The sequence below is a fragment of the Simochromis diagramma genome, unplaced genomic scaffold (assembly GCF_900408965.1).
Source record: "Simochromis diagramma unplaced genomic scaffold, fSimDia1.1 OVJJ01000705.1, whole genome shotgun sequence".
In the NCBI taxonomy this organism is placed as follows: domain Eukaryota; kingdom Metazoa; phylum Chordata; class Actinopteri; order Cichliformes; family Cichlidae; genus Simochromis; species Simochromis diagramma.
In genome coordinates this window covers 4,726,908-4,849,822 of record NW_024387448.1, presented here as the reverse complement: position 1 = coordinate 4,849,822, position 122,915 = coordinate 4,726,908, and the positions used below count along the sequence as shown (strand labels likewise).

At 40.2% G+C, this 122,915-nt stretch overlaps 1 protein-coding gene and 1 long non-coding RNA gene across 2 annotated transcripts; one reads left to right on the top strand and one right to left on the bottom strand.

The window, feature by feature from the left end:
• Positions 1-1,316: 1,316 nt before the first annotated feature.
• LOC120722797 lies at positions 1,317-19,003 on the bottom strand. The gene is made up of 3 exons (XR_005693599.1): positions 18,993-19,003; positions 16,445-16,448; positions 1,317-1,589 (listed from the first exon to the last, which is right to left on the bottom strand). It is a non-coding gene; the product is annotated as an uncharacterized LOC120722797 (long non-coding RNA).
• Positions 19,004-29,455: 10,452 nt separating this feature from the next.
• ntsr1 (neurotensin receptor 1 (high affinity)) lies at positions 29,456-115,740 on the top strand. The gene is made up of 4 exons (XM_040013870.1): positions 29,456-30,405; positions 81,563-81,764; positions 94,661-94,745; positions 112,839-115,740. Exons 1-4 carry the CDS (start codon positions 29,722-29,724, stop codon positions 113,092-113,094), a joined length of 1,227 nt encoding a protein of 408 aa, XP_039869804.1. The 5' UTR covers positions 29,456-29,721; the 3' UTR covers positions 113,095-115,740.
• The last annotated feature ends 7,175 nt before the right edge of the window (positions 115,741-122,915 follow it).

The window sequence follows — 122,915 nt, the reverse complement described above, 5'->3', positions numbered from 1 at the left end:
TGCCAAGGCTGTGAGTCTTTGCTTGGCAGTTTCCAAGGCTCGGGGTTGGACAGCTTGCTGTATTTCTTATGCACCTTCTTTGCTGCACCTTTCTGCAACTCCGTTAGTTGGCTACCTCCCTCCGTGCTACTTTGATCTTGCCCTCTGCCTCCTTCTCCATGGAGGGTACTGCCCCTTGTGGGTTCAACTTGTAGCCAAGCATCTCACTGATCACTGCTGCCGTATTGTGATCCGCTTGTTAGTGTCGGTAATTTGGTTGTAGGTATTGTCCGTAGTGCTGCATTAACATCATCTAGCAGACCTTCTGAGGGTACTTCATGTAATCTTTGGTAACCGGCTGCGGGGGTCCAGGTTTCAGCTTTCGAGCCATGCATCCTATTTTTCCAGGTCCTTCCTCTCGCACTCAACGATCCTTCTATCGCACTTGGGGCTATGTACCCAATCTCAGGTGGGGGTGATGATATCTCCCCCCTGACCTGGCGTCCTGACTCCTCCTTGCCGTAGCATTTGTGTTGTACCTCGTTATCTCTAGCTGTGAGGCAGTCCCTTCTTCACATGTTGGAACACTCATATATTCTATCTATCTATCACATCTACATACTCATATCCATATATCTATATCTATATATATATATTATAGATATGATATAGATAGATATAGATATCTTAGATATCTGAAACCAGCCCAAACCAGGATCTTTTTTCCCCCACAAAAGTTAAACTGTTGTCCTGCAACCTAGAGAGTCAATTTTTTGCATTGGATAAATTCAGCATTTGATAACAAGTGTCTGCTAACTTGACACTATTTTAACACTGATGAAAGATAACTGTGCTATGAGTTCCACTGGTCTTTGCATCACACGAGGTGACTTGGACAAGATGATAAACAGACTCACGCTTAAAATGTCTAATCTTCATGAGTTATTTTGTGTTTGGAGTGTTAGTATGGTTAATGCATGTTCTTCTTGTGTGTGTGATTTTGTATATGATGTATATGTTTTTTATATTTGCATATATCCAGACTCCTCAATTTTCCAACTTAAGCAGTCAGTTTTCTTTTCCCCAGGTTTGCTAACCCAAATTTTGATTTCCCACATTAAATAACAGCATTCCTCTGTGTTCTCACCACTCCTCTCTGTCGTCTGTTGTCCTCTCACTCTTTCGTCCTCTCCCACTTCAACAGTCCCGGCAGTTCTCCTTCAGCTTTGTCCTGTGTCCCACTGTCCCTTCTTGCCATTTTACTCCACAGGTGGCAAATGTCAAACTCCAACTGTTCAGTTCTCCTCAAACGTTTTCTTCACATGCACAGTGAAGTTTCAGCTTGTTGTAGACACAGTGCCATTCATCCGATCAGTCAGGATGATGGGTTTGCTCTTCTTCTCTGATGCTGTTTGTCCACATTGCTGCTGCTTTGCTGGGACTCTTTGCTCAGGACTTGCTGCTGTCTCTTTATCATGTTATTGCTTTGGAGCTGCATTCCTTGTCTTCAGGGAGGGGTGAGAGCTTACTTGCTTGTGAGGTTGAGAGACACATGGCGCTGTAAATAAGTCAGCCAGAAACTTGGCCTGCATGTGTCCAATGATGTTAAACTATAACTTTCTTCCGACTGCTGCATGTGGAAAATTGATTCAGGTCTGCTTTTCACCTGAAAGTGACAAACTAAGACATGTTCATTATTATCATCACTGCTTAATCAACACACATCTCTCTCTCTCTCTGTGTTTTTGTGAACAGTCTTTTCTTAAAAGCAGAAAATGAAATTGTAGTTGTTTTTTGGCTGATCAACACAAAACCTTTTTCCTATGATTTTTCTTTTTCACTCTTTTTTTTTTCTTTTTTTTCGTTACCATAGCTGGTGACCTGCAGAATCACCGCTCTCACTCACAATCAAAGGCAATTACTTTTACACAGCGCACAAAAACACTGTGACGTCAGACACATTCACACTCACTTTGTCATCTGCAAAAATAAATCACATGGCTGATGATATGTGCCATGGTGATCCGTAAATATGATCACCAGTTTATTTAACTATTTTTCAACCCAACAAACAAATAAACAAAAACATGATGCTGATGTTATGAACACTCTACACACAAGTCAAGATGCAGGAAAACTGCTCATGGAAACGCTGCACACTCTCTGTTTCCCCCTCTTTGAGTAGTTCCCAGACAGCTCTTGATCTGATAATGTGTAGCTTGCTCATCAGCTCAGAAAAAAACTGCAACGCAACATCACACAGTAGTTGCATGCTCTGCCCACAGCGGCAAAGTCTTACACTTTCATATTCAACACAGCTCCTCCATCATGTACTTTTAGATGTTTCATACAGGGTTCAGCATATTAGTTGTTTTCACAGGTGTGCTCCATATCTCAACAATGGCTCATAACAAGACGACAGTCTTTCACACAGGTCAAGTGCCTCTATGCACTTCACTAGTTTAAATATTTATCTATATCACTTCACCTCATATGTCATTGTACTGAATTTAAGCAACCACAAGCTTAATGTAGATTACTTTTAACAACTATCCACCTCAAATCTATGGTCTGGCACACAGGCTGTTGTCGATCAGGGCAAGCTAAAGAGTTAACATTTTGTGTCAGCTGCCAGGAGCAAAGTCCAGCACAAACGTCTGTCTCCCTCCAACTCACTCTTGGTTGCTTAGAAATCCATGATAACAACAACAGTCGGTGTCACAGACCACATGTTCTGCTCCGCACACACTCACACACAACGACGACGACGACAATGACAACAACACAAAATAGGCCTACTGTCCAGCACAATCTGGACCCCGCGGAACCTCTCAACGCCTCACAAAGTGGCGGAGAACTCACCTCTCGCTGCACAAAGTAGCGAGGAACCTCTTACCCCACAAAGCGGTAAGGAACCTCTTACCCCACAAAGCGGTAAGGAACCTCTTGCTGCACACAGTAGCAAGGAACCCGGGTTTCGCTCCACAAAGCAGCGAACTTCTCAACGCCTCACAAAATGGCGGAGACTGCACAACGACACGGTTATAGAGTCGGCCTCTGTAAACTTACTTGGCGTTGCTTAGCGTGTAATATCACCCTTGAATCCCGCCGATCGACATTCATCGAGGAGAAAGATAGACCGCGAATCCACAGGAACTTCCTGGCTGACGTCAGTCTTTCGGCGTGTCCCTCCTCTCCTCGGTGAATGCGATTCCAGGGCTCCGGCTCTCGAAGGACCAATTAATGATAGGTTTGTAGCTTGAACCCATCCGCTGGAACGTTGAAGACAATATAGTTACACTGCAAAGCAAGACACAAGTAGGCAAGCTTCATGTTACTCGTGCACGGGAGAGAACCGGACAGGCACCGTTCCTTCGCTTGACCCCAGTTGCTCTCGTCCGTTCTCCCGTACCACTGCCCTTTTATTGAGGTTACATGAATATGCATAAGTTCATTAACATATGACGTCTACATACACACAAAGAGTACCTTGCCTGTGTGTGTGTGTGTGTGTGTGTGTGTGTGTGTGTGTGTGTGTGTGTGTGTGTGTGTGTGTGTGTGTGGACTGCTGATCAAAGGGTCAAACATCCTTGGTCAGGAAGAGGGTAGCCTCCCCCTCACCCTAGATGGTTCATCCTAGATAACACGGTGAGGAAGTCCTGCAGTTCATCTAAACAAAAGGCTCTTATACTTAAACAGATATACGTGTGTTTACTATACCATAAATCAGCAAAGGAAGATACGATCTCTCCTCTGTAGGGGAGTGAACTCACCCCCTCTTCATGCCACACAGAGTTGTTACAGACCTCTTAGGATGAGACATTCTTTCAATCTACAAATGATTATATACTTCTAAGCATCTATGGTTAAATATTTCTAAGCATAAATGACAATCAACAATACAAACTCTAACACTTACCTTGGTGTGGTTTGCAAAGTGCTTCAGAAAGATGAGGAAATCTGTTTCTTGCACCCATCCTGATTTATTTCCACTACCAGTACTTCCTACTGGTCCATCTCTGACACAGAGGTCTGCATAATGTATGTGTGGGAACACAAACAGTGGAGGAATTGTGTTGCCAATGGCATTACCGCATATACAAATGCGACCAGTGAACCTCTCTCTGCTGATGTCGTTGCCCCAACTTGTTTAATATAAGTTAAAGTAAAAGTGTGGTAAGTTGTAACATCTGCATTATTGTTACAACTAACCCAGACTGTTGCTGTTACAACTGACCCAGACTCCTATAGCCATGAACTAGCTAACATTACAGCCAACGGCTAAAACATTAGCACTAAAGACCTACACAGAATATATCCCCATAGACATACAAATAACATAATTTAAGTTTGATGAGTTTAACTGCAAAGCAGATAATGCTATTACAAATTGAAATAAAGTAGAAAAACGTACTTTTTGGCATACAAATTACTTTTTTTCATGTTAAATTGTCTGTGTTTGACAAAATGTGCTGATTTTTCACATGTGATAGCAGAACTGAATTGGGCATGCACAGGATGAGTCACATCATTTGAAACTTAGCCCTGATTGGAGAAATTGGAAGTGTTACAACTGACCCACGTTACAACTATCCCCGGTCTCCCCTACATTCCATGGTCCCTAATCGCTGTGAATGATTAAGCTAGGCAGATAATATGTATTTACAAGTAAATGTGCTAATTATATCTGTTTAAATTCTTTCCAGTGATTATTTTCATGTGGGCTTGAAATAAAATATCTCCCTCTGCTGTTACTGCAGCTTCCTGCAACTTCTGCATGTGTGTACATTTCACATTTTGGATAGGTAAAGCATGAAATGGACACACCTGCATGTCTTTTACACGTTTTGCTTATAGATCTTCAGTACAGTGGGCAGCAATACTTGCTTCTCTAAGATCCTTCTTCACAGTGTATAGATGTTACAGTAACTGGAGGGACTCAAACGCAGGACTCCTTTGCTCAAAGGAAGAACAGAGGGTTTATTCACAAACACCAGGTGAAATGTGTGACAGTGTCAAAATGCTAAATACAAGGGTGCGGGGATCAGGGCTCCAGGGAATCCACAGGGAAAAGCAGGGGGACACTCTCACTCCTCTTCAGTCTCTCTTGGTATCTCACCAGTCTCTCCCTCCTCTCTCGCACCAGGATCTCTGTAGGGAACAAGGGCAGGTCCAGGGTGTCTGTATACAGGGAAACAATGTGTTAACGCAAGAAGCAAAACCACGGGAACTAGACTGCAATGTCCTAGCCAGGATTTCACTGACACAGGTCAAGCAAAGATTCAGCGAAGAGCAGTCTCACTTCTTCCCTTTAGTAGAGGCCAGTGAATGAGACGCAGGTGTTGATCATCTCCCAGGTATGTAGGCCAAAGGTGGGAGCCCACAATGAACTCTGCCCAGGCGACAGAGGGAGAGAGGGAGAGAGAGGAAGAGAGGAAAAAGAGAAAACAAAGCCGAATTTCTCAGGCAGATCTGCTGGACCGTGACAATAGATAGATATAGATAGATATACATATATAGCTTATGTCTTAATGTGCACTTTTTTAAAGGGACTTTTTTCACATTTTCACATCAGTCCCTAAGGCTCTCAGTATTCAGCTTATGCCTTTTAACATCCTCAACCACGAGCAATCAACTTTCTAGTGGTTGAAGTAATTTTACCTTTTAGAGCTGGATATTCTGCCCACACTAGCAGCTAAAAGTGGCAGAAAAGTAAAAGACCTTGCTGATGACTTGTCCAAAAATGGAATTGGGAAAGGGGAAACGACAAAGGACTGATGAAAATAGATGGGCTAATGCAGGTAGGAATGTAAATGACATAACATAGGCAGAGTTTAAAGAAAAAGAACACAATGTCAAGTTGTATTTTTGTTCAGTTTTTTCTTCGTTGTTGTTTTCTTTTAGGGGTGTACGGTAGAGGGTAGCTTAGCTCCTGAGTGGTTTCCTAGAAAAGCCATGCATATAAGCTTTGACAATGTAGGAGTTTATGGTTTATCAAGGCTTTTGAAGAGTGTCCTTTTAATTCTGAACCATTAATGGAAAATGGTAATTTGTTAAAAAGAATAAATGCACCACAGCATGTGTGAGACCTTGGGAAAGCTGCAGGCATCTGAAACATACGATGTCTTAATGTGCAGTTATAATCCATTGCCAATTAATTTTGTACTTAAGGTGAAGAATCTATCTCACTTGCTCTCCCTGTTTTCATGTAGTAGTTAAATGGATTTTATTGACGTGGGAAAGGCAATGCAAGGGACAACAAATATTATATAAATATTATTAGTTCCTCATAGTGTGTGCGGCCAACCCATTTTAAAGGTGTCTGTTAATATCATTTTGTCAGAGCCACTGACTCGCTTAAACACAAGGTATCCTTGTGTATTACTTGACCCAACATATCTGTCATTCATCAACCTAACCAAGACGTTTTCAGTGAGTAAACCTAATCACTGATTTACAGCTAAAGCAAAAAATACAATTTTTTTTTTAATTAAAGTGAAAATAAGGCAAAAAAGAGTAGCTCTTTTAGGTCTTAGTTACAAATTCATACAGACCAGCCATTTAGTCAGTCAGTGCACACCGTAGCAACTTCTGCTCGCTGGGGAAAATTGTGTGTTTCTCAACTAGAACTACACATGATTGTTAAAGTTGCCCATAGTTTACATGCGAAACATCAGCTCCTCTCGAAACACTTTCTTCACTCTCTGAGCTGAGAACATGTAACTTCATATTAAAGGTTGGACCATTTGAAATGTGTTAGTTGCAGTGGTTAGATACTTGTGACATGTTGTCTAAATAGGGAGATGCGGGCTGATTCTAACAAAATGGTACTATGAACAACATAGTATGAACCAGGATAAGAACATCTTAGTATTTCTCACCAATGGACAATAAAGAAAGAAAAATGTGTACCACATAAATCTGAAATATTTCCAAAAAACAGGAAAAAGACCAAGGCTGAGTGTGGGCATATGGTCTGGAGGTACACAGAGCCATGCACAGCAAGCTGGGATGCACTTTGTCCTGACACTTGTCTATCAAAGTCAGCTTTAACATTTTGAGTACTGCAAGCTTCTTTTTATGGTCCATGGGTGTCCATAACCCATTTATCATTTTAGTATCTACTAACCTAAGTATTTAATACCCCACAAGACACTGGATCAAATTTGACCCAGTACCTATCACAATTTAACCAGCATATTTAACACACCTTTTAATAAATGCTACTGTAGCAAACTAAAGATCCTCTTCACTATATATTATTTATTTTATGCATATTTTATGAATAGATCTGTATTTGTTGTTGGGTTTTTTTGCAGACCATTTCAAGATTAGTGAAAACACTTCCTTTACATTTGATTTACCCATTGCATATCTGAAGTTGCTGCAACTGCTATACTTTCAAATAATACAAAAACAGTTAGTCAAGCACTGTGTTATTATGGCAGGCAGGCCACAAAGTTAATTTTAGCTGCAAACCTGGTAGATTAGCTGAGCCTACATCAACTAAAGGATCAGCTGACACCATCCGACATATCTAGTTAGCATGTCTTGTATACTGTGTGCCATTTAAAACTAGGTGTTTATTATAGCACAAGCGTTTTAATTAAAGGTTGATTTCTCAACACGGCTTGACTAAAGTGAGTGCTGGTGGACTGATTTACTGCTATGTATCAAGAACAAAATGAAAAAGCTAATATGAAATGATGAAAATATCACAATACAAAGGTGCAGTAATAACACCTCTTCTTAGTGTGTATTTGAGATCTCTCAGTAATGTGTGGTGTGACTAATATACAGAGCTTGCTCAACATCACACAGGTTCAAGAGCTGCAAAAAAGACAACGAGCTTTTGTCATCCTTAGAAGATCTGCCAGAGAACAAAGACAGCACACACATGCTTTAGGGAATAGCACAGCAGAGTACTTTACATGCACTCAGCAAGTAAAGTCTCAAACTGAAAGTGTAAACTTCAAAGATAGGGAAAACTTCAAAGTAGGAAAAATAGGTTTTCTGTCACGCAGAAGAAGTCCATGCTAAATTATGCCTTTGGGTGAGGAGGTGGGGTATTGTAGCTACTGTAGCCTCATGTTGGCTGTCACTACCGTATGAACCAAAGCAAAGCAAAGCAAACATGCATATCATGTTGTTGTTGGGGCTTTGTCCTGATTGGTTGATCTTTGCGATGCTATCTGGCTCAGTATCAAAGGCAGTGACGTAACTCTGGCAGCTGCTGTACTACAGCTGACAGTTTATCAGTGTTCTGAAGATGCTGTAGTATATCTTCACACTTGTGTTCTTTGCTTATCTGTAAGCTACATCAGCAGTACAGCAATCACTCCTACATGTTCCTCTGCTGCCATACTACAATCATAAACAATATATAATAGTAAAACATATGAAACATTAGAGTTAAATAAAGTGGTGTTGAGCTTGGAGGGAATTGGATTGATATATTCAATCTGTCTTTTACTGTGGTTTACGATTAAATACCCTCAGCTTTGTGGATATTATCAAATTTTAGCATGCGAGCAAATGGAACTAGAATAGAATAGAATAGCTCTTCATTGTCATTGTACATGCACGACGAAATTGTGGATGAGATCATCTATCCATTAGTAGTTTAAAAAGCAAATTTTCACTGTAATAGCTTTTTTTTTAAAGTAATAAAGAATAATTACAATAAAGTGATAAATACATTCCAATAAAATACAAAAAATTATTTAATAACCGAGTACTTTTTCTTTGAAGGAGGAAAGATGGTGTGTGTGGGAAAACAATATATGCCAGAAAGCTGCAACTAAGCAGGGTAAGCTTCCACCCTTCAATGGGGGTCTGTTGGCAAACAATTAGAACAGCCAGTATTGATAAGTGGTCGCTCATGCCACCAGTAACTAAGCAAATGCCACCAGCAAAAGCATTAAATCAGAGTTGGCTTGACAGATAACAAACCCCAGCATAACAATAAATCAAAATCTTAATACCTTAAAAATTTCAAAAATAGCTAGAAAATAGAGGAAACTGTTTTATGCACATCTGTGTGGAAATATAGAAACCAATGAGGAATGAGAAAACTGAAAATATGCAAAGACATCTTTGTTTACCAGCTGTATTCTTCAGTATGATTGACTACTACAGTCACACTTAGCTTTGTATGGAACATTTATAACACTTGTGTAATGTGTTATAATGTGTAATGCTGCAAGAATGCAAAACATTTAATTTCTGTGTACAGTGCTAAAAAGCAGAAGATGACAGACATGGCATCTGGATTTCTTTACCACAGTAAATGTAAATGTATATTAACCCTGCACAGGCTGTTCCTGTTCATACTAGCCAGTTTTTGTTTAGAATCTGAATATGTTTGAACACATGTTCAAAATCAAATGTGAGGAAAAAATATTCAAATTGTATTGACTCTTATTAGGACGAGTAGCACAATATTTTTGAAATGCAAAGACCTTTTGAGCTAATGAAAGTAAAATGATATCATTGAAGCACCCTTTTAGAGGTTTGCTAATTGTTTTTATTGGCTACTGCATCATGCATTTGGATCTGCATTAGTCTTATCTCATTCCAGGTTTAGATTATATAAAGCTTTTCATTATTTGAAGCGCTTTTTCTTCCTGTGAGCAACCAAGTATTTAAATACAAAAAGGATCAATCAGTTTAAATACTGTAAGGCTCAGGACTGTACACTTGCTGGTGTATGATTACATGAGGGTTAGAGGTAGGATTATGGTTTGGTTCAGTTGTCCTTTTATATCGAATTTTCTGCTTTAATTATAATATTTTCAACATTCAGACTGGAGAAAACAACTCATTATCAGGCATTTTGTTAGGTATAATTATCATCCCAATAAACACCAGAAGTCTCATGGAGGTTTCCCCACGAAGGCAAAATTAAATGCATAAAAGTTAATTGTTCAATGGCAGTTTTTTGCCCCCATTACCACTTTCGAGTTCAGGTTTAGTCAAAGGACTAGAAGTATCACACTGTAAATTTTGTAAAATGAATCACCTCAACACTTAATCACAGATCATTACTTAGCCAGTGTTCATGGCACAGTTCAGTTTTCATCTGGCAATCCAGACATTTGTTTAAGGCAGTGTTTCCCAACCACAGTTGGGAAACACTTCATAAGTGTTTCATAGCACACTTCATAAGTGTGCTATGAGAAATGATCAGATGTGGCATGGAAGATCCAATTTCACCTTATTGGTGCTCTAAGCGAGCGGTGTATATTGACAGGACAATTACATTCTCTTCCACTAAAGAGCAGTACAACTTCTTGCAATTCCAGTTAAGTGGGTTGCCAACCACCAGTGAAATGGATGAAGACGAAGAAGAAATATGATAGTCCAAAGTCGAGTGGCATAACGGGGAAAACCTGCAGTCAGCTGAGACTGAAGAAGTCACTTGGATGAGTGATGAAACATTTCTCTACATCCAGATGAACAGAATCAACCTTTTGGGATTTACTTACCTGGATGATTGACCATGCATCAAGACATTAAAAAGTACCTGAGGCTTGTGGCTATTTGTGGACACTAGGTTTGAGACTTTGCCGTTTTTACAGCCTCCTGGTAAGCAGAAAGAGAGTTCCTAAGAATCTGTAAAGAAACACAGCCTATTTTTTTTCCATCTCCTCACAGCACGTCTGTAATCGCATCTAAGGGTGCACGTATGTTCATTCAACCATGGCTCTGATAATAGCTTAGTGCGCACAGCCCTGAGCAGAGCAATTGAGTCCAAGATATCAGTGCAGGTTAAATTAAAAGTATCAGAAAGGTCCTTGACGCTTTCACAGCTCAAATTCATTATTCCAGAATCCATAAATGCAACTGAAATTTTAGGCACTATTAAAGCATTAAGCACCCATCTTTTGCATGCTGGAGCACACGGCATGTGCTAAAGTGAACAGCAATGATAAAGTGAACAGTGCAGGAAAATGATCAGGGAGGCACAAGCCGGATGTTTCTGTGATGCACACATCCAAACCCTGGGTTAGCACCAAGTCCAGTTTGTGTCTTTTTTCATGAGTAGGACCGGTAGCCCACTGAGTCAGGTTAAAAGAGTCAATAACATTTAGAAAGTCCTTGACCAGAGGTTTAGACTCAGAACAGACATGATGCTGCTGTGACTTAAAGAAGTCGTTTAATACTAAAGTTTTGTTTGCTAGTGATCTTGCATTTAATAAAGCCATTTGAAGGGTGCAGATCTTAACATCCGAAGCACCGGTATAGGCAAGGGGTTTCTGTGATCCACAGGTTTCTGTGATCCACACCGCATCCAGAGGTCCAAGCCCACTTAGGAAAATAGAGTACTCGGAGCAGCAGATCCAATGTTGTGGGAGCTCCGGGGGACAACAGGCAGGGTCCATCTAAACGTGTACTCCCCTGGTCCTGTAGTTCCACGAGAGGCATGGTGGAAAACCTTGACTCTGACGAGTGTACCAGCTCACTTTCCTTCCTTGGATGCTTCTTCCAGGGTGTGGCATGAGGGTGGCGGCACAGGTAAACTGGAACAGGCGATTCAAAAGCAGTTGGAGGAAGTCCATAACCTTGTCCTGTCGCAGTTTGTTTGAGAATTAGATTTTAAGATGCTTTGATTTCTAAAAGCAACTGGCAATTATACACACGTAGTCCTAGGACATTTTGAGACACTATAAAAAAGAAGAGGGCTAGCGTCAACCAAGACAAAACTGGCAAAGTTGACAGACGCAATGCCGACAGACAGGAACTGGGTAACCGTGAGGGAGTGCAAAGGGGCAGGGGAGAATGTAGCTTGGTAGCATTGGATGAGTTTGGAAACCAAGAAGAGGAAGTGAGTAAAGGTAGAGCTGGGATTAAATAGTGGAAGTTGAAGAAGGATGACTGTTGCACAGAGTTGAGAAACGAGTTGAGATGGACAACTGGGCTAGTACAGGTGATGACCCAATGCGCAACAGGTTAGGGTTATTAAGGATAGAGATGGAAATGTACGATCAAATTAGAAGAGTGTGCCGAGAAAGAGTTATTTGATGTAGGGGGGCAATTACAAAATACTTTAAAGACATAAGCACTGCTAACGTTTTTAGAGTACTTTGAGGAGCTGATGAATGATGAAAATGAGACAGTGAGGAGGACACATAGAGAGTCAGGAAGTGCAGAGGATTAGTAGGGAGGAAGTGAGGGCAGCTATAAAGAGGATGAAGAGTGGAAAGACAGTTCGTCCAGATGACATACCCATAAAAGAGAGGGCAGTGGACCAGATTGTGTAACACAATCTTGGAGAGTGAGAGGATGTCTGAGGAATGAGAAAAGGGTGATGTGCAGGGCTGCAGTAACTACAGAGGGATAAAGTTAAACAGCAATACCATGAAGCTATGGGAAGGAGTTGTTAACGTTATGTTAAGGAAAGAGATGACAATCAGTGAGCAGCAGTGTAGCTTCATGCTGAGAAACAGCACCACAGATGTAGCGTTTACTTTGAGAGTATTGAGAAGGTCCAAGAGCTTTATTTGCATTCATTTGTTCAAAGAACTTTTCAAGATCTTTTCGGTGCCAAAAGAGAAACAGTAGTACTGAATGAGGACATCAAGAGGGCCAGAGAATTATCTGAGAATTCAGAACATGTATGAGGACAGCAAGACTTTGGTGAGGTGTGTGATAGGAGTGACAGATCAGTTTAGAGTTAGGGTAGGACAGTAGGTTACATCAGGGATTGTCTCTGAAATGCTTCTTGTTTGCAATAGGGATGAACAGGTCATATAGTTATTGTTTTTGTGACATTTAGGCTTTTCCAGATTGGAAACAGTCACACCATGTTGCAGAAAAACAGGGGGAAAAATGTATACATACAGTTCTTGAATATTTACAATATTTAAACATAGCCAGCACACCAGTAGATCAGCAGAATGACAGAAATATGAGCACATATACCAATAAAATTATTTCATGATGACTTCATTTATGAGGAAGAAATTAACAATTACATTGCAACTTCTTGAGGTTTGCGCAGCATATTCCCTAACATCCTTTTCTTGTGTATTAATAGGCTGAAAAACATTTTCACTAAACGAAAAATAAAGGTATCAATCAGATAGTCCTAGTGTAACAAAGCAATGCAGAAATTTGAGTGCTATATTATTAGAAGGAAAAGCTATAGTAGAGGTTAAGTTCTACTATAGCTAGGTTATTTATTCCACAAAGTATGAGGTTTATTAGGCTGAGCTGGGAGGGAATCATACCCATCACTGTTAAATGTAGAGGACCATGTAGTTTCAGCATGAAGATAAAAGAGGATTTACTGAAGACACTAGAGTTGCTTATTGGAAATAAAACTTGTTCAAGTTCTGTTAGAATGAGGCAAATTAAAGTGCGGTAGTGTTTCGATGGAAAACACAGTACTACAAAACAAAATCACATTTGTTTTGTAGTACTGAAAAAAGCATTTGAAGCAATAACAGTTGAAATTTAAGTAACAACGTCTGACCTGGAAAAAATAAAAATCCACATAAGCAAATGACCTGAGAACAACACCATTCTCCTACAAATTTACCACACATATATCTACACTAACACAAAGCTTTGCCAGGAGTAAGTGCATTATTTTCTGTAAGACCATTTGAGTACAAGGTCTTAATAACGATGTTGTCATCCCCACTATCTTGGGCAACCTTGGTATCACCCTGGTAACCAAGACAATGAAGGAGCAGCTGGTTGCCTTCTCTCATTTGGCATGTTGGCAACTCAAACCCAATAAAAGCACCACTATGTAAAGGCAGTATAGGGATTTTATGGATTCATGTGAATTCAGGCTATTCTTGAAAGAGAAAAAGAATTTCTTGATGTTGAATAGATTCTAAAAATGTGTTTAATTTATATTTATACTTTGATTTACTTTGAAGTATTTCTTTATACATATAAAATATGCAGTATACCCACTAATAAATGATGATTGTTTGCTTCTTTTGAGCCAAAAAGCAGTTTAGTCCTACCTCTTCCAAGTAAGAACCATCGCAAGAATTCAGCAGATCCCCATGTGGAAAAAAATCATTATTGCTGGATTGGAGAAATCTTCTCAAAGAAATTTTAACAAGACAAATTTAAACTGGACCAGCTTGAAACATACCATGTTCTAATGCCTCTCATTTATTCTGTATTATGATCATGTTGACAGTGGCTGGCTGTACTCTTCTGGACATCTTCACCTCTCTACAATTAATGTATTACTTTGATAGTTTTCATTGAAACATTTACCATTAACTGTTAATGACAAGTGCTGGAGGATGTTTTAGAAACATTCATTTTCTAAGAATAGCAATACAACACTGAAAAGGTTTCACTACATTGGCAAATTGCATCAATTATCAAAAGGTGTTGTTTTTCTAAAATTTCCCCCATCAGATGTTTAAGGTTTAAGTCCAGACGCTTTTCTTTGCAAGCTCCTTTGACTACGATGACCTGGATGACTGAGAACCTTCACAGACAAGGTTTAGCTTATTTTAAATTGATGATTCATCAATCATCACTTTCTAAAAAAAAAAAATGCTTGTACTCAACGTCCTGTAAGTATGTCTAAACAATCAGCTCTTAATAAGCTCAGAAAAACAGGCTTACATCTTTAAGTATTTTGAAATTTGAATTTACTGGAAACAGGAAGTGTAGAGAACAGTGAGAAAAGCATGCCTGCATTTTTGAGGCAATTTATGTAAACTCCAAAACAATCCTACAGATGAGTCCTCCAGAAAGTAATGCCTGTAAGTTCTATTAATTCTATGTTTATCTAGAAATTAAAAATAGTGTGTTTTGTGACATTTTTCCCCCTCTTTACAAATGTAGTAGTTTTGTACGTCGTAGCCTATAAGCTAATGATACAAGTGTATGCTTACCTCTTGCTAGCTTGTTGTCTGTTGTATTAATATTAGATTGTATATCTATAAGATACTTATTTTGTACTCTACTGTGTTAGTGCCAGATTATATGATAGTCTATTAAGAGTTGTTTTATGTGTCTTTCTAGTTTTACTCCAGTTCATTGATGTCACTTCACTGTGATTGCTGTGTATCAAGTCATCCAAGGAGCAAGCACACTCACTTTCCTGGCTCTTGAAAGGGAGTTTGGCAAGCTAATCAATGTTCACACTCAGAGAGTTTAACATATAGCTAGAACAGTACAGTGAAAGTCCATACGTATCATCAGAGGGATTCTTCAGCACAGTTATGCATGTCAAAACTGCAGACAAGAATGACAAAGTATTAACAGTCTCCAGCTTTAAGCACACCTCCTTTTCAATAAATAAGGTGGATGCATCATTAAATTGCTAAATCTCAATTAATTTTCGTTAACGTAAGTGTTTTTTGTCATGTTTCCTTTTTTAATTATTAAATAGTAAAAACCCAGGACATATTTAGCAAAGTTTATAATTAAATAGAAAATGCTTTATTATTGTGGTCTGCGATGCTGCTGCAGGTGTCTACACGCCATCTACAATCACGCCTTGCCAGCTTAAAACCTGTGCTCTGCTTGTGTTGTTTTTGGTGGTGATGTGTACGGCTGGCAGTGGGAGAGCTGCAGCCGTTGAATGTACAGTTACAGCAACCATGTGATTATTTTAAGGGTGAACAGTGCGCTGGAAGGAGACATGGGCGGCCCCCGCAACCACCTTGTCACAGGTGCCGCTGGATGCGCGGGTGACCGCCAGAGTGGACAGTTCCCCATCGCTGGGCCTGGGCATCGGGCACCAATGGTCCGGGCCGATTCCCTCGCTTGCTCAGCGGAGTGCGGCCAGATCATGGGGGTATGTGGTGGGGCATGTTCTGTGATGCCGCTACATGTAAGATGGACTCACCTGCACAGCATCTACAATCATGCCTCACCGGCTTAAAAAGTGTGCTCTGCTTGTGTGTTGTGGTGACGTGTATGGCTGGCAGCGGGAGAGCTGCAGCCGTTAAATGTACAGTTACAGCAACCATGTGACTATTGTAAGAATAAATGATGCTGCGAAGCATGAAAATGCCATCGGGTCTGCCGTGGTGTTTTAGTTATCAAGTTTGGTTTTTTTTTAAAGATTTTTCTAAAATAAAAAGTCCACGCAAACCAGTAAACAAATTACAACAAGGACTGCTGAGAAACTATGATACAACTAGTGAAAATATAATTAATATGTAAACAACTTAACAATCCCCAAAGCATCTAAGTCATGTCACGAGACAGCACAACACCTAAACAGAAGAGAGGGGAAGGGGAACAAAGTGAGCCTGCTCTGCGTTGACACAGGAGCGGCGAGTCCGGCGACCTGGCTGTTTCATCTTTGCCGAAAGTACAGCATTGCATACAAAGTAAAGAATCGATCTCACCAGGCTAGTATCGATCCAATACCGATGCCGACTTGGTATCGATACAGTCTATATTCGGATCAATGCACCCACCACTAGCTTGAACTAAAAAAACAAAAGGCCAAGTTGAAATTGGAAAAGACCAGACTTGAGGCAGATCTGGAAGCACTGGAACATAAAAAAGCAGATGCAGCTGCTGCTGCAGAGGCATAGGTTTTGGAGGCAGCAGCAGCTATGAAATGTGACGATATACGGAGCATCAGGAGTAGTATCTCATCATCGATCATTAAACAGCAAACTGAAGCATACCTTGAAAATCACGTGCATGTCAGTTTCAAACCCATCATAGATTCTCCAGGCACCCCAAGTCCCATCTGTGTTAGGAAGCCATCACTGTCAACAGAACTCCCAGAATCTAATACAGAATATCATGCATCACCTTTCAAAACCAGGGTACTCACTGCTAATTGAGTATCAACCAGCTACAGGACAACACCCATTCTTTCTTCAGTACACCACATCACATGCTCACCATACTTTTAAGGCTTCTTCACAACAGAGTCCATGATGTATTCAGATACTGCCCAAAGGATATAGGATATATAGCAACATTCTCAGACTCCATGTAGGAAATTAGTAACTACAGGTTTGATCTAACTACAAATTCAATGAAGCCTGAGGGCTTCAGAGCTTGGCAGTCGTCCTTCCTTAACGGCAATCAGGACTTGGAGCTGACAGCTAGTGAAGAGTTAGATCTACTTGTTAAATGGATTGGTAGGGAATCATCAGATCATGTAAAAAGGATTCATGCTGCTTATATCATTAACCCAAAAGCACCACTTTATTTATCTTCAGAAACGTTATGCAACCCCAGAAGTGATAGAGTGCGCTCTCTGTAAGTGACTTTAAGGAAAAACATAAAACTAAGGGAATTGAATCACCTATTAATGGAGTTGTTGGCAGCCAAGAAGGATGAGTATTTACCAGGTTTTAGTTATTTGGATACTCAGCGGAGCATTAATCCTATTGTTGTAAGACTGCAGATAAACCTACAAGAGAAATGACTCTCTGCTGGTTCACAGTACAAAGAACAGTACAGGGTATGCTTTCTCCCATTTGTTTTTTTGTTAACTTTGTCAACAGTGAGGCCAAGGCCAGAATGATCCAAGTTTTGTTTTGAAGAATAGCAGTCGTTTTTATGATCGGAGTGAAAAACTGATGATAAAGCATGATGGTGGGAGAACGGCCAAAGCTGTAAAGACAAATGTATCTGCAGTAGCTGATTCAATCTTTGGATGTAGAGAAGAAGCCGGTAGGAAAGGTGCTAGTGATCCTGCTAAATACTGTCCACTTCGCTGTTGATCCCATCCTCCTTCCTACCTGCTTCACAGAATGCAAGAAGCTATTAAAAGACCACATACAGTGCTTTAGATGTTGCTCTGTAACTAATATTGCCAGAAACTCTCAGGTGCATCTACAGTCCAACGAGTGCAGAAGTGAAGAAGAATTGCACTGCTCTTCATTAGAGACTATATCGCCAGAAGTGTTGCATCCCGCATCAGGGCCAGATACAGGCCAGCAAAACAACTCCACACCAGAGATTACCTCAAAGTGCACTAAAGTCTGTGGAGGTGGTTTCATCATCTGGTAGGATATGCTCAATGCGAGTTTTTTTCAAAGGGACAGCGAGAAGGCTTAATCAAGGTGTACGTTATTTTTGACGACCAGAGCAATTGCTTATTGGCCAAGCCAGCATTTTTCCAGCTCTTTGACATCTTTAGTGACTTTTCACCTTATTTGCTAAAGACGTGTGCTGGTAACAATGAGATGACAGGGAGGAAAGCAGTTGGATTCCAAATTGAGGCTTTAAATCGTGAAGTGTGCTTAGATCCTCCACGCAACAGGTGAAAAATCCCCACACCAGAGGTTGCGCTTTCACATGCCCACTTGGTACCATGGCACCTTATATTCCTGAGATAGACTCTAAAGCACACATTTTGATCTTATTTGGAAGAGTTCTCATAAGGGTTTGCAAAGCAAAGCAACAAATTAACAGACCCCACAGTGGTCTTTTGGACAGCGTTTAGATTTTGGGATGGGTCATAGTTGGGGAAGTTTGCATTGACAGTACTCACAAACCCACTGTAGCTGTCTACAAGACTAACATCCTGCAGAATGGACACCCATCTTTCATGCTGCCATGTGAAAGATAAGCTGGGCTATGGAAGGGAGCACAGATCTGGTATCTACCGTCGCCCATACAGCTATGGGTCTAATAATGTGCCTGTTGAAAAAGAACTTGGGATAAGTGTATTTACAAGACACACAAAGGATAAAAAGCCTGTTTTGTCCATTGAAGACGAGCGCTTTCTGAACGTCGTGCAGGAGTTCTGCCAGAATGAGCAAAAGAGCTGGGTTGCTCCCCTACCATTCACATCACCCATACCATGCCTAACAAACAACTGTGGTCAAGCTCTCTCTCATCTCCACTCCTTGTATTGCACACTGGGCAAAAATCCTGAAATGAAAGAGCAGAAGGAACCCTCTCTCCCAGAGAACATACAGCAGCCTTTGTCCACCGTTACATATACTGAGCTCTGTGTATTTTCTAACGCCTCAAACTGGGCCATAGGAGCAGTAGCTTATCTGAAAGTCATCACTACAGATGACAGTGTCAAGATGGTTTTGTACTCAGAAGAGCAAAGCTAGCTCCTAAACTTTTTCTCCGAAGCCAATTATCCTACACATTGAACTCTGTGGGGCAGCGCTGGCTGTCGAAATGGCAGAACTAATCCTTGAGGAGCTTGCCCTTAAACCTGATGCTATGAAGTTTTTTTGTTTTGTTTTGTTTTGGGGGTTTTTTGCGACAGTAACATAGTTCTTGGATATATCCACAATGAGACTAAACATTTTTATTGATATGTGCACAATCACGTTCACTGAATCCAACAGATGACTGCTCCTCACCAGTGGCACAGATCAAAATCCAACTGATCTCGCCACCAGATCTGTTCCAGTGTCTCGACTGACAGAGACTGTCTGGGTTACAGTAAAGCTTCAAAGCTAAAGGAATGCAAGATGATGAATCAGTGAATCTTGTGTAATTAAGTGTTAAAAGACAGAATTATGACTTCACAATTAAATTCATCTCCCAGCCCTGTTATTAATTATTGCTATATTATTATTGCTATAACTGTGGGGAAAATACTGTGGTCTCAAAGATCCATCTTTTAGCACTTGCAAACTTCAGGCATAAGCGAACAACTCAGATATGGATTAACAGCATGTAAACAGAGTGCATTTTATTATGCAATGCTATACAACAGATCAAGACAAAGTGTAACAACTTTGGTATATACTATATCCATAGTGATCGTTTTTGATGTTACAATGGCCCATTTGCTTCTCAAAAAGCCCAAAACAATTATTATTTAATGTCTTTTTATGCATAAAAAGCCAAATAACTCAAAGTCAAAAATCTCCTCAGTCTCTGATAACAAAGTTGATTTATTGTGTAAAATCTGTAGCTGTAGATACAAACTCCATCAGGTTTCTTTGACTGCAAACTTTATAAGTGTTTGCAAAAACAAAATACGAATCAACTGAGCAGTTAGAAACTAAATCACATCTCCACTAGCTCTACCACACCTGCAGCGTAACTAGCAGATGCCCCACTCCTCTAGGACTGGGAGCTTTTATCACATAGAAAATGAATATGATTCCTACAGGAATTTTACTCTAAAAGACATTTCAAAGTTAACTTTATCATAGACAGTGAACTATGAAGTACACAGTGGTCTATTAAGAGTTTAGCAGCTTGTTTGATCTCGCCAGGTTTCCATTTAACCTTAGTATTAGAATTAAAAATGAGATTGTGTAGATTTGGCAACTCTAAATGATCCTTGTGTGCAGTAATACTGACAAGTTTGTCAGTACAATTTGCCCCATTGTCTTATTAGGATAAAACAATTCAGATTTTTACTTTACTGGTTGGGATGCACTTGTTGGGCTAGTAATTTTATAATTTTATTTCTCAGTCAAAACATTTGATAATGGTTACTACATGTTACTGTAACTAAAATGTGTGTTTGTGGGATTTGCAAATCATTGCCTTCTTTTAACTGCAGTTTACACAGCCTCCCAACTTTTTTAGATTTGAGGTTGTATTTATTTGTCGGTGACAATGTAGAAAAACATTAATGTTAGTAAGAGAATCAATGGATTGTATTAGATCTAGCTGCTAATTTCCATCCATAGTCCTTGCAGTTTCCGGTGTTATGCACAAGTGATGCTCCAAATGGATGCCCCACCTCAGTTTCTTTGACTTCATGACATTACCAGCCTCTTAAAAGGGATGCTTGCTTTTATTCACCCACTAACCAACTAACCATCTTTCAGCTCTATTGGACATGCTAAATATGAAATACACAAAACTGTCTATATTTAGGCAAAGAGTGGAATTTAAAGAGTGCTTTAAAAAATTCATTCTATCAGGAGTATTTTTGTTTTTAAGAGAAACCATTTGTATTTCCCATATGTCTCTTTTACACTTTTGTTTCCATATTAAAAATAGCTATGATAGTAATGATCATAATTGCTTCAGTGTGATGTTGTTGTAAATTCCCTCTAATCTTCTATACATTGTATTTACCCTTCACCCCTACCTGGTAATTAATACTTGCTGGCAGACCATGGGAATGACGACAGTGGTAGTATCACATCATCTCTATGGACAGTAACACTGCAATGAAAAGGTTATTATTACACATATTACATATCATACGTATCATCTTTCTGGCATTTCTGTGAGATCTGGAGGTCACCAGCCAGTTTTTTCACAGCTTCTGACCTGCTCATTTTGTGCATCTGTTGCATACATAATGAATAATAACAGATATAATCTCCAATGATAAAATAGCTCGATGTTTGTATGCAAACAGTAGCAAATTGAACAATAATACTTTAACGAAATTCATTTTTGGCAAGATTCTGGCTCTCCTGCACTAAATGCTGCACTTGAATAAAATCCTTGAACTTGATAAAATAACTCTTAACTGTTAATTAATGAATTTATCTTATGGTTTAGAGGAAAAGCTTAGCAACCTTTAAAGGAGTCAGGTGTATTTGTCAGCTTGTGTGAAAGTACAATCTCTTAGTTTTGATGACACAATCGCAGAGTTTTTTTTATCCTACATTAAATCAAATGGGGGGTTTTCTGCCACCACATTGCAGGCATACAGACCACACTGCCTCCACATTAAGGTATGCAAGAATATATCTGTATTTCAAGTGAAAAACTGTTTTTTATTATTCTTTTATGTCCAACCCATCAACTGACGTTCGAAGAAAAGCTCATTAGCTACAGATTAGCTGCAGCCCTGCCATCCTTTCTAAATGCCAGTCCATTCCTCCTGGTAAAAAAAAAAAAAAAAACCTCAATGAAAGGAAAGATTTAGAATAATTACAGCTCAACTTTAAAAGCTATTTTTTTAAATTCTGGAGAAACCTGTTGCTTATTTCATTTGCTAAGCTCACCACAAGACTGGACACCACCATAAATAGTTTCATTTCAGCAGCTTCTTCTTGGCATTCATCAGTCTTTTTGCCCACACGCAGCTTTGCAGCGCAGCAAATGGGGCAAATAAATCATAATCATTCAACTGGGGCAGGGGATGGCAACTTTTACTATCAAACAACAACATGCTTAAGGAATTCTTGTGTTATGCCCCATTGCAAGCCATAATCTTTTACCACGTATGACTCCACAGTTCATGATTTAATATGTTAACTTTGCATTTTCATTACATTAATACTATCTTTTTGTTGCTTTCATTGAATTCTAGAATAAAAATAAATAAATCAAATTCTTTGTTAATCATTTACTTAATTTTGTGACCAATAAGTGAGGGGAAGCTTACATTAAAACAGAAATACTAGGGGTGCAACGATACACAAAATTCACGGTTCGGTTCGGTTCGATACTTTGGTGTCATGGTTCGATATTTTTTCGATACAAAAAAATGTTCATGCCTTTTTAATTTGTCATTTATTAAAATTATAAATATATATTTTAACTAAGTAAGTACAGTTATTACAATAAGTACAGTTATTAAATTTAATGTTGCTGAAACAACAAAATAATAATTTTAAAAAAATCTATCTGATCGAGAAATCACTCATCTTTGAAAAAGAGAGTTTATTACAGAGAAATGGCTCTTTCCAAAATAAAAGCTATACTATACACTTCTTCTGGGGTATACTCTCAGCAGCATATTAAACATATCAGGTCCCCATAAGGAGAATCATGTGCTACGCTATTCCACTTGTCTTTGAACTAGGATGATGTCAGCGTAAATGTGCAGTCATATTCGTTGTGTTCCCACTAGTGCTGTCAGCGTTAATCTAGTTAAAATGACATTAACACCATAACGTGGAAAATCTCCGTTAATGAATTACCGTGGATCGCCCCGTGCGTGGGGCTGGACGGCGTCAACACGTTAACAAGCAAGCTAACTGCGCTAACGCGCTAGTTCCCACCAATTGAGCATTGCGTGACACATCCGACATACTGTTTTACTTTTGTCCATGACGCGCTTACCATAAGGGTCATGTTTCACATGAAAACCAAGATAGTTCCAAACGCCAGATCTGAATGAGGGTGGGGGAGGTTCAATTTCGGGTAGCGTTGAGGCAGTTGCCATGTTGCAACGAGCTTAGCTTCTGTCTTGCTAGCTTGCACTGCGCTCAGTAGATCTGCACTCGACAGTGCAGCCTAGGCGGAGTAGTCCACTGAGCTCTCAACACAGACAGCATCGTCAGAAGAAAAGTTGATAAAATAAATAAAAAATTTTGTATTGTTCGATACATATGCGTACCGAACCGAAAGCGCTCTATCGAACGGTTCAATATTGATACGAGTGTTGTTGCACCCCTACTATTAAGCTATGTGAGCTGTTTTGAACCCCAGTTTTGTTTGTGCAAATTAATAAAATTAAAAGTAACCTATTTTAATAATAAAAGTGTAAGTCTGACGTTATTAGCTGTTTCCGGGTCCAAACTGGGTTTCAGGTCCCAAAGTCACAGTAATACAATCTAGTAAGTGGTCAGTGGTCAGTAAATTTTAATAAGGTGAGGAATAGTTTGCCCAGAAACTGGTGAAGAAGATATCCCTGTTTCACAAAAAGTCATTTTTTCAAAAAAGTCACATTATTGCTCTGTGGTTGTATCTATTAATGACCAACGCAGAATGAAGGCTCTGTATGGATCAATTTGAGTGACACTGAGAGTTTTACTAGTCCTCTTGACAACAGTGTGACAGATAATCTTTGCATGGCTCTATGTAGATGCTACCATGACACTTATTCATGTATTGACAAAATTAAGTGAAGCATATATGCTTGGTATTTAACGATCATGCACTTTGTTTCAGGCTAAGACAATTTCTATCTCATTTACTATCAGGCTAACAAGCAGTAGTTTTCAAGCATTTTGTGTCCAAGACACACAGAGGTGATAGGAAATATTTTAAGACACAACTGTATATTTTTATACCATGCACATTTGGTGTGGAGCAGCCACAATTAAGGGCTATTTTGTTCTGTTCTATTTTATTCTGTGTAAAATAGCCTCTATATCATAGCCAAGTTGCTAGTTCTTAATGGTATTGTCAAGGTAGAATACTTTTGCAGCATCTGGATCTACCTGCAAAATTTGTCTTTGGATTAAGCTCCACTAAAATACACCTTGCATCTACCTTTTATGTTCGACCTAACATGGTTTTACAGCCTGTAGTTTTGATCCAGCACTTCTCTAAAATAGGCCAGGTTTGATTTTGGTTTTCCAAGTAAGACGACTATTGATATCCTTAGTTCAGCTGAAGCCATAACAACTTTAACATTAAATAACTACTACATTTTCTGTGATAGCTAAATGTTTGGTTTATACTAGCAGCTAAGTTAGGAAGCCACTGACCTCTTTAGGAGCCCTTCTCACTGTTCTGGAGACTACCCCCAGAACAGTCACCGAGACACTACAAATATTTATATGATGTTATCTTCAGTGGGCAATAAAACTCCAAGAACAGTGGGGGACTAAGAAAGCAACTCGTTATGATGTCACTTTCCAATTAAGGAGAGAAATGCAGAAGGCCAGATGGTAGTGGATTTAAACAAAAAAGGATGTAAATGGCTGTTGTGAAGAGATATTTCAGGAAGAAAGAAGGACATAACATGACAATGTACAGCATCTTATGCAAAAGGTTTAATATGAAAAAGGTAAAAGAAGGCAAGATGGTGGTAGGAGACAATGTAGCACACATTGAATTGTAGTCTACAGGATGACTTTTGACATGAAGACAGGGAAACAAGTGACAGTAGAGGCAAGGATTAAACGGTGGAAGTAGAACAAGAAAGGATGTTCTGCAGAGTTTAGGAAGGAGATAAGACTGGCTCTAGGTGGCATGGAAGTTACCAGATGACTAGGAAAGTACAGCTGTCATAGTGAGGGAAACTGCCAAAAGGTGTTGGGCATATCTTTAGGTTTGAACAAAACTAGGTCTGGCGTCCAGTATCTTGATATCATGATGTTATAGTGCACCCATACAGAGGTGCTGCATGGTTCAGCAGCAGGTTTGTCCTTAATGAACAAGGCTTGAGTTCCTGATGCAGGAAGAAATTTAAGATTAGGAATGGAAATTTTCTTGTAGAAAATCAGTTCCCAGTAGCCCATTCCTTAGAATGGTTAGTCTGCCTGCGCGCTACAATCAGCTGATTTCAGTTCACAGTCAGAGGAAGAAAATAGCCACGCAGTCTAGAGTGTGAATATGGACATTTATATTTATCGCACAAAAAGACAAGATACATGGCAATCTAGTAAAGAAACAACCACAGCATGCTAATACTAAGCTAGCCAAGAACCCAGAGTGAAAGCTGGGTGAATGCCAACCCTAGCAGCTGGACCCTTTACTTCAACAAGTAACAAAGAGATGAACAGTCAGGCTGAAGCCTCCCTTTCTACCTGTTCATGTTTACAAATCAGAATCTCTGTGGCAATCGGGTTTTTTTGTGTGTGTGTGTGTTCTGGTTTTCATCTTTGCTTTGTGCGGTCAGCTTTGTAGTCTACTAAAAGAAAGATCTTAAAGATGTTTGTCCTTATTAGGGATTTGTGTCGGTTTGCGGGGTTGTAGCTACAGATGTATGTTTGTTGAATGGTGATTATGAGACAGTGTGTTTCAGCTATTTTACAGAGTAACATGAAAGTAATGTAATGAGTAATATAATAAATTACTTTTTCCTGTAGTAGTTAAGTAGGGTACTGGATTACTGTTAAGAAACATGTTCTGCATAATATGTGTAATAATTACTTTTTTAAGTAATGACTCCTACATTGATCACAACAAATAGGGAAAATACCTCAACAAACATGCAGAAACATTTGATACACAGCATGCAATTAATTTGCATGAATGTAATTTCTTTATTGCTGCTTAGCAATGGCAGTTACTCAGAAAACAGAGCCACTAGGAACCCAATCACAATCAATAAGAGAATTGATGAGGAATCGAATCGCTAATTAATATCTATAATGGAATCGGAATAGCTAAATTCTTACCTATTCCCTAATGAAGTTGCACAAATGATCCAGCAGGTTGAGAGTGCCAGGGGTGATTTATGACACAGGAATAGCAGCAAGTTAGTAGTGAGACCTACCATGATGTATGGTTTGGAAACAGTGACACTGACAAAAAGACAAGACGCACAGCTAAAGGTAACAGAGGATAAGACAAAGTTAAAGAGACAAAGCTGAGCAAAGGATGTTGAATATGGAGCTGTCAGACATAAAGATAAAGAGGGATGGCTGGTTGGTTTGACAGAATAGGATGGTATGGATACAGTGAGGTGGAGGCAGATGTTCTGCTGTAGTCACCCCTAAAGGGAGCTCCTAAAAGATGATGTGCAAATTTAGGTTTGCTTGCAGCTTTCTGTAGCTTTTGTAAGAATATGCTGTATCAATGATGTAGTGATGAGATCTGGCTCTTTTCAAAGATTCTGCTCTTTTGGCTTGTTTCCCACTTCAGAGCCTTCTATTTAACCTAATTTCACAATTATGAATGGTTTGTGTTTTGTGAAGCAATTTTTTCTTCAGTGTTTTCATAAAAACTTAAATTTTATGCATATGCAACTGCTAGGTAGAAAATACATGGAGTTTAAGGCCTGGAAAAAAAGTTTTAAATCTATTGTCCTCCACAATGGCAAATGGTTGAAAAAATAAATGTAATTTTATCTTTGCATTTTCCAATACCAGTGAAATGCAGTCAGATGCTTCTTTTCATGTTTCACTCATTTCATCACTTTTTAGTGAAAGTAACGTTGAAAATATTGTTATTTCCCCAACATGCTGTCTCTGAAATCGCTGCCCACCTTCCTTCTTTCACATAATGGTCTGTCTTTGCATGTGATTGGCCACATGGTATGGCAATCAAAACAATATCCCATCCCTACATGCATGAGGTCTCAGTAGGGTAGGCTAAAGATGTGGCTCTCCCTGGCTGGAGTCAGCTCTTGTCATTCGCTAGAAAGCATCGACTCTTAGAACCAGCTCATTCACAAACGACACATCGCTACCATTATGGCACCTTAACTTTCGTTTTCTCTAAGGTTCTATTTTCTTTTTCATTCCTTTCTGCCTGTGAACTAAGAATAGGGATGCCATGGAAGACTGTCAGATTTTAAAACGTTTCCCTGCAATACTCTCTAGCAGAACATATTTGCTTCATTTTTTTTTTAACTGTAGCTGTGGATAAAATATACATATGTCTGACAAAAAATTGGGGTGGCTTTCACACCAGTTTTATTGTGCTCAAATTTTACTGAGAGACAGCAACATAAGATACTTACAATATAAGTCACAGGGGCACTGCTAAAAGGGTCAACAGCGGACAGTCAGAGACATGACATTTCTTTTAAAAGCTTATATTTTAGATCTTATATTTTAATTATAAAGACTTTCTAAACATTTTATGCTATACCTAAAAGCAGGTATAAATGACTTTTCAAATTCCCCACATTTTTAACAACAACTAATTCAGTCATGAAGGTTGAATAAGTGCTTAAATTGTCTTTTCATTATTAAAACTAAGAAGCTTCTCCTTACAATTTAATGTTGACACACTGTTTTTCCTTTAAAACAAACCTAGGGTAAGTGACTGCCTAGAAATTGTACATGATTCAAATCTGTTTAAGTTAACTCTGTTACTAAACATTATAAAAAGGAGTTAGCACTATTAGTATTTTTGCCTGCTATTACTATTGGATTGTTATCTTATATCACACCAGTAAAATGTGTTTTACAAAAATAGGAGAAGAAGAAAAATATATTTTTTCCACAAAAAGTTCAATATTCAATCAATCAATATTATTCTTTAATTTGGTGAATTTGGAAAAAGAAAACACATACAGAAATGTGAAAAAGTCTTGAACCACCCCTCATGTCTATATTTTGCTCTCCTCCACGGTGTAAATTAGCCTTTATACATGTTTCATGTTTTTCATGTCCACTTTAAATTGCATCATTAGGCACCTTAGTATCAGCAAGGTGATTCCCAAAGAGCTAATACCTGAAAATTTGCCTGAAAGCATGCTGTGCAGTATGTCCATATAAATTTGAGGAAACTGGACAAGTGGAGGTCAAAAGGATAAGCGGTGAACAGTATCTGAAAGTCGTGTTATTAAGCAGTATGAAATAAGGCGCAAAAGACCTGACACAGCACTGGAGACATGCATCTAACCCTAGAACCTCATTTGATCCACCTACTGTTTGCTGAAGCCTTATCAAAAATGGTCTCAGTAGAAACATGGCTGTTAAGAAGCCAGTAGTAAGTCAGAAGCAACATGTCTTATGAAGTGATTAAACAAAATTTGAAATTTTTGGTTCAAATTATCATTAAGGATGAGGTGAGGAGAATGGTATCACAGTGCGTTTCTATAGTGCGTAACATCAGATTTTGATTGACTATGCAATTTCATCTGGAAAGCATCTGATTGGCAACAGTTTCAATTGTCAGTTCAATGGTGACCCAAAACAAATTGTCAGTGCGGAAAAAGCAGGTCTGGATACAAAACCATACATCAATCATGAGCTGGCCTCCCAGATCCTAGACCAACATAACATTATTGAAGCAGTGTGGGATCATCCTGACAGAGAGCAGAACAAAAGGCAGCCAACATTTCCATGAGCCTGAAGAACTATTCCTGAAGCCTCCTTAAAGAAATTACAGGAAAGCTGCCTAAGAGAGTGTTGAAGCATAAAGGTGATCATACCAAATGTTGACTTTCAAGCCTGTTGCAACTGTAAAAATATATGATTGTTTTCCTATCAAAATATACAGAAATCATAAGTGGCTCAGACTTTTGCACCATGCTGAATGTTGCATGTTGGGATTTTTCCTTTCCCCCTTTTTTAGACAAATGACTATGAAATTATCTTTTTAGAGAAATATTATTTTATGAATCCCACAAATCTTAATCATATAACTAAAACAATAGCCACTGTTAAATAATCCACTGGTTCTATTTCTATTCTATACATTTGTATTGCTTTGTAGGGGACCCAGGGAAGCAACCAGAAAGCTATGTTCTGTTTCATCAGAGTTTGGAGGGTGTCATGGACAGGTTGTTGATGCTCAGCAGAGTCACACAACAGAAATTATCTTGCAACACATAAACAATGCTTTAAAGCCTTATATAATGTATGAGCAACACATGAATAATAGTGAGCACCCAGGCGTGAGGGAAAACTGAAATGATATGCTAAAAAGAACATTAAAATATTTAGATGTACAACTTTGTGATAAACAATGTGGGGAAAATGTCAAAAAGAGGTGAGCCTACTGCTGTGAAATAACCATTAGAATCATTTTCTCCTTCTTGTCCAAAGGAGTTCACACTGGGAGTGGATCATGAGCATAATCATTATCTGGGGCCCAGAGTAAAGTCTGGTACCCTGTTGTGGAGTCTCCGACTTACACATAACATCATTTCTTTCTACTTGTAAGGCTGACTGAGAGAAGAAAGAGGACAAAAGCTTCTTGGAGAGAAAGTTAAGGGTTCAAAATAAAATAACAGAGAAAAACAGCAAAGAAGAAAAAAATTATATTAGAAACCATACTTGAAATTAAATTCCTTTAATTCTTGATGCGTTGTTGCATCCCACTGTTTGTTTCCAAGGTGAACCATAAACGGACAAGATGGAACTAACGGACAAAGTGAATGGTCGTGCGTCATCGCAGCAGCACCAATAAGCGAGCACGCCTTCTGTCGTGCCAAATTATAAAGGGTGGTCTCCTCTGACTTAAACCAGAGCGAGTCGCATCGGCACATATCCACTCGGCTTGCTCAGTTGTACCTTTTCGTTCCATACCTTCATGAAGAAAAGCAGAATGGATTTAAACTTCACGCTCTCGGGGAGCGACTTGATCGGCTTTGGCTCGTTGGCGCAGAAACTTTTTGCGAATAACTCACTGCCTCCATTTGATAACAGCACCGTCGGTCCCACAAGTAATGAGGAGGAACTGGAAGTTAATACGAATGTGTACGCAAAAGTCATTGTCACTATCATTTACTTGGCTCTGTTCGCCATAGGCTCCCTGGGCAACTCCATCACTATTTATACCCTGATTACCAGAAAGACGCTGCAGAACCTCCAGAGCACCGTACACTATCACCTGGCCAGTCTCGCCGTGTCCGACCTGCTCATTCTGATCCTCTCCATGCCCATTGAGCTCTACAACTTTATCTGGTTCCATTACCCATGGGTGTTCGGGGACGCCGTGTGCAGGGGTTACTACTTCCTCCGGGACAGTTGCTCTTATGCCACCGCGCTTAACATCGCCAGCCTGAGCGTGGAGCGCTACATGGCCATCTGCCACCCGTTCAAAGCCAAGAGCATCATGTCCCGCAGCCGCACCAAGAAACTCATCAGCGCCATGTGGTTCGCTTCCTTCGCTCTCGCGACACCGATGCCCTTCATAATGGGCCAAAGGATGCGTAACGGCGAGATGATATGCACCACTGTGGTCTCTCCGGTCACGGTGAAGACCGTGCTGCAGGTGGGTGTCGTGGAAAGCTTTTATTGTCGCAATTATCGGTCCCCACTGTGGTTTCTTTACGCATCGAGACAAAGTAAAAATCTACAGTACAAGTAGTACTTGAGCCACAAGTAGGTGAGACGGCTGCGAGGGATCGTTCTAAACATGTGGGAGTGTGTGCTGTAGCGCTTTAAAGAACAGGGCTTTACGCGCAACTTCGCCTTTACCATTATCGTCTGTGCCCACCTATACATGTTGCTGTTGTTGTTTCGTCGAGAAAAAAAACTAAATGGTGGCCTGCTCATGAAAACATTTTAGTTATTAAACCGTGTAGGGTCAACGAAGTCTGTCAAAAACAGTGTTTTCCTACTGCAAGCAAATGATCTGCAAATCAGCAAATAATTCTTTTAGTCAAATTATTTAAACTATCGAGTCCTCAGTTTTTTTTTATATTTATATATATCTGTTGAAAATAAACATTTGGTGAGCAAATTCACTAAAGCCTAAATCATCTTCACATGTGAAGAAAGCACAGCATGTATGCTGCTACAGATGTCATTGTCTGTGTTGGCTCACTTTCTTCTTTGTTTTTAAGCTGGTAGAGTTCGAATGATTAGAGATTCATTCATAAAGACACTTGAAAGGCAGGTTATAGCTATATTTTTTCATACAGAGCACCAGAGATTTGACCATTACAGCTTAGGCAAGCTGTGAAAATGAACAATACATAAATAAAAAAGATCAGGTTCCAAAGATATTCTATTTCTTGAAATGCTTCTTGTAGAAATAATATCAGACCTTGACACTGAATATTGGCAAACTGAATATTTTGAGGGTGGAAGCACCCACAGAACTGCTGTAGGTTGCTTTCATGTAGGGAACTAGCCATCTTAGTAATACATTATGCACTCTTTGATGGTGACAAGAGAAGAATATGTCACTTTACCTTCATTCATACAGTCCATGTTATACGATATGATATAAAAGCACAGGAGGACACTAAGGGAGTATTCTTTTTGAAATTCAACTCATCATCACAGCAGACTAAATATCTTAACACCAGGAAGTACAGGTACTGCCAAGGAATAAGAAAAGAAATAGCCACTTCCCAAATTGCTAGAGAACTATAAAATAGAGCAAAATGACAGCATAAAACAACATAAAGCACAATCCTATACACAACCTCCTGACCAGACCAGTTACAAATATAATTCAAAAAGGGTGTTGCTGTTCGTTTTTCTTTCTTTAAGGAAGTACAGCAGTTGAAATTTTAAGTTACAGCATGCGGGACCTCAATGTGAATCGGTGGTCTGCTTCACAAAAAGAATGGGCCTGTAAGCGGGCATTACAGTTTTATACCACAACAAAAACAAGTATTGTTATGACTATCTTCTTCTGGGAAACTGTCTTCTTCCCTGCGGATCTTCTCCTCCACTTCGTCCACGTCTGACCTCATCTACCATCTGCTCCTTTTCTGGAAAAAGACAGAGAAAGAAAAACACCTCCCTAACCTAACCTTACTGCATTAATATTATCTAACAATTCTCAGCCTACTGATTCTACGTATTATCTAAGACATTCTGTTCGGACTCCCTTGGCTCGGAAAAATATCAGCTAGACTCTAACTCTACATATGATGTGTAAGCATGTTTGCAGAGTCACTCTGCAGCTCTATATGTCAGTCTCAATAATTCAATTCAATCATAGCATTGAATTAATGATTTTGACCCTTATTACATGTGAAATGTCACAATGTCAAATGTGAAATTTGACATGCATAATGTGAAACTTATCAATGATGGCCAGCTGTCTGGCCTCAAACCATGACATTACCACCACTGTGTCGCATTTAACCCATGCATCCCTCAATCCAATGTGTCCCCATTAAATTGGCTCTCAACCACCAAAACTTTGAGAATCATAGCTTTAAACTCTGTGAAATTAATGGTAATGGACAGGGACACAAATTAGGGCTAAATATCATGGTTCTGTTTTCTCGAGCAACTGTCTGAAATGCCAGAGAAGAGAGCCTTAAGTGCCTCAGTCCATGGACTATGTGCATTGTAGGCGGATCTGTGTCTGACAGTAGTTACCCTAGGAATAATCTACAAGTGCCTTATGGCAGTTGTCCTTTGAGCTCTGGATGTGTAGGTGACTGATAGAAGTCAAGACAATGAGCTTTTACTGAGAGCGCGGCACCCACATCTAATGAAAAGATATTTCTCAAAACTGTCTCCAGGCCTTCCCACAGAGCAACAAGCTTAGAGGTTGTGTAAGTGATTAGGCCAGTCTCCCTTCGCTTGACAGTCCACATACTTCACATTGACTGAAAACTTGTTGAGGTTGTGGAGAAAAGTGATTTTGGTTCCAGTGTAATCATCAGCGATCATCATGGTTAGTGCCCCCTGCTTCTCTGCATCATGCTGAATATATTTTTCCATATCTGTTTTTCTGCTCTTTTGATGTCCTTCAATGTCTCATTTTTTGTTTTTTCTGTTTTCATCACTCCTCCATGACTAACTGAAACTGTGCCAAGGATAGAAATTGTTATCTTGCATTGCTTTCATTCAGGCTATAAGTGAGCCAGGCTGCATTAAAAAGTCCACATTTTCCACACAGTTCTCTGTAGAAATATAAGTTGGGGTGGTGGGGTCTGGCAGCAGATGGTATCACACAGTCGAATTGCTACAATAACATTTTGAGTGTTTGTGTACATATTCTCTTTTGTCCATCTATGATAGATTCGATGTAAGCGGCTCAGGAGGCACCGTGCTGCACTGCTGCAGTAGAGGGTCACTGCACGCTCGGTCTGTTTGGACAACAGTGCAATACTCTGAGGGGAAAGAAAGGGTGTGTGTGTGTGCGCGCGCGCGCTTGCATGAGAAAATTGAAGAGAAGGAGAATGATGAAGTGGTTAGAGAGAGAGGAGGAAGCCAGAAGGGTGATTAATAAGAGGAGCATGGCTCTAACTCTGCTTGGGTTAGGAGTTCAGTCCTCTTAAAACTGCAGCACAGTGAGTTAAACTGTACTTTAAATGGCAAATATAAATAATGCAGGACTCCTGGATCTGCTTCTTAAAACTGTCAAACAAAATCTCTCAAAAATGTTAAATATTTTCTATACTAATATTTAACTAAGATGTTAGTCCTTGTTGGCATTGTTCTCTCACTAGAGCTAACAACAGCTTACAAATGTGTTGAATATGGTGTTGTTCCTACAACATCATAATTAATGTCATTCCAACTGACCAATCAAGTTGCATCAGGACTGGGAAAATGATTTTCCTTCATGGCTTTCCCACATGGCTTACACTGTTAAAGGATCAATTTCAACAAAGCATTAAAAACAAATCATTTAGTAAATGCTGGTATGTTCTAGACACACCGGGTGTCATTTAGCAGCAGTACATTAGTGAGAAAGTGCAAAGGGTAGCTGCTGTGAAGGTGTATGTATTTTTACTGAACTTCCTCACCAAGTAGTTCTTAGTTCCTAAACCTAAGCAGCGAGTGAGAGTGAAAAAGACAGTAAAACCAAGTGCAAAACACATGAAAAGGAGACTTTATTATTTTACTTTATTCCACAGCCACCATTGCAACGTTCTTATGCGGCCTTTTCATATCTCTAACATGAGGACTTCCTCTCAGTGCCATTTAAAATGCACTTTTTTTTGTCTTTTTTATAACAGAAATGGCTGAAGATTCTATTCTATTCTGTTCTGGTGACTGTTTAAAATAATTTATTGTCTCATCTCAGTTTTGATCTTGCCATGTCAAAATAAACACAGCAATTTCTGCCGTGTAGCAAAGTTTAATTCTAAAAGAACTTTGGGTTGGTTATGAAAGCATTTAAAACAACAGAGGCTCTGTATCATTTCTACAATTTAAAAATTAAGAAAATAAAAATAAAAAAGGGAATGCACTGGGGGAAGCACCAGTCATGATCTAGTGAGGCTGTAGTTTGGGTATGTAAGGTGTTGTGGAGATGGACTAAAGCAAAGGACACCTGAGGCGTTTACTTCAAAATGGGATGTGGGCTTATCTAGCTACGTTTGGTGTTAACCCTGACTTTTTAGTACTACAAAGGCAGTTCAGGTCTAACCTATGCTGAAGGAATTGACCTGTTCCAGAGCGGATAAGACATGAACTGGTATAATATCAGTGCATACTGACCAGTCAATTCTCCAGAAAACAAAGTCACCATTCTTGGAAGAATTTCGGATCTGTGTGCACGGACAGTGGGAGGATCCAAAGTTTTGGCTATCCGGTTGTTCAGTGATGACGCGATGAATCCTACTTCCGGGTCTAAAGTAGTCTGCGTTTAATATGGCTTTTGTGTTGTTAACATGTTTAATGTTATGTATTTTCTCCTATTTGATCTCAAAAAGCTCCTAAAACAGTCAGTGATCACTGCTGACCTCCCTCGGCTTTTATTACCGCTAATCATTTAAGCTCAGTTTTTAAAACCTTACGATGTAACTACAGCCCAGCCCATGCAGCAGTATATGAATGACTAACCTCGTATTGTGGATGGATTATCTCAGTTGTTCTCCTGGCTGAAGTTTGGTCCTTTTACAGCATCCTGCCATGCGATTACATTTGTTCCTGACCACTGAGAACACTCACGTTAACTTTTATCGAGTGGAAAAAAAGTTAGCTTGTTCATATTATGCTAACATAGCTGTGTCGCTAGCGGTCACGTAGCACATCATTATATACCAGCTAGCCAAACTTCAGTAACCCTACAAACGTCACTGCTGTTTAGTTTTCTGTCTTCATTTATGTTGGAAGTGATAACAGAGCTGTACGTTTGAATTTATTTCCAAAACCCCGCATATATTGTATTTAGATAGAAGCTAGCGAGCTAACTCCCTGCTAACTTCTAACTCCGTTAAATGTCATAAATTCCGTTTTCATGGATGCCTGGATGTTAAACTCAATTGTTACACCTGGTAGAGCAGAACGCTGATAATTTTATTAGAGATGAAAGACTTTAGACAGTTTTTCAACTCTCAGTAATGCCATAGTGATCGTTTGATATATGGACCTGCAGCGGAGTTTAGACCCAGACATGGCTAGTGACGTCAGACTGAACAATCGGATACTGAACTTTCTTTGTAGTAGCCTACTGGGTCCTAGTATGAAAGGGCCCCTACCCTGTACCTTGACTGCCAACTAAAAACAGCAACAGGTGTGCAAGGCTAGAATCCAATAGAGTAATTATATTTTATCAATCAGTCAATTTGACCTTTTATCAATTACTTGAAAAAGCTACCCGAGAAACAAATATTAGCTGGGTAAACTAATAGTACTCCGCTAGATCAAAGTTACATACAGATGACAAGAGAATTATTGCCCCCTGTAGAACTGGCAGATTTCATATGTGAAAAAGCACCGTGGCAGCATGTATAATTAAACTTCCTGTACCTGAACAAGTGGATTTTAAAAAGATAACAGCCACAATATTTGGACATTTACCATTAATATAAGTAAATGGAAGAAAACACAAAAGATTTCCAGAATGTTCTTGATGTTTAGTTGGTTTTCTTCCATCATAGAGGAAAAAGAACTGTAAAATGTGTGTAAAATATGCAAGGTAAATGTAAGATGGGGAGAGAAATCTAAATGTGCAAGGATGTGAATTTGTTTTTGTTTTTTTATTTCTTAACCCTTTAGAGCCGATCGGAGCGGACACGCTCTGTTTTGCGTAACTATTTTTAAATCCCAGTAGCACTGCAACCACGTAAGCTAGCGCAAAAAATTTTTTTGCATATGAAACCGGAGGAGTTGTACTTACATCTTATGCCATCAGCTTGTCCTAGGTCACGGTTTCCTTCCACATAAAGCTTTGCAAAAACTGCATAAAAAGCGCTTGCAGGAACAAAAACATAATATTCCAGAAACACGCTTTGCCGATCCGATCAGCTGTTCATAACACTTCCTACGTTGGAATAGACGTCAGCGCAAACTTTTGCATTTCCGCCATTACCTGCCCGAAACCGGAAGTGACGTCATTTTTGCGGAAATGTAGTCTTTTTTTACCATCAGGGCCTCAGGGCATATACTGGTCTTTTTAAAAGTTATCTTTGACTTTATGACTTTCTGTGTCGTTTCTGGGATGCTTAGGACTCATATTGCACTGCTGGAAATAGTTTATTTTGATGCATATGCTGCTTTTTTGCAAATTTGCAGTATAATATTTATTTTCGTTTTTCCTGCAGTGTATAAAAATTGGTGTATTTCAAAAATAAAACTATGAAGACACTCAAAATAAATTTCCTGTGGTGGGAAACTATTTTGTGCAACTTTTTTGTATTTACAGTTTTGAGGGATAAGCCTCTTAAATTTCTCTAACTAGAAATATATGTTAAAAAAGCAAAAACGATTTTCAATTTTTTTGTAGTTTATTGCACTTTTTTGCAATTTATGTAATTACTATGCACTTAATGAATACATATTATTAAAATCTGGACTATAATGGTTGTATTGATGTATAGCAACTTGAAATGCTCCCAAAAATGACTCCACAGCATGTAAAAATATAATATAAGCTCTGGCGGACTTGGTTCTATGGTAGGTCTTAAAGGGTTAATTGTTGCAGAGTGTGAGGAGCCTGAAAGTAAAGAAGACATTCCAGTGTAGCAGGGATTCATCTATATGCAGTATTGTAGTGCAGTGCTGCTGTGTGAACTGCTCCTGGGCTGGTATACCTGTGAGCATGTTTACTGCTATTGCACTGAGTGGTCTCAAGCTGTGAGGGAGTGGGTTACTCAGGGTCTCATTGTTAGTGCAGGACACTGAATTTAACCTGACCAATTCATGGAGGGAGAAGGATGTTTACATTTTTTTTCTGCTTGACTGAAGTGTTCCTTTCACTGTGTGTTTTTTCCTGCATTGTTAATCGGGGTGTAGTTTTATTTTTCCTTTCCAATAACTGTGCCTCGCAATATTACTTGCATTAGTAATGTCTGGCCACTGTACACATTTTTATGGGCTTTCAAAGTTCAGTACACATGCTGTTTCTTTAAATAGATCTTGAGTGTGAAATAACACTTTCAAATGCATAAAAAATGCAAAAAAAAACAAAAACAAAATGTTTAACACTTCATGATCTTTCAAATTGAAGGTTTTAGTCTTTTTAGTTACAAAAAGAACATTTAATTCTATATGTTACAGGGCCCTATTTCAGAAAGCAGATTTAGAAAAACATGAAAAAAATGAGTATGTCAAGCCTAAAAAACTCCAGGTTTTCTCTTACACAAAGTCACAGTTAGGTATTTGTTTGGTGTTATATTTCACATGAGAGTATTTATAATTAAACAGTCATGAATGGTCGCTGGACAATGCCGATTTATTTTCAGCTAAAAATCAAATAGGCTATCTACATTTCTAAAACTTTGTGACTTGTGGACAAGTTCCCCGCTGCTGAACCATTTACTCTGTGTTGCTGCTTAAATAAAATTAATCTGTATAGAGTTCAAATACACAACACACTAATCAGCCATGAATCATTTGTTGATGTGTAATCAGTCACAATGAAGGAAAAATTCCTGTCACAGCTGGAATCTTGAAGAAGTGACTGAAATGACTTTCAGTCACTATATGTAGTTTAAAAAGCAGGTTGCAGAATCTGATCCTGCATTCTATGATGAAATATGTTCACACTTGTGTAATGTGATCATTTATTGCTGTTGAGTAACAATTTGAAAGGTTTGAAAATTTAATATCTGAACTGCAACATTATTTCCACTGAAAATTGTGTACATCTTACCAGGTCTAAATAATTTGATACGTCATATCGGTGTATGTGTGTTCATCTGCTTTGTGTCCCTGTCAGGTTACAGATGAACAGTTTGATGTAAAAATCAAATGTGAAGTGTGGTATGCTTCCAGCATTACCTATTAAGGAAAATTTGGATGACTGAGCGGATATGGTTGAAAAAAACCATTCTACAATGCCATTTAGCATCTGATCTGTCCTTTTTGCACTTTGCATTCTTAGGTACAATGAGCAATGTCTAGAAAAATTTAGAACTGAAGTGCCTACGTGAAAAACCTTTAGTATGATCCCTTGCGATATATTGTCAGACTCCACTTTTCGATTGACCTTCTCTGGACTACATTTATAATATTTTCTTCATGCAGACTATTCTACATATTCTGTTTAGAACAGTATCCACATGTATTTTGTCACTAATCACTTTATTTTTACAAATCCAAATTGCCTTTTACCAGCTCCCATTTTGGCTTCAAGAGACAGAAACCCTCTCTTCTTTTAAGATTTGGCTTAAAACTTTCCTTTTGATAAATTTTATAGTTTGGCTTGGATCACGTGACCCTGAACCCTCCGTTAGTTATGCTGCAATAGTCTTAGGCTGCTGGGCCTTCCCAAGATGCACTGAGTGCTTCGTCTTCATTGGCGTATGTGTTTATACACCACTATGCATTTAATCATTAGTTATTATTAATTTCTGGCTTTCTTCCACCGTGTTTCTTTTGCTCTGTCTCGCTCCCCTCACTGCCAACCAGTCACAGCAAATGGCTGTCATTCCTTCCTCTGTTTGTGCAAGAGGTTTCTTCCTATCAAAAGGGAGTTTTTCCTTCTCAAGGTCTGATTGTTGTGGCTTTCGTTCTATGATTGTAGCATCTTTACCTTGCAATAGAAAGCGCCATAAGATTGTGATTTGGTGCTATATAACCAAAATTGAATTGAACTGAAATGTAGAATAAAACCTGTCTTTCCTGGTGACAGTGAGGTCCTGGGGAATTTTAGACTGAGATAATTCAGAAAATGTATCACTTGTCCAAATAAAGTCAGCGCTTTTTATAACCCCCCTGTATTTCTTGCTCACATCTCCTATTGTGTATGCTGTAGAGAATGTATTTTTCCCACCTACCCATGACTGCAAATTCTAGAACCTTCAACTGAAATTTAAGTGCAGGAGTATTGCATTCATTATGGTTTGTGTCAAAACCAATCTGTCTTTGCTGACATGAGCCATATTTTCCAGAAAGTCCCATCTGCTGCCACATTTTGCACAATTAATTTGAAAAAGAAGCAGATGTTGCTTACAATAACTGCAAGGCTACAACATAGTCTCAAAAATGATTTTACAAAGTTACATAGCATCTGCTTTGTGACCAAAAGTATGGTTGATCAGCTGAACACCCAAGAGTCAGCTGGTTGATCGAATGGCCTTTGTACTGCAGAATGAAGTCTGAATAATGCATCGAATTGGTGTAACGACAATCTCACTATTGTCCTGTGTGTCTTCATGAAGTAAGAACCCGTGTTTTAAACATCTCTTCTCCGACTATAGTATATCCCGCCTCTCGTGCCTGGTCTTCCTCTTCACAGGAATTGGTCAAGACCTTAATGGACTGCAAGAAAAACAGAGCCTTGGTTATGTTTACATTCTCATAGCAGTGGTAGTTGAAATCTAAATGACATAATAAAATTTGGCCTCTCTACCAGCCTCATTGAAAGCAACAGAGTGTATTCACTCAAGTGATGTGCTGCTTTGAAGCCCCTGCTGGTATTTGACATTTGATTTTCTAGCCAAATACAGAGGCTACTTTATGACAACTCTCGACAGATCTTTTAGATCTGTTTTACTAGTGTGTGTGTGTTACTAGTGTGTCTTGTTGCTTCTCACTTGTTATAGTTATTTTTGGCTTGGAAGAAGCAAGCTGTGTAGGGTTGACGATTATTTTCCTGGTAATTCCTTCCTCCCACAATAGGAATTTTCAGGATCAGATGGAGATTCATCACCAATGTCTTGCGTTGTCTGTACTGCATGTGAGAAATATTTAACTGATTTCTATTCGTAAAATGTTCACATAATCAAACTCACTTCAAATCCTATTTGTGGCTAGTATTAAATCACTACAGAAGATATGCAGTAGTGGTCAGAGGTTTGCACACACTCATCATAGGCATGAATGTTGTGTTATTTTACATTTTTAATGATTGATGAATTGCACAGCATACATATTTAATAACTTGGAAAAAAAAACAAGATTTGGGTGCACAAGTTGGAATCCACACAGGGTCATAGTACACAAACACTCCCACTAATATTTGGTTAAATGTCCATTAGCAATTTGCAACTCAATTAGGCAATTCTGGTATGAACATAAACAAGCTTCTGACATAACTCTGGCTGAATATTAGAATCCTTTTCTTGGACATAATTGGTAGAATTAAATTAGTTAATTTCCTGGTAATATAGGCCACAAAATTTCAGTAAGGTTGATATCAGGGCTTTCAGAAGGTCATTCCAGAGGCCTAATGGGTCATTTCTCATTTCTTTTTCTTTGCTAACCTCTTTCTTTGAGTGCTTTCTTGTACTTCCTCATTCCACCATCAGTTCTCCTTGTCCACTTTCTTCTGTCTCTTGCAGATTTTGCCTTCTGCATAAGTTGAAGTCCACCTGTTTACACCTTCCTCTATTCTTTTGTTACTCTGTTTCTCCCTTTTCTTAAATTACATGTTCACGACAGCCATTTCCATCCTCCATCATTGTAAAAATCCACCACCATCTGCCTGTCTTCTTTTATCTCCTTAACAAAAAATAATTTAGAGGGAACAGTTGTGCTCTTCATATTACATCACCTCTCCATCTCTCTGCTCCACGCCATGTGCATGATGGAGAATAAAGAACTGCAGCAGAGTCTTGAAGTAAAATCATTGCAAAAGAGAAACAGACACACCTATATGTATAATATCTTATTAAGGCAGATAAACTTTGTTTCCCATTGCCAACTTCAAAGTTAGCTAGGTCGCATTGATGCAGGAACTTTTATTGATTAAATTTTTTTAGGTGAAAATGTTGACGACTGATTTCTTCATGTGTCTTTTTGCATATGTGAAAATGTTAAGTGACGGCTGTGTGCAGACAGGAATAGGACCCAAGGTGCAGACTCCAGAGACAAACGTAAACTGAAATAGCTTTAATGCTGAACTCAAACATAACATAACAGGAAAAACCCAAAATAAACTTAAACCAGAGGACTGACAGAACACACAGCTAAATAAACGGTAGATCACAACACCGACACAGAGAAACACAGGGCTTAAATACTCAGAGGGAGCAATCAGGGAATGGGTAACAGGAGGGAAACACAGCTGGGGCAAATCAGGCCTAACGAGACAAAGGGAAGGAAAACCAGACACATTAACATCAGACATGGACTTTCAAAGTAAAACAGGAAACATAACACAGACTCACAGGCAGGCACTATAACAAAGGGAACAGAGACGTGGGACCAGGGCAGACACAGACTCGACGTGGGGATACAGCAGACAGGGGAGACAGCAACATGGAACACAGACAGAAGACCAGAACACTAAAACTCTAACCAAACCCCACCCAGAGAACCTAAACTAAGAATGATCCTAAAACCCATAAAGCAAAGCTAGAATATAATGAAATAACAAAATCAAAGAACCAAAACACAAAACACTGGGTCAACGACCCAGGGACCCTAACAGTACCCCCCCCCCCCCCCTTAAGGGCTGGCTTCCAGACAGCCCAAACCAGAACACCAAAAACCCCCAAAAAAAAACCCCACACACACAACCCAACCAGGGTGGGCGGCGGGGGAAACAGGACGGAGGGCACAAAACAAATGAAACACAACGAGCCAGAAACCAAAACACAGGGAGCAAGGTCCAAAACAACAGCACTAAGGCCCAGGAACAGTCCAAAAACAAACAAACAAAAGAGCCCATGAAAGGCGCAGAGGCCCAGGCAACAGTCTCGAAAAAGTTCAGGGGGCCGGCCCGGAGGCTGATGGCACAACAGTCCAAACCCGGGCAGGTCAGGGGGGGGGCGGCCCGGAGGCTGACGGTCCAAGAGCGCAGAAAACAGGTCAGGAGGCCAGCCGGGCAGGAGGCACCGGCGGCGACCGAGCAGATCAGGAGGCCGGCCGGGCGGGAGGCACCGGCGGCGGCGTAGTTCAGGGAGCCGGCCATGATGGCAACGACGTCCAGTCATCGGCCGGACAGGACGAGCAGGCCGGACAGGACGTGCAGGATGTGCAGGATGAGCAGGACGGACGGGATGAGCAGGACGGACGGGACGTGCAGGCCGGACGGGACGTGCAGGACGTGCAGGACCAGACAGCATGGGGACCTCAGGCGCAGACGAAGCGAGACCAAGCGAGGCCGGACCAGGAAACGCAGAGGCTGAGGCTGGACCAGGCGGAGCTGTAGACTCGGAGGCTGGACCAGGCGGAGCTGCAGAGGCTGGACCAGGTGGAGTGGATGTTGAGGTTGCAGGCGGTAGAGCCGGTGGTGGCTGAATGGCCTCGCCAGAACCATCAGCAGACACTGGGATGTGCTGGCTGGGTCCTCCCAGACCCCCAGCTGATGAGGCAAGAGGCTGAACGGGCCCCTCTGACCCTCCAGCGGAGACAGGAGGCTGAACGGGCCCCTCGGACCCTCCCGCAGAGGCAGGAGGCTGAACGGGCTCCTCAGGCCCTCCAGCGGGAACAGACGGCTGAAGCGGTTCCTCGGACCCCCCAGCAGGAACAGACGGCTGAGGCGGTTCTCCAGAACCCCCAGCGGGAACAGACGGCTGAGGCGGTTCTCCAGAACCCCCAGCGGGAACAACAGGTGGCAGAACAGAAGATTGAGGAGAGGAGCGACGGTGGCGTCGTTTCCTTCTGAATGAGGGAATTGAAACTGGTGGAGAAACGGAGACCTCTTCATCGTCCGACCACATAGCTGCCAGGAAAAACGCAGGTGAACGAGAACCCGGCTGGTGTGGGGAGGGAGAGGAAGTCCGTGGCAATGTTGAGACAGGTGGAGAGTGTGTGTTGTCCCGGGGCAGCGGTGGGGAAGATGTAGTGAGTGAGAGAGCAAGCTCACCAGCCCTGACTTGCTCTCTCCAGGCAGTTATGGTGTTCCCCAACTCAGTGTCCTTAGCAAACTGGCTAAGCCGGGGGTTATAGCAAATGATGGCCTCCACCGCACTCAGCCCCACAGCCATGGTCCTCAAATCCGGGGACTGGGCGATGCGGTCGAGCAGGCTCACCATCCGCTCCATCTCAGTGTTGTACTCCGAGGAAAAAGAGTCTGCGGGGTCCATGTTCTGGTCGCGATCTTCTGTTAAGTGACGGCTGTGTGCAGACAGGAATAGGACCCAAGGTGCAGACTCCAGAGACAAACGTAAACTGAAATAGCTTTAATGCTGAACTCAAACATAACATAACATAACATAACATAACATAACATAACATAACATAACATAACATAACATAACATAACATAACATAACAGGAAAAACCCAAAATAAACTTAAACCAGAGGACTGACAGAACACACAGCTAAATAAACGGTAGATCACAACAACGACACAGAGAAACACAGGGCTTAAATACACAGAGGGAGCAATCAGGGAATGGGTAACAGGAGGGAAACACAGCTGGGGCAAATCAGGCCTAACGAGACAAGGGGAAGCAAAACCAGACGCATTAACATCAGACATGGACTTTCAAAGTAAAACAGGAAACATAACACAGACTCACAGGCAGGCACTATAACAAAGGGAACAGAGACGTGGGACCAGGGCAGACACAGACACTGACTGGATGTGGGGATACAGCAGACAGGGGAGACAGCAACATGGAACACAGACAGAAGACCAGAACACTAAAACTCTAACCAAACCCCACCCAGAGAACCTAAACTAAGAATGATCCTAAAACCCATAAAGCAAAGCTAGAATATAATGAAATAACAAAATCAAAGAACCAAAACACAAAACACTGGGTCAACGACCCAGGGACCCTAACAGAAAAACTGATACTGGTTTTATTTTGGAGGAGTTCATTAATATATAGTTAAGTTTAAAATGTGTAATTTTGAACCACTTATAAATTATAAGCATAAGCTCTCTTAACTTGAAACAAGTCTTGGGATGAATCAACAACTGAGAATTTGCTAAATTATTACAGTGTCACTGACTATGACTTTAACCACAGAGCTGACAGAAAGTACTGAGTCCAAAGACCGCTTCACAGAAAAATGTTTTGGTGACATTATATTATATACATTATATACATTTGTGTGCCACCAAGTTCTGAAGACCAGGTACTTTGATTTGGTCTACAGTTTAAAAAGTCAGCCTTACCTTCTCATATTGTGTAGTGACTTAAAAGTATATTCTTCTATTGGAGCTCAGGGCTTTTGTTTTTGTTTTGTTTTCTCAGATACCTCCCCATAAGAATTAAAAATTATGACAAGTTATTTGGTACTGAACATTTATTGTGAAAAAAAAAAAAGAGAGAGAGAAAATCTCTCAATTTGCATTGTAAATTTTATAATATTTGAAATAGTGTAAAAGCATATTTGTATTTCTCTGGGTTCTGCTTTAAGGATGTTAGACATAACACCAGACAAAAAACAGATTTGTTTACGTCAGGGATTGGGTCTGCATACAATTATAAAACAGCACATGACATGTGGCATGTAGCCTCTGCAGAGTGTTTTGTTTAAACTATGTCAACATTGATACAAATATTTGGATTATTCCCTGCTGAGAGTGACAGAGAACTATTACAAGCTCCTATTTTTACGAGCACAGTGTTCCCATAATGGCCTCAAACTGGCCATTATGGGAACACTGTGCTCGTAGAACAGATAAACGGCCTCTCAATTGGTTGTAAACAGCATGCCACCACCGCCACTGCCCGTTTTCTATTGTGGTCTACTAGATTCTGATCTATTGTGTTTACTGCTTCTCTTCATGAAATTCACAAAATAGATAAAATAGCTACAAATTTTAACTCACTGCATTGACAAAAGTATTCACTTACACATTCAAATCATTGAATTCAAGTGTTACAATCACTTCCATGGCCACAGGTGTATAAAATCAGGCACCTATGCATCCTATGCTTTTATACACATTTGTGAAAGAAGGGGTCGCTCTCAGGAGCTCAGTGAGTTCCAGGATGGTTACGTGATTGGATGCCACCTGTGCAACACGTCCAGACGTGAATTTCCTCACTACTAAATATTCCACAGTTAGCTTATAATATATTATAATATAGTATTATAACAGAGCGGGAGCTATTGGGAATGACAGCAACTAAGCTAGTCAATCGCTATAGACCTCTAAACTTCATGTGGCCTTCAGATTAGCTCAAGAACAGTGTGTGCAGAGAGTTTTATGGAATGGGTTTCCATCGCTGCTGCATCCAAGCCTTACATCACCAAGCACAATGCTAAGTGTCAGATACAGTGATGACGTGTTTTCAGGAGCAACAAATCATGATTCTCCGTCTGGCAAGCTGATAGACAAGTCTGGGTTTGGTGGCTGCCATGAGAATGGTACATGTCTGACTGCACTGTGCCAAGTGTAAAGTTTGATGGATGGGGTATATAGTGAGTGGTTGTTTTTCAGGGTTTGGGGTTTGGCCCTCAGTTCCAGTAAAAAGTCTCTTGATGCTTCAGCATACCAAGACATTTTGGACAAAAAACCTGTGGAAAGCTGTTATAGCTGGGAAAGGGTTGGCCGACATCTTATTAAACACTATGGATTAAGAATGGACTCTCACTCAAGTTCATATGCATGTAAAAGCAGACAAGAGCAAATACTTTTGGCAATATAGTACATATTCATACATGAATAGTAGTAACAATACTTGAATACTGGATTTAGAAGGAGTAAAAAGACACAAAGGACACACTTGCATCCTCAATTATAGCTCCAGGTGCATGTTAGGGATTGAGAAATCTTTAAACCTTTGTGTGGTCTTCATAGACAGTGTTATTTCATAACCACGGTTCAAAACAGAAGATGGCTGTACCAACATACAGCATATGATGGTGGTAAAGCATACAGTATGTTCCTCCCATCCAGGCAACCATTATAACGTTTGGCAATGACGGTGCCCTTCCAGATCTGTAAAATGACAATTCCATAGGCACTGATACACCCTCATACCACCAGAGATGCAAGCTTTTTATGTGAGTGCTTTTTTAGTATCACTTACTTTTCTAGCCCTTTGTTGTCCTCTTCCAAACTTTTCTGAGACATGTAGCTGCCATCAAATCCTGTCCCAATATTTTTTCGCAAAATGTCTAAATTTAAACATTTAATATGCACTCTCTTTTATTGTGAATAAAATATGTGTTTATGAGATTTTTACTGATTTTTGGGGAGAAGTGAGATTGTGCATTTAATATGAAAAGAAAAAGCTATGATACACAGTTGACAGTGAACTGAAGAGGAGGCAACATAGATATAAACAATATCCCTGTTCTAAGGTTTTTTGCCAATAAAAACCCTTCTACATTCTAAAAGAAGGAAAACCATCCAAAAGTTTGAATACTATTATGTGAGCAAACTGATAATAGTGTTCAAAGATCAATATTTAGGTTTTCTATTAATGGACATTCAATGAACAATGAACATTCAGTTTCATCGTAGCCTTTCCAGTCTGGATATTATCAAGCCCTACTCAGAAAGATCTGTACAACAGTAAAGCATAATTCATATACAAAGTGAAAAATAGTGGACCTGCTATTGAACCTCAATACTTAGTTTATTATAAGTAACCATAGTTTGAACTCTATCACAGTTATATAAGATATTTGATTAAAGCTGGTTGTATCAGACATCCTAGCCCTATTATTATTTCACAAATTGTCAAGAGAAATATACAAACAGTGCAGCAGAGTGTGACGTTTTGTCAAATGAGTTATATAGGTAATGGATTGTGATTGCGCTGGTTTTTAAAGCCTCACTGCTATAGTAGATGATACTGTTATGCTCAAAAACTTGTTGTCTCAACACCAGATCCAGATATCCATGGTTGGCTAATCTTTCCCCTGGAAAATGTCCTATTCTATATCTAAGTTTGATTTTTATATCTAACAAAAACCCTGCCTCTCGCCCTATGACAGCTGGGATCGGGTCCAGCGCCCCCTGTGACCCTGAGAAGGATAAGCAGAAGCGAATGGATGGATGGATGGACAAAAAGATGACAAGTTTTTTTTTCTTTAGGCTTTTAAAAAAGGCTTCACTTCTACCTCATTTTAAGCTATTGCCAGTTGAATTATACAATGTGCTCATATTTTTGTAATGCTGTTCTAGTGTTGTTGACCGTTCAAAGGGCTTTGGACTACAAGCCATGTAATCAAAAACTATGATATTTTCACCTGCAACTCAAAAAATTCAAAAACCAACACTTCTCTGCCAGAACATTACAAGGAAGCTCTGAGTAACATGGCAGATCTGAAAGCGTGGGTAATGGAACTAAAGACATTTAGAGCTTTGATCTAAACTTGACAGTATCGATGACCACTTCGTTAGGAATTGCAACGCTGTCACAACCATTGCCAGTAACATGACAGAGATGAAACAAAAAGTTGATTGCCATACCACTTAGAAAACAGTGGCTGAAAATTCAGTAACATTTTATAGTATATAGTATAGTCCTGAATTAACCAAAGCAATTAAACATCCATCCATCCATCTTCTTCCGCTTATCTGGGGCCAGGTTGCGGGGGCAGCAGCCTAAGCAGAGAAGCCCAGACCTCCCTCTCCCCAGCCACCTCCTCCAGCTTGTCCGGGGGAACACCAAGTTGTTTACAGGCCAGCCGAGAGATATAATCTCTCCAGCATGTCCTGGGTCTGCCCCAGGGCCTCCTCTTGGTGGGACATGACGGAACACCTCACCCAGGAGGCATCCTTGTCAGATGCCCAAACCACCTCAACTGCCTCCTTTCTATGTGGAGGAGCAGCGGCTCTACTCTGAGCCCCTCCTGGATGGCTGAATCTCTCACCCTATCTCTAAGGGAGAGGCCAGCCACTCTTTGGAGGAAGCTCATATTTTATCCACAATCTTCTTCTTTAGGTCACTACCCACAGCTCGTGACCATAGGTGAGGGTAGGGACGTAGATCAACCAGTAAATCAAGAGCTTTGCTTTTACACTCAGCTCTCTCTTCACCACGATGGACCAGTACAGCATTCGCATCACTGCGGCTGCAGCACGAATCTGTCTGTCAATCTCCCATTCCCTTCTCCTATCACTTATTAACAAGACACCAAGATACTCAAACTCCTCCACTTGGGGCAGAAACTCATCCCTGACCCGGAGTGGGCACTCCACTTTTTTCCGGTTGAGGACCATGGCCTCAGCAATTAAACAAATCTGAGCCAAAGAAGAAATGTATGTTAGCTGGTAAATACTGAAGGAATTCATATAAAAAATAGTACTGGCTTGTTGAACTTGGATACCATACCATTAACAGAACTTTTGAGAAAAAAAGGCTTACAAACAAAATGTAAAATGTGCTCATCAGCTGCTTCCTAGCCTGATATTACTCGTTCTTCAGCTTGATGGCTCCGTTCATTCTGGTGTCCATCATCTGATTTTGGGCATTACCATCACAACAGGCACCAACCATCTTGCACCCATAGCTCCTTAAGCAGCGTCAGTAGTATGGTCCCTTTGGACTTAATGTCCTCAGACTCCCCCAGCATGGTAGAGTAGAGTTTTTGCTGGGGGTGGGAGAATATAAAAAACTGCAAGTTTGAATGCCAGGGGATTAAGTAAACTGAAAAGAATTGAAGAAGGTCATAACTCAGATCAACCATGAGAGAGTTGCAGATATAAAATTGGTACAGAACAGATGGCCCAGTCAAGTGATACATACAGTTTCTTAAATTTAAACTTTAAAACTTAATTTTGTAAATTTCATGAAAATTTACAATATATGTGCAAAGCAGAGCATGAGCTGGCCTCCAATGATGATGTTTTCTTTGTGTCTTTTTGGCTTCTCAGTAGGAGATAGGCAAAAGTGAAAGAAACAGCTGTAGTTAACAGACTTTGCATTACTTGTGTTTTCATCTTGTCACATGTTGTTTCCCTCTTCGTTTATCATTTTGTGTTCCTCTCATATTCTTTACTCCAATTGCTCCCAGTTTTAGATATGAGAAAGGAAAAGGAGACCGATGTAAAGAAGGGCTTACCAACGGGGGTAAAAAACCCAAAACATTTTGTGAAATGAGAAATTCTCAAAATAACCATCATCTTCAGATCAGTTCTTTTAAGGCAAGTGTACATTATAGATTCAAAAGTGAAGCAGTCGTGTCAAATTAAGATGTTTTTAGCATCTAATCCAGGGGTATCCAACTCCAGCCCTCGAGGGCTGGTGTCCTGCAGGTTCTAGATATCACCCTAGGTCAACGCACCTGAATGAAATGATTAGTTCATTACCAGGCCTCTGGAGAACTTCAAGACATGTTGAGGAGGTCATTTAGTCTTTAAATCAACTGTGTTGGATCAAGGACACATCTAAAACCTGCAGGACAGGACACCCCTGAGGACTGGAGTTGGACACCCCTGACCTAATCTAAGTCAGGCTGATCTATTCAGTTCAATTTTATTTATATAGCACCAAATCACAACAACAGTCACCTCAAGGTGCTTTATATTGTACAGTAGATCATACAATAATAGATACAGAGAAAAACCCAACAATCATATGACCCCCTATGAGCAAGCTTTGGCAACAGTGGGAAGGAAAAACTCCCCTTTAATCCGATCGTTCCGTCTGACGTCACTAGCCGTGTCTGGGCCTAAATTCTGCTGCAGGTCCATATATCAAATGATCACTGTGGCATTACTGAGAGTTAAAACACTGTCTTAAGTCTTTCATCTTTAATAAAATTATCAGCGTTCTGCTCTACCAGGTGTAACAATTGAGTTTAACATCCAGGCATCCATGAAAACGGAATTTATGACATTTAACGGAGTTAGAAGTTAGCAGGAAGTTAGCTCGCTAGCTTCAATCTAAATACAATATAGCATGTCCTGACTGCGGGGTTTTGGAAACAAATTAAAACGTACAGCTTTCTTATCACTTCCAACATAAATGAAGACAGAAAACTAAACAGCAGTGACGTTTGTAGGGTTACTGAAGTTTGGCTAGCTGGTATATAATGATGTGCTACGTGACCGCTAGCGACAAGCTATGTTAGCATAATATAAACAAGCTAACTTTTTTTCCACTCGATAAAAGTTAACGTGAGGGTTCTCAGTGGTCAGGAACAAATGTAATCGCATGGCAGGATGCTGTAAAAGGACCAAACTTCAGCCAGGAGAACAACTGAGATAATCCATCCACAATACGAGGTTAGTCATTCATATACTGCTGCATGGGCTGTGCTGTAGTTACATCGTAAGGTTTTAAAAACTGAGCTTAAATAAATGATTAGCGGTAATAAAAGCCGAGGGAGGTCAGCAGTGATCACTGACTTTTTTAGGAGCTTTTTGAGATTAAGTAGAAGAAAATACAAAGCATTAAACATGTTAACAACACAAAAGCCATATTAAATGCAGACTACTTTAGGCCCGGAAGTATTCGTCATGTCATCACTTAATAATCGGATAGGAAGGGAGGGGCGGGTCCATCTGCTGCGACCGGTTGGGGTGAGAGAAGAAAAACAGGATAAAGACATGCTGTGGAAGAGAGACGATGTATGTTTCAGTGCAGAGAGGTCTAAATCTGATCTTTAATTTTCCTCAATAAAAACTTCAGCTTTCTAAACTCTCAAAACAGGCTTTCTTTAATGCAAATTTTGTAAATGTATCTCAATCCAGCTGTTTATATTTTACTTTTTTAAATATGACCTTGATATTGTCATACTTCATTTGGTTTAATGGCCTCCATGTTGAGAATTAGCCTGATTAACTCTGCTTTGACTCCCCAAAGATTTACTGACTAGCAGAAGTTGATAGAAATCCACATAAATTCAAAATGTTACTACTGAGCTCCTCAAAACTAGATTGATTTCTTTACTCACCACATCTGGGTTATAGATATCAGCAGGAGCTATTTTCCAACACCTTGCAAATTATCTAATTTCACTGGTTTTAGAGCAAAAATAATAAACTAAAAGTATAAGCAAACCCATTTTGAAGCATTTTGTTTGTTGATTACCATCGCTAATCAGAAGGTCACTCAGCAATCATATCCTCCACCAAGACAAGTGCCAAATTTTGCAGTTCATCAAAACTGAGATCCACAAAAATGTAACTTAATTTGAATCTAATGTCCACTTTTTATTCAACTCCAAAAGCATTCAGGAAATTCATCGTCATCTTATCTTCCTGAAAAAAAGGAAAAAGCATTTGAAAAATGTATTAAAATGCCTACTATTTGGCTTTGAAGTCAACCAGTTGCTAAGTTGCTAACTAGCTTACACCAGTTGCTAATGGTTACTTGCTACTTCCTATTGCTAGGGAAGTTTAAATGTACATAAAACACAACAAAACGAATGGTTATCCTATTAAAGATATTAATATTATATGTCTGCATGTTCCCAGTATCAAGGTATGTGATTGACTATAGAAACATCCAATCTAATTTCCCTGGAAATGGACTGGTTGTACCTTTTAATCACACTGGGAACATTTCAGGGCATTTAATCTGCTTGGGGTGTTTTATTTTGAAAACTGACCATCTTCTCTGTGACACTTATGTGTTTTGCTTTTGTCTGTAATAAGAGTCCGAGAATGCTTAAGTAAATAAATCCCCACATCCTTGATGTTGTTGAACCGAACAAAACTGCCATGCATTATGTGTTCTTGCCATAACTCACTGCCCACTAACTGACTACAGAAAAAATATTCTATTTGTACGATTAGAGACTCTTTGGTAAACAATAAAAAGTCTTTGTGAGGGTGACAGACTGAAAAGCTCAGAGATAATTATTGTCTCCATGATTACTTTATTCTCTGTGTAAAACCCTAGCATAGTGTGACTGATAACACTTTTAAATATGCATTGTATTTCCTTAGAAAACGACAGATGCATAACACAATGGATGCAGTAGTTCTAAAGACATGAAAGTTGTATTAACTTCTGTTCTTCAACAGCACTGCAGTCCTGTACATACTTCCATTGAGAAAGCAACAAAGGTTTTGAATTATGCTGTTACACTAGAATAGAATAGAATAGAATAGAATAGAATAGAATTCAACTTTATTGTCATTGCACATGCACAGGTACAGGGCAACGAAATGCAGTTTGCATCCATCCAGAAGTGCTTTAGTGATATAGATATATTACAATATATATTAGCAATAATATAGATATGTGAGTATATTACAGAAATGGGTCTATTATGGTATGTTATAATGTACACGGTATGAAGTATGTTGTGAATATTCTATAACTATAAGTATGTACAGGCTGTAGTGAGTACAAGCTATGTACAGGCTATGAACAGGATATAAATATGAAAAACTATACAGAATATGAAATAAATAACTTTACAGAATCTGAGATATACAGCTATACAGAAATGGGAACTATGCAAGTTGTAAACAGTTGTAGGATTAAAGATTATCGAATGTACAGAATGATTATTTACACAGAGCTATACAGTAGTGCAGTTAAGATAAGTGAGGATGTAGATAGTTTCTACAGAGGCTATATAAAGTGCTAGTGGTTGTGAGTGGTGGTTCAGTCCATGTTATTATTGTGTGTTTGAGGGTACAGTTGTCCATTGTGGGTGTGTGTATGTTCAGTCCATGAGTTTAACGTGGGTCAGATGTCAGGAGGCAGAGTTCAGGAGTCTGACAGCTGTGGGGAAGAAGCTGTTCCGGTACCTGGTGGTCTTAGTCCGGAGGCTCCTGTGGCGCCTCCCAGAGGGCAGGAGGGTGAAGAGTCCATGTGATGGGTGACTGGGGTCTCTGATGATTTTCCCAGCCCTTTTCAGACACCGCTTGGGGATAAACTAGCTTTGTGTGATAGAAAGGTAAGACGTACAGCGGGTTCCATGATGCAGCGTGCCCATTCCAACTAAAGATTTAAAAAAAAAGAAAAGAGGTTGAGATTGAGATATTGTATATTTACCATTGTGTGTTATAAACGATTACTGACCACGCTGTGTGTCCTTTTGGCCAAATGACTGCTATCACTTGCAGTATATTACTGTGTGAATGCACTGGGTCCAGAGACCAGAATGATAAAGTGCGTGTTTACTGAGCACACAGCATACAGCATTTGATTCTGGTAAACAGCATTCATCATGTGAGACCCTGAGAGGTAGAGAAAAAAATACAATTTCTACCATTTCACAAAATATAACAGTCGTTGACAATAACAGTTTGTGGGAGCATTAAAATGTATTGGCAACTTTTTCTCAGTCCTAGCTGGCAGTGCATCCCTTGTTTATCAGTTCAGTTGAAAACACAGCGAAACTGTCATCTCTATCGTCATTACTTTATTATGTTTCTGGAACTGATCTGTAAATCCCTTTTCTCTAATTGTTTTATTATTTTCTAACAAAATGTACATTTACACAGTAACAGGTTAGTAATGTTCTCTTCAAACAGGTACCAGAAAACAATGGGTGACATTATGGTTGCACTTTCCATCTTTTCTACAGTGTGTTTGGTTTATACAGTTGTCTGGCACTTCAGTGTAGCTTCGCTAAAGCCTTTCCATATTAGGGAAGTTCTGTATCTACTGCAACCTATAAATATTTCATTATTAATAAAGTCACTTAAAGTAGGCTGCGTTCATGATTTGTGCTACCGGTGCTGAAGTACAATCTGCAGCCGCAGCAGAAATGGAGGTTCCTAAACCAGTTTTTGTTCAGCCTGTGCTACTAACATACTGATAAAACTGTCTTTTAAGTTGTAATTATTTATCAAATGACTGAAGACATTGCCAGCTTATTTACCTACTACCTGGGATAGACTGGACATTTTGTTCAGTCTGTTTTTTATGCACTAATCACACCATGATTGCATTCTGCATAAATTTGTTATGACCGTGTAGTAAATGACACATTCCAGAAAGAATACTAAAAGCTTTTTTAAAATGGTGGTGTGATAATAGATATCAATTAGTTTTTGGTATATGACTTTAGTGACCACCATATTTGTGCTGGATAAATCAAGCTGTAGCACGAATGCGAAACCTCACCAGAGAGATAAATATTAACGCGGCTTTATCCATAGGGGCAGCTCACAGACATGAAAGCAAGTCTGTTAACACCAATCGAGCATCTGCCATCTCTCATGAGCTTTGTCTAGCTGATCCAAGCTGAAAGCTGAGCTGCACAGGGCCAACATCTAAAGAGGCTGTTAAGAACAGTGATCAAAACTCAGCTGTATCAAGGGGCAGCTGTGTGGCTTTGGCTGCATGATGTTTGTGCCAAGGTGTCTGTGTTTATTTTAATAAGATAAGATCATTTATGCCAAAAACTTGAGAAATTTCTTTGTTACAGAAACCAAAACATTAAACATAGCTCAGTAATATAAAACTGTTAAATAAACATCTAAATACAATCTAAATTCAACAGAATGTAACGTATAAACCTGAATATATTTGTATAATAGTATTAAGGAGCTAAAATGCTGTAGTATGATACAATAAGCTGCTGGTCTGTGGCAATGTGCAAAAGGACCAGATGATGACAAGAAATAGAAATATGCTGCAGACAAGGTAAAAGCTAAAATACATGTGACAGATTTCAAAGATTATACTTAGTTTCTAAAAATGTTCAATTTTGTGAGAAATTAGCAGCACGGTGGCACGGTGGTTAGCACTGTTGCCGCACAGCAAGAAGGTCCTGAGTTCAATTCCACCATCAGGCCGGGGTCTTTCTGTGTGGAGTTTGCATGTTCTCCCCGTGTTTGCGTGGGTTCCCTCCGGGTACTCCGGCTTCCTCCCACCGTCCAAAGACATGCAGCTTGTGGGGATAGGTTAATTGATTAATCCAAATTGTCACTAGGTGTGAATGTGAGTGTGAATGGTTGTCTGTCCCTGTGTGTTAGCCCTGCGACAGACTGGCGACCTGTCCAGGGTGTACCCCGCCTTTTGCCCTATGACAGCTGGGATAGGCTCCAGCGCCCCCCGCGACCCTGAAAAGGATAAGCGGAAGCAAATGGATGGATGGATTATGGCAACTAAGATTGCACAAACTGGATCATCATCACCACGAGTGAGTTAGACTCAGGAAGAAGAAAGCCTACAGAAGTCCAGGCAACAAACCACAGTGATTTTTCATCTTCTGGACATACTTGAATTTAATTTCAAACATTGCTAAATGTTGCTGCTCAATCTGATTCTCATTTTCCCCAAGAAATCTGAAGCCACTGTGGCAGTACATCAACTTTTTCTTCTTTCTAATGGTCTGCAGTTGGTGCCTTCTTGGGTAAATCCATTAATGGTGAATGGTGATAGTTAAAATGCTAAAGTGAGGGCTTCACTATTAGTCCATGTCTAAGAACAGAACTAAGAACTAATGAGGCTGAGTGTTCTCTGTCCCACTGGCCATCATTCATTATTAAGGCAAAATTCCCCAAGTTTTGCAGCCATGCAGCTCTCAGCAACATACATGCCTGTCAGTATATTTGCCTAATACTGTAAAGGGTCTTGTCACTAAGGTGATGGCGTCGAGAGACAAAAAAATGAGAATAATAGCTGATGCTTCCATTGTTTCTATTTCTGGCTCACTTTGCAGTTATTATGTGAAATCTAGCAGAGGTTCCTTTGATTTTCAATTTCCTGCTTTAATGGAATATTAATGGGTATTCCAGGTGAAATTTTTTTCCATGAGGCATACAACGTTGGCTGTTCTACATGTGAATTAAAAAAGCATTAGTCCTCTTGTTTGTCGCGAGCTGGAACCCCTTCACACTCGTTCAGCAGTCAGATCACGTTTCCATTTGCAGACACTATGGGTTTACACCCACACATTTAAATCTGAGCTAAGCACACTACAGTATATCTGCTGCTCTGGTGATAACACATTATTTTGTGTGCTCAGTCACACAAGCATTTAAAATTCACAGCAATATCTTAATTGGAATGGATTTGCTCATAGGGATGAATTTGTAAGAGAAAGAGAAGTTTTGCATCTTTAAACTTTTGAACACTGACACTTTTGAAACGTAAAACCTCAAAGCCAAAATAATCTCTAACCACGGATGTAATTTATTGTCACATAAGGTGGCCAATGAACAGAGAAAACTGCTGAAAGCTATTGGAGGAAGCAGACCAGCTCACTTATCAAGCAGAAGGAAAAAATGCCACATCTGATGTATTTTGGCACTTCACTTTGTCCCTTTGAGTAACAGCAAGATGTCTTGAAAATACTAACTTTTTAAAGAGAGAACTTCTTGCAGTCTTGATTGAGCCTCAGCTGACTGAGTTTTTGCTACAATTTTCTATAGCAAAAATCCATGTTTTGAAAAAAGCTTTGTGAAATGGTTCAGTAGGAGGTCACTACCTTGACTGGGAAAGGAAAACCATGGTCCAAACATGAAGCCAGACCTGTCAGTGAAGCACTGAATTGAGCATCTTATGAGCCTTAACCACTGAGACTCATCCAGCCATAGTCCAAAAAAATGACATGCAGCTCCTGCTTTGTTGACCCACCACATATAGACATATGCACTAGAATCGACTGTTGTGTGAGCTGGATAGCAGGTGAATACAGGAACCTGAAAATGTTCACCACTGGTGATGCAGACTCGTTTTTGTGTGATGTGAATTCTCAGGTAAGCAAGGAGTCTTAGCTAGTGTTTGAGATGACGTAGTCTACAAAGCTGATTCTGGGTTTCTGGGACGATTAAATTGCAGAAATACAAAACTGTAAACAAATGGTTATTTTCTTGGTGTAAAACTGATTCAAGACAAAAAACTATTTTTAATTGTAAACATGAAATAATTGCCACAAATTTCAGTTCTGTTTTTTTTTAAACTGGAGTTTTTATTGAACCCTCTGACAAGTCAAAAATAGAAGAAGAAATCAAATAGTTCATTTTTGCTACATCCAACATTTTTGTGCAGTTAATTGCTTAAATATTTATTGTGTAATTTATTCAGGTTTTTCAGGATATAAAAAAATCACAAAAGCTCATCAAATATGATACACTTGGCGTTACTGGGTTAAAGAGAAAGAAGCACGATGAACACCAGGAAATAAATTAAATATCATGAACGGAATGATTTGTAAAGGCAGTAGAAGATATAATGACAATTTGCTTAAGAACCCTGAAGAAATACAGGAGCATGGACATCTGCTCCTAATGCAGCATTTGACACTAAAATAATCATTCCATGGCCATAAAGAGAGCTACTCATGATAATCAAGACAGTTATGTCATCTAACAGAAAGCAGAACCACTTATACAAATTTGACCACAAGGTTCCAAATGTGGAACTGATTTACAGAGTTTCATTTGCCTCTCTTCATTCTTTGAGCCCGCTTTTGTAATCTTTTTCATTTCTGCAAAACTTATTTATATGTGTATGCTTTTGGCAGATGCTGATTGGTCCTCCTTATATTTTAGTGAAGCATGACTATAGTGACTTCCACAGTTTGACTTGGATTACAACCTGCCCCTCCTTGTCATATATTTTATTTTATTTCATGTACGCCAAAATGGAAAATGTGTAAAAGTTCATCTTGTAAGACTAGGTTTGGCGCGGTGAACAGCACTGAAACAGGAAGACAAATAAAAACATATTAAAAAGTCACGAGAAAGAAATACAGTTGAAAAAAAAAAGTGTATGTAGACAGATAGGTTTGATATTTCTTCTGCATGTGTCAAATGTCAGAACAAGGTTTCACCATAATTAAATGTCTAATATTTCAGTTTTATTGCACTTTACTCCCAATTATCCACATTAGCTCGCCCCCATTTTTTGGCTTTCCAGAATTTCGCACTAAAGCTGGAGTTTGGTCTCACTCTAAAGCTAAGGGTTTGTTTTGCTGCACCGCTTCTGCTGTTCTCCTTATCAGCTTTAATCAGTCATTCTTGTCTAGGAGGCAGGGGGAACCTCAGAAGTCAGCCAGCCTGTTCATTAAAACCATTAACATTTTTCATTCATGATTATCCCTTTGAAAAACAACAGCACTGCATCGCTGTGTGCCTCTGTGCGAGTATGTGGTGGGTGGAGAGTGGATGCCTTTGGGAAGGAGTGATGCCAAAGCTGTTACACATACATTGATTAAGCGAATATCCACACAAATTAACAAGTCAGACATCAGCGCACGTTTTCACCATACAGGCAGCTCCACAGCAGCTGCAGCAAGATGTCAAACAGCACCTCCTCTCCCTTTCTTCTTTTTTACCCTTTCATTATTTTCCCTCATTAATCTTTAATGCTGACTTTATTCTCCATTTTGTGTACAGCAAAGGTAGCACAGTTGGATGAAAATTATTTGGCCAAAAATCAAAGTTGGCACTAAAATGTAATTTTATTGAGGATTTTAAATAATTTCTCAGTGGAACTGTTGATATTTTCATCATTCTTCGGTAACAGTAAACAAGAACTTCAAACTACTGCTTCATGCATTTGCCAAATTGATTAAATAAAAGATGCACAACATCGCATTTGTTGCAAAAGGTTTTCAACAGCACCAAATCTCACCCACTCACTTTTGTTGTGCTCCATCTCTCTAATTTTTCTCTGAATGTGCTTTTAATACCTTGTGTTTTCAGCATTCTTTTTAGATACTTTGTTTCGTCACTATCTCTCACATTATCTCTATTAGGCTTCCAATCTTATTGCTTTTCCACCAGTCAACGCAATAGTTGCTTTAGAAGAATAATCCGAGATAGTTCCATAGAAATATATGTTTGCATTGAGATGGCAATATATATTTTCACTGACTTCATCAAAATGTTCAGACAAGACAGAAAAGGTTCCAGTGAGAGTGATGCCATACAGGGTGATGTTTGGCTTTATTTCAAGTTTCATTGAATGGCAAATCACAAAAGATGCTGAAATACCTTTGAATCAGAGCATATGTCAATTTTTCATCTCTTTGTTTCAGTTCTACAGGGAGTGCAGAATTATTAGGCAAGTTGTATTTTTGAGGAATAATTTTATTATTGAACAACAACCATGTTCTCAATGAACCCAAAAAACTCATTAATATCAAAGCTGAATGTTTTTGGAAGTAGTTTTTAGTTTGTTTTTAGTTTTAGCTATTTTAGGGGGATATCTGTGTGTGCAGGTGACTATTACTGTGCATAATTATTAGGCAACTTAACAAAAAACAAATATATACCCATTTCAATTATTTATTTTTACCAGTGAAACCAATATAACATCTCCACATTCACAAATATACATTTCTGACATTCAAAAACAAAACAAAAACAAATCAGCGACCAATATAGCCACCTTTCTTTGCAAGGACACTCAAAAGCCTGCCATCCATGGATTCTGTCAGTGTTTTGATCTGTTCACCATCAACATTGCGTGCAGCAGCAACCACAGCCTCCCAGACACTGTTCAGAGAGGTGTACGGTTTTCCCTCCTTGTAAATCTCACATTTGATGATGGACCACAGGTTCTCAATGGGGTTCAGATCAGGTGAACAAGGTGGCCATGTCATTAGTTTTTCTTCTTTTATACCCTTTCTTGCCAGCCACGCTGTGGAGTACTTGGACGCGTGTGATGGAGCATTGTCCTGCATGAAAATCATGTTTTTCTTGAAGGATGCAGACTTCTTCCTGTACCACTGCTTGAAGAAGGTGTCTTCCAGAAACTGGCAGTAGGACTGGGAGTTGAGCTTGACTCCATCCTCAACCCGAAAAGGCCCCACAAGCTCATCTTTGATGATACCAGCCCAAACCAGTACTCCACCTCCACCTTGCTGGCGTCTGAGTCGGACTGGAGCTCTCTGCCCTTTACCAATCCAGCCACGGGCCCATCCATCTGGCCCATCAAGATTCACTCTCATTTCATCAGTCCATAAAACCTTAGAAAAATCAGTCTTGAGATATTTCTTGGCCCAGTCTTGACGTTTCAGCTTGTGTGTCTTGTTCAGTGGTGGTCGTCTTTCAGCCTTTCTTACCTTGGCCATGTCTCTGAGTATTGCACACCTTGTGCTTTTGGGCACTCCAGTGATGTTGCAGCTCTGAAATATGTCCAAACTGGTGGCAAGTGGCATCTTGGCAGCTGCACGCTTGACTTTTCTCAGTTCATGGGCAGTTATTTTGCGCCTTGGTTTTTCCACACGCTTCTTGCGACCCTGTTGACTATTTTGAATGAAACGCTTGATTGTTCGATGATCACGCTTCAGAAGCTTTGCAATTTTGAGACTGCTGCATCCCTCTGCAAGATATCTCACTATTTTTGACTTTTCTGAGCCTGTCAAGTCCTTCTTTTGACCCATTTTGCCAAAGGAAAGGACGTTGCCTAATAATTATGAACACCTGATATAGGGTGTTGATGTCATTAGACCACACCCCTTCTCATTACAGAGATGCACATCACCTAATATGCTTAATTGGTAGTAGGCTTTCGAGCCTATACAGCTTGGAGTAAGACAACATGCATGAAGAGGATGATGTGGACAAAATACTCATTTGCTTAATAATTCTGCACTCCCTGTATTGTCAAACACAAGACTAGCATATAGTGTGTGTTTAGTAGCAATAAGCAATTTTCCCTGTTTTGTTAAAAAATTAACAAAAATATCTGATATATTTTTTGTGTTTCTTTCTGTTGCCGACTCTGTGGCACTCAGTCGGTCTTATTGTTGTAACCACAAGCCTGATGGCAGAGAAAGACCCCTGTTACACTGTGGAAGTATTTGTACTATTGTCTGCAGCAGTCATGATAAGCGTCTGGCAACTGCTAAGGAGGAGGTCATGTAATATCATTTAATTTGGGACCTCATGTCTACTGTGATGCAGCATGTAAAAACCAAGTCCAAAATTGGCTTCCTAAAATTTAAAATTGTTGGGCTCAACAAGCAAGAAACAGATTTCATTTATCTATTTATTTATTTATTTATTTTAAACTTGAAAATGTCAAACATTTAATTATCGTGGTCTAGTAACAATGCAAAAAGAAAATACACACTTGAAGCCAAGGTTCAATGTAGGCCGGAACAATTTGGAACACCATTCAGCACTTTCAGCAAATCAGTATTTAAATCTTAAATTAACAGATTAAAAACTGTGCTGCGGTTTATTCCAGCTAATGGCAAAAAAATAATTGCTTAGTACTGAACATCCCATGAACCACCTAAACCTTTTTTACATCACTTTCCAATGGTGAATGTGTCAAATTTGGTGCAGGTGTCTTAAACAAGTAGCAGCTTAACAGATATCGTCAAACAGACTCTTTCTGTGCAGTTTGCCTCTGGAGCAGAAATACATTCAGAGATCTGTAATCAAAATAATAAGGATCTTTCCACAACTGTTTCTAATAATTTGCTGATAAATGGCAATTTAATTTAAAGACCAATAATTACCAAAAAAGATGGCATGAAGATTTTTTTAAGTATAGGAGTTACCTCAGCATGCGTACAGTACGAAAGGAACACAGCTGAACTGTTAATAATGGTTAGCAATGAAGGCCAAGTGCTTGTACCATAAGACTTCCAAATTGTTCTCTAATGAGAAAGATGAAGGCTTAGTTTTACCCATTATTGTAGTGAAGTCATTTAGTGGAATTGGAGCTAATAAGGTAATTGACTCAGGATGCTGAGGGCCCTCTTCATAAGGGGAAGAACTTTTAGATCTCAAGTCCATCACCTTATTAACGAACTGATTAAGGAATGTATTACAGCCATCATCACAGAGTATGACAGCCTGCTCAGGTGGGGACAAAACAATGCTGTTAATAGGCTCAAATAATACCCTAGTTTTTTCCTGTTACAATTTATGAGATTAGTGAAATAAGAAGATCTGGATTCTTTCACTGCCTCATTATGAGAATGGAAAAATTCTTTAAAATATTCTCTATGGACAATCAAACCAGTGGTTGTCCATAATGCTTTTTGACGGGAGCGTCAGAGTGAGCTAGAAACAAAATAGTGATAAGTGGTTTTGTAAGGAGAGACCTGGTCTATAATTACAAGATAATGTGCACTAAAAGAATTAATAGAGAATGAGCAAAAATAAAGAATTTACAAATATTATCATTAGAGAAAGATGAAAATTGAAAGAGAGAAGAAAGAACAGAGTCAACAACCAAACAGAATCAATAATAAAAACAAGTAAAAAAAAATCATTCTAAGAGACACTGCAAGGTTACTGAACCCAATTTAATTTAAGTACAAATGGTCTAGGGTAACGCCGTAAGTGAAGACCAAAGTATGCCCTACAAATACCTGCTAGTAACAAAGCATGTATGTGCAGGGCGACAAAGTAACAAAGCAGTTGGTATCATACTAATACTATAATATGATGTTATTAACTCTAGCCCAAGCATTAAATTTCTGTCTGTGGCGCAACAGTGGGCCATGTACTTTGCTAGTGCAATAAAAATGTTCCAAAAGCCGCAAAAGAGCACAAACACAGTCAAAAGACCAAGTTCAGTAACTCCAGTTACTGGATGAAGAATAGCAGTTACCTGCTGGCGACAGCTGACTCACTGAGTAACTCCGCTAACTCCAGTGGATGAGTTTCAAAAAGCAATAAACAGTTGTCTAGGTGGAAAGTCATTGAGGCCAAAACTGTCTTTGTGCTAGACTGTAAAACACACAGGCATTATAATCCTTTTGTCATTTTGTCAGGCCACAGGGATGTTTTACACCTAGTCTTATCCAGTGATTCACATATAATCTGTGTTGTAGATTCCAGTTGAGCTCATTTTGCATATGCTAGTGCTTGCAGCAGAAAATACATAACCTAATGTGATAGAAAGGATCAGCTTTGTGTCATTCTGAATCTTTCTCCTCACCCCTAAAGATTTTCTCATCTGTGAAGTGAGGGTTTTTATCTGTAATGAAATCACACCACTGGAATCTGCTTAAGGCCAGTTGAAAATTAATCTGATAAAAGTTTGTTTTAAGGAAAGCCTGTTCGGCTTGATTTGTGCAAAATTTCCAGCAACTTCACTTCAGTTGTCAGCCATCAGGGTATATAGAGCCCACTCTGTGTCACAGAGCCATCTCAAAAATATGTATAATGCGTCTCAAATATCTCATCCAAGCTTTTTTTCATAGCACCTGTTCATCTTCAAATGTAGCCTACCAAAGCTAAGGACTGGCTCCACCATTTCACATGTTGAAGTGGTCTATAGCAAGAAAACTGAAATATTAATGAATAAAGAAATAACTGCAAGTGATGTGACACAAGTGTAATATACGTATAATATACTATAGAGAACAAAGCGATCTAAGCACTCCACCCTCTACATTGATGGGGAGGAGGTACAAAAGGGTAGAAAGCTTTAAGGAGGTAGAAAGGGTAGAAAGCGGCCGAGAGTCCACATCTCGGCCAACCTTACCTGGTCAACAAACATTTCCCACCAGGTAGGGAAAGCACATCAAAGACTGTACTGGGCCTGAGACAAGAAACTGCTTCCGTTCCACCACCAGAGCCTTCTGACTTACTGCTGCACACTCTGGTTCAACTACTGCACCGCGGAGGACAAGAGGAAACTGCAGCAGGTGGTGAAGGCAGCAGAGCGGGCAATTGGCACCTCACTAACCCCCCTCAGAGACATTTATACTGGCAGACTTCAGCAGAAAGCCAGCATCATCATCAAAGACCCCTCACACCCTGGACACCCCCCCCTTCCCTCTGATAAACGCTTCAGGTCCATCAGGTCAAAGAAAAATAGACTCAATAGGAGTTTTTACCCACAGGCTGTCAAACATGCCCTACCTCCACCCTGATTGGAGGATAACTGCAACACTCATGGACATTACACCTTATTTATCAACCGCATTTCTATGTATACTTTAATGCAACCAACATTCCTATCTCTTCAAACTGTATTTATTATAACACTATTTATTATAGTTGCAACAGCCCCCCAGCTCCACCCACTACATATATATGTATATATATGTAGGCGTGTATGTGGAAATATGTGTGTGTAAGTATGTACGCATGCATATATATATATATTAGGGGTGCAACGATATTCGTATCGATATTGAACCGTTCGATACAGTGCTTTCGGTTCGGTACGCATATGTATCGAACAATACAACATTTGTAATTTATTTTATCAACTTTCCTTCTGACGATGCTGTCTGTGTTGAGCGCTCAGTGAATCTGCGTTCGACTACTCCGCCTAGGCTGCACTGTCGAGCGCAGATCCACTGAGCGCTCAACACAGACAGCATAGTCAGAAGGAAGAGCGCAGGGCAAGCTAGCAAGACAGAAGTTAAGCTCTCCTTGCAAGATGGACCTCCCCCACTCTCATTCAGATCTGGCGTTTGGAATTATTTTGGTTTTCATGTGACGTATGACCCTGAAGGTAAGCGAGTCATGGACTAAAGTAAAACAGTATGTTGGATGTGCCACGCAATGCTTAATTACATGGGTGGGAACTAGTGTGTTAGCGCAGTTAGCTCGTTAACGTGTTGACCGTCTAGCCCCATGCACGGGGCGATCGGCGGTAGCTCGTTAACGGAGATTTGCCGTGTTGTGGCGTTAAGGTCATTTCAACGAGATTAACCTGAAAGCACTAGTGGGAACACAACGAATATGACTGCACATTTACGCCGACATCATCCTAGTGCAAAGACAAAAACAACAAGCATGCTACTAACTTTAGCCGAGTCATTTAGACAGCTGTTAGCACATGATTCTCCTTATGCTGCTGAGAATATAGCCCAGAAGAAGCGGATAGTATAGCTTTTATTTTGGAAAGAGACATTTCTCTGTAATAAACTGTCTTTTACAAAGATGAGTAATTCCTCAATCAGATACAGGGCTCGCAAAATCGCTAGCCCGACGTCCTGGGGCTAGCGATTTTTTTCAGACGGGCTACCCTGCCCGTCGGGCTATTGTAGGAAGGAAAATATATGTCAGTGCTTTTGCATTCTTTCAGAAATGTAGCTGGGTAATTATGTCATTGGCATCGGTGAGCCACTGTCAATATGTGACATATTGAAATCTCGTTTGAATTTGCGCTTGTTTTTTTGCTTTCACTTTGCAATCGTGTGAACTGTGTATAGAGAGCAACAGCACTGATCTGTGAGTGATGATAATTTGTGCACCAATTCCTCTGACATCGTCTTATTAATCGTTAGCTTACTATGCAAACATGACAAGTGAAATCTCCCGCAGCAAGCTTAAACATGTGAGAGGTTGATCGCACAGAGAATCGCTGAGCTTATGTGAGTGCGTGTGTAAAAGCAGCACGATATATATTTTAGTTCTGCTGAGCCAAATAAGACAGGTCGGGGTGAAGAAGTGACAGCCAAAGAAAAGCTTACCACAAAACGGAGAAGTTATGACAAATGAGACTATAAGGCAAAAAGAAAGTGCAGCTTTATGGTTTCATGGACAAAAGAATTTCTGTGGCTGCAATATGACGAGCTAAATAACCAGGGCTGCACATAAGTGGTCCACAGGTGCGCATTCGCTGTCAAAATAAAAAATGCGCACAAGGGTTAGGGTTAAATTTAAAAACTGTACTTTTGAGTTAAAATATATATTTATAATTTTAATAAATGACAAATTAAAAAGGCATGAACATTTTTTTTGTATCGAAAAAATATCGAACCGTGACACCAAAGTATCGAACCGAACCGAACCGTGAATTTTGTGTATCGTTGCACCCCTAATAAATATATATATATATATATATATATATATATATATATGTATATATATATATGTGTGTACAGTGGCTTGCAAAAGTATTCGGGCCCCCTTGAACTTTTCCACATTTTGTCACATTACAGCCACAAACATGAATCAATTTTATTGGAATTCCACGTGAAAGACCAACACAAAGTGGTGTACACGTGAGAAGTGGAACGAAAATCAGACATGATTCCAAACACTTTTTACAAATAAATAACTGAAAAGTGGGGTGTGCGTAATTATTCAGCCCCCTGAGTCAATACTTTGTAGAACCACCTTTGCTACAATTACAGCTGCCAGTCTTTTAGGGTCTGTCTCTACCAGCTTTGCACATCTAGAGACTGAAGTCCTTGCCCATTCTTCTTTGCAAAACAGCTCCAGCTCAGTCAGATGGACAGCGTTTGTGAACAGCAGTTTTCAGATCTTGCCACAGATTCTCGATTGGATTTAGGTCTGGACTTTGACTGGGCCATTCTAACACATGGATGTGTTTTGTTTTAAACCATTCCATTGTTGCCCTGGCTTTATGTTTAGGGTCGTTGTTCTGCTGGAAGGCGAACCTCCGCCCCAGTCTCAAGACTTTTGCAAACTCCAAGAGGTTTTCTTCCAAGATTGCCCTGTATTTGGCTCCATCCATCTTCCCATCAACTCTGACCAGCTTCCCTGTCCCTGCTGAAGAGAAGCACCCCCAGAACATGATGCTGCCACCACCATATTTGACAGTGGGGATGGTGTGTTCAGAGTGACGGGCAGTGTTAGTCTTCCGTCACACATAGCATTTTGCATTTTGGCCAAAAAGTTCCATCTTGGTCTCATCTGACCAGAGCACCTTCTTCCACATGTTTGCTGTGTCCCCCACATGGCTTGGTGCAAACTGCAAACGGACTTCTTATGGTCTTCTTGCCATTCTTCCATAAAGGCCAACTTTGTGCAGTGCACGACTAATAGTTGTCCTATGGACAGATTCCCCCACATGAGCTGTAGATCTCTGCAGCTCGTCCAGAGTCACCATGGGCCTCTTGGCTGCATTTCTGATCAGCGCTCTCCTTGTTCGGCCTGTGAGTTTAGGTGGACGGCCTTGTCTTGGTAGGTTTACAGTTGTACCATACTCCTTCCATTTCTGAATGATCGCTTGAACAGTGCTCCGTGGGATGTTCAAGGCTTGGGAAATCTTTTTGTAGCCTAAGCCTGCTTTAAATTTCTCACTAACTTTATCCCTGACCTGTCTGGTGTGTTCTTTGGACTTCATGGTGTTGTTGCTCCCAATATTCGCTTAGACAACCTCTGAGGCCGTCACAGGGCAGCTGTATTTGTACTGACATTTAGTCATTTCCACTCATCAGGCAATGTCTATGGACAACTGACTGCACTCAGACCAAAGGAGGCTGAATAATTACGCACACCCCACTTTGCAGTTATTTATTTGTGAAAAATGTTTGGAATCATGTATGATTTTCGTTCCACTTCTCACGTGTACACCACTTTGTATTGGTCTTTCACGTGGAATTCCAATAAAATTGATTCATGTTTGTGGCTGTAATGTGACAAAATGTGGGAAAGTTCAAGGGGGCCGAATACTTTTGCAAGCCACTGTACATATATGCATGTATGTGCGTGTGTGTATGTATGGGTGTATCCATATGTATGCAGGTGTATGTATAAATTGGACATATCTTTCTTTTGTAAATGTAAATTTGTCTGTGTTATTGTCTGTGTAAATACTTACGATATTGTGTACTTCACACACGGAGAGATGCCAAACTGCATTTCATTGTTTTTACAACAATGACAATAAAGATCAATTCCATTCTGTTCTATTAAAGATGCCTCATTGTGGTCCATTCTAAATCCATCGAACCAGCACAATTTACTTCTAATATAGTTTTTATGCTATTAACTGGTGTGCTCTGAAAAAAAAAGAAAGAAAAACTGAGAATGACCTCCTGTCTAAAGCCTGAAAAACAGAGCCCATGAGGAATAAGAGTTCCATTCTCCCTCAGATCGCTTCAATTACAACATGCCAAAAGGTTATCATGGATTTTTGTCCAGTGGCAGGAAAACATGTTGCCTTTAAAGCCCTCAAGCCTGTGCTGCAATTTGCATATTCGATGTGTCTGTTTTTATTAGAGTTGCATGTTGCTTGTTTGTGGCAGCGCATTCACACTCACAAGCTCTCTGTATAGCATTTAGCTCACACAAATCCTGACACTAGTTTACAAACCATCGTGTCATTTTTAGCCCCTGGTACAATTCTCTTTCATTTATTAATGATGCGCATATGATTGACAGAAGTCAATAAATACTGCCAACCCACCATCATAAAGTATAACAAATATTATTGCATTATTATTATTAAAACATATTCATTTTATTGTTATTATTATTGCCATATACAGTGGCACCTTTCAGGTATTGTGCTGTATCAAAAATATGAAACTGTAGACTTTCTTGTGTTTGAATTTTTAAGCCCAAAAAACATTAGCATTTTTATATGTTCCATTTTTTATTTGTATTTGTTTGTTTTTGGTGTTCTTTATGTTTGCTTGTTTATTTTGGAACCAGAAGTGACCGTATTTGAACAACAGGAAATTGCTAATTAATGAAACTAATGATACATTAGCAATACACAAATTTTGGAAGCTTATGATATATTAGCCATACAATAAACCAAAAATTATCATGAGGGTCCTCTACCAGGGTCCTGCGCAATATCTTGAGGCACTGTGCTCTTCTGGACAGAGATCTCAGGCATCGTTTACCAGATGAGCTGGAGCCACTCACTCAGTTTCTGGGTCACTGCCCAGAGTGCAATGATTACCACATCTCCTTGAGCTTTTCTCTCAGGCCTTGGTGTTTCTCGAGCTTGCCAGCTGTGATAGACCCCAGCCTCTATGGATCTTGTGGTTAGTGCATGTTCCCATGCTGCCATGATTAATGTTTATGTGCAGTCTTTCAATTCAGTTCAATTTTATTTATATAGTTCAAAATCATAACGCACTCTGCGAATCACTACCTTGTTGTGGTATAGGGTTTTGTGTGTCCCAGGGATCCCAGGGGCTATAGGCATAGGGTTACAGGGGCCCGGGCTTGGAGTCAGTCCTGGTGAGGCTGCTTGAAGGCCTAGCTCAAAGTAGGGACATTGCCCAGCCTGGCACCACAAGCAAGTGCGGAGACCCTCACGGAACAATCCCCAGCTCCTAAGACTAGCAACTGGGACATGGAAAGTCACCCTGGTGGGGAAGGAGCCAGAGCTAATGCATTAGGTTGAGCGGTACTGGCATGTTACGTGCCTGTGTTGGTGGGTTATCTGTTTCTTAATGTGTGTATGCAAATTCACCTGTGCAGGGGCCCGGCTGTGATTGGTGGACCTAAGGAACGGCCTGATGTAACTGGTTTCTGCTGTGGACCTGAACTATAAAAGGGCGACCGAAGAGCTGCGGTGCGGGGTGTGTGGCAGACTTCCCGTGCACTTGCCTCAGGTCCAGACGGAGCAGCCGTAGCAATAGCTATTTGGTTAAAAGGTCGGGCATGTGTGTGAAGTGCGGAGCAAGTAGGGGTGAGCTGCCCGTTACTTTGGCAAGTCTTCTCTTCTCCTATGTTTTTAGACCAGGGAGGTCAGACTGTGTTATATCTTTCTCTTCTTTTCAGTAAACAGGTCAGAGCGGAACCGAAGCCTAGGTTGAGTTTTGTTTGTTGTGTTGGCCTTAGCTCACCCTGAAATTATGCACTCCCACTACCGTGAGTGCCATTGTTGTCAATAAACTATTGTTAAAAGTCTGATGCTGTGGCTGTGTCTGTTTGGGCGTGGGAAGTCACGGGACACCCCGCTCTTGTTACGGTCATTTCGAGCCGGGTCGTAACATGATTTGGGGGCTCGTCCTTTTTGTCTCGTTTTTGTGGTCTGTGGTTTGTTCGGTCGGCTTTTCTTTTGTGTGTGGGGAAGAGTGAGGTGTGTGTGTGTGTGGGAGGATGGAGTTTTCTTTAGATGACTTTGTTACCTCGCCTTCCTGGGATAAGAGAGTTGTGTAGAAAGGCGGATTTGCTTATTATAGCAAGTTTTTTGATATTAAAGTGTCCTATAATGCCCGTAAAGTGGAGGTGAAGGATGCTTTGTGTGCAGGCTTGGTGGAGCGGGGCATTCTCCCTTCCCCGAAGGCAGTTGTAAAGCGGCCTGGTAGGGGCAGCGTGGAGGTGGCTCCGGAGGCTGAGCCGGAGCCAGATACCAAAGGACCCGTTGGCGTGTCTCCGGCTGAGGTGGAGCCTGATGCGGATGAGGCGGGGTCGGATGCGGCAGAGGTGGGGTCTGGGGCAGCTGAGGAGCCTCAGGCAGTAGGGTCTACGGAGGACCTCCGTTTGACCCTCCGTATTAGGGAGGTAGAGGTTCGCGCTAAAGAGCTTGAGGTGCAAGCTATGCACCTCCGGGTCAGAGCGTTGGAGTTGGAGCATAAGCCCGCCGCTGTCTAGACACCTGTTTCCGCTGCCTCCACACCTGTCTCGAGTCGCCCTGACACATCCACAGTTACTTCACCAAGTTTTCACATCACCAAACATGTTAAACTAGTACCTCCGTTTCGGGAGGCTGAGGTTGATTCCTATTTTAACGTTTTTGAGCATATAGCAGCTGCATTGAGTTGGCCTAAGGAGTTTTGGGCGCTGCTACTCCAGTGTAAGTTAATCGGCAAGGCTCAGGAAGTATGTACTAGCCTTTCCATTAACGACAGCCTCCAATATGATATTGTAAAAAAATCAATTCTGCACGCGTATGAATTAGTTCCTGAAGCTTACCGTCAGAAATTTCGTAAAAGTGAAAAGACCGCTGAACAAACCTTTGTGGAGTTTGCCCGTGAGAAACATCGCTTGTTTGAACGCTGGATGCAAGCCAGCAAAGTGAAGGATATTGAGGGATTGACGGAGTTGGTTCTTTTAGAAGAATTTAAAAAGTGTCTCCCGGATCAGTTGGTATTTTATCTAAATGAGCAGAAGGTGATGTCCCTGGCAAAAGCAGCAGTTTTAGCAGATGAATTCACCCTCACACATAAAGTCATTTTTCCAACCGGGGCAGGACGAGAAATGAGGGGAGGGCAGGAAAAGAGACAAAAATCTCCTAACCAGACCCGAAAGGCGAGACAGGAGGAAACTGAAAGGCGGGAATGTTTTTATTGCCGTGAGTCTGGTCACCTGATCGCCAGTTGTCCTGCGCTGCGGAAGAAAGAGCAGCGCAGAGGGTCTAAGGGACCCGTGGGGCTCATTAAAGTAGTTTCCCCACCTATGGGTCCTGATCAGATGCAGGGGTGTGACCCAGAAATGGAGGTAGAGTCACGTTTTAAACCCTTCCTTTCCCAAGGCTTCGTTTCGGTGGCAGGAGAAGAGAAGGACAGGGTTCCTATCACCATTCTCCGAGACACCAGGGCACATCAATCTTTTAGGTTAGATGATGTGTTGCCACTGTCGGATAAAGCCGCCTGCCACACGGATGTGTTGGTGTGGGGAATTGAAATGAGTGTTCTTCGGGCGCCCCTTCACAGAGTATATCTACACTCACCTATCACAACTGGACCTGTGAAGGTCGCCATAAGACGACAGTTGCCGTTTAAAGGTGTGTCGTTTATCTTGGGCAACGATTTGGCCGGGGGGAAAGTGTTTCCACCGCCTGAAGTGATGGATACACCTGTTGCTGCTGATCCAAAAGCGACAGTTTTTCCCGTTTGTGCTGTTACGCGGGCGCAAGCGCGCAAATTTGCTGATGTGGTTAGTATCGCAGATACGTTTGTGGCTGGGGAGCAAAAACCTCCTGTACAGGAGAAAGACAGTGTGGGGGATAAATGCAGTGTGCTAAAATTAATACCGGCATTGAGCGGCGATGTGAATAAAGAAGCTTTGGTAAGCGCTCAGGAAAACGACAAGTCTTTGAGTTCCTGTTTTGCAGCCGTTGTCACGGCTGGGGAAAGCACCCTTCCCCGTTTTTTCCTGCAGGATGGCGTGTTAATGAGGCGGTGGTCTTCTGATCAGAGTGGAACATCAAGTGTTACACAGGTGGTGGTACCATCTCAGCATCGTGATCAGGTGCTAAGCTTAGCACATGATGTCGGCATGGCTGGGCACCTCGGAATAAATAAAACTTATTACCGAGTGCTGGGCAATTTCTTTTGGCCTGGCCGTGTAGTGTACCTGACTATGTGAGTCAGCTTCGATAGGCTTCGCCTAGCGTGGAAAATAGCCGGGGAAAACTTAAAGCAAGTGCAAACTAAAATGAAGGCTCGTTTTGACAAAAAAGCTGTGGATAGAAGTTTTCAACCAGGGGAGAAGGTGTTGATGTTACTGCCTGTGGTAGGGTCCAGTTTACTAACACAGTTTGCTGGTCCTTACAGTGTTGAATGTAAACTCGACAATAACCATTATGTGATTCGCACTCCAGATCGGCGGCGAAAAACCAGGGTTTGTCATGTGAATACGTTGAAACTGTTCTATCCCCGTAAGCAAAATACAACAGCGCCCCCGGCGTGCGCTGTTGCCATCCTCCCCGCCTACAAACTGTCGGATGACGGATTTTCTGGGAGGGATGATGCTGCATTAGGTAGTGGGCTGAAAAATTCAGTAATTTTAAATGATCTTGAATCATTTGTTGCCAATTTACCTGAAACTGTTCAAACTGATATCATTACTCTGATAAAAAATAACTTTTCTCTAACACCACACGGCTGCCTTAACCCAGTATTTTCCTCGCCAATGTCCGTTCTCTGGCAAACAAAATGGATGAGATACGGCTCTCCATCACTAACAACAGACGGATTATGGACTCAAATGTCATGTTTTTCACCGAAACATGGTTGAACAACAGTTGCCCGGACAATGCTATCGAGTTAGCAGGACGCCACACACACCGAGCCGACAGGCTAGCAGATGACTCCGGCAAGACCAGAGGTGGAGGTTTGTGCATTTATATTAACAATGCTTGGTGCATGAACTCCACTACTACTGAGAGTCACTGCTCACCTAATGCGGAGTTTTTAATGGTCAAATGCAGACCTTATTATCTCCCCAGAGAACTCACTTCTATCATACTCACTGCCGTGTATATACCCCCCGACGCTAATGCTAGGTTGGCCATGAAAGAACTTTCTGCAGCCATTAACAAACACCAGAATAAACACCCCGAGGCTGCTTTTATTGTTGCTGGCGACTTCAACCACACCAACTTAAAGACAGTCCTCCCCAGATTCCACCAACATGTCTCCTGCCACACCAGAGGAGACAAGACTTTAGACCATGTGTATTCCAACCTGGCTGGAGCCTACAAAGCCACACCCCTCCCCCACATTGGACAGTCGGACCATCTCTCCCTATTCCTCACACCTAGGTATTCACCACTCATCCAACGTGTGAAACCTGCTGTGAAACCACACTTTAATTGTCCTCACAGCAGGTGCTCCAGGACAGATTTAAAAACACAGACTGGAATATGTTCACCCACACAGACCTGGACCAGTACGCCTCATCTGTACTGGATTACATCTCCGAAACCACAGACAGTGTCACCACCCAGAAACGGATCACCATGTATCCCAACCAGAAGCCTTGGATGAATCGGGATGTTCGTCTCCTCCTGAAGGCCCGCAACACCGCCTTTAGGTCAGGAGATGCACACGCCTACAGTACAGCCAGGGCTAATCTAAAGAAGGGCATCAAAAAAGCCAAACACCATTACAAAAAGAAGGTAGAAGAACACTTCTCCAACTCCAACCCCCGACGCATGTGGCAAGGACTCCAGACCATTACAGACTACAGGACCACCAAACCCTCCCCCGCATCCTCTGATGTCTCCTTCCTCAACGAGCTCAACAACTTTTATTCTCGTTTTGAGCGAGGGAACCCCACAACCACAACCAAAGCAGACGTGACGCCAGACCACCAACCTCTGACTCTCTCCCCCACCGATGTAGGAGCGGTGCTGAGCAGGATCAATGTCCACAAGGCTGCAGGTCCTGATGGCATCCCCGGGCGTGTTCTCAGAGCATGTTCTGGGGAGCTTGCAGGAGTGCTCACAGACATACAGTATTCAATCTGTCCTTGGCCCACACTGTGGTACCGGCCTGCTTCAAATCCACCTCCATCGTCCCGATACCCAAAAACTCCAACCCATCTTGCCTCAATGACTACCGCCCAGTAGCACTCACCCCCATCATCACTAAGTGCTTAGAGCAGCTGGTCCTAGCACACTTCAAATCCTGTCTTCCCCCCACCCTGGACCCCCACCAATTCGCATACCGCCAGAACAGGAGCACAGAGGATGCAGTCTCCATCGCACTGCACTCTGTCCTCTCACACCTGGACAACAACAACACCTACGCCAGAATGCTGTTTATAGACTTCAGTTCAGCATTCAATACAATCCACCCCTCACAACTCATCAGGAAACTGACAGACCTGGGCATCAGTTCCCTCATCTGCAAATGGTTACTGGACTTCCTGACCAACCGCCCCCAACATGTCCGGCTTGATAACCACTGTTCATCTACAATCACGATGAACACCGGTGTACCACAAGGCTGTGTGATGAGCCCTTTCCTCTACTCCCTCTTCACCCACGACTGCAGACCTGCTGATGGTTCCAACACCATCATTAAGTTTGCAGATGACACCACGGTGATTGGCCTCATCAGTGACAACGATGAGGCCGCCTACAGGGAGGAGGTGGATCGTCTGGCTGAGTGGTGCGACAGAAACAACCTGCTGCTTAACACTGAGAAGACCAAGGAGCTCATCGTGGACTACAGGAGGAATGCTGACCCACATCCACCCATCCACATTAAGGGAACGGCTGTGGAGCGTGTGAGCTGCTTCAAGTTCCTGGGAGTCCACATCTCCGAGGATCTCACCTGGACGACCAACTGCTCCAAGCTGATCAAAAAGGCTCACCAGCGCCTCTTCTTCTTGAGGACTCTGAGGAAGAACCACCTGTCCTCAGACATCCTGGTGAACTTCTATCGTTGCACCATCGAGAGCATCCTGACCAACTGTATAACAGTCTGGTACAGGAACTGCTCTGCCTCGGACCGGAAGGCGTTGCAGAGGGTCGTGAAAACTGCCCAGCGCATCGCCGGAGCACCACTTCCTGCCATAAAAGACATCTACAGGAAGCGGTGTCTGAAAAGGGCTGGGAAAATCATCAGAGACCCCAGTCACCCATCACATGGACTCTTCACCCTCCTGCCCTCTGGGAGGCGCTACAGGAGCCTCCGGACTAAGACCACCAGGTACCGGAACAGCTTCTTCCCCACAGCTGTCAGACTCCTGAACTCTGCCTCCTGACAGCTGACCCACGTTAACACATGGACTGAACATACACACACCCACAATGGACAACTGTACCCTCAAACACACAATAATAACATGGACTGAACCACCACTCACAACCACTAGCACTTTATATAGCCTCTGTAGAAACTAACTACACCCTCACTTATCTTAACTGCACTACTGTATAGCTCTGTGTAAATAATCATTCTGTACATTCGATAATTTTTAATCCTACAGCTGTTAACAACTTGCATAGTTCCCATTTCTGTATAACTGTATATCTCAGATTTCTGTAAAGTTATTTATTTCATATTCTGTATAGTTTTTCATATTTATATCCTGTTCATAGCCTGTACATAGCTTGTACTCACTACAGCCTGTACATACTTATAGTTATAGAATATTCACAACATACTTCATACCGTGTACATTATAACATACCATAATAGACCCATTTCTGTAATATACTCACATATCTATATTATTGCTAATATATATTGTAATATATCTATATCACTAAAGCACTTCTGGATGGATGCAAACTGCATTTCGTTGCCCTGTACCTGTGCATGTGCAATGACAATAAAGTTGAATTCTATTCTATTCTATCACCAGCGCCAAACGACTGTCTTAAGTCATGACATTGATGTGGAGGGGCATAAGCCAATTAAACAACATGCGTACCGGGTGAATCCAGTAAAAAGGGAAATAATGCAGAGAGAAGTCAATTACCTCCTTGAGCATGGCTTAGCCGTTCCAAGTGCTAGCGAATGGAGCTCCCCATGTGTGTTAGTGCCCAAATCTGACAATACTCCTCGATTCTGCACGGATTATCGAAAGGTGAATGCGGCCACTAAAGCAGACTCTTTCCCATTACCTAGGATGGATGACTGTGTTGATCGGATGGGATCCGCTACTTATGTGACCAAATTGGATTTATTAAAGAGATATTGGCAGGTTCCTTTAACTGCAAGAGCGTCTGAGATCTCTGCATTCGTTACCCCCGATCACTTTCTTCAGTATACTGTGATGCCCTTTGGTTTGCATAATATGCCAGCAACATTTCAGCGCCTGATGGCTAAGGTTTTGGCCGGGGTCCCTAACTGTGAGGCCTACTTAGATGATGTGGTCATTTATTCTGCTTCCTGGAGCAGTCATCTCCAAATCCTCTTAACTGTTTTTAAGCGTTTCGAGGAAGCATCGCTCACTGTAAATCTGACTAAATGTGAGTCCGATGTCCGATGCTGTGGCTGTGTCTGTTTGGGCGTGGGAAGTCACGGGACACCCCACTCTTGTTACGGTCATTTCGAGCCGGGTCGTAACATGGCCAGATATAGTCGCGCTCACCCAATGCATGGTTTGGGCACTAGAACCAGTGTTGTGGAAGTTTTCCATTTAAATAAAGCCTGCAGACGAGCGATGAGTGGTAGCTAACATTCTTTAATCCAAACACACAAAGAACATACAAACAAGCTTGTGGAGACCCTGCATGTCCGCGGGACAGACGGTTAGCAGAGTTCTCCCTGAGCCTAGCATGGCTCTCAGTTAAATACCTTCTTCAGGAACAAAAGGCAGTACACAGCTGTTTCACACCTTAAGGTTCACACTCCCTTGCTACCTCCCAGAGTCCTCGAATAGACAAAAGACTCTTCCTGTAGAGTGCTTCCCCCAACTTCCTTACTACACCCCCACCATTTGTCTTCAGTATGGGTGTCAGACATGTTAAAACCAAGGCATCATACAATAATGTGATTAATACATAAGTAAAAGAAATTCCTATACACCAGTCTCTTGGAGAGGTGCTGGGCAAGGGAACGGGAACAGGTCCTGACTATTGTCTGCACTTATGTGGCAGACAACAGTACCCAGCCTTCTTCAAGTCCGTGGGTGGGGTGTTTTACCTGAGGACTCAGCTGTCCTACTGGGAGACCTCAATGCTCATGTGGGAAATGACAGTAAGACCTGGAGCGGCGTGATTGGGAGGAATGACCTGCCAGATCTGAACCAGAGCAGTGTTCTCTTGCTGGAATTATGTGCAAAACAGTTTGTCCACCACGAACACCATGTTTGAACATAAGGGTGCCCATAAGCACACGAGGCACCAGGACACTCAGGGGTGACTGAGGAATTTTTATATATATGTGTGTGTGTGTGTGTGTGTGTGTGTGTGTGTGTGTGTGTGTGTGTGTGTGTGTGTGTATACATACGTAATATATATATATATATATATATATATATATATATATATATATATATATATATATATATATATATATATATAAAATAGGATCATGGCCAAGCTTGAAACCTGGATCCCCCGTAGCCGGTTACCAAGATTACGTGAAGTACCCTCAGAAGGGCTGCTAGATGATGTTAATGCAGCACTACGGACAATACCTACAACCACGATTACCGACACTAACAAGCTGATCTACACTACGGCAGCAGTGATCAGTGAGATGCTTGGCTACAAGTTGAACAGCCACAAGGGGCAGTACCCTCCATGGAGAAGGAGGCTAGAGGGCAAGATCAAAGCAGCACGGAGGGAGGTTAGCCAACTAACAGAGTTGCAGAAAGGTGCGACAAAGAAGGTGCATAAGAAATACAGCAAGCTGTCCATACCTGAGGCCTTGGAAACTGGCCAAGCAAAGACTCAACAGCCTTGGCCAGCCGCTTTGAGGGAGGTACACCAGAGAGATCGAAGGCAGGAGAATAAACCAGCTTGTTCTCGCACAGAACCAGCAAAAGGTGTACTCTCAGGTGCAAAGGGAATAATACTAATAAGAGAACATGCAACCACCAAGGCTGGAGACGGAGCAATACTGGAAGAGCATATGGGAGAAGGACGCAACCATAACGGCAATGCTCAGTGGCTAGTGATCTGAGGGCAGACCACAGCGACCTCCCCGAACAGGGTCCAGTAACCATCACAGTGGCAGATATCCAAGAAAGGGTCTCCAGTATGAAGATTGACCAGCACCAGGGCCCGACATGGTTCACGCGCCTACTGGCTTAGAGAAGCTGACTGCACTCCTCGAGCGTCTGGCAGCACAAATGAACCAGCTGCTAGTTAACGAGAGACACCCGGAATGGCTAACCGAAGGTCGGACAGTCCTGATCCCCAAGGACCCCAAGAAGGGACCGGTCCCCTCCAACTACCGACCAATAACCTGCCTCAGTACTACATGGAAGCTCCTGTCAGGCATCATATCGGCTAAGATGAACAGGCACATGGGTCAATACATGAGTGGGACACAGAAAGGAATTGGCAAGAATACCAGAGGTGCAAAACACCAGCTACTGGTAGACAGAACAGTCAGCCGAGACTGCAAGACCAGACTGACCAACCTGTGCACTGCCTGGATTGATTACAAGAAGGCCTATGACTCAATGCCCCACAGCTGGATACTGGAATGCCTAGAATTGTACAAGATCAATGGGACCCTAAGAGCTTCATCAGGAACTCAATGGGATGTGGCGTACAACACTAGAGGCCAACTCCAAGCCCATAGCACAAGTCACCATCAAGTGCGGGATCTACCAAGGAGATGCTCTGTCCCCACTGCTGTTCTGCATAGGCCTGAACCCCCTCAGTGAGATCATTAACAAGACTGGCTATGGATACCGACTACGGAACGGAGCAGTTGTCAGCCACCTCCTGTACATGGATGACATCAAGCTGTATGCCAAGAGTGAACGAGACATCGATTCACTGATCCACACTACCAGGCTATACAGCAATGACATTGGAATGTCGTTCGGACTGGAGAAGTGTAGTCGGATGGTAACAAAGAGAGGGAAGGTAGTCAGAACTGAGGGGATTGAACTACCAGAAGGCAACATTGCAGACATAGAGGACAGTTACAAGTACCTGGGATCCCGCAGGCAAATGGGAACCATGAAGAGGCCGCTAGAAAGGCTGCAACCACCAAGTACCTGCAGAGGGTCAGGCAAGTCCTGAGGAGTCAGCTGAATGGTAAGAACAAGATCCGGGCCATCAACACGTACGCCCTGCCCGTGATCAGGTACCCTGCTGGGGTAATAGGCTGGCCAAAGGAGGAGATAGAAGCCACTGACATAAAGACAAGAAAGCTCCTTACCATGCATGGAGGGCTTCACCCCAAGTCCAGCACCCTGAGGCTGTACGCTAAGCGGAAGGAAGGGGGCCGGGGACTGGTGAGTGTCAGCACCACAGTCCAGAATGAGACAACGAACATCCAAGAATACATTGGGAAGATGGCCCCAACTGACCGAGTGCTCAGTGAATACCTCAGGCAGCAGAAACCCAAGAAAGAGGAGGGAGACGAGGAACCATCATGGAAGGACAGGCCCCTGCACGGTATGTACCACCGGCAGATAGAGGGGGTGGCTGATATCCAGAAATCCTACCAGTGGCTGGACAAAGCTGGACTGAAAGACAGCACAGAGGCACTAATCATGGCAGCACAAGAACAAGCTCTGAGTACAAGATCCATAGAGGCTGGGGTCTATCACACCAGGCAAGACCCCAGGTGCAGGCTGTGTAAAGATGCCCCAGAGACAATCCAGCACATAACAGCAGGGTGCAAGATGCTAGCAGGCAAGGCATACATGGAACGCCACAACCAAGTGGCCGGCATAGTGTACAGGAACATCTGTGCCGAGTATAACCTGGAAGTCCCGAGGTCAAAATGGGAGATGCCCCCAAGGGTGGTGGAGAATGACCGAGCTAAGATCCTGTGGGACTTCCAGATACAGACGGACAAAATGGTGGTGGCTAACCAACCGGACATAGTGGTGGTAGACAAACAGAAGAAGACGGCCGTAGTGATCGATGTAGCGGTTCCGAATGACAGCAATATCAGGAAGAAGGAACACGAGAAGCTGGAGAAATACCAAGGGCTCAGAGAAGAGCTCGAGAGGATGTGGAGGGTGAAGGTAACGGTGGTCCCCGTGGTAATCGGAGCACTAGGTGCGGTGACTCCCAAGCTAGGCGAGTGGCTCCAGCAGATCCCGGGAATAACATCGGAGATCTCTGTCCAGAAGAGCGCAGTCCTGGGAACAGCTAAGATACTGCGCAGGACCCTCAAGCTCCCAGGCCTCTGGTAGAGGACCCGAGCTTGAAGGATAAACCGCCCGCAGGGGCGTGCTGGGTGTTTTTTTTTTTTATATATATATATATATATATATTCTGATATTATTCTGATATATGGGCAGCACGGTGGCACGGTGGTTAGCACTGTTGCCGCATAGCAAGAAGGTCCTGAGTTCAATTCCACCATCAGGCTGGGGTCTTTCTGTGTGGAGTTTGCATGTTCTCCCCGTGTTTGCGTGGGTTCTCTCCGGGTACTCTGGCTTCCTCCCACCATCCAAAGACATGCAGCTTGTGGGGATAGGTTAATTGGATAATCCAAATTGCCACTAGGTGTGAATGTGAGTGTGAATGGTTGTCTGTCCCTATGTGTTAGCCCTGCGACAGACTGGCGACCTGTCCAGGGTGTACCCTGCCTTTCGCCCTATGACAGCTGGGATAGGCTCCAGTGCCCCCCGCGACCCTGAAAAGGATAAGTGGAAGCGAATGGATGGATGGATGGATATATATATATATATATATATATATATGTATGTGTGTGTGTGTGTGTGTGTGTGTGTGTATAGATAGATATGTATGTATAAGAATTATAAAGCAGAAGAAACTCAATCGAGACAGTAATAAGGGTCAAAAAAGGAAAAAAGGAGGGAAGTTAAAATACAAAAAGCTACCCATATGGAAAAGAAATAGAAAAAACTTATCAAAAAAAACTTGCATCCTCTTTAGCTTGCTTCATATAGTAAATCATATAAGGCTTATATGATTTACTCATGAAAGTGGCCACTTTCTCATTACTTTCATATATAGTTTTAGGAAGTATCCAAAACATACAAGTTTCATTTATATAGTTTTTCAATGGATCCTATATCTGTTTTCACTCTTGTACCCTTTTCATACAAGTTTCACAAAAGACAGATTTAAACTTTAGAAGATTTATATATATATATTCCATACGGGTAATCTTGACATAAAACAAGAAGTAAACTGAAAGATGGGCCAAAGATATACTATATAGATATAGATGCCAACAGAAGAAACACGGGAGCCATCTTTAATCTGCAACCTATATGGCGGAAGGGCCAATCATCAGCCTCGAGGGACACTGGGTTTTTGTTTTGTTTTGGGGGGTTTTTGTTCTGTTTGTTTGCTTTTTAAATAACATATATACATTTTATCTTAGTGAAGCAGATAAATAGTTTTTCTGTCAGCACTAATCTCCAGTGTTTACAGCCTTCTCTCTTTTTGAACAGGTAAATGCATTCCTGTCCTTTGTCATACCGATGGTGGCCATATCTGTTCTGAATGGGGTCATTGCCAATCAGCTGTTGCGGATGTTCCGTGAGGCTGAGCAAGACAACCGTGTCTGCATGATTGGTGCAAATCCCACCATGCTGAATTTCACTGTGGAGTCCAACCGTGCCCAGTCGCTACGCCATGGAGTTCTTGTTCTCCGTAAGTAAACACTCCAACACTTTTCTGACAGGAATGGGATCTGGTGTGGTCTTCTGCTGCTGTTCAAGGGTTAGCAGGTTGTGCATTTTTCTGCATACCTGAATTGCAGCAAATGGTTATTAGTTTTCTGTTGGTTTGCTAACGGCTCAAAGCAGTTTGGTCATTCTCCTTTGACTTGAGGCATCAAGACATTTTCTGCTGTCATTGAACATGCAACTGAACATAGCTCTATTCATAGCATAGCATGTAAATGTGAGAGTAAAAATAGTGATATCTTATAATTATATCAAATTTGTACAAAGTATGTTCAGTGTAAAGAGACAAACGTTTATAGCGGATCCTAGGGATCTATTAGGTAATACAAAAGGTAAAAACATGTTTTATATCCTCTTTTATTCATTTCTTGAGAGTTATTGATGTTTCTGTAAAACACTAGAATTCTGTAAATTCTGACATTTTGAAAATGCATATCATTTATTTATTATAGTTTATTTAAATGAGCAAAAATACATTTTCATAAATCAAATTTTTAAAAAGCTTTAAGCAATTACCAGTCATGGTTCACTCCCTGATTAAAAAAAAAGAAAAAAAGATTGAATTACAAATTACCAGGATTTATTTGACACCATTTGCAGAGGTTTTAGTGCAGTGGTGTTCTTTTATCATAGCCAATGTTCAGCTTGAAAATTAAATGATACAGATTTACTTATATGACAAGGTTATCACTATGAAGACCAACATTTTTTAAATAAATGAGAAATGTTCACAAAATGTTACGATATAGCCTTGGATTTTAGATGCTGGTGTTAACAGACTTCAAGCTTTGGAGGATATTAATAGCCTGTTAAGCTGTCCTCAACCTTTTGTGCTTGGGTACACTCCATCACCCACTATGAGAGGCATAAAACTCACTAAGCTTCCATGCACGCAAGCATGTGCACTTTATCGATATCCACCTGCATTAACTCAGCAGCTTCATCAGTCTGTCAGTGATCCACACACCCATCACTCCAGCCCTGCAAATGATTCAAAGGAGGCTTATCCTTAGACGTATCCTTTTAATCAAATGTGGATGAATTATGAGCTGCAAATAGTCATCATCGGAGACCCGAAGAAACAACCCTTTTGAACATGTCTTCCAACATCTTTTTATGACTACACCTACACCTAAAATTTCCCGGTGGATTCCTGCTGTTAAAATTTCCTCGATTTTCATCATTACAAAATGCTAAACTTCAACAGTGACAGTCTCACAACAAACTACATGCAATCTAATGATGTTATTTCAGGGTGATCTTGGCTGTACACAAGACTGGTCCTAAGCATGAGCAACTTTTGTGTTAGACAACAACTACAAATGTTTGTTAACGTATTTTCATTAGCCTTCAGTTTCGCTTAACTGCCCCTTTTCTTTCCCCATCATAAAGTAAACCAGAGAATGGATTATTTCCATTTAATACTGTCTTAGAACAACCAAATATATTTAAAAATGATTAGTTAAACTTAAAATTAAGGGAGTGCATCACTTACCCACCACTAGCCTGTCAAATAATCTAATCCACATCTATCACACTCTGTGATTTAGTCAAGTTTAATTTATATCTATATTTAAAACTAATGGTTATTTGTATTGTTGTCTGCAATCATTTTACTTTTGGCACAAGCAATTCCACTGATGTGTACAAAGCTTTTGAGATTCACAGCTGAGAGAAGCCTTCACTGATTCAATGCAGCATTACTACAATTAACTTTTTTTGTCCACAGTGACAAAACTTATGTCACTATCCATAGTCTACTTGTGAAAAAGTTGGGACACTGTAAAATGTAAATAAAAACAGGATGCAGTGGTTATCTTAAACCCATATTCTATTCAAAATACAACAAAAAAAACCCCAAATGTTTAAGCATAATCATAAAAACTGTTGGCATATTTTGAGTTTGATAAAAACCACTGGAATCAGATTTTGCTCCTAATTAGGTTAATTGGCAACACGATCAGGTATAAAAAGGACATCTCAGAGTTTCTCCAAGAAAAATAGGCAGCCGTTCACCAATCTACAAAAAAAAAACGCACCTACAGATTATGAATCCATTTCAGAATAATGTTCCTCAAGAAGACTATGAATGTCACATCTCTACGTGCAAGGGACAAGTCTGAAAATAAATACTGGATGCCTGTTATAGTTGGGCCCTCATGCAGCACGATTCTGGCATGTAAATCATTACATGGGGTCAGAAACACTTCTAGAAAACACTGTTTATGAACACAGCTCTCTGTGCAATCCACAAATGCAGGTTTAAGCTCTGATAAAAAAGCATCTTCCAGAAATGTTGCTGTCTTCTCCTGGCCTACTTAAAATGGACAGAGGCAAAATGAAAAACTGTTAAAAAATTTTATTAGAGTCCAGATTCTGAAGTGGCCTATCTGTAATATTTTGAGATAATCCAGCCTTTACAGCTCTAGTCCAAAAATGTAATTTCTGTGTGGTAACAATTGTTCTTCTGACAATTATTTACCATGTTGTCAATAGTTGTGGTCAATAAAATGCAGCTGTATGAAAAAAAAAAAGTACACCTTCTTTCTTTATTAAGACTTTACACATCAGGACATAATTAAAAATAAAATCCTCAGCAGTTGGGCACACACAAGCCGAAGCAAAGAAGCACTGTGTGAAAAAGTAGACTTTATTGCTTCCATAGAAATTACAAGGGTAACTAGCAACCAGGTACTGCTAATCAGGTGCACTTGATTAACTGATCATCAGTAAATATAAAGCAGAGGTTTTTGCATTTTGCTGTTCTGAAGCATTCAGGTCTTTGCCACCCATCAATCTGGGAATGGTTAGAAGCTTCTTTCCAAATAATTTCAAGTCTCTCATTCTACAATGAGAAAGATTATTCACAAATGGAAGTTTCTAATCTTCCCAGGAGTGGAAGTCCCAAGAAATTCTCCCCAAGGTCAGACCATACACTGCTCAGAGAAATTGTAAAAAAAAAAAAAAAAAAAAGGATATTTTGATTTCACCCATTAAAAGAAACAGCAGAATTTCCAGAAGCATTTTTCCTGATAGGAGTCATATTCAACTAGCACAGCCAGCTACTTCATACACACATTTTCTAAAAGAACTGGTTCTTACATGGCAGTTTTCTACTCTGTCTTAGCACTCAGAGCAGTTTACACAACTTGCCTCAGTCATACAAGCACTTTTTTCTATGCTTTTTTTTCTATGTCATTACTTTCTATCATTCACCCATATTTATACTCTGATGAATGCATCAGAGAGCAACGTGGGGTTAGTATCTTGCATAAGGATATTTGGCATGCAGACTGGAGTAGCTAGGGATCAAACGACCAACTTTGCAATTGGCAGATGACCTGCTCTACCTCCTCTACCCATAGCTCAGGAAGGGTGCAGTGGTTTAACTGACTGGGCCTGGTTCACTTAATACCTGGCTCGTATGACACTGGCAAAAAACCCTGGAATATATATTTCCATTTATTTGAGAGTCATTGAAAATATTTTTTGTCCCCTGTTTGATGAAACGACACATGATACCTGATCTCTGGCATTTCATGAAAAATTCACTGTGTAATAAAACATATAATGTCTTTCTATAATAATTCAATTTTCATTCTTCGGACCCACTTTGTCAAATCACAGAATGACTTTCAAACTTAACTGGATCAAGGGGGAACGTTGTATTCAAATGGGTTCCATTTTTTCTAATATTCCCAATTATAGCAGTAGTTGCTGTGATCTGTCCTGCTGTACTCAAAGTAATGTTGCACTTTAGTGACAATCCAATTAGCTGGATAATGTCAGGCAAATTAAATACAGAAAAAATACATTTTGTAATGATTTCTTGTACTGTTCTGACTGAGAGTGCTATCATTATCATACAGAGACAGGCAAATCTTAGTTGTAATATGTCTCACATATAATGTGGTCTTGGGTTATGAGAACAGACCAGTCCCTCCCTTCCTTTTACTCCCACTCCATGTCCTTTACTTAATTAGAACTATTCTTCATATGTGTGTGCGATAATTACAGTTGAATAGGTCCAAATTCTGAACCCAGTCAAAACATAACCTGTCTTTGTTTCATCATTGACAATTCAAAAAAAGCTTTTATTACAAAAAACACAAATCTAGTAAAGATTCATGAAATCTGCCCACAGGGTTTTGTCACTGATGTTTCTGCCTTTATCACCCATCACCCAGAAGATTTCAGTTGCCTTCCCAGCATTGCCAGTACATTATCTGTGCTTGCTTTTGGTAGAACTTTGAATTGGGTCATTATTAATATTGGTGGTCAGAGACTTGTTCAGTACTTGAATTTCAATTTTTGATCTTATTTTTCTTCAAATAAATTTGGTTTGTTTGGTTTAGCTGTAATTTACTTTTTTAATGCTCACATTTATGTATCTAACATCTAACAACCTACAATTTACAATGCTTTTTGAAATATATACATATATATAGCTTTACATTTTGAAGCTTTTAGAATTGTAGGGGTCTTCCAAGTGTTATTCTAATTTTAATGCAGGATAAACAGCCATACAGAGCAAATACTCCCCCAACTCATTCTATTTCAGTATAGAGTGACACTCTACTGCAATTTTCAGTTCTTTATGGTCATACTGCCTTCTCTCATATGTTCATCAGATATCACTCTATGCCTGTGTGTGTGTGCATGTGCGTGTGTGTGTACTTAGCACAGTAGCAGAACAAAACATGGCTCACTCAAGTTAATAACAATTCACCAGCCTACAATCGAGGTTTTCCAGAAATTGATCATTTGTCAGAAAACAAGAACCAAATCTAAACATCTGCAAATCTAATGGGCTAGGCCAGAGCACTATGAGGAAGGCTGTAGCTCTCACTTCATTTTAAAGGCATAGATGGAATAAAATAAATGGATGGAAATAGATGGAATAAAATAAAGAGACCTATTCACATAAACAAAGAATAAAATGTAAAAAAATAAAATAAAATAAAATAAAACTCTGACCATTCTCAATCCGACGCGTAACATAGCAACGATTTGTCACATCCCGAGGCGTCCCATAGGAACGCGAAAGGTAACCTTCTGCATCCCTATGATATGCGCTGGATTGTGGATGGAATCCAATAGAATGACGCTCCCGGCGGTAACACTTGTTCCAGCAGTGTATTCCAGCCCTAACCCCGATCTTAACCACAGTCTTGATCATATTAGGTAGTGTTTTCCAAAGTAATTAATGATGATAAAGTAAAACGAAATGTACATGTAGATTCATTCCAAATGGTTCTCATGTTTCCTGACGTTTCCAAACGTGTAACATAGAGACGTGTTGGGTGGCCAAAAACGTAACATACCGACGATTTCTCACATGGCATAATATGTTACGCTTTGGGATGAGAACGTGTTGGGAATACCAAGGGGACAGGAAGGATGTACCTATCACTGACTGGAACAAGCTCTAACGGTCATATTCTTTGACTTTACAGGTTGATCAGCTCAAGCTTACAAGTACATAAACACAGTGAGGAAGTATTCATGAATACTTATAAGTTTCATAAGTTAACTGTCACGGCTGGGGCAGCAGTCGTGTGGTGATGAAAAGGAGGATCCAAGTAGCAGACAGCAGCAATGATGTGAGTGAGTTTATTTACAGTGCACAATACATAACAAAAGCGAGGGCTGAACCAAACGTAAACCTAAACTGGGAAAAACTAATAAACAAACCTAAGGACACAGGATGATACGGAGAAAGCAGGGCAGAGCAGGGCAGAGAGAGGCAGAGAGAGGCGGAGAAACACTGATTAACACAGAATAACACAGACGAACCCACGAGGAGCACAGGCAGACACACACACTATAAATACACACAAGGAAATGAGGGAATGATACACCAGAGGGGAACACAGCTGAACCTAATTAAACACGACGAGACACAAACCTTCAAAGTAAAACAGGAAACTCACAGACTGTTTTACAACACAAACGAACAGAGCACAAGGGGAAGACACAGGTAGGGATAATAAAACACTGAACACCAGAACCAAACCCTAAGAACTAATATAAAAAGCAGAAGAAAGTAGAAAATAATAACAATAAACTCAAAACGCTGGGTCACCGACCCAGGACCATGACGTTAACCTTATATAATTATAAAAACAACATAACTTTTTATTTATAAGGGAAACATGCTTTCAAGTGAAGTCCAAAAAGGTGGGGATAAGATGAGAAAGACTTTTACACACACCAGAACTGTTTCACAGGTTATGTTTTTTTTTTTATATTATATATATATATATATATATATATATATATATATATATATATATATATATATATATATATATATATATATATATATATAATCATAAATGTATTTTATGTTTACCAACATGCCTACCTCTATTTATAATGTACAATTTATTATTCACAAATGCCCCTCCAGATAATTTAGTGTGTACTAAATTTTATCGACACTCAGATAAATCTGTCCAAAAGAGTGAGTACACTTTTCTTTTGTTTGTGTATTTGCACAGTGGTAGTTAGGAATCTACACATTGGGCCCCAGGGATTGGTGAGCCAGAGTTGGGGGTGGGGGGTGGAAGGTTGCAGACGACCTTATTAGACAAGTACGGTTCCAAATATTTGAGCTTACTCTTCACCATAGTACTATGGTTAAGTTCTACTTAGCAATATGAATAAAAAAGCCATGACCGAGGAAGGTACCATGGTTTCAGAATTGCTGAACAGACGTATTGACAGTGACAAATAGTAATGAGCAGAATGCTGAGGACTACGTTGTCATTGTGCTGGAGACTACAGAGAAAAAAGATCTGCCTCTGACTTATTGATTGACTATATGGGTGTAATGCAAACACGCATAAATAAACATGTTCATGTATGCATGATAGCAGGACGTTACATTAATTTAAATTCATTTTCTGGAGACTAATTTAGAACACAACCATAACTAATGTGGTAAGGTATTGTTCATGGTGTGGGGACAACAACTCATGCACACACAAATGCACACTGTTTTTACTTCTTCAGTTTGTTTATGTACTTAAGGTTATGGAAAGACAGGAAATTGCCCTGTTGAGGCTTGTCTCAACAAACAGCGGATGTTATTACACCCACTGAGGAATCAACAACAAAAATATCAATGTTAAGTGTTGCCAACTTTGCGGGATATTGTGAGACAAGTATTTCTTAACAGGGCACAAAAGGATGGAAAACAAAGGACTATCAATCACCTGCTGTAGACAGAATCTCATACCCAGAGATATAAAAGAGTAAATGTATGTTTGACCCAGTAATAATCTCTACTCACAGACATAAAAATCAGCACTTGAATATCTTTGGGGTCTATGTTCTGTTGCCTGCCTATCATGCAGTGATAGGAAATAACAGAGAACAATAAACACTGTTTAGAGAGGTTTCTTTAACTACATGCGTTATGTTGCATTCTGGATATGACAGCGGGGATCTTTAAGAAGCTGCTAACCAGCAGACATAAATGACAACAGTAGGCATTATCAGCAGCAACTGCCACCAATTATTCAGCCACACTGGGATTTTGAGGTAATAGATAATTAACCTAGGGAGATCACAAACTTTGCTGTATCACTAACTTTTCATTCTTACAGGTTACTCCAAAACAATGAAATCTGAATAAAAATGCTTTGTGGTGAAATCAATGAGTTCAGCCTGATGTCAAGTCTGTGTCACACAAGTAAATGGACTGGTTCTTATAAAGCACTTTAGTCTACTTGAGCACTCAAAGTGCTTTATTCACACAAGCACTTTTTCTATACGTTAGTGCCTTCCTTCTAACAGTCAGACTCTGATGAATGTATCAGAAAGTAACTTGGGGTTCAGTCTCTTGCATGCTTGGCATGCGGACTGGAGGAGCCAGGAATTGAACCACCAATCTTTAAAATACCAAGTTATAACTATCAGGTCTTTAAGTCTGACGTCATTAGCTGTGTCTGGGCCCAAACTCTGCTGCAGGTCCCTAAGTAAAACAATCACTGCAGCATCACTGAGAGTTGAAAAACTGTCTAAATTCTTTCATCTGTAATAAAATGATCAGTGTGGCTGCTCTACCGGGTGTAATAATTAAGTTTAACATCCAGGCATCCATGAAAACAGATTTTATTAAATTTAATGGAGTTGGAAGTTAGCAGGGAGTTAGCTTGCTAGTTTCCATCTAAATATAATATACCATGTTCAGACTGAGGGATTTCTGAAACACTTAAAACTTACAGCTCTGCTATCACTTCTGACATAAATGAAGACAGAACTAAACAGCAGTGGCATTCGTAGGGTTACTGAAGTTTGGCTAGCTGGTATAAAACAATGTGCTACGTGATCACTAGCGACATAGCTATTTTAGCATAATATAAACAGTGAAGCTGGAGGATGAACGCTAACTTTTTTCCACTCGATAAAAGTTAACGTTAACGGTTCCCGATGGTCAGGGACAAATGCAATCTAAACTAAACTTTAAAATGATTAGCGGTAATAAAAACTGAGAGAGGCCGACAGTGATCACAGACTGTTTTAGGGGCTTGTTGAGATTAAATAGAACAAGATACAAAGCATTAAAACATTTTAAAAATACAAAAGCCTTATAAGAAGCAGCAGCGATGAGATGATTCAGGAGGCCGATCACATGGGAAGCGGCGGCAACTCCAGGGCAGGTCTGGGGTTTCTCCTTGATGGTGAGGCTCCTTAGCCCACAGATCTGGAGGACGATGGCGGCGCCAAATAAAACTTCAGGTGGCCTGGAAGTTGGCCTGTGATGGTGTGGTTGTTTGATGGCCGAGGAGGAGAAGGAGTACGTGCAGGCTGTGGCTGAGCAGGATGTGGACATGCATTCCGCGCAGGATGTGATCTGGCAGGCGTGCAGACCAGACAGCGCAACGACCTCTGGTGGAAACATGGCTGGACCAGACTGCACAGAAACCTCTAGTGGAACAGGATGAGAAGAGCTCTGTTGGAGCAGAACCAGATGGTGATGTGAAGATGTGGAGGTCATATCTGGCTGGATAAGCTTGCCTGAGTTCCCAGCAGATGACGCAGGCGGCTGGGTCGGCTCGCTCAAGCTCTCAGCAGAGACAGAACAATGAGACTGCTCAGCTGAGCTCCCAGCTGAGACAGGTGGAGGCGGAGTTGGCTAAAGTTGTGCAGATCACACCCCCTGCACACGACTCCACAGCTAAGGCTACTGTGGAGTGTTGGCCATTTTCCTCATGGGAATGGATACAGTGCTGGTGCTTGCCGAACACCAGCCACCCCCTCCCAGTGGGTGCAATGACAGGCTGAGTGTCAGCTGTCCCCACCCTAGGAACAGGGACAGGCGCAGGAACAGGCCAGATACCAGTTGCCTCCACTCAAGGAACAGATTCCGGTGCAGAGGAGGACTTGGCCATGGCTGCCCTCACCTGTGGAGTAGGTGACTGTGGAATAGCTGTTCAGCTGTGCTTCCCAGGTGTTTTCACTTTGCCCATTTCCTGAGTCCTGCATAATGGGTCCAAAACCTGTTGACAGCTTACCATAACACAACGCTAACAAGCTCTACAATTTCAAAATGGCCTGACCCAAAGACCAAAATAACAATCTTCACATATTTAATGTTACATTAATGTTTCATCACTAAGTACACACATGTCTATACTTTTCAAGAAACTTACACTTTCACTGATCTTTACAGTAAAAGTAAAAACAATCATTCATTCATTCATTCATTCATTCATTCATTCATTCATTCATTCATTAAGTCAAAGTCAAAGTTAAAGTAAACTTTATTGTCATCTCTGCTATATCCAGTCCAGCATACAGAGAGATGAGATGATGAGGCTCTGGTTTCATCAGTGCAAAGCAAGCTAATAAATAGATATAAAAATGAGAAGAAAATAAATAAATATCCGCTTGAGAGTTACAATTAGAATTTACAATTTACAGTTGGTGTGGTTTAAAGTGACCAGTGTAGCAGCTTGTAAACCCAGTTCAACCCAGAGTGAATAAGATTGTTCATAGGGCAGCATAAATTGTCCATAGTGTAAATGACCTTTAAATTTGGTAAATATTTTTTACATTTGTTTGAAAGGCACTTCGGTTTTATTTTGAAACCCATGCTTTTATTTTGAAACAGGAAACTGGCACAAAACCGTTAAAGGGCTGTTAGTAACGTTTCTTTTAGGATATGGTAAATAGTGTGCCTTAAAGTGAAAAATATGTACGTTTACTTTGCCAATTAGTACCTGGCTGACAGTGGCACAAGGTTTGTTAATGTTTCCTTTAACGGAATAAGTTACATGCAATCAAAATGCCGTTTAATAGAGTTTATGTTGTTAACCTTGACCTTTATGTGTAGTTGTAAGTTAGTGAGGTGATATAATGAATTGAGTGATGTAAATTTGATGTAAATGCTATATGTGAGCAGGAGAAATTTGTTTCCTTTGATGTTATGGTATTAATATTGCTGGTTTTGTTTTGCTCCTAGCTCTTACGGTGTCTTCACTGAATGTTTCAATAAAAACCTTTCCAATAAAACCTCTGTGAAGCATCAGTATAAGAGACCATCATTCAGCCAGGGATGCTACACATAGAGTAGCGTGTCTTACAGAGGTAGTGGTGTGCAAAGTGCGAAAAAAGTCAGTTAACAGATTGTGTGGGTGTGTGTGGTGGGGGTGGGGGGGGGGGGGCTGGTAGTGAGTTCAGGAGTCTGATGGATCTGGCCCCGATGCTGCGGTAGCGTCTGCCTGATGGGAGGAGAGAAAAGAGTCCATGTGAGGGGTGTGACGGGTCGAGCACGATGCCTGAGGCCTTACTGATGCAGCGATTTGAAAGATGACTGTAGCAGAGGGAGAGATGTTCCAATGATCTTGGTAGCTGCTTTAACAATCCGTTGTAGTTTGCTGAGATCATCAACATTGCAGTTTCCAAACCACACGGAGATGCAGCTGGTCAGAACACTCTCTATTGTCCCCCTGTAGAACATAGTGAGGGTGGGAAGAGAGAGGTTGGCCCGCTTCAGACATCTCAGGAAGTGGAGGCGCTGCTGGGCGTTTTTGGTGATGGAGGTGGTGTTGGTGGTCCAGGTGAGGTTGTCTGAGATGTGAACTTACATGTTAGGTATACAGTAATCTGCTATTTGGGGATAATGCCTAGCTATAGCTGAGATCCAATGCAAGTTTCACATTTATGCTTTCAACTTTAATTGTCAGCCATATCTAGGTAATAATGGATTGCATTTATATAGCGCTTTTCGGGCCCTCAAAGCGCTGTACAGTTCCACTATTCATTCACTCTCACATTCACACACTGGTGGAGGCAAGCTACAGTTGTAGCCACAGCTGCTCTGGGGCAGACTGACAGAAGTGAGGCTGCCATATCGCACCATCGGCCCCTCTGGCCATCACCAGTAGGCGGTAGGTGAAGTGTCTTGCCCAAGGACACAACGACCGAGACTGTCCGAGCTGGGGCTCGAGCCGGCAATCTTCCGGTTGCAAGACAAACTGCCAAGTCTTTACTACTACTACTCTAGGTACTTTACTCTTTTGGAAAAAAGGAGTTTATGTGACACTGACACTGACAGCATTTTGCAAGATTTAAGAGGTCGTCAAAGCAGTTTTTCCATATGGTCAAATACAGTGGTCCCCAGTATGCTGTATCCAGTGACCAAAGAATACTGAACTAGGAGTCTTTCTTCCCTCCTGTGTTACTCCAAATCAAATACCCTTGTGTGGTGATGAGTTCTGAGGGTATTTATGTAATCTGTTGGATGGAATCCAGCAAAGTAGTAATCTTGGGGTTCGTTGCACTTTTTTTCTATATGTAAATTCCCTTGCTCAACTTTTATCAATAAACTCTTGTATCATTCTCTCAGTCTCTGAAGGCTATTTACTGAGTTTATTTCATCAATTTTCTTACAAGGATTTTAGTCATATATATCGCAACTGATGATGTACAACTAATTTAAATATACCTAATATTAATGGTTCTTTTGTTCTGTCTGACTTTTACATACATTTTTCAAGTATTGAATTATACAAACTTAACCACAAGGTCCACATAAGATAAACATTTGCATGAGCTAAGGGCTACTCAAATACTATACTTCGGTAGTATAGTAATCACTATAGCAATTATGGAGGTTCCATAAAAACAGAAACAGACTGGTCGAGCTTCAAAGATCTGCAGGAAAAAGGGGTAAATTAATCAAATAAATTAAGCACATAGTGCTGATAATAGTGTTTATTGTCTCAGTCTCTCTGTGTTGGTTTGAGCAGAACATTTATGATCCTGTCCAGTTATTAAAAATGAATATTCTACCTGAATATTTTTTGACAGTGTATGAGTCCCTTTTGGATCAGAAATACTCCTACTGCATTATCTACTCTGAGTTTTAAGTGAAACTGAAATATTTGCCAGCTGGTTGACATAGTGCGTCATCATGAACATGATAAATAATCAGTACAGGAAATTTCCAATATCCATAAAAAAGGTCTGTCTTTTATTACAAAATAAATCATCTGGTTGTTAACAAATTATGGCAGGAGATACTGGATTCAATCCATGTGGTTTTTGATTTCAAAAATTCAACTGAAAAATAATTTCAGTGATGTGTACAGGACATTTATAGACACTGTCACAATACTGTTCTGTTGATCTTTTAAATCAAACAAATTCACTGGTTTCTTTGTTCTGATGTCCTTGATATAAATCAACAATCAAAGCATTTGTTTAAGCCTGATTCCTAATTACTTGTGTCAACATCCTGCACAGTGTGCAAATGAGTATTTTCCATTAACAAATCAATTTTCTGTTTTTCTGTGTCTGTTTGCCTAGTTACTGGTTTCTAATGCTTCCCCTCTTCCTTGTGTTCAGGAGCTGTGGTCATAGCCTTTGTGGTCTGCTGGCTGCCCTATCACGCTCGCCGTCTCATGTTTTGCTACGTGACTGAGTGGTCAGAGTGAGTAACGATTCCTCTCAGTCTTTCATGCAAGGGAACATTCACTACTTGGTTTAGTCCAGGGGTCAGCAACCTTTAACACCCAAAGAGCCACTTGGACCCGGTTTCCACGCAAAAGAAAACACTGGGAGCCGAAAATACTTTTTGAAATCTAAAATGAAGATAACACTGTATATATTGTTTTTTTTAACCTTTATGCTTTGTGTGAACAACTAAAGTAAGTAAGTAAAGTGTATTTATTAAGTGCTTTTCACAGACAGACAGTCATATCTCATATATCTCTCTCTCTCTCTCTCTCTCTCTATATATATATATAGATATATCTATATCTATCTATCTATATCTATCTATCTATATCTTCTGTTCCATATGAATAATGGATAAGCAGCTTGTAAATGTGGCAGCTGAAAAATCATACATCCTGAGTAATTAAATACACTTCCTATTCAATGAAACACAGTAACCACACAGCTTCTGTGGCTGGCGCCCCATTAGAGCAACACAAGTTGCAGAGCATGTTTGCTTGTTGCAAAAAAAAAAAAAAAAAAAAAAAAAAAAAACTTTAGATGGTGTGCATAATGTGATATCATTCTGTTATCATATGTTACCTTATATATGTAATCAATAATTATGAACAATGAATAATTATCAAAATAGTTTATAATATATGTTTGGTGAATTAACCAAGGTCTTCTGTTCTGCTTCTGTATAATCTACAATTTATATTATTGACATAAAAGTAACTAATGTTCTCAGATAAATAATGAATTTAAAAAGTACTGCCCCATAAGTTTTAAAAGTTTTAAATTTTTAATACAATTACAACTACTCCATTTTTGTATTTTAGTATAGCACTTTATAGTTGTATGCACAGTCCCCTCACAGCAAGAAAGACAAAGTCTCAGATTTAAATCTCCTGAGCCTTCCTATTCTGGATTCCTCCCAAAAAGCACATGAATGTTATTTTAAATGGTTAGGAAAATGGGTAGATGATAACGTACATTCCATCTCTCACAATACCAACATTGCTCTAGTTGCCTAGGTTATCCTGATATGTGTCATTCAAAAGAATCATTTCCTCTCATCTAGTGGAGTTCCCCCACTTTTCCAGCTGAGGACCATGGCCTCAGATTTACAGGTGCTGACACTGGATCAGACTTTACTTTAAAGAAGTAAAGCTGTGTTAACCATCCTAAATAAGAGAGTTTCTGTGTTAACCTTTCATTGGTTTGCTGAATTGTGATGGTTGGGCCCTTTTTCCATAGCTAGTGTGGTTCGGGAGGGGGGTGAGAACTCACCACTTTGGTGAATAACGGCCTGTTTTATTTGTTTTATTGGATTTCTTTATTTTGGGGTGTTTTGGGGTTTTTCTTTCTGTTACTTGTGTTCTTCAGGGCCCCGTTAACATTGGTGTACGGTGTAGGTTCACGAGGGCCAGTTGAACAAATAAAAGGGTTACACATGATTTAAAAGTGACTGTAGTATGTTTCTGTCAAACCAGGTTGTCTTGGAATATGGGCACCTGGGTTATCTGGTTGGGTACAGGTATGTGGGGCTAGGCTGAGTTAATGCTCGACAGCGTAGTGCACTCCGGGCAGCCGTTGTTCGCAGGTTTGAGCCCTGGAGCCCCCCCTTCTGCGCTAGCAACAGCTAAAACCATTCTTACAGTAGTAAGGATCCAGGTCAACTGTACTAGGGGAGGTCACGGACCCAGATCCCACTACCCCCTAGTCGTTCAAGGCAGCTTGTGCACTTCTATACCCCTACATAACGGGGCTAGCAGCCCCTCACACAGGGACAGGACCAGACGGCGTGGAAACCTCTAGCAGATCAGAAACAGGACCTGAACCAGACAGTGTAGAAACCTCTGGCAGAGACAGAATGAGGTGGAGCTGTGCAGGACACAAAGCCAGCCCAGGATGCTATGGCTGAGGCTGTGCAGTGTACGCAGTCTGTTCAAATGGCTCCACTGGCATCAATAGCAATGTGGAGTATCTAGTTGGCTTGATAAGCTTGCCTGAGCTCCCAGCTGAAACAGGTGAAGGCTGGGTCGACTCATCTGAGCTCCCAGTTGGTGATACAGAAAACTGAGACAGCTCACCTGAGCCACCAGCTGACGGCAAAGGAAGCTGGGTTGGAGCAAATTACAAAGCCTGATCAGGATGCTCTAACGGCAGCAGCTGGAGTTGTTGTGAGGGGCTGGCCTCACAACAGCCAGAACCTGTTTCCTTCCCTCCAATTACCAGCCCTCCCCACCCAAGGAGCATGGATGGGTGCAAGGACAGGCAGGGTCCTACCTGCCCTTACCCTAGGAACGAGTACAGACTCATGAACAGGCCAAGTTGCCTCTACCCGAGGGACATATACAGGTGCAGAGGAAGACTGTGTCACGGCTGCCTTCACCTGGGGAACAGGTAACGGTTGGACACCAGCTGTTCCCACCCAAGGAACAGTTGGGGACAGCTAAGAGTGGGGACAGTCTCAGAGTACCGACCGAGTGGCACAAGTTTTTGAATGGGTGACCCTAGGAAAAGAAAACACAGCTTCTGAGAGCTGGGAAACACACAGTCCAGTTTATTTGGGGCCCAGTTTGGGTTCAACACAAACAGAAACTTCTGCTTCTTCAGGTTTAGAAACAAAATCAAAGTTTTCGAGCTTCAAAGACAAACAGTCTGTATGAACTGATGAGTTTGGCCAGCTCCTGGGCTCACAGCGAGTGAGATCCCTTTCCCTCTCGAGGTGAGCAGAATCTGCTGGGTCCATGGTGTGGTCGCATTGTTCTGTCAAGATTGCGTTGTGTGGCTGGCAGGATTGGACATGGATGTGAACATCCAAGCATAGAAAACATAAAACGTAAACTAAACAGGAAACTAAACTAGGGAGCTAGGAAAACAATAAACAGAAAAACTAGGAGCCAGGAGCTAACTAGTAACCACTCGGGGAAACAAGGAACATGGGAGAGACACACACAGCAACATGAGGGACGACGTGACAACAGGCAGAGGGAAACACAGGGCTTAAATACACAGAGAGATAACGGGGGAATGAGACACAGGAGGAGAGCACAGCTGGGAGTAATCACACACAACGAGACTGGGGAGAAGCAAAACTGAACATGCTGCACACACCAGACAAGGAACTGTCAAAATAGAACAGGAAACATGAGACACAGAATGAGAACCGGGGAAGAATGGACATGAAAACTTAAGTTGACTAGACATGACACAAGGAACACAGGGGAGACACAGAGAACCCAAGAGACTAGAAACTATAAATAACTATAAATAATTCAAAAACACAAAACACTGGGTTATAGACCCAGGACCATGACAGAATGGCCCTTATACAACAGGGCCAAATATTAAGCTGTGAACCTGATTTGCTTGTAGCTGAAAGAAACTCTTAATTAATCTCTTTGGATACAGTAACACATTATTTATGATGATAAAAATATGAATGAAGTCTAAAAGAATGTATTGGCAGCTATCTTGATCATGTAGCATAACTGTCATTCTGTCAGGGTAACTGTGAGAAAGCTTTACTTTAACAAATAAGTTTGTAGTATTCAACCTCAGTAAAAACACCAGCAAATCACATACAGCTCAATTAGGACCTCTGAATTTAAATATGTTGAACTGTCAAACTGTATACCACAAAAACATATTTGTCAGAATGAACCACAACATGAATATGTAAATAAAGAATATAATGATGTGATCGAACTCTTTTTGACGCATTCATGCGGGGGTCAGTGTTACATTTATTCTGAAATGCAATTACTCATTATGAGTTAACATCAAGCAGATAGTTTAACATTTAGTTATTCATTAGAGATGCAAAACTGACTATGTTACAGGGTTCTTTAATATGACTTGAACTGTTCAGAAGACTTTTCAAATAAAATAAATCATTCATGTATTTTTCTGAGTCGAGTCTGCCACTTCATGTCATAGCTGATTTCTGTCTCATTTGATGTCTGACATCTCATTTCCATGTAGACATTAGCTTCAATATCTGCATGCAAATGGGGGGAAAAAATCTTGAACATTGGCATGCAGCGAGGTTTCTACAGCAGAGGTCTTACCCTTCAGTTGAAACTAACAAAATATGTACAAAGTTCTCTGAAACAGGTGAGACCCGGGAGTCCGTGAGTGACATCTCAAGCCTCACTTTTGCACATTTAAACTCCTCTACCAGGCTAGGGATAGGCAATTATAGTATCCCAACGCTGCTGAGTCATTTGGGAAGTCCGAACCACTTCTTAACGTAGGAGCTCACTAGCCTCTCCAATTGATTGGCATGATTGAGTGAGACCTTTGTCAACGGCCACGGCAGTCTGGGTAACAACCCAAACTGGAAGCAACAGAGCTACAGTTTCCCTGGGAGTGCAGTGTTGTTAATCCGCCTGAGGTCATTAGCCATGTTCTGCTGTAGTTGTTCAAGTTGCCAGGTATCATTGAGATTGGCATTATACCACTGTCCCAGGCTCTTTATCATAATCATTAGTTATTAATAATCATTTAATAATGATTAAATGCAAAATATCATATGAACACAGAGAGAGTGAAAAGAGGTGAGTGACGGAGTTCCATACATCATGGGAAGCACCCAGAAGGCTTGGCCTCTTACATGATAAGTAAGTTAAGGGTTCAGAGTCACTTGATCAAGCCCTTACTTTAAATTATCAAAAAGGAAAATTTTAAGACTAATATTTAAAGTCAAGATGCTGTTTGTTCCTGAATCCAGACTGGGAGCTGATTACATAGAAGAGGGGCTCTAGGAACCACAAGTAAGCCTGCTGTAAGAGAGAGAAGTACTCTATTCGTGTGGTAATCTACTATGAACTCTTCAAGATGATGCCTGATTATTCAGGGCCTTGTGTGTAATGAGAAGAATTTTAAAATTCAATTATGGATTTAACAAGTAGCCAATGAAGAAAAGCTAACATCGGAGAAATATGCGCTCTCTCTAGTCCCTGTCAGTACTCTCACTGCTGGATTTTGGATCAACTGAAGGCTTTTCAGGGATTTTTTAGAATGACCTGATATATAATGACATACAATAGTCAACCCCTTCACATTCGGAATACTTTATTAATCCAAGAGAAAAGGATGTGGTCACAGTAGCTCTAAGACAGTAAACATAGCAATTAACTAAACTAAATTAAAAAATACAATATATTACAAAGTCACAAAACTGTTCTAATAAGTACAAGTATCTCTAATTAAAAATAATCCAGTAAACACAAAATTGAATGTATATATAATTGAAGTTGAGTTTCCCTTCTTACTGACTTTGTTACTAAAAGTAAAAAATGCTTGAATTGTTTTTTCAACATCACTCTGAAACCCAATCTGTCTGATTTTAGAGACATTGCACAAATGCAAGAAAGCAGTACTATAAGTGTTGCCCTCTTAACGCCATCCAGAGTATCTGGTTCAACATTATGTTTGAATTATTGTAGGGTCTCTACCTTACAGTATAAAGCACCTTGAGGTGACTGCTGTTGTGATTTAGCACTATATAAATAAAACAGAATTGAATTGACAGTTTCTAAGATTTTTAAGGGCTGAGTACAACCTCAGTTTTATGTAAGTTTTATGCAGTACCTTTTTTTATCAACAGCATGTTCTTATCTCTGTAATGGTGTAAACACTGTGTCAACAGTATCAAAAGCTGCACTGAGGTCTAGCAGGAGAAACATGAAGAAGAGTCCACTGTCAGAGAGAAGATCATTTGTAACTTTCACCAATGTTGTTTCGGTTCTGTGATGAATTTATGTAGGGCTTTTTTGTCTTTTTTGTTTTGTTTTGTTTTTTTACAGAGTAACATCTTTTTGCCTTTTTCCAGGCAAAATGAAGATCCTCTAAATTAGTGAGACACCATTTCGTGTCCAGTTTACAGATTATCTGCTTTAGGGTGCATGTTTGTCAGTCATACCAGGGAGATAAGAACTTTGACTGATTTGGGTCTTCCTTTTGCAGAGGAGTCAGGGTCACAGGCAGTGAAGATTTGACACTAGGAATAAAGTTTAGGTAGTTGCTCTGCACTGTGATATCACGTGACACTGAACATAACAGTAGAGGAATTATATGCTAAATAACAATTTATTTACATGAATTTGAATAACATTTCTCAGGCTGTGGCCACAGATTATTCCTCTTAACTGATTTTTTTCTCCATTTTTGGATTTTGCTAATGGCTTTGTCACTAGCATGTGACCTACAGACCTAGAGCACCTACAGCTCTTTCACATCCGGCACATCCATATGTGCAGTCGCAAACACGTTTGCTGTCTCCCCCAAGAAGAGTCTCAAGAATGCTGATGAGGTGCCACAAGAAAGGTCATTACATGAGAAGAGCTGGATCGGAAGGGCATTAACCCAGCAGCAGGGCTGATAGCTACAAGCCTATCTAGTCATGAAGGTCCTGAAATGCTGTTCCACATCCTTCCAGCCTACTTTATCCCTTAAAAATAATAAAATCATAATCAGTTTAGTGACATCACAGTTATATTCATACTCATGACTCATATTGCAGTTTATAGAGGAAAGGAAGACTCTTGAAATTTCGATCACTTCACACACTTTTCGCATTAAACCTGTTAAGTCAGACTGAGTCACTTGCACAGTTAGCAGTTAAGCTGCTGTAACTTTGTTAGGTTGAGCTGACTAATGAGTAATTAATACCTAATTTAATTACTCATTATTGTCTTTTTGTTGTTCTACTTCACCTAGCTCCTTTACTCACAAGTGTTACTGCATTGCAGTTCGGGGCCCTATTTCAGCTTAATTATATTTTAAATACAAATTGCACAGTGTTGAATAGTTTTGACCACAATTTAGATTACAGGTAAAGTAAAATTCTGATATTGTGACAGCACTAGTGCAGGGTATAGGACCTCGGTTTCCTTTTATTAGTGTCTGAAATCGTACAGTATAAAAGCCACTGTTGATACCCAAGTGTTTTTGCTATCATCTTGGTATTTTAAAACTGGATATGACAAGTGAGGGATATTATCTTTCTTTCTGACACTCAGAAAAAACATTTACAAAATGGACTGAGAATTTATAAAAATGTTTTATTCAATATAACTCAAAATGAGTGATTGAGTCTCAGAAGAGTTATAACAAGAGGTCAGGGCAGAGGGTTGCCCCAGGCGACTGTTAAAAGATGTGGGTTTAAAGCACTACTATGTTGGCTTTATTTTCAGAACAACAAAATAGATTTTTCTTTTCTACCAAGTATGTCTAAAATATTTAATTTTGCTGTGGTATGTTCAAGATTAATGATACGGATGACAAATGTCAGGACTGACATTTGTAATTGTCTTCCTTGCGGATGTGAATCCGGCAAACAACATTTTGCATTGTATTTTTTTTAGGAGATTTCAGAGGTATCATTAAGGAGACAAAGACCAGGATCGGGGATATAAAAGACTTCCAGCACCTCGATAGCACAGAGTTTACCAAGACCCAAAAGTCGGATATAACTGGACCGTCCCAAAAAATGTGTAAGAACGTGCCTGGTGACGAATCATTGCATATGTGACAGTGATATGTAGCCTGTAGTTTCATCTGAAAACTCTTACAGGGTGTAATAAATGTTCTGTGTATGGTTTTGAAATGAATTAGTTGATGCGCCAGGTTCCTAGAAGTCAAACTCAGATTAGACCACACTGTATCCCTGTCTATATTAACCTGTAGATCTCCCAGCTCCCTAACCCAAAAAATGGCAGTTTTTCTTTTTAACACTCATGGTCCACTTTGAGCTAAAAAGCAACTACATCTACATCCCATCTATCTATAGACATACATCTGTAGACAATTTAGAATCACTAATCAATATAATATGCATGACTTTGGATTGGACAGGGAGCACATGCAAGTTCCACAAGGAAACCTAGATCCTTCATGCTGTGAGGCAACAAAAAGAAAAAAAAGAGAAGAGTATAGTAAATCATGCTTATGTGTTGATTCAGCAGGAAGCTCTAAGGGACAATGAACCTCTGAAAACAACACATATAGCCTAAGAGCTTTACGATTATTGCTTAACTGATTTAAGATAATTGCGTTATTGCTTAATTTTGTATTTTCCTTTGCATAAATAAATAAAACTACGCCAAGAAATGAATGTGCACTGGTGTATAAAATAATCACCAGACTGCAGGAAATGAAGTGTCTGTCTGCTCAGAATATTGCAGGGAATAACCCCCTGGCCACATCCATGTCCTCTCCCCAACATGCAATCAAAACATATGTCTTGCCTTTCTGTTTCATTTCCAGGTTTCCAATCATATTCAGTTGTCTTTGTTACTGAACATTGTGGTCATGACATCAAAAAATATGTATATCAATATTGTTCACTGTATTTCTTTTTGTAAGAAATTAAATCAAATGGTAAGTCATGTAATGCATGTTTAAAAAAGTGAAATGAACTTTTTACTCATACTTTAAAATAAAAATGTAATCTTTAAATGTTATGTTGTGTTTTGGTCAAATTTGGCCGATTTAGTGGCTACATTGTTTCAGTAGCGTTGAACTTTTTTTCTAGCTGTAGTGTTTAATGCTTTTTTGATGCCTTGCTCACAACTGTGTGATGGCATCGTGGCATGTCGATAGATCCTAAGTGAGGCTCTTGATTACATATTTGATCAACACACTAATGAGGAAGACAGAGACCAGGAAACTGACAGTGAGGATGGATTAGAGGAGGAAGTGTCAGGAGCGGAAGATGGCACAGACCAAGAAATGACTGATGAGGAGGAATTCAGTGATAATTGTCACAATTAAATCAAAGAATTGGAAATGATCCCCACCTGAGAATCAAGTTAGGCTTTCAGCTGAAAATGTCTCAGGACCTAGAAAATATGCCGCATCCTGGACTGATGACAAATCCTGCTTTGAGTTGTTTATGACAGTCCATCAAAACCACAGTGGTAAACGTAACCAACCTGGAAGGGAAAAAACAAACTTACAAAGACATTTGAAAGGAAATAATCCAGAATGATGTGAAAGCATACATGAGTCTTTTGATTTTGAGTGGTGTGCACAGATCCAGAATGGATTCTACCAGCAGTTTATGGGATGTAGAGTATGGTCAGACAATTTTTCAGGCCACCATGTCATTCAAGAAGTTTAACATGTTGTTATGGGTGATTCGCTTTGACAATCATAATACATGACCAGGTCGCCGTCAACAAGACAAATGGCAGTGATCAGAGAAGTCTGGGAGAAGTGTGTGGAGCACCAGCCACTCATATATATCCAAAGTCGAAACGTCACAGTTAATGACCATTTCTCTGTTTTTAGGAAGCACTCTCCTTTCAAATAGTATATGCCAAGCAACCAGTTTAAATATGACATAAAGATATGGGCAACCATGATACCAGAATGTTATGCCTGGAACACGCAGGTTTATATCGATAAACCTGCAGATGGTGTTCCCGAAAAGAGCCAAGCATAAGATAACGTGAGCTGTCTCTGACACAAATGTAATTTTGTGATAATTTCTTTTGTTCATTAATAAAATGTTCCCAATCACTTTTGACGGGGAAGACAACAGGTGTTACTTTATTTGACTGTATAAACATTTTTAAATGGATTGAAATCAAATGTTCTTGGTAACTTTTTATTATGTTTCATCTGATTATTTCCTAGAGACAAAATATTCCAGATATGATGTTTTTTAGAATTCTAATTCAAGGCATATAACCTCAGATCAATGAAACTTACAGGCCATAAATAACAAATAGAAGAAGAACAAGGCTTTAGGTTGAAGAAAAAAATCTAACACAACAACTAATGATAATATACATTTATAGTTTGTATCATGAGTCTTAATGTAATGGCCATTTTTGACTGAGAACACAAAATTGTTTAACATGAAATGAACACAAAATGAAGGTTAAAATAAGTGTCAACACCAGAGTGGTGTGATGGTTTGGTGTGCCTGCGCTATGCCTCCAGGGGAGGTATTATTGAGAGTAGTGATGGGAATTCCAGCTCTTTTTAGTGAGCCGAACCGAAAGAGCCGGTTCTCTAAAAAGAGCCGGCTCGGCTCACTAAAAAGAGCCGGGTCTTTCGGCACCCAACCGGCTTTTCAGGTTGTTTTGTTGCTTTAATTAATTTATTATCAAAAACAATATAAAATTATGCACAAAAGGAATTACTAATGTAAAAAAAAAAAAACATGGTTTTATTTCTATACGTTTATATATAAATATATACAGGGGCCCCAGACACAAAGCACATACAAACTCCCAGAAAAATTGCTAACATTAACTGAACTTCCAAAACAGAGCTACCTAGATCACTTAAATTACACAGTTGAAAGCATATGTCTATTGCTTGTGTATTTATACACAAACACAAATTATTTGAATATTCTTCAGGTCTTTCTCTAAAGAAAGCTTTTTAAATAGAATATATTTTTTAACTATGGCTACCTGGACAAGAAAAGTGTGTGGACGACATGGGATAGATCTGATGTCAACACAAACATACCTTTAATATTTGGTGACTTGTACCAGAGGATTTGCTCTGGAGCTTGATTTTGTTGCTCTTGAACTTTATAAACATTGTGTTCTCATACTCAGTCACCAATGACAGAGTATTTAAAGGCCACTATTATGCAACACGACCGAAGCCTCAAAGAACTCTACCCATCAGAAAACTTTATCTGAAACATCATTTCATCGTTTCATGGTCCACTAATCTAGGTGAATTCTAAAAATTGGACCACTCATTCATATTTGGATAATGAGATTTGAAGCAAAACATCAATTTTTCAGAGACTGTGAAGAATTTTAAGAGCTTGACAGTATCAGAAACAGTTTGCAGTTGCGTATCACTGGGAAAGCTCATCTTCAAAAGCTAGTGAATCTACTGTCAAAATGTGTTTACTTGAAATACTAGAATATACAGAAGACACAGCTGGATGTCAGCCTTACACGCTGGGTAACGAGCTTTGAATGTCATCTTGGCCTCTTTGAACAGGCAATCATAAAAGCATACAGCTTTTTAGCAAAATAACCTTTTGCACAATGATAATGAAAAAAATTTTATGTATTGGTTGAGCATCATATTTGTTTCCATAATGTTTTCTATGCTTTTTCAAAATTAGTGAAACCATCACCATAAGGATACTAGTTATAGAAGGGGAGAAATTAAGACTTTTCCATTTCTTTTGTCCTATGGTTGCAACTTGTCTGTCAGAGGGTTGTGTTATTTAATTTGTCAACATTGCTAATGGAATCTGATACAATTTGCTTTCATACACAATTTTATGGACTTAAAGTGCAGGTCAACATTCTGCCTTATATTAACAAAGTCCTTCACCGCAGGGTTCTTTTGTATATAATGATGTTAAACTCCTCTAGAATGAACAAAGTTGTTATAATGTTTGCATTTAAAGCATATGCTATATACAGTATATGTATACGTCATTAAAAGTTAAGACACTTGAAATGATAAACAGGGATGGTTTTTGTAGAAACGTAAACCTAAAATATTTTTGGTATTTGAAATATAAACTTAAGTTACACATTTTTTCAAACACTTAAAGGCTACACTATTAAAGAGCATGCATCAAAGCCATTCAAGGTAAGAGAGCCAACATCAGATTGTCTGTAAATGACTGTAAATCAACAAGAAGAAGTGAGTGAAGTCGGAGGGAAGTATTTCTTGAGTAAGCTGGTAAATACCGTATTTTCACGACCATAAGGCGCACTTAAAAGTCTTAGATTTTCTTCAAAAAGTGCGGCGCGCCCTATAGCGCGGTGCGCCCTATGTGTTGTAAGGAGGACGTAGTAGAGAACACCATGAGAACGTTAAAGGGTGAAGTGTGGGCGTTGATATATCGTATATACCGGGACAATCGCACATACCTGTATAAAAGAACAGGTATGTGCATTATGCAGGACATCGTTGTTTTAACAACCCTGAAAATGGCAAAGAGACACGCTTACGAAGCACAGTTTAAACTGAAGGCCATCAGCTATGCGGAGGAACATGGAAATCGAGCAGCGGCGAGAGAATTTAAGATTAACGAATCGATGGTTCGCAAATGGAGGAAGCTGGAAAACAAGCTCCGGCAGGTCAAGAAAACGCAGCTGAGTTTCCGCGGACATAAGGCGAGGTGGCTCGAGTTGGAGGAAAGACTCGAGCGGTGGATCATCGAGCAAAGAGCGAGCGGGAGAAGCGTTTCGACGGTCACCATTCGGCTAAAAGCAGTTTCACTTTCACTTTTTATGAAACGGTGCCATTTTTCCATCCGGACCAGGACTACGGTAGCGCAGCAACTTCCAGCGGATTACCGGTATAAGGAAAAGCTGGCCATCTTCCGCTCCTACTGCCGCAAACACATCGGCGACAAAAACATCCAGCCCAGCCACATCACAAACATGGACGAGGTCCCGCTCACTTTTGACATCCCAGTGAGTCACACTGTGGAGAAGAAGGGGACCAGCACGGTAGCGATACGCACAACGGGGTATGAAAAGTCTTCTTTTACTGTTGTGCTTGGCTGCCATGCTAATGGACAGAAACTGCCGCCTATGGTGATTTTTAAGCGAAAGACTTTGCCTAAAGAGAAGTTTCCAGCAGAAATCATCATTAAGGCAAATGAAAAGGGCTGGATGGATGAGGAAATGATGAAAGACTGGCTGAGGGAGGTGTATGTAAGGAGACCAGGTGGTTTTTTCCACGCATCACCATCGCTGTTGATCTGTGACTCTATGCGTGCCCATCTCACAGCCGATGTGAAAAAACTTGTGAAGCAAATGAACTGTGAGCTTGCTGTCATTCCGGGAGGCCTGACAAAGGAACTCCAACCACTGGACATCGGTGTGAACCGCCCGTTCAAAGTAAGGCTGCGAGCGGCCTGGGAGCGATGGATGACCGGTGGAGACCACAGTTTCACTAAGAGTGGAAGGCAGCGCCGGGCGAGTTACGCCACAATTTGCCAATGGATTGTAGATGCTTGGGCTAACATGTCTGCTGGCACTGTTGTTCGAGCTTTCGCAAAAGCCGGCATCGTTTCCGAGGAGCCGCACGGCACGGAAAGTGACTCTGACGGTGAAGACGGTGAACCTGGCATGTTTGATGGAGATTTAGCGCAGCTGTTCAATTCAGACACAGAGGATGAGGACTTCGATGGGTTTGATTGATGATAAAAATGTGAGTACCAAACTTTGTTTTGCTCCTGCTTTATTTTTAAATACGCACACTTGTATGCTTGTGTGTTGTTGATGATGACGATTATTGGTAATAAAAATGTGAGTACCAAACTCAGTTTTGCTCCTGCTTTATTTTTAAATATGCACACTTGTATGCTTGTGTGTTGTTGATGATGACGATTACCGGCAATAGAAATGTGAGTAAGGTACCAAATTCAGGTTTGCTCCCGCTTTATTTTTAAATACGCATACGGTACTTGTATGCGCCCTATGGTCCAGTGCGCCTTATGTGTGTGTTAAATACAGTAAGGGCACACATAACTGAGACTGCGCCTTTTAGCACAGTGCGCCTTATGGTCGTGAAAATACGGTATGTTTGGTTTTGTACAAAAACTTAGGAAACTAGTGTAAAATAAATCTGAGGGATTCAAAATTCTGTCAGAGACTCACTTATAGTCCATGTCAACCTTCCTTAAATAAATGTTGTATACAGAATTACCTGAGTGCATATTTAACAAAAAGGTCGTGTTCAATGCTGTCCCTGTTGTCCCTCGCAAAAAAAATGTTCTTGTAAATTAAAAACTTTTTTTCTGAATTGATATTTTTTTTCTGAAATATGTAATTATGTCTGAATTTATGCATTTTTTGTTGCACCACAATAGTGCAATATTTGTGAAAGGAGTGTGATATTCAGCTTTTCATATGAAATGTAAATGCTCCTTTTATTTAGGATTCATTTCCACTTGCAGTAGCACTCTCTCTGTGGTTATCCATGCAGACAGGAATCAGAAATACTGTGTTTTTTCCAGCCAACTGAAGATTAGGTTTGTACCACTTGGACTTGAAAAGCCGATCTCATTCTAGCGTTTGTAGGAAATTGTTTTTCTTCTCTTTTTCGTGCAGGGGCTTTGACATCATTAATAAATCTGTAGACCGGCGGGCAGCCTAGATTACAAATTTGGAAACACTTCCTCAAAAGTTGATCTGATAATGACGTTGGAAGGGTTTCTGGTAGTGGACCAACAAGGATTAAAATCAGCATTATAGGTTCAGTGTAACACAGTGCTGTGAAAAGTATTTGGCCCCTTACTACTTTTTTATGTTACACAGAGGAAAAATACAAAATGTAGCTTTTATATTATTATTTATTAAGAGGAAAAAGTGTCTATACACACACATACATACACACACACACACACACACACACACTAATTGCTGCCATGGGTATATAAGCAGTACAAGTGTGTAACCTCTTCTGTTCCTTCAGTTGTTGTTTTGGAGTTAAGTGTAGTGGATGTAGCCTGTGTGCGACTCTCAAACTATAAATACCTATAAATTCTTTGGAGTATACATAGACAGTAAACTGGACTGGGTTAAAAACACCACTGCACTTTACAGGAAAGGCCAGAGTCCTCTCCATTTTCTGAGGCGGCTGAGGTCCTTCAACATCTGGACAATGCTCTGGATTTTATATTATTCTGTTGTGGCCAGTGCTATCCTGTATGCTGTTGCATGTTGGAGCAGCAGATTGAGGGTCACAGATGCCAACAGAGGCCAGTAATGTTGTGGGGATCGTGGTGGACTCCTTCCCGGAGAGGTGGATGTTGTCCAAGATAAAGACAATGTAGGATAGTACCTCCCGCCCACTCCATGACGTGCTGGCTAGCCACAGGATAGCACGTTCAGTGAGAGACTATGATTACCAAAAAGCACCACTGAACGGCACAGGAAATCATTCCTGCCTGTGGCCATCTCCCTGTATAACTCCTCCATACACTGTAAACACTGCAATAGTTACATCCTTTTTGCATACACTCTTTTCTTACTCGGTAATGTTGCTGTCAGTTTTCTTGATATTTATTTATACTCACCTCTTTCAATCCTTGATATTTATTATTGAGTGATTTGCATATATTGTGTTATTTCTTTAATCTGTAAATCTGTAACATATTGTATTGTTAAATAGTCTAGTCTGTTTCTGTTACTGTACTGGAGCAACTGTAACCAACATAATTTCCTTAGGGATTAATAAAGTATGCTAATTCTGATTCTGAAATAGGTGTCTTTTAAATTCAACTGCCATTCTATGCTCCTGCAGGAGCAGCTGCTTCAGCTCAGTTTTCAAGTCCCCTTATATATGAAATATGTACTCCAGCTACAAGTCGCTTAGAAAGACATTCCTATTAAGGTCTACCAAAGAAGTGTCTTTTACTGCACTGCCACCACAGGTGGTGTGTCTTAAACACAATCTATGTGAGTTATACTGTTCGAGATCAGTCCACACATACATATGAAATATGTAGTACGGCGATATAGTCCCGCCACTCAGAGAACCTGGGTTACTATGTCACCATTTTTTGTAATTTTTGTATTTAAAGAAGCTTAGTAAACTTTAAAATACAGCATTTCATTACAAAATATTAATGGTCATGATTATCTTTGTAATTTTGTAATATAACGTTTAAAATAAATGTTCATCACCTTGCAGCTGTTTTTATTTAAATCTACTTTCAGGAAAAGTAGTTAGCACTGTTTACAGCAAAACTACTCGTTTTCTGTTATGTCATTTGTTTAAATCACAATTTCACTGTAAGTACAATTAATGAATTGAAGTCTGCAAGTTAAAGATATTAAGAGTAAGAGACCAAAAACCTAAAATTCCCAGTAAATCAGCAGGTAATCAGGTTCTAAAGATTGTATTTAAGACTGCAACATTGTCAAGGCAATACACATCCATGGACAATTACATCCACGCTCTTTGGTTCTGTCCACCAGTTCAGAAGTTTTGGCGCAGGATATGTGAAGACTTATCAAAGTGTCTGAAATGTAAAATTCCAACCGCCCCTTTAGTGTGCTTGTTGGGCAAATTGGATGATGTCACTAAAGAAATGAATACAGTCCACATGGTAAGGTAAGGTAAGGTGAGGTAAGGTAACTTTCTTTATACCTATAGGTAAGGTAAATTTACTCAACAGAAAAATGATAGCATTTGGCATTCATTCAACAACACACATACCTAATAAATATAAACCTCATGGTTTTTACTGCCCTATATATTGCCAAGAAAATTGTCCTCATGAACTGGAAAAATAAAAACAATCTTAATTCTAACCAATATAGAAACCATGTAATATATAACATTAGTCAATATATCCCTCTGGGCTCCTTTGATCGGCTCCATCACCTAGCTGGGGTGGGGGTCGTAGTTTGGTCCCACCTTCGCTATTGTGGTTGATGTGGAGGTGGGGACGGGTTTAGGGCATTTGGAGAGTTCCTAGGGACGTTATCCCTGGAGGTTGTGGCCATGACCTGGGTAGGGGCTCTACTCAATTCAATTAAATTTTATTCATATAGCGCCAAACAGTCGCCTCAAGGCGCTTTATATTGTACAGTAGATCGTACGATAATAGATACAGAGAAAAACCCAACAATCATATGACCCCCTATGAGCAAGCACTTTGGCGACAGTGGGAAGGAAAAACTCCCTTTTAACAGGAAGAAACCTCCGGCAGAACCAGGCTCAGGGAGGGGCGGCCATCTGCTGCAACTGGGCTCTGGAGGCTCTTAGATGGTGTTTTCCTCATGGCTGCATGCAGCAGGGCTGGTGTAAGGTGGGGGCTTGGGGTTCTCAGGGTGCTCCGCCTCCATGCTGGGGCTCTAGCTGGGCCTTGGGTCCTCGTTGGTGTGTCGCTGAGGTTGTGGGCGGGTGGGTGCATGAGTGCTTCCTAACTACATTGTTACACATTCAGACTCTTGACTTGCAGACTGGAGGAGCCAGTGATCGAACCACTAACCTTCCGATCAGTAGGTGACGTGCTTTAGCTCCTGAGTTACAGCCACCCGCTGGCTGGGCATGAGTGCCAGCTTGATGCCAGATCTGGGCCAGATCTGTTTTCTATGGGCCTGGACCACATAAACCAAACCACAATAGAGCCAGATATGACATGCCATCACATAGACAGTGCCATCTATGCCAGGCCTGGCCCATATTTGGATGTCATACGTCTTATCATGCCAGAAGTCAGCCAGTAGTGCCGGCTTGATACCAGATCTGGGCCAGACTTTCTTGCTATGTGGGATGGGGTGGATACAGTTTCCTCTGCGGTGGGGTCAGGTGGGCTGCTCCGGGTCTGTGGAGCTTGGCGGTGCTGCTGCCGTGGGCCCCGGTCTGGATGGCCTTGGTGGGTTCCAGATGGCGGGGGTGCCTATTGGGGTCAGTGGGGGAGCTGGCCCCAGGGAGGGGCTGCTTTCCCTTCCCTTCCTTTCCTCCCATCCCCGACTGCCATCCCCGACTGCCTTCCTCTTCTCTTCCCGCTATACCACACACACCCACACAGGGGAGCCCCCCCACCTCCCCATTGTTTTCCTATCCCCTAGCCATGTCTGTCCCGTCTGTAACAACTGAAAATAAAATAAAATAAAATGAATAATAACAACAAAGGTCAATCAAGGCAAGGCCCCGATGGTCCACTTGATAAAGTAAATCCGTTTGGTATCTTTGTTGGCCTTAAGACATCAATTCTGAAGGCTAAAAAACCAAACGGGTCAGGCAAAAAATAAATAAATGAAGACTGCAACATTACTAGTCTATCTTTATGTCGATATTGCATTTTGAATGTCAGTTATTAAAGTTAGTATTTTGAAACTGCCATGTTTTTTTTAAATTGATTTTATTGTTTTTCGGCAGTACAAGTACCACATGTAGTTGAGATTTATTTTTTTTTCCAGTTTTGGATGAGTCTCGACACCATGTGGTGCTCCGGAGGCTGTTCAAATGCACTAACTTTGCTGTACAAGTCACAGTGCACCTGTGTATCTTTTTTATGCAAAGCATTAAAAGTAATATATTTATGTTTAGACTTAAACATTGGACATATAACTATTTCCTTATACTTCTCCCTTGTGTTTTCTTCCAGTGAGTTATATGACTTCTACCACTATTTCTACATGCTGACCAATGTCCTGTTCTACGTCAGCTCGGCCATAAACCCTGTCTTGTACAACCTGGTATCAGCCACCTACCGTCAGATCTTCTTCTCCACGTTGCGGTACTTCTGCATGCCCTGCCGTCACACAAACAGGAATCAACCATACCCCCTCAACCGCCACTCCATTAGCATCTCCAGTAGCCACACCCTTTCCACTAACATCTTTAAAGAGACGGCATACTGATTAAGCTGCAGATAAACACACCTTCTTTCACTTTGTTATAAATTCATACATTGCCACATCTTGATTACATTTTCCCAGAGGAAATTATGGCATTGAGTTGGAGAATGTGGTCACCATCATCGTCATGTGAGGTTAAATTCTCATTCATTAAATGCTCTGATTTAATTTCAGACACATTTTCTCATGGATTATTGTGTTTCATACCTTTAACATGAGATTGTTAAATCAAAAAAGAAAATACGATGGATGGAAGAAGAGGGGGGGAGGCAAGACTTTACAAAAGATACTGATGTAAATTATTTATACTGTATGTTTGTACACATATGTTTTTATTTCACCAATCACTGAAATGAATTTAATGGGTGGTGTACCTCACTGATTCAGTTTTTCTAAACATTTAGCTTATGTAACTCCTAAAAGTATTTTCTCAAAAACAACGCCTTGTAGAAATACTTTGACCACAACAACAGCTATGATGTAATCTTCCTTTCGGATGGATTCATCTGAGGAGAAACCTAGCTTTGATGTTAGAAAAAACAGTGCAAGGAACATGTATTTCTCTAAAATCTAAGTTGTATTGACAGCTGTATAGGAAGAATCTCTTGCATCATTAAAATTTACTTCTCTTGTGTGATTTGGCTTTTGCAGAACAAGCTTTTCAGCTAAATTCTTGGTGAAAATGAGGCAAGTCTACATAATAGAGAGTCCTCATTGCTTCAACGCTGATATTCATTTAGCAATTTTACATACTAATCAATACTATTGGCAGTTTTTAGAAACTGTGAAATTACTGTGGCCAGAACAGAAGTGGCTGTAATTGATTATTTAAAGTATTTCAAGAACCAGTAGAGGCCATTTGGAGGAAATTGCAATGGATGCATGCATGCAAATATCCTCACATGGAGAAAAGAGTAGTAACCGATACAGTGCTGCAGAAGCTGACAGATATGTGGGGAGCAAAGATTTTCTTCAGGACCAACACAACGATGTAGAAACAATCTGAATGGTTAAAACACACAAGCTGCTAGAAAGGATTAACAACATGATGTTGGGAATTACAAACATTGTGATTTAACTTGGGGTTATTGTGTCAGATAACTAAACACCCTACCCTTTTTCGCTTCATAAGAGACAGTCTGATCACACCTATCTTCTGTGTAGGAATAACATCGACATCTGGTTGTCTGTGATTCTTTAGCCATCATCCGGTCACCAGTTTTAATCAGGGAGTAGTTTATGTTCAGAGTTTTGATTAAATTTTCATTCTTTTCCTGGTGATATGCAGACTCATTGCTGATATGGGATAAGTGTTATACTGGCAACCTGCTGAATGAGAATTTTATCCACACAAAAAAGGGACACAAAAAGGGGGGGGAAATCTGTTTAAAGGCTACTTATCAGTGAGGAGGTGAACAGTAAAATAAAAACCATAAAAAAAGGCCCAGTAAAAAAAAACCAGTAACATAAAAAAAAAAACAGTAACATTAAAACACTTTGATCCCCCCATAAATAAAACCTAATATGATTTCTTGATCTTTATATTTCAGGCCATGGGGCAGTACTGAGGTAACACACTAATGTTTGAATACATCAAGGTCAAAGTTTTAGCTCTAATTTGAAGCTGTGATGCTGAAGAAATAAATGGCAGAGAGCACTCTGCATAATACCGTGCACAGATCCCGAAGCACAAAGACTGGTTTAATAAGGAAAGCTGATAACCAGTGTTGTGATAATGCATTATGCATCTCTAATTGGGGTTTTAGGTTTTGTCAAGCCAGCTTATACTGAAAAAGCCCTGCTATGTTAAACTTGTTTGTTGTATGTTGTAAAGTCAGAGAAACACTTTAATCACCCGCAATTAGTTAATACGTTGTGCATGTAGTGCAAGTGATTTACAACTTATAGCACTAATTTATACAACACCACCTATTCTGATTTAATATATACGGTGGTGTCAGTGAATTAGCAGCAGTTAACCATGTGATGCACAAGATGTTATTTTCAGCAGCTACCAAGAGAGCCCATGCTTTTAATTCATTTATAACAGAACCTTCTATGCACTGATGTAACCTACCTGGAGATATCAATGATATTCATAATAGAAAAAAGCAGTAATGGTAAAGTGTGAAGATCACAGAAGTAGAATCACTCATTGCAAAAGTCTTACTTTTGAGTTTTACTTTTGCAGCCTGCTTTTATGTTTGCCAGCATACATCAAAGGATCCTGTAGCATGCAAGCACTGGCTAAATAGAAAGTGCAGCTGTGGCTGATGGGTGTGTCATGGGTTTTCCAAACATTTAGGTATAAATCAAAGCACTGAACAAACTAATACCTTGACCTTATGATGGAAAAATAAAGTGATAACCCCCAGATGATTGCAGTTTTTCCCAGAGGGAAAAAATAAACAAAAACAGCTCACATCGCCGCCCCTCCAAAAATACAAAAAAACAAATCAAGGCTACACTTTGGGGCCGAAATATGCAAAATAAGCACAGAATATTCTGGGATATCAATTTCATAGTTGTTAATCCTGTGTTTCTCCACATAACAACAACTTTGTGAACTACATGGTGTTGTTTCATAAATAGAAAAAGGTTGTCAGTGTTTTCAAAAAGGTTTAACCTCTGTGTCTTGTTTGTTCCTTTTAAAAAACTGACCCTTTTTTATTATTATTGGTGACAGTTATATGCTGTTTGTTGTAATACGACTTGAAATGTGTTCCTATGTGTTTGTGTTTGTATATTCTTTTGCATGTGCCTCATTGGAACTTCAGCCAGACAATAGATTTCCTAAAACAGAAATTGACCCAAAATCAATTGACCCTAAATCAAAAATACACAAAAAAATTACAAATTAATACAATGCACATGTACTTGTTGTTTTGTAAACTATACGGTAAGAACCTTTACATAGATGTTTTCTAATTGTTATTTTTCCTAGTCCAGAAATAATTGTAATAACCCTGCTACAGCGAATTAAGTGGAACACTGTGTGAAATGCCCATCCAACAAGTGATTGGCAGCCAGTGTCTATTAGAGACTTACATATTTGAGCTATGTAGATCTTATATCCAGTGGAAGTTGTGGAGCTCACTTCCATTAGACCAAAGATCAGTGGACACTGTTGATACCCTTAAAAAGAAACTTAAGCCTGTTCAGGCTTTTTGCTTTCATTTAGTTTGATCTATTTATACAGTTTTAATTGTTGTATCTTATTCTGTATTGTAAAGCACTTTGTGAATTTTGTTCTAGAAAAAACACAATATCAATAAACCTTAATTACTTATGTTTTTGTAGAATATTTTTTGCCTTTTGTGAACATTCGAATAAGAGTTGGCAAACACACAGCTTATGAGAATGTGTCTATTTAGCAAGTAGCTATAATGAAACCCAATCAGACAATTATCTTGTGACATGGTGAAGGTGAGATTTTTTTTAGATGATATCAAATGTTAAAACTGTGGCTGCTTTATTTAAAGCAAAAAAACATATGCTCATTTTGAATTTGATTCCAGCTACGTGTATCAGAAAAGACTAAACATGACATTTTTTGTATTGTCCTTTCCTGATGTGCCAACTGCTTCCAGCGGGTGACAGGTGTGGAGAGCAGGCAGGTCAGTTTAGTACCTAGACTCTTTTACTGTGCTTCCATGCTGATGAAATATGCACAGAATATTTTGACATTGTCTTGCTGAATAAAAGAAATGGCCGTTCCTTCTCTCTCTCTCTCTCTCTCTCTCTCTCTCTCCTAAAGTTTGCCTTTTGTCCTATCTCTTTTTGCTCTCTCCTCTTACCCCCCAGTCATGGTGGACAGATGTGAGCTTGGTTCTGCTGGAGGTTTCTTCTGCCAGAGGGAGTTTGTCCTTCCCACTGTCGTCAAGTGCTTGCTCATAGGGGGTTGTGTGGTTGGAATTTCTTTCTAATATTGTTATCTTAAATATGAAATGCCCTGAGAGCACTGTTTTCATGAATTAGCTTATATATATATATAATATATATTAGGGGTGCAACGATACACAAAATTCACGGTTCGGTTCGATACTTTGGTGTCACGGTTCGATATTTTTTCGATACAAAAAAAATGTTCATGCCTTTTTAATTTGTCATTTATTAAAATTATAAATATATATTTTAACTCAAAAGTACAGTTTTTAAATTTAACCCTAACCCTTGTGCGTGTTTTTTATTTTGACAGCGAATGCGCACCTGCGGACCACTTATGTGCAGCCCTGGTTATTTAGCTCGTCATATTGCAGCCACAGAAATTATTTTGTCCATGAAACCATAAAGCTGCACTTTCTTTTTGCCTTATAGTCTCATTTGTCATAACTTCTCCGTTTTGTGGTAAGCTTTTCTTTGGCTGTCACTTCTTCACCCTGACCTGTCTTATTTGGCTCAGCAGAACTAAAATATATATCGTGCTGCTTTTACACACACACACACACATAAGCTCAGCGATTCTCTGCGCGATCAACCTCTCACATGTTTAAGCTTGCTGCGGGAGATTTCACTTGTCATGTTTGCATAGTAAGCCAACGATTAATAAGACGATGTCAGAGGAATTGGTGCACAAATTATCATCACTCACAGATCAGTGCTGTCGCTCTCTATACACAGTTGGCACGATTGCAAAGTGAAAGCAAAAAAACAAGCGCAAATTCAAACGCGATTACAATATGTCACATATTGACAGTGGCTCACCAATGCCAATGACATAATTACCCAGCTACATTTCTGAAAGAATGCAAAAGCATTGACATATATTTTTCCTTCCTACAATAGCCCGACGGGCAGGGCAGAGATAGATTTTGGTAGCCCGACTGAAAAAATCGCTAGCCCCAGGACGTCGGGCTAGCGATATTGCAAGCCCTGTATCTGATTGAGGAATCACTCATCTTTGGAAAAGAGAGTTTATTACAGAGAAATGTCTCTTTCCAAAATAAAAGCTATACTATCCGCTTCTTCTGGGCTATATTCTCAGCAGCATAAGGAGAATCATGTGCTAACAGCTGTCTAAATGACTCGGCTAAAGTTAGTAGCATGCTTGTTGTTTTTGTCTTTGCACTAGGATGATGTCGGCGTAAATGTGCAGTCATATTCGTTGTGTTCCCACTAGTGCTTTCAGGTTGATCTCGTTGAAATGACCTTAACGCCACAACACGGCAAATCTCCGTTAACGAGCTACCGCCGATCGCCCCGTGCATGGGGCTAGACGGCCAACACGTTAACGAGCTAACTGCGCTAACACACTAGTTCCCACCCATGTAATTGAGCATTGCATGGCACATCCAACATACTGTTTTACTTTAGTCCATGACTCGCTTACCTTCAGGGTCATACGTCACATGAAAACCAAAATAATTCCAAACGCCAGATCTGAATGTTGCAAGGAGAGCTTAACTTCTGTCTTGCTAGCTTGCCCTGCACTCTTCCTTCTGACTATGCTGTCTGTGTTGAGCGCTCAGTGGATCTGCGCTCGACAGTGCAGCCTAGGCGGAGTAGTCGAACGCAGATTCACTGAGCGCTCAACACAGACAGCATCGTCAGAAGGAAAATTGATAAAATAAATTACAAATGTTGTATTGTTCGATACATATGCGTACCGAACCGAAAGCACTGTATCGAACGGTTCAATATCGATACGAATATCGTTGCACCCCTAATATATATATATATATATATTTATATATATATAAATGAAAATGAATTGAACTGAACTGAATTGGACATTCTTCCGCATGCAACATATATGTGCAAATTACTTATGTGCACTATTATTATTTAAAGTTTAAAGCTAAATGGGCTCCCTATTCATTAGCTGGAAGAGTGCATGGTGGAGTTTAAAACACTTTTGAGAATTATTATTGGAATTATGAACCAATTCCACAATTTCCTTAATCTTTTAATTAGATAACTTACAGCAAATGAGGGATTAAACCTATTCTCTGTCATTTTACACTGGAAAACAATTACAACTATTTCTGTCACAGAGTAGATCTTCCCATCTTTACATTAGGGGGATTTTTTTTCACACCCAATGTTTTGGCTCTTGCTAATTTAGCTAGTGAGATCCACCACTTATATTTGTAACAGTTAAATTTTCAGTCTTTTATTGCCCAAGTCTTAGTTTAAAAAAAAAACAACAAAAACATGTAGATCCATCAAATTAAAAGTGAGCATATAGTACTTAAATAAATAAATATAAATGATAAACATCACTAAGTTTATACATATGATATGTTGTTTTTTTTGTTTTTTAATGTTGTACATTTTCAACTTGCTGTTAAAATTAACAATGTATTTTGATTTTTTACTATATGATTCTGTTCTGCAGATGTGTATAACATTTCTCTCAGAATGTGCTTTTGTTTCTATATAAAAAGGAATAATAAAGAATGGAGAGATGCAGATTACAGTTTGTGTCTGTCTTATTCCTGTCACACTGTCTGGGATTTTCTGGGATAACATGAGGTATTAGCACCTGTTTATCTGTGAAGCAGGTAATGAAACTCTACAGAAGCCTCTGGTCTGAGCCTCCTGTTTGATTCAGTTTTCAGAACCTCAACACTGCAGCTCCTCCACTATCTAAAGTGAACACCTTTACTAATTTTCCAGAACAGAATAAGATACAGAGTTCAACCATGAAGAAACTTGTAATTACAATACATACTTTTGTAAACTATATCATTTTTAAACTCACCAGTTTTCCTAGTCTGACTTCTTAGTTGACTTCTTCATTTTAATCAGCTTAAAGCTCTTTGGTCGACACTCGTCCTTTGTCTTAAAGTTGGATCCTCATTCGAGTAAAGTACCACACTCTGTTTACCCTTGTTTAAAGTTAAGTTTTTATTTCTCTAATTAATCATTACACATGATTAGCAGAGGTTCAGCTGTTCTGACCACTCACTACAGAGCACATCCTCCCCATAATGCTGGTCTGACAAGAAACAAGTGAGATTTTACCCTGTTATTGCTGCAGAAATCAATAAGCAACAGATAAAGAAAGTTTCACTTTACCAGCAGCTGTACAGCCTGGTAATATTCTCCTGAGAACCACCCTGTTTATTTATGTCCTCTGTAATGGACATTTGTGTTTTGCTCTTTTTTCTATTGACTTATTTGAGCTATCCTAATAAGTCCTGGCATACCATTAATACCTCATGCATTTGGGTGGCCTCTTTTAGCTCCAAAGAGGAAGGAAATTACAAAAAAAAAGTTAAACGGGAAGATTTATTTTTCCTCTGCTCTCAGGAGGATATAAAAATATAAGGAAGATTGAAGAGTTACATTATTTTTTTCTGACCCACAGATTTTAAATAGAATAAAAAACTATTTCTGTTGAAATAGATGGAAGTTGTACATTTAAATCCTAATTTAGTTGTATGATTTTTAGTTCTAGTTAAGGGAGCTAAATTTGTATTATCTAACAGATAATTTTGCTAACAAATTTCATAGATTCCTTAGAACAAATCTATTTTATCTCTAAATCTCTTTTTTATCTCTAAATTTTATCTCTAACTTCAATTTTATATTTATTGTTGTTAAGAGTTTATCTACAGAGTTTGATGAAAATATTTTCATTATTTCATTTCATTTTATTCACAATTTTTTTATATATTTTATATATATTTTACAGTTTCAATGTATAAAATATATGTATATGTAGATAACCAACATATAAAAAATAAATTAAAAATAAACAGAGCAGAAGGTGCTGGTGTGGTTAGCACTGTTGCTTCACAGCAAGAAGTGATTTTGGTTATATTCATAAGATGGAAGACGTCTCTCTATTTAATGAAGTTATCTGAAGAGTTTTAATTTCTAGTTTTAATCTTTGAACCAATGTTCCGAACTCATGAATAAGCAGATCATCTTTGGTTTTATGGACAGTTAGAAAAATTTGCATTTTGCCATCATCAAGCTTTAATGAAGTTTTCAGTTATCCATTTGTTAATGTCAAACACAGCGCTAGAGACCTCACGACCAATTGTTAGTCAGTGGTGCTAGGATCAGTCATTATGCAAATGTACAGTTTATAAGGTTAGAGAAACTTGCATTCAGCTGAGACTGAAGAAGTCACGTGGATGAGTGACGAAATGTTTCTCCCACTAAAACAGCTACATCCAGACCTCACAGATTTCTTGAGAGAACAGAACAGATGCAAAAACTTGTTTTTAAGTTTTTTATACTATTCTTTGGCAATGTCATTTGTTGACATTGCTAATGATCAGTGATTTCCAGTGTGGTCTAACATGCACACTGGCCTCTGGAGCTCTTGATTCTGGAAGCAGACCACCTCTGAGGACAACGTGCTCCTCATTATACCAGTCTAGAAGATTTACTGCTCGACTGAGGCTTGAGCCAGAAGTTGCCAGTCTGGGTAATCGATTTGCTAGAGAGAACTGCGGCTGGCACCAAGCTAACACGGGTTAAAGAACTGCACCTCCGGGGTCACAATGGCTCTGTGTCAAATGTAACTCAATGGCAGTGGTGGACTATGAAGCAAATTGTCCCAGCTCCCTATTTCCACTATCCAAGGTTCCAAAGGAGCAGGCATGGAACACTTCTGCGACTTGAAAATTGTTACTTGTCATCATCAGACATTTCTACCAGCAATTTAAACATACAGCAGAAAGCAACCAGTCAGTCCTTACCACAGCTTAGTGGGAAAATTCTTACTTTGGAGACCAACTGTAGAAGTGAAAAGCACTCAGTTCAGATGATCCATGGAAACAATTTTATATGCATCATTTGAGGAGGAAAAAATTAAAGCAGTTAAACCATTACTATAAGTAAATGAAACCTTTCAGATGAATCTTAAATGTGATGAACCTATCTCTAATAATCGGCTATGTACCACAGGCCTTCAAGCTGGCTGTAGTTAAACCTTTACTCAAAAAGCATCTCTAGACCCAGCAGTCTTAGCTAATTATAGGCCAATCTCCAACCTTCCTTTCATATCAAACATCCTTGAAAGAGTAGTTGTCAAACAGCTAACAGATCATCTGCAGAGGAATGGCTTATTTGAAGAGTTTCAGTCAGGTTTCAGAGCTCATCACAGCACAGAAACAGCTTTAGTGAAGGTTACAAATGATCTTCTTATGGCCTCTGACAGTGGACTCATCTCTGTGTTTATCCTGCTAGACCTCAGTGCAGCATTCGATACTGTTGACCATAATATCCTATTAGAGCGATTACAACATGCTGTAGGTATTACAGGTACTGCGCTGCAGTGGTTTGTATCATATCTATCTAATAGACTCCAATTTGCTCATGCAAATGGAGAGTCCTCTTCACACACTAAGGTCAACTATGGGGTTCAGTGCTAGGACCAATTCTGTTTACATTATACATGCTTCCCTTAGGCAGCATCATTAGAAGACATAGTATACATTTTCACTGCTATGCAGAAGACACCCAGCTCTATCTGTCCATGAAGCCAGATAACACACACCAACTAGTTAAACTGCAGGAATGTCTTAAAGACATAAAGACCTGGATGGCCACTAACTTTCTGCTTCTTAATTCAGATAAAACTGAGGTTATTTTACTCAGCCCTGAAAATCTTAGAAATATGGTATCTAACCAGATTCTTACTCTGGATGGCATTACCTTGGCCTCCAGTAACACTGTGGAGTCATGTTTGACCAAGATATGTCCTTCAATGCACATATTAAACAAATATGTAAGACTGCTTTCTTCCATTTGCGCAACATCTCTAAAATTAGAAATATCCTGTCTCTTAGTGATGCTGAAAAACTAGTTCATGCATTTATTACTTCCAGGCTGGACTACTGCAATTCATTATTATCAGGATGTCC

Bases quoted from the DNA above. Each gene is read 5' to 3' on its own strand.
- ntsr1 (XM_040013870.1), top strand. From the start codon at position 29,722: ATGAAGAAAAGCAGAATGGATTTAAACTTCACGCTCTCGGGGAGCGAC. The intron at 30,406-81,562 runs GTGGGTGTCGTG...CTTTTTGAACAG, and splicing joins CGGTGAAGACCGTGCTGCAG to GTAAATGCATTCCTGTCCTT. The intron at 94,746-112,838 runs GTGAGTAACGAT...GTTTTCTTCCAG, and splicing joins TACGTGACTGAGTGGTCAGA to TGAGTTATATGACTTCTACC.